At 46.7% G+C, this 144,179-nt stretch overlaps 1 protein-coding gene and 1 pseudogene across 3 annotated transcripts; both read left to right on the forward strand.

The window, feature by feature from the left end:
• The first annotated feature begins 5,363 nt into the window (after positions 1-5,363).
• Positions 5,364-72,561, forward strand: ST3GAL5 (ST3 beta-galactoside alpha-2,3-sialyltransferase 5). 3 transcript variants are annotated; one of them, XM_066572994.1, is made up of 7 exons: positions 5,364-5,485; positions 39,220-39,358; positions 56,069-56,174; positions 64,182-64,525; positions 66,771-66,957; positions 69,686-69,844; positions 71,563-72,561. In XM_066572994.1, the coding sequence occupies exons 2-7, from the start codon at positions 39,315-39,317 to the stop codon at positions 71,848-71,850; spliced, it is 1,128 nt and encodes a 375-aa protein (XP_066429091.1). In that variant the 5' UTR covers positions 5,364-5,485; positions 39,220-39,314; the 3' UTR covers positions 71,851-72,561. The 3 variants fall into 3 exon arrangements, with proteins under 3 accessions (XP_066429091.1, XP_066429089.1, XP_066429092.1); XM_066572992.1 differs by lacking the exon at positions 5,364-5,485 and adding an exon at positions 36,424-36,572; XM_066572995.1 differs by lacking the exon at positions 5,364-5,485 and adding an exon at positions 36,665-36,740.
• A 71,043-nt stretch (positions 72,562-143,604) lies between these two features.
• Positions 143,605-144,179, forward strand: part of LOC136573502 (myosin-9-like) — a 2,856-nt pseudogene continuing 2,281 nt past the window's right edge.

Here is a 144,179-nt window from a genome sequence, read left to right on the forward strand (position 1 = left end):
GTTTTATCATGGGTTTATGAGGGGTCACTTTTGTCAATTTAATCTGATCAGCTTCTATGAGGAGGTAAGTTCTAGACTGGACCGGGGAGAGTTACTGGTTGTCATATATCTGGAATTTTCCAAGGCAGTTGATACTGTACCGCATAGAACGGGAAAGCCATGAATGAGGGAAGATGCGTGTAAGTGGGTAAGTAATCGGCTCTGTGGTAGAAAGCAGAGGGTGGTTATAAATGGTACATACTCTGATTGGGTCACTATTACTAGTGGGCTACCACAGGGGGCAGTATTGTAAGGGCTACTGTTACTAGTGGGGTACCACCTGAGGCAGTATTGGATCCTACTCTCTTTTATAAGCTTATCAGCGAGGGATTGCTCAGTAAAGTATGTACGAAGAAAACAAACAGCAGTCTGGACTTTACATGGTGTGTACAAACAAAATAAACCTTGATCCAAGGTCAGTTGTAACCAATATTTGAAGAATGTTGCCGTATTCCAAAAAAGTGCAATTAAAAAAAAAATCATTGATTATTGACTCATGTGACATAACAGTCCCGCAATCTGGCTTTTTTTTCAAGCAGCGTGATTCGTGCAAGTCTAAATATTTAAACCATGAAATTAAAAGTAATGGCATACAAAAACATTCTGAAAGATGGGCAGCATGGTGACTCAGTAGTAAGCACTGTTTTCTGATAGCACTGCGGTCTTGGGTTCAATTCCAACCAAGGGCAACACCTGCACGGAGTTTGTACATTTTCCTTATGTTTGTGTGGGATTTTTTCCTCCACACTTCAGAAGCATACAGAATGTGTGTTATATATAAAGGAGGGAAGTAAATGCACTATATACAATAGTGGAATGCAAGTAAATTAATGCAGCCTCTTCATTACACATTGTGTATCATGAGCAAGCAATGCATAGATGCACAAACATCAGTGTAATCAGCATAATCATTAAAATTCATTAGTGATTCAGGTGTTGCAAGGGTGGAATTCTTCAACCACAATTACAAATTGTATAAAAAAATGCTTTTTTTTTTTTGCAAACTGCATATATTGTTAAAAACCACATGCAGTTTTTAACAATACGTATAGTTTTAAAAATTTTTGAAAAACCGCATGCCGTCTTCTAATGAAGTTTTTAATTGTGGTTGAAAACTGCAGTATAAATACCAAATGTGAATGCAGCCCGAGGGCTCTTTCACACGACCATGGGCGTTTCACGTATGCCATAAAAACGCGTGAACAGGCGCACAAATCTAACGTTTGTGTGCTCGTTCAGACAGCACAGGCCCTGGTGCATACACGTCGAGACCGCAATGCCGTTGGGCCTCCCCTCCCTTCCCACCCCACCTCCTCTCTCCTGCCGCCCCACCTCCTCCTGCTCGGCTGTGTGCAATGGGAGGGGCGGGGGCGGGGCTAAGCTCCTGCCCCCCACTCCACTCCATGTCCGCAGCCAACGAGGGGAGGGGGCGGGATGGGGTGGAGCTTAGCTTTGCCCCCATCCCGCCCCCTCCCATTGCAAACAGCTAGAGGAGAGGAGAGAGAAGGAGAGATGAGGGAGGGAGTTTAGTAGTCACATGCAGTGCCCAACGTATTTCAGCCAGAAAGATAGTTCCAGGACTATCCTTGGGGGCCGGCATGAAAGCGCTCGGCGCTATATTGCCCCAGCCGGGTGCTTTCAGGCCGCGGGAATACGGCCATGTGATCTGATGCATTGGAATCCAACGGCGGCCGATATATGCTTATGTGAAAGAGGCCTAAAGATTTAAGTGACTGAGGATGCCCAAATTGTGAGTGCGCTCACACGAGTGTCTGACCAATTGTGACCATCTGATGCATTGGATTCCAATGCATCTGTTCAGATGGGCAATTTTCAGTGCGTAAAATCTTCCGGATGGAAAAGATGCGCGTACGGAGCGCATTCCGCCAGCCGGAAAAAATAGGTCTGGAAACTATATTCCGGACGGAATATGCCGGCTGGTCCCATAGACTCCTATGGGAGCCTATGAGAGCTGCCGTCAAAGGGAGGTGCGTCTCTGCTAAACTTCCTTCCACCTCTACGCCCTTTTTTCGGCTGCTGGCAAAGGGAGGGGGCGGGAAATTAGCTCTCTAGCTTCGCTAAGCTCCCGCCCCCTCCCATTGCTGGCAGCCGGCAAGGGGCGGAGAGGGGATGGGAGTTTAGCACAATAGCTCCTGCCCCATCCCATTGCCGTCAGCGTCTGTGTGAACGAGACCTTACTTTACCTTAAGGCTGGGTTCACAAAGGACGGAATTGCCGCGGAATTAACGTGCAGAACCTCCAAGCGGAAACTCTGCTGCATTTACAGTAGCAAAAACTGTAGCATCTCATCCACATGTTGCGAAAATAACCTACACAAAACCCGTGCGGAAACTACCTTGCAGCGCGAAATTCAAGACATGTCAATTGTATCACCGTTTCTGCTGCTGAACTCATCCCCTTTTAATGAGGGGGTGAATTCCGTACAGAAATTCATGATGAAACCCGCTTCAAAATGACGATGGTTTGGAGGCAGGCATTCTGCAGCTGATCTGCAGCAGGACGTCCGCTGCAGACATTCTGCTGGCAATTCCAGCCTGTGTAAACCTAGCCTAAGGGCTTCTACCCACTAGCGGTTTTTTAACGCTGCAATATCGCTGTTTTTTTTTTTTTATGCAAATGTCAATGAAACTTTCTAATGTTAAAATTGCAAAAAAAAAATCGCAAAGCACAAACTTGCGATTCTTGTGCGCTGCGATTTAAACATTAGAAAGTCCCATTGGCATTTGCATTTTAAAAACGCAGCGATCTCGCAGTGTTAAAAAATGCTAGTGTGTAGGAGCCCTAAAGGAGTTGTCCAGTAGAAAAACTATTGATAGTGTATCCTGCTATTCTCTGGCCCAGTGAACTCACACACTGAGCAGTTTTTTTGCAGGAAGCAGACAGCACCACTCCCACTGCAGTGGCCAAGCTTGGTATTGCAGGCTTTGAATTAAATGGGAACTTTGCATGTAATACCAAGCCTGGCCACTGCAGTGGGAGCTGCCTGCTTTTTCAAAAAAACAGCTAAGTGCAGGAGTTTACCAGGCCAGAGAACAGCTAATCAGAGTCTCAGGTGGCAGAATACTACCAGTCTACTACTGCTGACCTAACCTAAAGATAGGCTTTCAATAGTTGACAACTCCTATAACGATGGCGACTCTCGGATATTTTTCCTTCACTTGACAACCCTTTTAAAAAATCTGCGGGTAACGTCTTGGATCCAGAAACTATAGGACACCTTCAGAGGTCTTGTGGAGTCCTGGCCTCAACGTGTCAGAGCTGTTTTGGTTGAATGAGAGGGATCTAAGTAGATGCTTTTAGGCCGGCTTCACACGGACATATGCGCAATTGCGCACACTGAGCGCAACTTTTTAGCACTGTGAACGAGACTTTTTGTGCGCATGTCAGCGTATTTTACCGTACATTTTTTGCCCACAGGGCTTGTTGCTTTGCTCGCAGGACACAAACGCACACAGATTGAATTGGCTAGCTCGTCCAATGAGCACCAGATGTGTTCTTTTTCCTGTGCAATTATGCAGTATTTTACGCGTTCTCCTTGCGTATTGCGAGCGCGTTTGTCCCCCCTTATTGATCTCTAAGGGGACCTTTAATATGCAGAAACATAGAGCATGTTGTATTTTTTTTTTTTTGCACAGCCAAAATCCGCATGTGTGAACGAACCCACTTAAATCAAATATTGCAAGTGCAAATATGTCTGTGTAAACCTGGCCTCAATGTTAGGACTGATCAGTGTATACACCTGTTGCTCAGAGACCTCCATAATAGCTGCACCCACATTACTGGAACACCCTATTGTATATACATCCTTATTTGCAGAAGAAACCCCACAGACCGTTCTGCGTAAAAGTTTTAGGCAGATGGGAAAAATGTTCTAAAGTAAAGATTTTTTTCAAAAGTAGAAGGCGTCCAACTCCAAATGTATTCTGCTGCAGGACAACGAGCCCAAAAATAAAGTCACTGCCATTAAAGAGACAGTCACCTAATTTTAGCTCTATGAGCTAAACCTATGGGCCGAAGGTAGGTGACCCACTGAGTCCGGGGATGTAAGTATTAGGCCGGCTTCACACAAGTGACAAAATCATGCAATTCTCTTGCGATGCGACAATGCTACAAATCGCATGTATGTAAAACTAATGCTTTCCAATGGGTTCCTTCACATCAGGGGCATAACTATAGAGGATGCAGGGGATGCGGTTGCACCCGGGCCCTAGAGCCTTAGGGGGCCCATAAGGCCTCTCTTTTCCATATAGGGAACCCAGTACTATGAGTAAAGCATTATAGTTGGGGGCCGTGTTACAAGTTTTGCATCGGGGCCCGGGAGCTTCAAGTTACGCCTCTGCTTCACATCAATGATGTTTTGTAGCCTGTTTCATTGCGAGAATACAACATTGCGAGTTGCAACATAGTGCAGCAATTTGCGAGGGTTTGAAGCCCATGTTTCCCTATGGCGTCTTCCTATGTGTTGCATCGTATCGCATGAAGATGCGGTTTTCATCTGATGCATCTTTTACAGTAGGAAGTCCTATCGTAAAAGCCCTAAAATAAGCCCTAGCCGAATAAAATAAACATCACTTAAGAGGCGCTGTTAGGCTCCGCCCGCATCTCCTCAGGTCCCTGGCAGACTTGCTTGTAGTTTTTCCTCAGCGCTTCCTGGTCAGGAGTTTGAAAAACCCCGCCTCCAGAAAACGCTGGCTGTGATTGGTTCTCGAGTGCCGCGGCTCAGCTAATCAGAGCCAGCGCTCGATGAACCAATTTATGTTCTGCGGGCTGGACAGCCTCTATTGAAGGCATGGGAAATACAAATATTTAGAGAAAAAAATCTAATCTATACTGCGCATAACCGAAAGTGAGCGGCCGCGGTCATCCGTAATACGGATAATGCAGGTTACAGCCGGATTCCACTACGTTTGTGTGATCCAGCCTTACATTTCTCTTTTGTTTAGTCACTTTGCATTTTGTTGATGGATTAAAAAAATAAAAATAAAAACTATTAATACTTTTATTTTTGAAAGTTTTGTTACTTTGCAGCATTTTTCCCACACCTGCCTAAAACTTTTGCACAGTTATATATATGTATATGTAAACGGTGAACCCTTGTAATAAGATATACTACGTAACATAAATGGTAACAGTATTCCCTCCACTCCAGTAGACTTGCATTGTGAGCCCCCTCCTCTGAGCCATTGTCAGGGACCCCCTCCCTCCTGATACATGGCAGCGCTCCTGCCCCTTCCCCACACTCCCTGTGCATATCTCCACCCATCCTGCTGAGTGACTACAGAGCTGCATGCTTCCTGGATCTTCTGTAGAGATGGGACTCTGCTGCACTCTTCCTCTGTAGTTATCAGCCATCTGATCCGCTGTGACTTGTAGTACTTTCCCACATCATAAGACCTGGAAGACCCTACAGCCACTCTCCATTCATGTAAGTCCCCCTCCTTTCAGAAAAGTTCTCATGGGCTGGGGGGGGGGGGGGGGGGGGGGGTCTTCACATTCCCATGCTTTGGTGGGATGTGACTAGTAAATGAATGAGTTGTGTATCGGTTATGTAGCACATAGCGATGCAGCAGAGTTGAGTTTGTCAGGTGCAGTAGCTCTGAGTTTGTACAATGTTCGAGGTCTCGTTCGGATTCGCAGTGGAGACTCCAATCACCGATTCTATCACAATCCTGGATGATCTAGCGCAACACGCTGCATTATTTCTTCCGTGAAAATGTCAGACAGAAAAACAGAAGCCGGACGGACGCCATTATGCAATGCGGTCCGTTAAGCGATATTTGTTTCCATCGTAGGACTGATCTGTTCTGGACAGGGATTCCATTTCCCTGCTGTTATACGGTACAGAAAGACGGCATCCATAAACTGCGACGCGAACGAGTCCTCACCTGTGACTTTACATGGGACTGCAGTTCGGCTCTGTTCACACTGGTTGGTTCAGAGTCTCCGTTGACAATCCCATTGCAGGAGAAGTATCAAAACTCAACATGTAACAATGTAACAGTTTCCTCCATGTGTCGCTGTACTTGTGCGGCAGATTGGGCAGTGCATCGCGGTTTCCATTATAAAGTGTCAGGGAAATCAATGGGTTCTATTCTCTGTGTATTGCATACGCAAATATCCTCGTGTGAAGGGGCCCTGAGGCTGTATTCCCACAGGTGAGGATGATACCGGTCCCAGAAGCTAGGACTATATCACGCTTGTAAACCTGCAGCTTTCCCTGCGATATAGCTTTAAAACAAAAACGCATCACCGCACATGCCATTCTTCAGGCGTGTGAAAATCACGTGATTTGAATAGGAAAAGTAAAAATCGCATTGTACTCACATGGAAATCATATCTGCATGCGAGTGTGATACATTTTTTTCTATTTTGCCCCCAAGAATGGGCAGCATCATCCCAAAAAATAGGACATGTTGCCGATTTTCTATCTCGCAGCATCACTGTGGGAGAAAAATTTCACATGTAAGTGCGCATGTTGCAAATAATAATTGGTTGTATTACCGTGCGAGTTTGTGCATCTTGGAATGACTTGCGCGAGAATATCAGCCATGTGAATATGGCCGTACGTGGTGATTTTGGCCAATGAATACGGGCTAGAATGGGACATGCTGAAATTCAACTTTTTTTGTGTAACATCAGTCCACGTAAGATACACCTTTGAATGCATCAATTCAGTTTGTTGGGTCCTTTTTTTGCCCGTATTCAGGGCGGCTTCAGACTGACATGAATGCAACGTGCTGCGCAATTCTGTGACAAAAGAACACATCTGGACTTTATTAGGCTAAATAGCCTTTAAATCAGGGTGGGTGGGTGTTGTGTGCGTGTGAACAGGCTCAGTGTGCGCAAAAAAAATGCTGTGTAATACGTCAATACACATATAAATCAATCTCATTCACTGTGCCAGTATCCTGTATTTGTGCGTATACTCATCTGAAGTCGCCCTAAGGTTTCTTCACACGACCGTATTTATACAGGTATTTGCGCACAGAAAATCTTGCGCTAAACATTGGGAATTTAACCCATTGATTTCAATTCAGGTTCGCCCTCATAGGTGCGCATTGTGCACGCAGGAAAAAGCAGAACTTGTTCTATTTTCCTGCGTTTTGCGCAGCAAAAGCCCCTTAGAAGTCTATGGCAGGAGCAAAAAATACACAAGAGGAAGGGTGCGCAAAACGTGTGGAAAAGAGCACATCTGGAGCTCATTAGGCTTAAATAGCCATTAAATCTATGGAAGGTACATGTCATGCACACGTGTGAACTAGCTTTGTGTGCGCAAAAGGTACAGCACTATGCGCAGACACGTGCGCAAATCTACCTCTTCAAACCTCGTTTATATGCATAGAAGCATAGGAAGCTGCCCTAAGTCAGTTAAAAAGTACGGCCAGAAAACACGCCCATGTGAATGGGCCCTTCATGGTACAGCCACATGGGACGGAAAAATCCACTGCTGGGAAATGTAGCTGATTTAGCTGTGTCCGCACGTGCAAGAAGTGGATCTGCATTTCATTCTTTACATCAAAAGAGGTCGAATCTGCTGTGAAAATCTGCAGCAGAAATTGACAGGCTGCAGTTTTTAAAATCCGCCCTGCGATTAATTTCTGTGTAGCAAAGTTCTGCAGTACGTATTAGACGAGTCATTTAGACAAGTCATGCCAGACTAATGTAATTTCCTTCTATGACAGAATCACTGACTGGGTTGATCAGGGAAATGCGGTGGTTATAGTATATTTTGACTTTAGTAAAGCATTTGACAAAGTATCTCATACCATGCTTATTGAAAAAATGACCAAATATGGGATTGCACATCCAACTGGAAGAATGTATCAAGTGGGGTACCACAAGGCTCTGTCCTAGGCCCAGTCTTCAACATTTTTATAAATGATCTGGAGGAGGGAATGGATAGGAAACTGATCAAATTTGCTGATGACACGAAGCTTGGAGGGATAGCTAATACTAGGGAAGAGAGGGGGAGTATTCAGAAAGATCTAGAAAAGCTTGAACAATGGGCAAATGTTGTCCCTATCTTCAAAAAAGGGAAGAAGGAGGTGGATCCAGGAAACTACAAGCCTGTGAGCCTGACTTTTATACCAGGAAAGATCTTTGAACAAATTGTTATGCAAGTACTTGGATAAAAATGTAGTAATTAACCGGAGCCAGCATGGGTTTGTAACAAACAAGTCATGTCAGACGAATCTAATTTCCTTCTATGACAGAATCATCGATTCAAGGAAATGCAGTGGAATGTGGAGGAGAGAATTGATGGGAAATTGATCAAATTTGCCAACTACACAAAAGTAGGAGGGATAGCTAACACTAGGGAAGAGAGGGAGAGCATTAAAAAAGATCTAGAAAAGCTTGAACAGTGAGCAGTGACTAATAGAATGGTATTTAACAAAGAGAAATGCAAAGTCCTAGATCTAGGCAAGAAAAATAAAAAAAGCACATACAGAATGGGGGAAATTGAGATAAGCAGCAGGACATGTAAAGAAGATATGGGTATACTAATAGTTCATAGACTGAACATGAGTCAACAATGTGATGCAGCAGCCAAAAAGGCAAACACAATTCTGGGATATTTTAAGAGAAGCATAGAGTCTAGATCATGTGATGTAATTATTAGAGATGAGCGAGAGTACTTGGTAAGGACAGATACTCGAGCGAGTATCGTCCTTACCGAGTACCTGCCTGCTCGCCCGAAAAGATTCGGGTGCCAGCGGGAGTGAGCAGGAGGGGGGGGGGGGGGGGGGGGGGAGAGAGAGAAATCTCCCCCCGCCGGCCCCCGAATCTTTGCGGGCGAGCAGGCAGGTACTCGGTAAGGACGATACTCGCTCGAGTATTTGTCCTTACCGAGTAGGCTCGCTCATCTCTAGTAATTATCCCCCTCTACTCTTCCTAAGTCAGACCTCATCTGGAATACTGTGTCCAGTTCTGGGCACCACTTTAAAAAAAGACATAGACAAACTGGAGGAAGTTGAGGGAAGAGTTACCCAGATGGTGAGCGGTCTGCAAATCATGTCCTATGAGGAACGGTTAAAGGATCTGGGAATGTTTAGCTTGCAAAGAAGAAGGCTGAGAGGAGACTTAATAGCTGTCTACAAATATCTGAAGGGCTGTCACACTGCAGAGGGATCAGCCCTATTCTCATTTGCGCAAGGAAAGACTAGAAGCAATTGGATGAAACTAAAAGGGAGGGGAGACAGATTAAATATTAACCCTTTATTATTTTTTCTCATCCATTCTCCCCAGCTACAAATAAATTGGAGCTGGGGAGAATGGATGAGAAAAAATATATTTTCCCTGCACCCTGAACTGACAGAGTTCAAGAGATGCAGGTGCTCACTGCACCGTGGGGGGACCTGTTTACCTGTCCAGCGTCTTCCGCATTTTTCCTTCTGCCTCCCAGCTCGGTGATCATGTGACCGCTGGGGTCAGGTGGCACCCAGTGGTCACATGATTGCCAGTCCGGGAGGCAGAAGGGAGAATGCGGAAGTATTACTTCCGCATTCCCCCCACGGTGCAGGCTCCCAGCTCGGTGTTCATGTGATTGCTGGGGGTCAGGTAACACCGGCGGTCACATGATCGCTGTCCGGAATCTCTGTGCATTACATAACGCTAATTGAGCGCTATGTAATGTGTAAAGGAGAAGGCAGAAAGGATTAAAAACCCTTTCTGCCTTCTCCTCGTGGGTCCTTGATGAGGATCAGTGCGGGAGTGCATCTGCACCCAATATGTCTGATGATCGGGTGCAGATGCACTCCTGCACTGCAGTGTCGGACCTGTCCCGACATCGGAGCTGTGGAGGGAAATGATGATGTCGGGGCAGGCCCGACATTGGATTGGAAAGGGTTAAAAAAAGCTTTCTGTCAGTGAGGGTGATCAATGAGTGGAACAGGTTACCATGGGAGGTGGCGAGTTCTCCTGCAATGGAAGTGTTCAAACAGAGGCTGGACAAAAATCTGTCTGGGATGATTTAGTGAATCCTGCATTGAGCAGGGGGTTGGACCCGGAGTTCCTTTCCAACTCTACCATTCTATGACACATAGATGAGATAACGTTGAGATGTCACCCGCCCAGTGGTAGAGCAAACCGCAGCGCTTCCTGAGGGGGTAGATTATTTCAAGATACAAGATACAATGTAGCAAACAATGTTGCACATTCATCTCTAAGCCTAGGGTCACACGGGGCGGATTGCCGTCGGAAATCTCGCGGTTTGGCCGCAGCAAAAACCGCGAGATCTCCGCCGGCAGAGCCGCCGCGGTTTAAGCCGCGGCGGCTTTGAAGCGGTCCGGCCGCTTGCTCTTCCGTTGCGGCCGGCGCTCCCATAGAGGAGAGCGCGGCCGCAGCGGAATGAAAAAAAGAATGAGCATGCTGCTTCTTTTGAAACCGCGGCTGCGGCGGCCGCAGCCGCGGTTTCAACTGGATTTACCGCAGCGGATTAGCCGTCCCGTGTGGACGAGGTTTCTGAGAAACCTCGTCCACATGGCTGGCTAATCCCGGGCTTAGCGGCCGCGGGCGGTTTTGCCGCAAGCGGATCTGCTGCGGCAAAACCGCGGCAAATCCGCCCTGTGTGACCCCAGCCTATTACTTCCGCAGTCTCTTGCATCATGTTTCATGTATACAAGAAAAGTAAGCATTTACAAACCGAGAGATTTGTGGTCAGTGCTGCCAACATGAGGGAGACAGTGAAGTAACATTTGCAGAAGCTCCATCATGTGCAAATATAATCTATCACTGTACGCTACAAGCTTGTGACAGTCACGTGTGCCATCACATACTTGACCGCTTATCATGAACAGGATACATAGAGCAGCCAGGCTGGGGGATGGCTGTCTAATAAACCAATTATTAACCCCTTAGGCTGGGTTCACACGATACAGAATTTCCGGCCGGAATATCCGCATGGCAATTCCGCCCACTGATCCTAATCCCAAGATTAGCCAGCAAAGTGGATGAAATTTTGCAAAAATTTCGTCCACATGCTGCGCCCGAGCCGCACTGAAACTGACATGCCGCGAGGAAAACAAAGATGCGACATGTGAATTCTTCTTTCATTTCTGCAGCGGCCTCTCTCCTCTCCAGCGGAGATGCAGGCGGCGAAGCGACGCTTATCCCATGGAAATCTCGCGGTTTTTCGGTACGGCCAAACCACGAGATTTCTGCGTGATTTCCGCCCCGTAAGAACCCAGCCTTAGGCTGCCTGTCGACGGGCGTTGCGGTATCCCGCCGCAGGATACCGCCGCCCGGGAGCAGGAGCTTGCAGACGGATCTCTGCTGTCAGCCTATCTGACAGATAGGCTGATCGCTGAGGACTGCGGAGAAGCATGGCAAATCGCAGCATGCTGTGTCCCGTGACAAGGCACAAACCCTACCCCGCTGTCTTCTTGGCTTGGGCCCACTGCTCGGACGCTGCACATGATGGTATGCTACACGTGCCCCTGGGGGGCCCTGGAACATCTGTTTCAGTTTTGTGTTGTGGCCCCTGTAAGAGATTGAGAGTAAAACCCAATTGCAAAGTTGAAGAGTAGCATGTGAGAAGCAGAAATCCGCTTTCCACATCTCTCTGACCACTGCTATGACTGAAGTAAGGAAAGAGTATGCAAAGTGGCCTCCTTCTGCTACGATAGAGGCAGATCATCCAGGAAGTCGTCTGCAGGAGATTCAGGTACCGATCTGCATTGATAGTCTCTGGAATGAACACAGGTCGAATGAGGAGATTGTGCCAAATTCCAGCCCACACGTTTATGCTGAAATTTGCATGATCTTCTGATTGGGTCATACTCTTGGGTTCACACAGGGCGTGTTTGCCGTGGAAGTCACGTCCGGAATTCCGCTGCGGCAAGTCTGCCTGCGGCTGCTAATCCCGAGATTGGCCAGCAATGTGGACGAGATTTGTCAAAAATGTCATCCAATCCATTGCGGCAAACCCGTCATAAGTCGGCGCTGCAGCGCGGATTCCCCGACTGCAGCTATGTGCTGCGGGTTTTGAAGCAGTGCTTCCCAGACGGAAATCTTGCGGTTTTTCGCTGCGGCCAAACCATGAGATTTCCGCCAGGAATACGTCCCGTATGACCCCTGCCTTACTAGTAATTAGTGTTGCATCTGCACTAAATTGGAGCTTCCCCGTTCACTAACAAGGTCCCACAATGATAGCGTCAGCCCTGGACTGCACTAGCGAACACTAGTCAGTGGGGTCCATTTGGTGCAATTCAGTTCCGTCATGAGACAAATCCGTTCAGCGAGTGGATTCTGTCTTCCTGGAACCATAAGGGAACAGGAAAAACGAACCCCCAATGCTAGTGTGAAAGAAGGCTATGAGATTTATAGAAACTGCCAGGTATGCTAGGGCTAGTTAAAGGGATTTTTGGGACTAAAGAGGCGGTCCAAATATATATATATATTTTTAAGCTGGACATGCTAAAAATAAATCATAAAAGAGTATCTACTTACCATGAAGCAGCGGAGAGGCTTCGATAAATCTGCTGTCAGCGTTGGCTGGTAGTCAGGTGACTGATTAGCTGATTGAAAAGGCCATGGTGCTTGGGTGAGCACCGCAGCCTCTTCTCAGGCATGTGATGCCGTGTTCATCTGTCACATGACCTGAGAGATGAAGTCCTATTCAAGTAAATGGGATTGAGCTGCAATACCAGGCTCAGCCACTATGCAATATACAGCACTGTATCTAGTATGGACTGAAGCAGCTATGGTACACACTCGAGCATGGCTGTCACTTTAAACAGCCGATCAGTGAGGATCCTTTCCTGAGCAGCAGACCTCAGATGTTCAACTATTGATGACCTTTGCAGATGATAGATGGTCACATACTTTCTATAGGTGACCAATCTGATGACCAGGCGGGTTATGAAAGTGTGACAATGTTGTTGAGGCATTCCTAGAATTCCCCCCTTGTGTGTGTTGGCGAGCATTATCCTGCTGGAAAATGCCTCTTGGAAGCCGCCATCAGAGTTACTGCGTTTCCTCAAAAAAAAGGACCTAGCCCCAAAATAAATTCTAGCCTGATTTTGCAGTATTTTTGGAAAGGCTTGAAATATAAGCCCTAGCTACATTACATGAGCAAAAAAAGGAATACATTTCCTAGCAGGCGCGATTCAGTTCCCTCCTGCTGCTCCGGTGCGGTTCCAGCAGACCTTGGCTGCCCACACAAGATCCCTTCATGGTTTCAGGATTCATAAATCCCGCCTTCACGTAGCAATGGCTGTGATTGGCTGAGCAGTGCTAGAAGAACCAATTAATTTAGCGCTCAATGAACCAATCAACAGCTATTAGCAGGAAGGAATCTTGTGTGGGTGGCTGAGGAATGCAGGAACCGCGCCAGAGCTGTGGAGAGCATCAGGAAGGACCAGGACCAAGCCTGCTTGCTAAGTAAAATATGTCAGTACCCAAAAATAAGACCTAACTCCTCTTTTGGGGCAAAAATTAATGAGACAGCGTCTTATTTTCATGGAAACACATGTGGCTGTAGGATTTTCTGAACATATCGCCGAGCTGTCATTGTCCCCCATACCACCAATACTGGTAACTGACTGTCGTATGTGATGCCCCTCAAACCACTAACACAAGTAGTGGGGGCAGTGTGCCGCTCCACAGCAAAGGCAGGATTGAGGCACTCACCACTAGGTCTTCAGATACGAACACGGCCGTTGTCAGTGCCCAATCTTAACCTGGATTTGTCGCTAAAGCCACCCCGGTTCCACTCCATAGCGTCCAGTTTCATCATTCACAACACCACTGCAAACAGAGCCGACAGTGGGTATCAAAGGCCGTCATGTAATTTGCACCGTGAAACCAAAATTTCCATCAGCCAAGCACCTGGAAATGGTACCGACAGACACTGGGCCTGTAATGATGGCACCAGCTGGCTCTGGATGGCGGACAGCGATACAGTTAGAACTGCTTGTGCTTGTCGGATGATCAGACGCTCCTCTCTAATGGTGGTCTGTCGGTGGGTCTTGAATCCGGTCACCTTGTGTGCCCTCACACATCCGCTGGTCCCAACACCTCCTAACAGTCTGGTCAGAACAGCCCAGGTGGGGACAATTCATCGATACGACCATCCAACTTCTCCCATCCCAATAATGCGCCCCTCCCAGACTCTGGTAACGGGGTGACATCTCTTCTCTATGTCGCAGAGGCATCAAGCTCTACACAAGCGGAAGAAGAGGTCACCACACACAAAGAGCCTCTGAGAGCCTCTTATAGGCCAAGGGGTGAACCACTTTTAGGGTCTCAAGTGACTAGACCGTTCATTTACTCACTCCACAGCTCTAATCATTTGTATATCTGCCTGAGATGTAACTGCAGCAAAATGTAAACTTCTAGGGCAGGATTTTTTTTTTTTTACAAAGTGTGAATTTTAGAAGACCACGGGATGGATTTCACCATTAAGGCAGGCACACCTATAGTCACATGCATGGATTAATCATGTGACTCAAATCTGGCTCCACACCCTACCAGTAATGATCCCTTTCTTACTGTATCTTTCAGTATAATGCTCCTTTTGTGTTCCCTGGTCTTCTGTGCAAACAACATTGAGCCACTTGTATGTAAAGTTGGGCACGTGAACGTCACATGTTGTGTACGTGGGATTAGAGAGGTCCATAACCTCCACTGACCTCCGTCTGGTCTGAAAGCCTCAGCGGGATGCAACGTATCACACATCAACATAGACTTGCCCAAAACAAATGCATCTACACCATATGCTTTTCCACATAGCAAATCATTGCCATTGTTGCAGATTTCTTTTGGGGGTTTGTCCCTTTAACAACCAGGATCCTGATAAGGAAATCTGGCTGATAGGGTTGTCCTGTCATGTCTGGAGATTAGCAGCTCTGCCATCAAGTACATCTGTCTAGGTTTTCTTTTACTACTGGTTTGTCTTTCTGTTTGTGAGATTTTATCAATATATGAAGGACTCTGCAAGTTACTAGGAGACAAAACTGAGGTTGTCAGTGAGGAATCCCTGATGCCGACGCGTTTTGAAAGTTAGGGTATATTCACCCAAATGATTTTTCCATCCTATTTTCGGACCCCAAAAACTGGACCGAAATCGGTCAGAAATAAAGCAGATTATTCTTCGTGGTTTTATTCACATGTCCGATTTAAAAAAAAAAAAAAAAAATTCTTAATCAGATGAATAGTCTGAGCAATAAAAAAAATGGCAGCATGTTCTATTTGTCGCTATTTTCGGACCAAAAATGGCCCATTCCAGGCTTTGGGCGTGATTAAAAAAAATGGATTGCAATCCATTTTTGTCACATGTAACTATAAGACCGAATGCAGACAGCCGGGTCGGATTCCGAATGTGAGATTCTCGCAGTGGGATGCGACTCTGTGCCCCTGCAGTGACCTCCGGCTTACCTGTCCGGCGTCTTTGCTCTGTAGATGTGTCAGCTGGCGATGCGATGACGTGGCAGTGTGCGTCTCCATGAGGCTCGCACTGAAATAGGACATACTGCGATTTTCTTATCCGCAATCAAAATCGTGGCTGTCTGCATCGGATTGCATAAACCTATGGCAATGGTGGAAATTCCACACGGAATTTTTGCCCAAGTGCATTCGGCCTAAAAGAAGCCTGCAGAACCTTTTAATTACATCATTTGGCCCATCATGTTTTTTTGTTTTTTTTAAACAAGCATAAAAATAAAATACAAAATAGATGAAAATCAGGTGGAAAAAAAAAATCACAAACGAAAAATCACACAAAAAAATTGATATGATTTTTCAGGACTAAAAAAAAAAAAATTTGCCCGTTGGTTATACAGCCTTCACATGCTATGGAAGGAGCTTTTTTTGGGCATGTATTTTTGTGCTCTGATTTAATGGCTATGTAGCCTCGTGAGTTCCAGATGTGTTCTTTTTCTCGTGGAATAGAATAAGTAGTGGACTTACCTGGTATGGAGCCGGTCAGCGGACAGGACTCCATACCAAAGAGGTGCACATCAGCCTTGTACACTTTAGGTTTATAACCCCAATATTATCAGGGGAGCAGCAGAGGGAAGACTTCTGGGGTGTTCAGCCTCGGTAGCAAACAGCGTGAAAGAGAAAGCAACTTTAAGCCTTTTGCGCTACTTTATTTCGACTTGTTTTTATTAAACATTTTTGCATTAAACAGGGTTTCCATACTTTTACAAAACATATATATCTGTATATCAAGCATGTTTATCAAAACCTACCGGTATATCTGTGTAGAAACATGTATATCCTTAACTTCTTAGGAAAATATTTCCTCTAAATTCTATTGACAAGGATAAACATTTAGGGCTCCTTCCCACGGGCGGATTTCCGCCGCGTAATACATGGTGGAAATCCACTGCGTTGCACGCAGCTATTAGGCTCTATTGAACCTAATAGCACAATGCTTACGGTGCAGAATTCCACAGCGGAATTCCGCACCGTAAGATCACCCGTCCTCAACCGCGGCATGCTCTATTTGCCGCAGGTGTACGCGCGGACGGCTTCCATTGCAGTCAATGGTAGCCGGCCATCACGCTATCTTCCGCTGTAGCACAGCAGAAGATAGCGTGAAACCACTTCCCCGCCTAACGCCAGCCGCGTCATGTGGCGCTGTGGGCGCGTCACGCGCTCTATTGCGCATGCGCGCTGAAGCGTCATGCGGGACGTAGGACGCTGGATCCGGAGGTAAGTATTGGGATCTCTGGGTGCGCCGTGACGGGCTCCGCCACGGAATTCCACGGCCAGGCCCGTCACAGCCGTGTGAAGCCGGCATAATACGGTTATGTGCTTTTCCTGACTTCTTACTTCGTATGGAGGGTAGAGGGGAAAGGGAAAGGAGAGAAAAAAAAAAAAGAGGGGATGGGGGGGAAACATGGGATCATATTATGGGTCAAAAAAAAGAAGAAAAAAACCCAAAAACAAACCTTCAATATATTTCAACAACCTAACCAACCATGGACCAAGTTGACACCATTATTTTTCTTTTTTTATCTTGTCTTCTGCGTCTCTCCTCCTGTATATAATTCCGAACAGAAACATATTCTCCGTCCTGTATACGAATAAGCGCTCCAGCACATGCAGGCCCCCAGCGTACCCCCCATGTCCCTTACACTCCACCAATTGGGTTTTTTGCGCTACTTTAAAAGCTGTGAGCTAAATGTTGTGGTAGAGTAGGGTAAGATAAACTTACCTAATCTGGGGATCTGGAATCGACCATTTCCACCCATTCCAGGTCAGCTTGTAATGATTTGAAGGCTGTAGATCGCGGGGTTCCTACTTTAATTTCTTTATTGACAAATATCTGATAGATATACACACTTGTACCTTCAGGTGAATGGCTGGCAACGCGTTTCAGGGTTACACCATACCCCTTTAGCAAGCCTAATCCTAATTATGTCACTTACTTTTATATGAAGAAATGATGGGGATAACATCGGAGCAGGAAAGGGGAATCCCCGCGGCTGGACGGCTCTGGGCGGACCCCATTGACTATATTGAGGTCCGCCCACTTTCCATGCTGCTGCCCGGCTTTTGGACAGAAGAAAATGTGCCGCAAGAATCTCGGGCGCAACTCGCTGAGCCCCATGTAAATACAGCCTAAAGCTCCCACTTGGGCATCTGGTGCAGCCAGAAGTTCACATCGCAGCTCTGTATCGGTAAAACTAACCTCTGATCGCGGCAAACCAGCACCGAAGTTTGGAGCTAAAAACTACCTGAAGATAAAAGGTGGAGATTTACTTCAAGGCTACATTCACACGGCCGAGCGTGATATCGTACGTTTTTCAAGGCGATGCGAGGCGTTTTTGATTTAAAAAAATGCCACACATCATTTCTGTGAAATTGCGCTCCTCAGACAAGTAGTTTACACGTGGGCAGAGGATCGCAAGTGTTTCCCACTGATTTCATGGTATGTGAGTGCCATGTGATGTCTTTTAAGGTCCCGATGGGCGAGGCGTTCCGAGGGAACGCCAAAAGCTTGGACATGCTGCGACTCTTTAGCCTCACATCATCGCTATAAGGAAAAAAAAAATTTTTTTAATCGCTCAAAAGAATGGAGTTCATATTCGTGCGAGTTTTGTGCGTTTCCCGAGATTCTCGCCCATGTGAATGAGCTGGTGCGTAAGAAGCCACCCGAAGAATCTCACCCCTATCTGCTATGAAGTGTAAAGCTAAACAAGGACATAGGAGATTTCTCCAGTTCTGCACACGAGACGGAGAATCTATGTTTTACAGATTAAGAAGCGGCAAGTTGAGACTGGTGGAAGGAAGGACAGCGATGCGTGAATGGAAAGTGCTTAGTAGTGGAAAGCACACATTATGCAGAAGTTCTGGCGGTCCCGATGTGGGGCTGGTGGGTCGGAGTTGCTGAGTTGTGCTGATTTCTGCTTCGTACTTTCAAGCGTTTACAGAAGTGAATGTTCTCCGCTCCGTGATCCTTGGGTACTAAAATAATCCCAAGCTAGCAGGATGTAATAGATAAGAATATTCAGGTAATTGCTTGTAGGAAAACTGGGGGCAGAGGTTGCAGTTGCATCCGGGCCCTGGAACCAGAGGGGGCCCTTGATGTCTCATGATAGTGTAGGGTCTTCTACAAATTTTCATTGGGCCCCGGGAGCTTCCAGTTACATCGTGGTCCTTCCTAATGCTGCAATACCCGAAATGGCTCATAGACTGGAGTGGCGCTGTGCCTGATTAGCACAACTTTTTCTACACTGATACATTTTTTTTTCATTCATTCGTTCATGGAGTGGTAGAATAATACCAGTCAGTAATAATGAGATGAGTGGCTGCCAGGAACCTCTTTTGCTACTTATCCAGCCGCACAGTAAAGGCCCATTTACACAGAGCGTAACTGACTACTGATCGGTCTTTCCCTCACTAAACCCTCCCCTCTCCAATCCATCATGAATGCAGCAGCCAGGCTTATTTTTCTGTCCAACCGTTACACAGATGCCTCCACCCTGTGCCAGTCACTGCACGAATGCCTCCACCCTGTGCCAGTCACTGCACAAATGCCTCCACCCTGTGCCAGTCACTGCACGGATGCCTCCACCCTGTGCCAGTCACTGCATTAGTTTCCCATCCACTATGGAATACAATTTGACCTCACCACTCTTATCCATAAAGCTCTTCCTAGTGCTGCACCTCCCTATATATTCTTCCTAATCTCTGTCTATTGCCTTACCCAGGATCTCCATTCTGCTAATAATGTTCAGACTAAAAGATCCTTTTATACGGGACTGTCAGGTGCTTAAACGCCTGTCAGTCCTAACGATTATAACTCCTGTGCTCTCACATAGGAGCGACAATCGCTCACTGAATGCAGCACCAGAAGCGAGCTTGTGGGCACAGATGCAGCACCAGAGGCGAGCTTGAGGGCACAGATGCAGCACCAGAGGCGAGCTTGAGGGCACAGATGCAGCACCAGAGGCGAGCTTGAGGGCACAGATGCAGCACCAGAGGCGAGCTTGAGGGCACAGATGCAGCACCAGAAGCGAGCTTGAGGGCACAGATGCAGCACCAGAAGCGTGCTTGAGGGCACAGATGCAGCACCAGAAGCGAGCTTGAGGGCACAGATGCAGCACCAGAAGCGAGCTTGAGGGCACAGATGCAGCACCAGAAGCGAGCTTGAGGGCACAGATGCAGCACCAGAAGCGTGCTTGAGGGCACAGATGCAGCACCAGAAGCGTGCTTGAGGGCACAGATGCAGCACCAGAAGCGAGCTTGAGGGCACAGATGCAGCACCAGAAGCGAGCTTGAGGGCACAGATGCAGCACCAGAAGCGAGCTTGAGGGCACAGATGCAGCACCAGAAGCGAGCTTGGGGGCACAGATGCAGCACCAGAAGCGAGCTTGGGGACACAGATGCAGCACCAGAAGCGAGCTTGGGGGCACAGATGCAGCACCAGAAGCGAGCTTGGGGGCACAGATGCAGCACCAGAAGCGAGCTTGGGGGCACAGATGCAGCACCAGAAGCGAGCTTGGGGGCACAGATGCAGCACCAGAAGCGAGCTTGGGGGCACAGATGCAGCACCAGAAGCGAGCTTGGGGGCACAGATGCAGCACCAGAAGCGAGCTTGGGGGCACAGATGCAGCACCAGAAGCGAGCTTGTGGGCACAGATGCAGCACCAGAAGCGAGCTTGTGGGCACAGATGCAGCACCAGAAGCGAGCTTGTGGGCACAGATGCAGCACCAGAAGCGAGCTTGTGGGCACAGATGCAGCACCAGAAGCGAGCTTGTTGGCACAGATGCAGCACCAGAAGCGAGCTTGAGGGCACAGATGCAGCACCAGAAGCGAGCTTGAGGGCACAGATGCAGCACCAGAAGCGAGCTTGAGGGCACAGATGCAGCACCAGAAGCGAGCTTGAGGGCACAGATGCAGCACCAGAAGCGAGCTTGAGGGCACAGATGCAGCACCAGAAGCGAGCTTGAGGGCACAGATGCAGCACCAGAAGCGTGCTTGAGGGCACAGATGCAGCACCAGAAGCGTGCTTGAGGGCACAGATGCAGCACCAGAAGCGTGCTTGAGGGCACAGATGCAGCACCAGAAGCGTGCTTGAGGGCACAGATGCAGCACCAGAAGCGTGCTTGAGGGCACAGATGCAGCACCAGAAGCGTGCTTGAGGGCACAGATGCAGCACCAGAAGCGTGCTTGAGGGCACACATGCAGCACCAGAAGCGTGCTTGAGGGCACAGATGCAGCACCAGAAGCGTGCTTGAGGGCACAGATGCAGCACCAGAAGCGAGCTTGAGGGCACAGATGCAGCACCAGAAGCGAGCTCAGTACATACTGTGTTTCCTCAAAAATAAGCCCTACCCTGATTTTTTGGAATTTTTGAAATGTAAGATCTGCTCCAAAAAGAAGCCCTAGCTGAATTACATGAATAAAACAAAAAAACAATATATTACCTTGCAGCCACGGTCCATGTCCTTCCATTGGTCTCTGGGGCACTTGCTTGTGGCCCTCAGGCGCCAACAATCACTTACAGTTCCCAAGATTCATAAATGCTGCCTCCAGGAAGGCTCAGTACATATATATGCAGCACCAGAATCAAGCTCAGTACATGGATACAGTGTACACACATGTGCACCGCTATTTCATTGTTACACCCGGAGATAGCTTAGTTCAACTGGTCAGTTTTTTTTTTTTTGGTGGTCCCATTAAAATTAATGGAGTGTGCACGCTCATCTACCACTCCATTCATGCAGCGACTTCCTAGACCCCTGTTCTCAGGATCAGTGGTGGTCCCAGGGATCAGATTCCCACTGATCAGAAAGTGAACCCCTATTGATAACTTTCAATTCTGGCACCACTCCTATGAGGGCCTTTTATACAGGCCAATAATCAGAAGAAATGTTTGTCCGCCCAATTGTTACCCTGTGTGAAGGCACCAGCGACCAGCCAACAAATGAGCCAGTGCTCTATTATCATCCCATCCCATCTTTTACATGGCCAATGCTGAGATGCAGAATTTTATTGCAGATTCACGCAAGTGGTAAAAAACACGGCATGTTCTATTTGCCGCTCATTTACGCCGCGGGAGGTCTACATTAATATAGTGTAAGGGCTCATGCGCACGACCGTCATGATATGCCCGCAGATTTATGCCGCAGGAGTACCACGGTGGTAAACAAAACGCGCCCACTGGTGATAGCGGTAAAAAGGGAGTTTTTCTGCAGTCTTCATTAATACCATAATAATGGAGACCTCTCGCGGCGTAAATCCACGGCAAATAGTTTTCCACATGTCGGCATTGGCTGGCAGAAAAGCTATTCGGTTCAATAGAACCTAATAGCTGCGGAATAGCGCAGTGAAATGCGACACAAATCCGTCCGTGGGCATTAGCCCTAACAGATGTTTTGTCACAATAGGAATGATATCAATTGCTTAGCATCCATCCAGGGAACCGCGGTACAAATCCATTCACGGGCATTTGACCTTAATAGAGACTGGGAAAAACACACGTTCTTCCACGATCACCAACGGGCGTAAATCCGTGGGCGTATCCTGCTACAGTTGTGGGCATGAGCCCTAAGGGGTTAAATTGGATGGTGAAGTGCTGTTCTCGATTCACTCATCCAATCATCAGGCTCCTTCGTCAGCTGATTGTCGGCTGTACCTGTAAACGGGGAGGTGTACAGCCGGCTCCATGGAGAAGATTATACTAGTTAGGGTTGCCACCCGACTGGTACACCACCGGCAATAATTTACTCCAGAGGCCAGAGCTGGTGTTTATTTTTTACTGGCCATGTTAATGGTGTGAGCACCACAGCAGCAAGCACTATAACTCACTCTGACGTTCTTGTGGGGACGCTGCTGCAGCATTGCTTCACTCCTTCCCCTGCTCTATGCGTTCCTGCACGTACTGTACACAGTGCAGAAGAGTGGGGGACCGTAGGGATCTCTGTGAGTGTTGCAGCGGGGTCCTCATAGGAACTTCGGGGTGAGCTATAGAGCTTGCTGCTGTGGTTACTGTCCAGCTGGAGTGGAAAGGGCACGTAGAGGGTGTCCTATGACTGCTGGAGCCACTAATGGGGGCACTATTACTACTGGGGAAACTAATGGGGGCACTATTACTACTAGGGGCACTATTACTACTGAGGCCACTAATGGGGACACTATTACCGCTGGGGGCACTATTGCTACTGGGGGCACTGGTACTACTGGGGGCACTATTACTACATGGACCACTGGAATAACAGGTAATTATACGTTGTAAGACTACGTTACATCCAGCTGAGAATCGCGCATATTTGCGCACACATGAGCACTGTGTATTTGCAGAAAGAACAATGTTTTTTCCTACCCGCAACGGCATATATTTTGCATTTTTTTCCACGCACAAGGCAAGTATATTTGCATGCACCAAAAAGAAAAAAAAAAGCACTGATAATCCCCGCCATGAAATGACAAATTAGTCTGATTTCTAGATGTGTTCTTTTTCCTGCCCAATTATACAGCGTTTCACATATCTCCTAGCATAATGCTTGCACATTTTCGCATCCCTATTGACTTCTATGGGGACTTTTTTGGGTGAAAATGCAGAGGAAAATAGAGCATGCTGCATTTTCTTTTGCGCAACCCGAAATACACAGGACCATTGGGTTCTATTCACTGCAAATTGCATACACAAATACTCCCGTGTGAAGTTCGCCTTAATGTACAAAGTGGTGCCTTTATTTATTTTATTGGTTTTTATAGCATATACATAAAAAAAAATTCAATAACTGTATTCAAAGGTTTAACCCTTTCCAATCCAATTTGTATCATGGTTTTCCTAAGGGGCTTACTCTTTTTCTGCCGTTCTACAATGACGCTATCTGCTGGCTAAAGCCAGTACTGCATGAGGTGACACGTTGGATAGGCTCCGACAGCAGAGAGGCTGGCAATATACAGTAAGAGAACCCCGATGGACGTCTTCCAGCATCGGAGCTGTACAGCCTTAAATCATAATGTCTTCAGAGGTCAGGCAGTGGATTGGAAAGAGTTAAGAGAGGCAGCAGACAGACAGCAGAGTCCAATGACACAGCAGTGGTCAGGAGCACAGAAGTCAGAAAGCAGGCAAGGTCTAAACCAGAGCACAAACTAAGGCCTCTTGCCCACGGCCGTGTCGGACTCCGCCAGCAGAATAGCACAGTGGAGTCCGACAGCTGACTCACAGCGGAAGTTTCACGGGACAGACTGCTTCCACTGACTACAATGGAAGCCGGCCGTATGTTTTTCCATGGAAGACAGAACATGCCGCCATTTCTTTAACGCTGCGGAATTCCGCAGTGGAATTCTACAGCATTCAATAGAACCTAATAGCTGCGGAATAACTTCATGGATTTCCGCCGCAGAAAACATGGCAGAAATCCGTCCGTGGGCATTAGCCCTAACAGATGTTTTGTTACAATGGGAATGATGCCAATTGCTTAGCATCCACCCTTGGGTATGGATGCCTTATATAGCCTAAAGTGAGAAGTGATTTGAGGGGGGCGTAGATAGGGAGCACACACTAGCCCCTTTAAATCTGGGGGGGTAATAACACTAATGAATGTGCCCAACAGGACTGAGCTGAGAAGAGGACTCAGCATGCAGTATGTGGATGACAGTAGCGCCTGACTGCAGACCCAGCAGCAAGTGAGCAAGGTCGACAGCAGTTGCACATCATGACAATAGGGAGGAGTTCAAAGGGCTTGTTGATATATGGAGGTGGTGGAGAGCTTGGGGGACTGTGGTAGTATGAACATGATAGAAATATTTGACACTGTGGTATTACGGACATAGTATAAAGATCTTGGGATCTGTAGTTGCACAGACATGGTAGAGAACTTTGGATCTGTGGTTTTATGGATCTAGTAGCGATCTTTAGACCTGTGGTTGTATGGCCTTAGAGATCTTGGGGACTGTGTTTGTATGGACAAGGTGGAAATATTGGGGACTGTAGTTCTCTAGACATGGAAAAGAGATATGGAAAACTCTGGTTGTGTGGCCATCATAGAGATTTCAAGACTGTGATTGTATGGACATGGAGTAGATAAATCACTGGAACTCTGGACATATAGACATGAATCATAGACTGGTAGAATTGGAAGGGACCTCCAGGGTCATCTTGTCAAACCCCCTGCTCAGTGCAGGATCACTAAATCATCCCAGACAGATATTTGTCCAGCCTTTGTTTGAACACTTCCATTGAAGGAGAACTCACCACCTCCTGTGGTAACCTGTTCCACTCATTGATCCCCCTCACTGTCTAATTTCTAATCTGTGTCTCCTCCCTTTCAGTTTCATCCCATTGCTTCTAGTCTTTCCTTGTGCAAATGAGAATAGGGCTGATCCCTCTGCAGTGTGACAGCCCTTCAGATATTTGTAGACAGCTATTAAGTCTCCTCTCAGCCTTCTTTTTTGCAAGCTAAACATTCCCAGATCCTTTAACCGTTCCTCATAGGACATGATTTGCAGACTGCTCACCATCTTGGTAACTCTTCTCTGAACTTGCTGCAGTTTGCCTGTATCTTTTTTAAATGACAGAGATCTTGTTTGAATTTACAGTTGGTAGAAATCACTTTTACATGGGAGAACTGAACGTCGGACAGCTGTTCCAACAATTATCGCTTCTGTGCTTTTACACAGGAGCAGTGATCACTCATTGGATGGGGTGGAGTGTGCTGGAGATCTCTTCTGGCCACCCTCTTCCATTTAGAGTAGACCACCAGTCATTCATAGATAAAAGACTGCCTGTTTTCATGGGCTGACAGTCGCTTGGTTTTTAGGTGAGCTGAAAACTAAGCAACTACGAATCTCGCTCACTTGCCCTGACAGGTCCCATGTTTACACGTGACAACAGTTGTCCGTAATCGCTCTTTTGAGCGATAACTCTGGTGACTATCAGCCCATGTAAAAGTACCCTTAGACTATGGTTATATAGACTACTTGTTTGCTTATACACAAACACACACCCTGTCTCCATACAAACACAGTCCCTAAGATCTCTGTAATCTGTTCACAAACACGGTCCCTGAGATCTCTCTGATCTCCTCACAATTATAGTTCATGAGGTCTCAGAAACTGAATGTAAATTACTAACTTTCACGGCTGAATAAAGTACAATTTTATTATTGATGCCCATTGAAATGCTTCACCGATGACTGAGACTGGAGACCTTTCTCCTTGAGTTTACATAAGGAGACTTCTAGGGCATCTGTGTGTTCAGAACTACAGCCTAAAGCCCTGGTTTTGTGAACAATACAGAGAACCTGAGTGCTTGCCAGCTCCCACAGAACAGGAGAAGTATTGTGCGTTCCTTTGTGCCCGTGTCCAACTGGGTCATGCAGGGCAGACCAGCAAATCCTGTTACAAGGGAATGCCGGAGGTAGGAAAAATGCTGTAAATATGTTGTAGTGCACACATTAAGGGGGTTCTCCTACAACTACCTGTTCTTAATAAGAACGCTCTATAACTGATATCAGTAGACAGGTAGAAGTGCATATTTGGCAGCGTGTGTCCAAATCAATTAATATATGTAGGGATTGACGTAGTTGGCTACCATTTTTATTATTTTTTTTTTAAAGAAGCAGTGCTATGAAATGTTTGTAGTAGAGATGAGCGAGCATACTCAGACACGCCCCTTTTTCGCCTGAGCGCCGCGATTTTCAAGTACTTTCGTACTCGGGCGAAAAGATTCGGGGGGTGCCGTGGGTGAGTGGGGGGTTGCAGCGGGGAGTGGGGGGGGGGGGGGGAGAGAGAGAGAGAGGGCTCCCCCTGTTCCTCGCTGCTACCCCCCGCTCCGCCACGCCTCCCCCGCCCCCCGGTGCCCCCCGAAGCTTTTCACCCGAGTACGGAAGTACTCGAAAATTGCGGTACTCGATAGAGTAATTACTCGAAACGAGTAGGTTTGCTCATCTCTAGTTTGTAGACATGCAGGCACTTTCCCCCATGGGAATAGAAGTGTCACACATAGGAGCCACATTAATAGACCAGAAGAATATAATTACTTAAAGGCGCAGCCATTTATTAATGGTTGTATAAAGCCCAGCAGCTAGGGCTGGTGTGAACAGGTTCAGGATCGGTGGGTGGTTAAGTCTAATGGGACTGCTGGTGGCTCGAGGACAGGGTCCTACTTTGTACGTCCATCTTGTCCTTTGATTGCCAATCGGAAAGCGACCAGGACAGTCCCACTGGCAGCACTGGTGTGATGTGAAGGGACCGGTGAGCAAGTCCTCAGTGTGACACTTCAAACACATTCCAGCTCTCTAGAAGTCATGCAACATGTCAGACTTGATTTGAACAAATGCAGTTTCTGGTTCTCTTAATGCTTTCGGCATAGAGGCTCTAGTACCCTGTTGTACCGCCTCCAGCTTGGATACAAGATGTGATACAGGCGGCCATGGAAGCTCTAGTACCCTGTTGGGCCGCCTCTAGCTTGGATACAAGATGTGATACGGGCAGGCATGGAGGCTCTAGTACCCTGTTGTACTGCCTCTAGATTGGATACAAGATGTGATACGGGCAGGCATGGAGGCTCTAGTACCCTGTTGTACTGCGTCTAGCTTGGATACAAGATGTGATACGGGCAAGCATGGAGGCTCTAGTACCCTGTTGTACTGCTTCTAGCTTGGATACAAGATGTGATACGGGCGGGCAAGGAGGCTCTAGTACCCTGTTGGGGCGCCTCTAGCTTGGATACAAGATGTGATACGGGCAGGCATGGAGGATCTAGTACCCTGTTGTACCACCTCTAGCTTGGATACAAGATGTGATACAGGCAGGCATGGAGACTCTAGTATCCTGTTGGGCCGCCTCTAGCTTGGATACAAGATGTGATACGGGGAAGCATGGAGGGTCTAGTACTCTGTCGTACCGACTCTAGCTTGGATACAAGATGTGATACAGGCGGGCATGGAGGCTCTAGTACCCTGTTGTACTGCCTTATAGCTTGGATACAAGATGTGATACGGGGGGCATGGAGGCTCTACTACCCTGTACATTTTATTGTGTTTTTTTTTTTTTGCTGCAGTTTACAAATGCTGCAAACACAGCATGCGTGATCACAGCCTGATACTTTCCTGCGGTCTATCCTAATAGTCAGTCTATGGCTTGTGCTAATAGTCAGTCTGCAGCTTTTGCTAATAGTCTGCGGTTTGTGCCCTTTTTATGACATGTTGCTCATTAAAGTGTATTAGGAAAACTGCTGATAATGCCATTTATTAATAGCCTGGAAAATTTCGTAATGGGACGCTGAGGCCAGATTCACACAAGTGTATATTTGCACACATCAGCGTAGCATTTTTGCGGAACAAACAATGTTTTTGTAGGCACGCATTGGCATACTTTACTGTCATTTTTGCACCCGCAAGGCATGTTCATTTACGCACGGCAAACAAAGGCGCATCGATTGAAAAGGCTAATTAGTTGCTGATGTGTTCTTTTTCCAGCGGATCTCCTAGCGTATTGCACACATTTGTGCATCCCCTATTGATCTCTATCAAGGAATACGTCCTTATGGGCGAATCCATTGAAATCGATGGGTTCTCTGCTTATTGCGCACGCAAATACGTCCATGTGAATTTGGCCTAAAGTTGCTTTCACATAGGATCAAACTATCCACAGGATGAAAGTGTCTTTTTGCAATAATGAAAAAATTATCTCACCTATAGAAGAGCTTTGCAGTACTTGTAGTTTGTCTGCCCAAAAGAAAAACAACCTTAGATCCGCTGAGCCATCCGGTCCTATGGCTTGTTAATCAGCAAAAAAAGGTGTGGGAATCCGGACACATGGATAACATTTTTTTCCTTTGCTTTATTTCCATATCAGGCTTGCATAGTCAGGTACATGGTTTTACAAGAACGCGTATCGGCGTAAAGCCTTGTTCACCTCAATGTACAAAACATAAGACTGCTTATTTATAGGTTAAAAAACAATCACTGCTGATACCAAATGTCTGACATGTTAACTCCTTCGTTAATTGCTGGTTGTCTGCTGGTTTCCTTCCCTCAGACCTGCAGCTCAAACCATATTCATTAATTGACTTTTACAAATTGTTATTAAACCTTATGGTACTAGTTAAACTGGGGCTTTTGGGCATGTCATAATCTTAAAAAGATTCCTTATGTGATATAATAGTGAGAGAAGTGTCTTTCAAACATAATTAATTACCAACATTATGACAACATCATTGTATGGCTTTTATCATGATAAAAATAGTATAATCACTGCAGCATAAAGTGGCATAACATATAAGTGAGCATTTACTTACTATAACTCATGTGTGTCTTTATATGACATACAAAACAAACGCATTGGAACCGCATACTACCGTGTTTCCCCGAAAGTAAGACAGTGTCTTACTTTCTTTTTATCCCCAAAAGCCCGACTATGTCTTACTTTCGGGGTATGTCTTATAATAAAAAAAAATCATTACTCACCTCCCCCGGCGTTCTGTCGCGCTCCGGCAGGATGTCGCTCGCTCCTCGTCCCCGGCGCAGCATTGCTTTCTGAATGCGGGGGCTTGAAATCCCCGCCTCCAGAAAGCTAATACACACGCCGTCAGCCAGTTACAGAATGGCTGTGATTGGCTGAAGGCGCACGTGGCTTCAGCCAATCACACTATTCAATGACATCATTGAATGGGTGTGATTGGCTGAAGCCACGTGCGCCTTCAGCCAATCACAGCCATTCAATGCTGTCATTGAATATTGTGATTGGCTGTTTTTTGTTTTTTTTAATGTACACAGTAGAGATGAGCGAACCTACTCAGTCACGCCCCTTTTTTGCCCGAGCACCGCGATTTTCGAGTACTTCCATACTCGGGTGAAAAGATTCTGGGGGCGCCGTTGGTGAGTGGGGGGTTGCAGCGGGGAGTGGGAGAGAGAGAGAGGGCCTCCCCCTGCCCCCCGGCGCCCCCCGAATCTTTTCACCCGAGCACGGAAGTACTCGAAAATCGCGGTGCTTGATCGAGTAATTGCTCGAAACGAGTATGTTCGCTCATCTCTAGTACACAGACTTTAATTGTGGAATTACACCACAATCCCTCCCCTAGAGGAAGTTGGATGGAGTGAAACTTTCTCTGTGTGATTTGTAAGCTGATATAAGTAAGATTACAATAAAGCAAAAGGAGAATTTATTGTGGAGAACTGACCCCTTGAAGGGGAGGCTCTAGTACTTTCTTTGTTGTACCGCCTCTAGCTTGGATACAAGATGTGATACAGGCAGGCATGGAGGCTCTAGTATCCTGTTGTACCGCCTCTAGCTTGGGTACAGGATGTGATACGGCTGGGCATGCAGGCTCTAGTATCCTGTTGTACCGCCTCTAGCTTGGATACAAGATGTGATACGGGCAGGCATGGAGGCTCTAGTACCCTGTTGTACCACCCCTAGCTTGGATACAAGATGTGATACGGGCAGGCATGGAGGCTCTACTACCCTGTTGTACCACCCCTAGCTTGGATACAAGATGTGATACGGGCGGGCATGGAGGCTCTAGTACCCTGTTGTACCGCCTCTAGCTTGGATGCAAGATGTGATACGGGCAGGCATGGAGGCTCTAGTACCCTGTTGTACCGCCTCTAGCTTGGATACAAGATGTGATATGGGCGGGCATGGAAGCTCTAGTACCCTGTTGTACCACCTCTTGCTTGGATACAAGATGTGATATAGGAAGACATGGAGGCTCTAGTACCCTGTTGTACGACCTCTAGCTTGGATACAAGACGTGATACAGACGGGCATGCAGGCTCTAGTACCCTGTTGTACCATCTCTAGCTTGGATACAAGATGTGATACGGGCAGGCATGGAGGCTCTAGTACCCTGTTGTACCGCCTCTAGCTTGGATACAAGATGTGATACGGGCGGGCATGGAGGCTCTAGTACCCTGTTGTACCACCCCTAGCTTGGATAGAAGATGTGATATAGGAAGACATGGAGGCTCTAGTACCCTGTTGTACTGCCTCTAGCTTGGATACAAGATGTGATACAGATGGGCATGCAGGCTCTAGTACCCTGTTGTACCACCTCTAGCTTGGATACAAGATGTGATACAGGGGGGGGCATGGAGGCTCTAGCACCCTGTTGTACTACCTCTAGCTTAGATACAAGATGTGATACAGGTGGGCATGGAGGCTCTAGTACCCTGTTGTACCGCCTCTAGCTTGGATGTAAGATGTGATACAGGCGGGCATCGAGGCTCTAGTACGCTGTTGTACTGCCTCTAGCTTGTATACAAGATGTGATATGGGAGGGCATGGAGGCTCTAGTACCCTGTTGTACCGCCTCTAGCTTGGGTACAAGGTGTGATACGGCTGGGCATGCAGGCTCTAGTATCCTGTTGTACCGCCTCTAGCTTGGATACAAGATGTGATACGGGCAGGCATGGAGGCTCTACTACCCTGTTGTACCACCCCTAGCTTGGATACAAGATGTGATACGGGCAAACATGGAGGCTTTAGTACCCTGTTGTACCGCCTCTAGCTTAGATGCAAGATGTGATACGGGCAGGCATGGAGGCTCTAGTACCCTGTTGTACCGCCTCTAGCTTGGATACAAGATGTGATACGGGCAGGCATGGAGGCTCTAGTACCCTGTAGTACCGCCTCTAGCTTGGATACAAGATGTGATATGGGCGCGCATGGAAGCTCTAGTACCCTGTTGTACCACCTCTTGCTTGGATACAAGATGTGATATAGGAAGACATGGAGGCTCTAGTACCCTGTTGTACTGCCTCTAGCTTGGATACAAGATGTGATACAGACGGGCATACAGACTCTAGTACCCTGTTTTACCATCTCTAGCTTGGATACAAGATGTGATACGGGCAGGCATGGAGGCTCTAGTACCCTGTTGTACCGCCTCTAGCTTGGATACAAGATGTGATACGGGCGGGCATGGAGGCTCTAGTACCCTGTTGTACCACCCCTAGCTTGGATAGAAGATGTGATATAGGAAGACATGGAGGCTCTAGTACCCTGTTGTACTGCCTCTAGCTTGGATGTAAGATGTGATACAGGCGGGCATCGAGGCTCTAGTACCCTGTTGTACTGCCTCTAGCCTGTATACAAGATGTGATATGGGAGGGCATGGAGGCTCTAGTACTCTGTTGTACCGCTTCTAGCTTGGATACAAGATGTGATATGGGCAGGCATGGAGGCTCTAGTACCCTGTTGTACCGCCTCTAGCTTGGATATGAGATGTGATACGGGTGGGCATGCCGGCTCTAGTACCCTGTTGTACCACCTCTAGCTTGGATACAAGATGTGATACAGGTGGGCATGGAGGCTCTAGTACCCTGTTGTACTACCTCTAGCTTGGATACAAGATGTGATACAGTTGGGCATGGAGGCTCTAGTACCCTGTTGTACCACCTTTAGCTTGGATACAAGATGTGATACAGGCGGGCATGCCGGCTCTAGTACCCTGTTGTACCACCTCTAGCTTGGATACAAGATGTGATACAGGGGGGCATGGAGGCTCTAGTACCCTGTTGTACCACCTCTAGCTTGGATACAAGATGTCATACAGACGGGAAAACATTATGACACAGAAATATCTGTATAGACTCATTCCATCCCGTGTGAAATAACCCAGCAATATACAGTATAATGTAAGTAAATGGGGTTTTAATCCAAAGTGGCTAATAGTCGTGGAGTATTTTCAGATCGGCAGCCCACTCTATTTGTTACAGAAATGCCACGGATTTTTCCACAGAATTAATCCATTGTAATGCAGTGAGGGAATTCTGCTGTGAAAACCTGCATCAGGATCTGCACTGACATCTGCATGCCGGCCTTGGGGCAGCTTTGGTCTGTGATTGTATCCTTGGGCCGCTCTCACCTACAGCGTCGGCAAAACACAGCGATTTTCAACGTGGCATATTGCTGTGATTTCTCTGTCGTTTTCGTACGCACGTTATAGCGGTTTTTGACGCAACTCATCATTGTGATGAGGTGTGTTAAAAAGCGCAAAAACGTGGCACAATAGAGCAGACAGCGCTCGAAATTCAGGCGTACAAGCGGCGATCTGCGAGGGCCCATTGAAATCAATGGTAGCATTCTTCCACGATTACTGCGGCATTCAAAACACTGTAGTAATGGCGGTAAAAAGCGTATGAGGGTGGCCTTAGTCCTCCTTCACATGATCATATGCGTTTTTACATTTGCCTGTATTCAGCGTAAAAACGCATGAATGACTTTTTATCAAGTCCCGATCCTAATTAGCATATTTAAAGCCGTTCACACGGGGCGCAGCTGCATGAATGTTAAAAAATACGCAGAAGCAACGGCAAGCAACGATCGGCAGAAATCCTCGGAATGGCATTGTAATGCCTAATTAGGGTGAGCGGTCTGCTTTTCGCAACATTGGACGCAGTGTAACTTCCTTCCCTTCCCTTCTTTCCAGCTGTCATAGAAGTCATAGTAATATACTATGTTAGGATGAATGAAGACAATGTCCATCTAGTTCAGCCTGTTTCTACCCACCCCCCTTGTTGATCCAGAGGAAGGTAAAAAAAAAACCAAAGAGGCAGATGCCAATTTAGTTCATTTGGAGATAAAAATTTCTTCCCGACTCCATAATGGCAGCCAGAATAATCCCTGGATCAATGTTTGAGCTCTACCTAACTCCAAGACCTGGATCAACAACTCCGCTGGTCACCTAATGTCTATATACTGTAATATCATAGTACTCTAGAAAGACATCTAGTCCCCTCTTAAACTCCTCCATGGATTTTGCCATCACCACATCCTCAGGCAGAGAGTTCCACAGTCTCACTGCTCTTACAGTAAAGAACCCCCTTCTGTGTTGGCGATGAAACCTGCTTTCTTCTAGACGTAGCGGATGCCCTCTCGTTACTGTCGCAGTCCTGGGTATAAACAGATCATGGGAGAGATCCTTGTATTGTCCCCTCATGTACTTATACATGGTTATTTGGTCACCCCTTAGCTGTCTTTTTTCCAGGGTAAATAATACCAATTTTGATAACCTCTCTGGGTATTCCAGTCCCCTCATTCCATGTATTAGTTTAGTTGCCCTTCTTTGAATCCCCTCAAGCACTGCTGCATCTTCCCTGAGCAGCGATGTCCAGAACTGTACGCAGTATTCCATGTGGGGCCTGACAAGTGCCTTATATAGTGGGAGGATAATGTTCTCCTGCCTCGCCCCTATACTTCTTTTAATGCACCCCAAGACTTTATTTGCTTTTGCAGCTGCTGACTGGCATTGATTGCTCCAGTTAATTCTACAGTCCACTAGTACCCCCAGGTCTTTTCCATCTCACTTTTCCCTAGCAGTACCCCATTTAGTGTATATTGTGACATCCGTTCCTCCTCCCCATGTGCATAACCTTACATTTATCAATGTTGCCATTTTTCTGCCCGAGCCCCGAGCTTATCCAGGTCCGTTTGTAGCCGCATATTGTCCTCCGTATTAATTACCTTGTATAATTTCATATCGTCTTCAAATATTGATATTTTGCTCTGCAGCCCCTCTATCTGGTCGTTGATAAATATATTGAACAGAATGGGGCCCAATACTGAACCCTGTGGCACCCAACTAGTGACGGTGGCCCAATCAGAGTACGAACCATTTATTACCACCCTCTGCTTTTATCTTTGAGCCAGTTCCTTACCCAGATACACACATTTTCACCCAATCCGAGCTGTCTCATTTTATATATTAGCCTATTATGCGGTACGGTGTCAAATGCCTTAGAGACATCCAGATGTATGAGATCAATAGACTCCCACCAGTCCAGTCTAGAACTTACTTCATCGTAGAAACTCATGTCAGACCAATCTGATGATCGACCCTTCATGAACCCGTGCTGGTGAGGAGGTATTCTGTTGTTTTCCTTGAGGTATTCTTCGATGGCGTCTCTCAGAAACCCCTCGGATATTTTTCCAATTATTGAAGTGAGACTTACCGGCCTGTAGTTACCTGGCTCTCTTTTAGACCCCTTTCGTATATTGGAACCGCACTGGCAATGCGCCAATATAGTGGTAAAACCCTGGTCTCATTAGTGTCCACAAATAAGAAATAGCGGTCTAACTATCATGTCACTTAGTTCCCTCAGAACCCTTGGGTGTATTCCATCTGGGCCTGGCGATTTATCAATATCAATCCTTCTTAACCGACTCTGCACTTCCTCGTGTGTTAGGCATGTAATACTTAGCAGGGAGGGGGGGGGGGGGGTTGTTTTATTCCTATGCATCTCGTGTGATATTTCTTTTTCATTCGTGAATACACGTGAGAAAAAGCTTCGCTGCCTTCTTGTTTTAGAAATTTAAATGCTTTCTTTCTATTGTTTATTGCCCCCCTTACAGTCTTGTCGAGCCACATTGGTTTCCTTCTACTTGTAGTCCTTTTATTTTTAAAAGTTATGAACTGCTCACATTAGGTAATTAGGATGTTTTTAAACGTCTCCCATTTGTTGTCTGTGCTGTTATTTTTTAGGATGTTGTCCCAATTTATGTTCCCAAGAGTAAAGGTCCATTTAGACACAATGATTATCGCTCAAAATTACGTCTTTTGAGTGATAATCGTTGGGTCTAAATGTCTCCAAATCGCGGCATATTCTTTGCGGTGCCATGCAGGAAAAGATCGCCCATGTCAAAAGAATAGGGTTCATATTTGTACATCTCACAACACGATTTTTGCACGATATTTGACGCCCGTGTAAAGAGCATGTCTTGCCCTGGAGGATCTGTCCTGCATCCGGGTATGTTAACCCTTTCCAATCCATTGTCTGACGTCTGAAGACATTCTGATTGAAGGCTGCACAGCTCGGATGTCGGAAGACGTCCGGCAGGGTATTCTTACTGTATATTACTGGCCACTCTGTTGTCGGGGGCCTCTCCAGCATGTCTCATATCGCAGTACTGGCTCTAGCCAGCAGATGGCGCCATTGTATAATGGCAGAAAGAGAAAGTCCCCTAGGAAACCTTGAATCCAAAATTTGATTGCAAAGGGTTAATAAGTAGCAGAATTTGTTGTGGGTCGGCACTAAAATTCATGTCAAAATCTGCACCATTTTGTGTGGATTTTGACACTGATCTACAGCAAATAGCGCAATTTTAATGCGTATTATGCAGAGGATTTTCCATTGCGGAAAATCCTCATCAATTGTACCACAGGTCAATGCACCCTTGGGCCGCCTTCACACGGGCGTATACGCATTTGCGCGCACCTCAGCACTGTGTTTTTGTGGAACAAACTATACTTTTTTTTTGCGTGTATCGGCGTATCTTACTGTACTTTTTCCGCCCGCAGGGCAAACAAGACGCCTTGCTTGAAATGGTTAATTTATTCCCGTTTGTGTACGCCCCATTGACTTTTACATAAAGTAGAGCTTTTTTTTTTTGGATGTGCGTGCCACACAGAGGCAAAAACGGGAAAAAAATGTAGGTCACGCTGCGATTTAACAACATGGACTATGTCAATAGATTTACACTAGTCGTTTACCTGCACCCGGCCGAGCGCGAAAATTGTATCACAGAGTAGTGGAGAAACTTCTGCTGCTCAGATGTATCCAGACTTCTGATGGGAGGTCAGAATTTTGGCACAAGCAGCATGACTCGATGACCCCTTCCTGTCAGCACCGCCATCTAATTTGCAGCAAATACAAGAAGCTTCCTGTCCGCAGGGGCCGATATTCCTGCAGAACGGTTTCATCACCTAGTAGAATGTATACCATGATGAAATGCTGCGGGTCTGAAGGGCAGAGAAGGTCCAACGCTCTTCTAGATGGCCATGTAGTGTACATACTGTCTCTATGACAGATGTAGGAGCCCGGTCACAGCTGGCAGAGCAGTAACACAAGACCCATAGAGTACATGAGCCGTCCTGCCTCTTGCTCTGGCCTCTCTCCACTTCTCCGGTTACAATCCTCTGATCCTCCTCACCTCCGGCGGCGAGGCGGAGCAGAGACTCCTACCTCACTGCAAACATGCTGGGGCCAGGCACAGCTAGGTGAAGGCTCAACATGGAGAAATGTGCGATTGTTTCCATGTGTCCCACTAATTCTACCCCCAAACTTTAATGAGTGCGGCTCGAAGCATCACATCGGAAAAGGTATTGTTCCATCTTCCTTATTAGCATATATTTCCCAGAGGAGCGTGCATGGCCTTATAAGTCTCCTCACTCACCTCCTAGGTGTCTCCACACACCTTCTCATTGCTCTCCTTTGGGAAAGGTAACGCGTTTTGAGGCCAGCATGTGGGATTCCGCTTTCCTCTCTAGGTAGTTGATGATTGCAGCACAATTATGAGATGATGACTGTAAAGGATATTTTGTTGCATGTTGACTCTTTCGCCCCTCAATCGGTTGGCTCTATTAATCACACGGTGACTTTCCTAGGACAGATCTGTAGCCGCAGGAGGCGCTTGCTGCTTCCATACAGTCCGGCATGCACAGCAACTCTGCCTTCAGGGTCAGTGTTCGCCCTCGGTCTGCAGTGACAGCCATAGTGACATATGGAAATGGGATGTAGCAGAGCTGAGTGTCTCCGATGCAGCAGCATTGAGTTTAGCTCTGGTTTACTCTACCTTTTAGTTTAGATTATTATTAACCCCTTAAGGACCCGAACGATTTCAGTCCTGAGAATGCAAAACTTTTGGGGGGGAATTTTCAACTCCACTTTTCAAAAACAATAACTTTTTTATTTTCCTGCCGACATGAGGGCTGTGTGCTGAGCTGTAGTTGTTATCGGGCCATTTTTGGGTATATATCATCTATTGAATAACTTCTATTACATTTTTTTTTCTATTTAGTGTTAATCATGCAGCATAAATTAAATTTTTTTCCTGCACGTTGCTACAATTACGATGATACCAAAATACTTTGTTTTAGGTTTTTCCACTTTTTCACAATAAAACTCCCCAAAAAAAGGTAGTGTGTTTTGGTTTTTTTTGGCATCGCTGCATTCAAATTCCCATAACCTTTTGTAGCTCTGTGAGGGCTTGTTTTTTGTGTGATGAGCTGTAGGTTTTTATTGGTACTATTTGTTGCATTTGGGGGGGGGGGGGGGGGGGTGGAGGCAAAATGAACAAAAGAAGCATTTGGATTCCCCTTTTTTTTAGCCTTTTTTTACATTTTTTTTTTTTTACTGTGCAAAATAAATAGTACATTCAATTTAGGCTGGGTTCACACAGGGCGGTTTTGCCGCAGCAGATCCGCCCGGGGCAAAACCGTCCGCGGCCGCTAATCTCGGGATTAGCCAGCCATGTGGACGAGGTTTCTCAGAAACCTCGTCCTCACGGGACGGCTAATCCGCTGCGGTAAATCCGGTTGTAACCGCGGCCGCCGCGGTTTCAAAAGAAGCAGCATGTCTGTTTACTTTTGTTTTTTTTTGTTTATTTACGTCGCGGCCGCGCCCTCCTCTATCGGAGCGCCGGCCGCAACGGAAAAGCATGCGGCCGGGCCGCTTTAAAGCCGCCGCGGCTTAAACCGCGGCGGTTCTCCCGGCGGAAATCTCGCGGATTTTGCTGCAGCCAAACCGCAAGATTTCCGACAGGAATCCGCCCTGTGTGAACCCCGCCTTACTGTACAGGTCTTTACAGATATGGTGATACCAAATATGTGCGGTTGTATTTATTTGTTACATTTGCTTTTATGTGCACAAAAAGTATTTTTTTATTATTGTTTATAGGTTTTTACTTTGTTTGTATTTTTTATGCCCCCGTAGAGCACGTCAACTTGTAAACCTCTGATCACTATGATAATATGTTGCAGCGACCACTGGCCATAGCAGAGCTGGACACCGTTGTCTGGCATCCGCTACATTGTGACGGCCAATGACGTTACAGAGCGAGCATAGACTGTCATGTAACATACGGCTGCAGTGTTTTCAGGTATTCTTGTCGTGTTTTCGTCCAAAGAAAAAAAACACTCAACAATGCCATGAAAAATGGAACGTTTTCACAAAAATACTACGTATGAAAACCCCCCGAGGGCGTATTTACAGTACACAAACTATGTTCCCATGCCGTATAGATGGAACTCGAACGACAAAATAACCCATTGATTTCAATGTGTCAGTTTACCCCATTTATTTGCTCGCTCCGATACTGCGAGATTGTAAAGTTGCTGCTTGCCCTATTTTTGAATCATTCTGTTCAAGAAAAAAAGGTACATCGCATTCGCATATAAATGCGCTTTTTACGTGAGTACGGTGCAATTTACTATTAGAACAACATTGGAACAAAACGCTTTGCAAGTGCAGAAAAAAAGCGCAGGTTTGCGAGCACAATAGCTTTTAGTTTATCTTGGACCAATATTCCACTTGAACGTATACGGTCTCTGTAACAGAGCCAATGTAAGGTCCGGCAGAGGTGAGTTTGTCACTTAGCACAACTTGTGTTAATACTATTGCAAGTAAACCAACTCAAAGTTACTACAGTATGTCAATGCCGCATTTCAAAAGGCTTAAGCGACTATTCCGCCTCTGCTACATCTGCATTTTGTGGCACTGTATGTAATCGCTTCAGGACTGCAAGGAAACGCGGTGATCATATATGTGACTTGTGGTTGTGCTGCTGCGGATCAGCTATGCTGCAGGAGGGCCTTCTATGCCATGGGGCAGGGGTAAGGATACACATGTAGTGGTTAGGTTGCCCATTAACTCCTGTAATCTGCTAGTTCCAGACATGTACGGTATAGGAATAGCTCGCTGTTGCCATTGGATGTACTTGACAAAGTTCCATTTCCTCTTCATCCGTAGTATGTGCCGTCCGTAGTGTGAGCACTGAAGAACTTATGCTGTCCTCCGTACGGTGCCCCCCAACCTGTCTGTGATGCCCATCAGAGGGGCGGAAGATGAAAAGGCTGAACTATACATGCTGCTGCAAGTACTTTCTGAGGTCAGTTCTTTACCGTTTAGCTTGAGCATGAATTATATCCGTGTGGAAGATCTTGCCCCTCGGGGATGGACAATGCGGGGTTAATGTAATATCTGTAGCGCTGATTATTATCATAACTGTAATTGATCATCTTATGTTACCCACATTCCATAACCCAAGAATATACGGGGTGAGGCAAAAGTATGGACACATCTATTTAACTGCTAAAATAATGAGAAAATTGACTCCCAATGTGCGAAAGTATTAATTGGGAGGGAGGCTACTTTTTTTGGGTGGAGGAGACTTTTTCGGTGACCATTTTGGCCATGCTGAATTCAGCTCCGGTTTTTCCGATGGGAAGGGGGTCATGTGATATATATCAATCTTGGCGCAAGATTACTCAGAAACACTCTGCAGGAGTCAGTTTTGTTCTATCATGACTTGGTTAGGAGTTGAGTGAAGGCAACGTTTCACAAAGGGCTTTAAGTGACGTGTTCAATGTCTCCACCATTCTGCCGCATGCACATGGTTGAACATTTAATCCCGTCTTCATGAAGACGCTGAAGAGCTGCAGATGACGGGTCTTCTCAGCACTGCAGGATCCGCCATTTCAGGTGAACCGTATTGCGTGTTTTTTCAGCATACACAAGGGTCTTTTGGGCTGGGTTCACACAGGGCGAATTTGCTGCAGAAATTCCGTGCAGAATTTCGCTGCGGCAAATCCATCTGTGGACGTTAATCCCGGCGTTAGCAAGCCATGTGGACGAGATTTGTCAAAAATCTCGTCCACACGGGACGGCCAATCCATCGCGGCTAGGCGGTGAGAAGCAGGCGCTGCAGCGCGGATTCCCTGGCCATAGCTTGGCTATTTTTTTTTTTCCATTGCGGTCGCGCTGCCGTCTATGGGAGTACGGGCTGCAACGGAAAAGCATGTGGCCAAGCCGCTTCAAAACCCACGGCTTAGTGGTGCAGGTTTTGAAGTAGCGGAAATCTCGCGTTTTTTTCCGGCAGTATTCCGCCTTGTGAGAACCCAGCCTAAATGGCCTCAGAGATAGAAGCATTAAGTCCAGCGACCTTGGCAGCCATTCTGCCAGACCTCTATACCCAATCCAGTGTCCAGGAAAATGTACATCTAGCCATATGCGTCTGTAAACAGTTAGAAGTGGGAGAACCTCTTCAAGGGTATATTCACTCGGACATATTTCTTTTCAGTCCTGAAAAATCAGGGCCAATATTTTTTATTTTAAGTGATTTTTGGTTTTTATGCAATTTTTGTATGCGTTTATGCACTTGTTAAACAGTCGCAATTGCAATAAATAAGTGCAGTCCGTTTTTTGTTTTTTTTTAAATGCACCCATAGACTTGAATGGAAAGAAACACTCGGCGCTCCGAACGGGAACAGGGACCCTCTTCAAACAGTAACATACAGAGTTGAGTCAGCTGGTGCAATTCTTTATTTCAAGTTGCCACGCGTATCGGCACTATCCATTGTGCCTTGTTACCCGATCACCCTGAAGGTCCTACACCCTCCCTATTTAAGGTCTTATGGGGGAATGGGATTTATTAGTGTCTCAATTTTTAAAAGACCAGATACTTTTTAGGCACTTTATGTACATGGTGGTTTCCTTTTTTTTAAACAATCAGTTTTTATTAAAGGAGATGTCTCGAGGAAGCAGTTAAATTTTTTTTTTGCCCAGTCCCCCCCATTAAGCATACATTACTAAGCCCCCCTGTAAATGACATTTCTAGCTGGTTCGTACTTACCGTTCCAGCGTTTCAGCAACTTATAAAAGTTTCCTCAAGATGGCCGCCGGCTCTTTCCCCGTCGCTCGCTGCAGCCCGACGTGCGCGCTCCCGAGACGCCGCCAGCTGTGTCTCCATGGCAACCGGACGCATCGCAGCCGCCGACCAGACGCCCCGCAGCCGCCGACCAGACGCCCACCGCCAGGCAGCAGGTAACCGGCGCTAGCCCCCGGCTCCCCAGCGCTAGACCCTCAGCCCAGGTGAAGGCCCCGGAGCCCAGCGCTAGGTTCCGGAGCCCAGCGCTAGTTCCCCCGGCCTAGCGGCAGCCCCCCCCCCGGCCTAGCGACAGCCCCCCCATCGCAGCGACAGCCCCCCCGGCCTAGCGCTAGTTCCCCCATCACAGCGGCAGCCCCCCCCGGCCTAGCGACAGCCCCCCCATCGCAGCGACAGCCCCCCCCGGCCTAGCGACAGCCCCCCCATCGCAGCGGCAGCCCCCCCCGGCCTAGCGCTAGTTCCCCCATCACAGCGGCAGCCCCCCCCGGCGCAGCGACAGCCCCCCCGGCGCAGCCCCCCCCGGCGCAGCGACAGCCCCCCCGGCGCAGCCCGGCGCAGCGGCAGCCCCCCCCCGACAAATCACTTACCTGGGAGGCTTCTCGGGGCTGCTGGGCTGGGCTGGGCTTCTCCGCTGGGCAGCTCCACTTTCTGCACCTTCCTCTAACAGAGGAAGGTACAGAATGGCCGCTGCAGCGCGCTCCCGAGCAGTGACAGCTCGTCTGCGCATGCGCAGAAGAGCTGTAGCGGGGAGCACACTGAAGCGGCTCGTGCTGAATGGAGAAGACCGGACTGCGCAAGCGCGTCTAAAAAAGCAAGCTGCCAGCGAATTTAGACGGAACCATGGAGACGAGGACGCTAGCAACGGAGCAGGTAAGTGGAATAACTTCTGTATGGCTCATATTTAATGCACAATGTACATTACAAAGTGCATTAATATGGCCATACGGAAGTGTATAACCCCACTTGGTTTCGCGAGACAACCCCTTTAAGGTTTTCACGTATGTAACAAATGCATAAAGTGTCTCAGATGTACAGTACATCTAAGTTCGTTAACTTGCAATACAAACAGTACAGTACAATAAACGCTAGATGTATCGTCTTACAGGTTGCAGATGTCTACTCATTTTGGGTATTCTTAATATCGTCCCAGCGATTCATCTGATCTCACTTTATTTCTAACACTATAGCTAACAATATAAAACGTTGGTGGGGAGGGGAGGGAAGGGGGAGCAGGATAAAGGGAGAAGGAAAAGGGGAGGAAAAAAGGAAGGGAATTAGAGGGAAGAGGGGAAGGTGGACGGTAAATAAGTACCTGGGTAGGGGAGCGAGGAAAGAGCGAACTCCACTCTGTTGGGTGTTCCGTTGCCATCTCGGTCTCATGGACCCTCTTGTGGAGTAATGTTCCAAGGGGGCTGATATCTGCCATACGTGTGGTCAAGTCTGTAATTAGGGGTTCGTCCCTGCCTATATCAAATAGAATATGAGGTCTCCTCATTGTTGACCAGCTGGTCCAGCGGTGGGATCATTGGGTCGGATCATCTGGACAACTCCGACCACCTCACTTACTGGTTATTAGTAACCCGATCACAATGAGTTAAGTTTTTAGACTATCCACTTCCAAGGGGTCCACCTCTGTATAAAGCTATCATGAGTGCCCATTTTCCAACTAGAAAGTTCCTCTAGGTTGTATAACATGTCCACTCGCTCCTTCCTTTGAGTGAGAGTAGAGGGAGTCTTTTGGAGCCATAGTGTAGGAATTAATGCTTTGGCCATGTCTATCAGGGTGGCTATCAATTTGTCTCTGAATGGATGAAAATCGTTGGCAGGTCTCCAAAGAAATATTTTATCTGCTGTTAATTTGAAATCTAGTTTTATATTTCTCAACACCTTTTCCACTTCCTTCCAAAATTTGTTGAGTACGTGGCACTCCCACCAGATGTGTTTATAGGACCCGACTGTTGTGTCGCATCTCCAGCATCTATCATGTGGTGCTAGCTTATATGCGAACAGCCATTGCGGGGTTCTGTACCATCTAGCTAATAATTTATAATGGCTTTCTTGGGTTAATACGCATGGAGACAGGCCATAAGCCACCCGAAGTATAATTTTTGTTTCCGCTTGAGTGAGAGATATATCGAGTTCCTTCTCCCATGAGCTAAGGAACCCGGGTTTTGTATCTGTAGGAGGGAATATGAATTTCTTGTGTAAGTGATCAGTTTGTGTTTTGGTGCTCCCTCATGTAGCATTTTTTCAAATGGAGTTTTGGGTCTAGTGGACTTAAATAGTTTACAGAAGGAGTCTAATGTCTTGACAATGTGTGCTCTTTGCAGGAAGGAGAACGATGTCTCCGGTCTCAGTATCTGTAGAATATCTTCAGCCCTTCTGTGTGCTTGATTCTGAACATCACCCACCGTTAAGCCCAAGAATTTTCCCCAGATACTTCTGGTTGTAGGGTCCATGTGAGTGTCTATTAGTTTGTCTAGGGTGCATATAGGGGCCTCTGGGATAGTTTCTCAGGTTGTCCCAGGTCTCACAGGAGCCCTTAATCAATGGATTAAATTTGTCTGAATTGTATGTGGACTTATTGGGGAACCAGAGATCGTCTAGTAGCGTATCGCCATGTGTTTTTATGGCGAGATGTTGCAGGAGGGGGTCTCTTGTAGGAGTCACCAGGTCTATCCAGTAGCAGAGTTGGGTTGCACGATACATGCCGTGTACACACGGCATGTCTATTCCACCCTCCCATCTTCTTTTGACTAGCAGACTATGTGCTAGACGGGGTCTCCTCCGCCTCCACACATATCCCGAGAACATGGATCGGAGAGTGCCAAAGAAAGTCCTGGGAATGTAGATCGGAAGCATGCGTAATTTATATAGTATAATTGGGAGGACATATCATTTTAGAATATTCTTCCTGCCGAACCATGAAATATATGGTAAATCGTATGTGCGCAGTAGTTTTTTAATATGAGGAAGTAGAGGTAGGAAGTTTGTAGCGTATAGGTCCTCTGATTTTTTTCGTGATCCTCACCCCCAAGTAATCTATTGACGTCTCCGACCAAGCAAACCCGGATCGTGTTCTTAGTATTGTGCTGCGGGCGTAGGTTACCGAGACATTTAAGATGGTGGATTTTGAGTAATTTATTTTAAATCCTGAGAAAGCCCCAAAGCTGACTAGGTACTCTGTTAGTTTTGGAACTCCCCTCTCTGGGTCTGAGACTATAAACATTATGTCGTCAGCAAATGCAGCTAGGGAGAGCGAGTGGTTGCCTGCGGTGATTCCCTTAATTTCAGGGTGCAGTCTCACTCCTTGAAGCAAAGGCTCCAAGGCCAGCACAAAGAGTGTCGGGGAAAGTGGGCACCCTTGGCGGGTTCCATTCCGTATTTCTAAAGCGGAGGATAATGTATTATTGATCCTCAGTCTCGCAAATGGGTTGTCGTAGAGGGAAAAGATAGCTTCGATAAAGGGCTTGGGGAAGTTAGTGAGATAGGACCTTCTTCATGTAGTGCCAGTTGATGCGATCAAACGCTTTTTCTGCGTCCGTTCCTATCAACACTGCTGGGACTCTATTAAGTTGTGCAAATCTCGTAGCATGTAGGAGTCTAAGACAATTATCCCTCCCTTCTCTTCCTTTAATGAAACCTGTTTGTTCTCTATTAATCAAGAGTGGGACGAGATCCTCTATTCTTTTGGCGAGTAGTTTTGCCCAGAGTTTGGTGTCGAGGTTTATCAGGGATATTGGTCTGTAGTTAGTACATAGGTCTGGATCCTTGTCCTCTTTGTGAATTAGTGTAATTAAAGCTTCTTGGGCGTATTTAGTTAAAGGGGTTGTCTCGCGAAAGAAAGTGGGGTTAAGCACTTCTGTACGGCCATATTAATGCACTTTGTAATATACATCGTGCATTAAATATGAGCCATACAGAAGTTATTCACTTACCTGCTCTGTTGCTGGCGTCCCCGTCTCCATGGTGCCGTCTAATTTCAGCGTCTAATCGCCCGATTAGACGCGCTTGCGCAGAAGGGTCTTCTCCCTTCTGGTCGGTCCGGGCACGAGCGGCGTTCTACGTGTCATCGCGTAGCTCCGCCCCGTCACGTGTGCCGATTCCAGCCAATCAGGAGGCTGGAATCGGCAATGGACCGTACAGAGCCCACGGTGCACCATGGGAGAAGACCCGCGGTGCATTGTGGGTGAAGATTCCGGTGGCCATCTTGGAGGAAAAGAAGGAAGAAGTTGCAGAGAGGGGATTCGGGTAAGTTAAATTTTTTTTAAAAATTTCAACACATCCCTTGGGTTTGTCCTGCGCTGAACGGGGGGCCTATGCAAAAAAAAAAACCCGTTTTGGCACGGGACAACCCCTTTAAGCTCGCACCTTGTAAGAGTGCATTAAAATAGTCTTTAAATCTCGGGATGAGTGCAGCTTTAAAGGTTTTATAGTAGGCGGAGGAGAACCCGTCCAGCCCTGGGCTTTTGCCAGGGGGTATAGTGTCTATCAGCTCCTCAACTTCCTGATCTGTCATCGGGGTTGTTAGGGATTGTACTGCTTTCCCTCCCAGCTTCGGAAGAGTCAGGGTGTTTAGGAAGGAGTCAATTTTTTCGTTTGCAATTTGTTTGTCTTCTGTTCCCACATATCCCTTTAAGTTATACAATTGGGTGTAGTAGTGCCGAAAGACTTCGGCTATCTCTTGGGATGAGGTGACCGCTTTTCCCGATTGGTCTTTTATGGAATTTATGAAGTTTTTGGAACGGGATTTCTTAAGAAGTGCTGTCATGAACTTGCTTCCCTTGTTTCCTTGAAGAAAAACTGTTTGTTTGAGAGAAATGTGTTTTTTATTAAATCTGGATTCTAGGAAGCGTTTGAGTTCCCTCCTCTTGGAGGTTAGTTCCTCCAAGGCTATATTTGTTGTGGAGAATTTGGATGTTCGTTCTAATTTTGCGATTTGCAAAAAATAAGCTGTCTATTTCCTGTTGTTGCTTTTTTTTTTTTGTCCTGGATCCCAGAGCAATTAGCAGACCCCACATGTAGGCCTTGTGTGCGTGTAGGTCATATTACTGGGAGCTCGAGGCCCGTTTCACAATTTAGTTTGAAATATTCCCCCAACATATGTAATAAATTATATAATTTGTCTTTTTCTTCTTGAGAATCTAGGAGGGAAACGTTCAAGCGCCACCTCCATTCTTTAGGATCATTCTTACCAATTATAATATTCACATGTACGGGGGCATGGTCAGAGATTGTTATTAGGTCCACATCGACTCTTTCTACCTTTGCTAAAAGGCCTGCGGAAATGAAGATGTAGTCCAATCTCTGGTATGATGTATGTGGTGTAGAAAAGTGGGTGCAGTCCCTTGTAGCAGGGTTTAGTAGACGCCAGGCATCCACTACATTCAGATCTTGAAGCGTTTTAATGAAGGAATTTATTCGCCCCTGTGAGACCTGAGATCTACCTCTTGAGGAGTCTAGCAGAGGATGAAGGGTTATATTCCAGTCCCCTCCTACAATGATATGACCTTCAGCAAATTCCTTGAGAATTTTAGTTTGTTTGATGAGCTAGTCAGTCTGATTAGTATTTGGGGAATATAAATTGGCTATGGTTAGTTTGGTCAGGGTAGAGCGGGGGGGGGGGAGGAGGCGGCGGGTGGAATTTAAGTGTGATCTGTGCTGGCGTTCGCACTCTTTGCTGAGGGCCTCTCGAAGAGTACCTGAACCGAGACTTCCTGCTTCCGTCTCCCCACGCGCGAGGGACTAGTGAGGGTGCTCTGAGCGTATTCTGCGCCATGGGCCCCAAGTTTCGAGGAATTTCTCATGGGAGCCGTTTGACCAGCTGGAGAGTTCCTCCAAGTTGTAGGTCCAGTCCATTCTATCCCTCCACTGAGAGAAGAGGGGAGGAGACTTCTGCAGCCACAGGGGGGGGATAAGTGCCTTGGCTCCATCAATTGCGTGAGCTAATAGTCTGTGCCTCAGGGGGTTAAAGTCCCCAGAGGGCCTCCACAAGAACATTACCTCCGGAGTCAAAATAAAGTTGGGTAAGATTCTTTTTAGCGAGGCGGCTATCTCTTGCCAGAAGGTCGACAGGAGGGGACAGGACCACCAAATATGGAGGTATGAGCCTGCGCCATTGTCGTACCTCCAACATTTGTTGTCAGAAGCAAGCTTGTGGTCGGCCAACCACTGCGGGGTCCTATACCAACGGACTAGCAGCTTGTAGTGGGCTTCTTGGTTGATGATGCACGAGGAGAGTCCATATGCGAGCTTTAGGATTAATTGCGTGTCCGAGGAGGATAATGAAAGTGATCTTCCTAGTGAGGACAGCCATGTGTTGCGTACTGGTACCCTGGCACACATGGCTGACTTCATGTTAGGATGCCTTTCTCGTGACCCTCGCGTTGCACGCATTCTGGCCACGACGGATTACTGGGTGTACACACTGCTCGATCCACGGTATAAGGAGAACCTGGCCACTCTGATTCCCGAAGAGGAAAGGGGTTCGAGAGTGTTGCTATACCACAGGACCCTTGCGGACAAGCTGATGGTAAAATTCCCAGCCGACAGCGCTAGTGGCAGAAGGCGCAGTACCGAGGGCAAGGTAGCAGGGGATGTGCGTAGATCGAGCAGCATGTACATCCCAGGCAGTGCAACAGTCTTTAAGGGCCTGGCCAGCTTTATGGCTCCCCACCAAGACTGTGTCACCGCTCCCCAGTCACGGCTGAGTCGGCGGGAGCACTGTAAAAGGATGGTGAGGGAGTACGTAGCGGATCGCACGACCATCCTTGGTGACGCCTCTGCCCCCTACAACTACTGGGTGTCGAAGCTGGACACGTGGCCTGAACTAGCCCTGTATGCCCTTGAGGTGCTTGCTTGTCCTGCGGCTAGCGTCTTGTCGGAAAGGGTGTTTAGTGCGGCTGGGGGAATCATCACAGATAAGCGTAGCCGCTTGTCAACCGACAGTGCCGACAGGCTAACACTCATCAAAATGAACAAAGGCTGGATTTCCCCAGACTTCTGTTCTCCACCAGCGGACAGCAGCGATACGTAAGCAATACGTAGGCTGCACCCACGGATGGAAGCTACGTTCTCTCTCACCATCCAAAACGGGGACATTTCTGCTTCATCAATCTGTGTCTAATATTCCTCCTCCTCCTCCTGCTCCTCCTCCTGAAACATCACGTAATCACGCTGAACGGGCAATTTTTCTTAGGGCCACAAGGCTCACTCAAATAATTTTTCAGAACAATTTTTATAAGTTTCAATGCGCTTAAAAGCATTGTAACTTTAACTTGAACCAATTTTTCGTTACACTGGGCTGCCTCCAGGCCTAGTTACCACTTAAGCCACATTAACCAAAGCGATTAATGGGTTTCACCTGCCCTCTTGGCTGGCCATGGCCAATTTTTGGGATGTACATTAGTACTGTTGATACAGCAATTTTTGTGGGCCCTCGCCTACAGTGTAATCAAATTAATTTTTAGCCCACCTGCATTACAGCTGACGTAACCTCAGCTGTGTTGGGCAATGCAATGGGATATTTTTATGTACCGCCGGTGGGTTCCAGGGAGCCACCCATGCTGTAGGTGCACACTGAGTTTTTAATACATCTGTACACTTCTAAAGAACCCGTCTGACTGGGCCATGCAGTGTGGGCCGAAGCCCACCTGTATTACGCACGACATTACTACCTCAGCTGTGTTGGGCAATGCAATGGGATATTTCTATGTACCGCCGGTGGCTTCCTGGCACCCACCTAGGCAGTGGGTCCACAGGGAGTTTAACCTACATGTGTCCACTTGTAAAGAACCCCAGTCTGACTGGGGCATGCAGTGTGGGCCGAAACCCACCTGCATTAACCCTTTCCAGTCCACTGTGTGACCTGTGAAGACATTAGGGTTTAAGGCTGTACAGCTCCGTTGTTGGTAGACGTCCGTCGGGGTTCTCTTACTGTATATTGCCAGCCTCTCTGCTGTCGGAGCCTATCCTACGTGTCAGCTCATGCAGTACTGGCTTTAGCCAGCATATAACGCCGTTGTATAACGGCAGAAAAAGAGTAAGCCCCCTAGGAAAACCATATACAAATTGGATTGGAAAGGGTTAAGCACAACATTACTACCTCAGCTGTGTTGGGCAATGCAATGGGATATTTCTGTGTACCGCCGGTGGGTTCCAGGGAGCCACCCATGCTGTGGGTCGACAGGGACTTCACAATAGGGAGTTGTACCTGCCTGTGTCTATGAATTAAAAAGCCCGGTCTGACTGGGGCATGCAGACACCTTGACAGAATGAATAGTGTGTGGCACATAGGTTCCCCATTGCTATGCCCACGTGTGCAGCTCCTGATGGCGGTGGCACAGGATTCTATTTCTCATTGCTTCTGTACAGCATTGTGGGCTATCGCTCCGCCACTTTTAAAGAGGGTCGCTGCCTAGCCGTGCCAACCTCTGCAGTGTGTGCCTGCGGTCCCTCGTCATGGCAGACGCAATTCTAAATAGACATGAGCGTGGTGTGGCATGAGGGCAGCTGAAGGCTGCCCAGGGACACTTTGGTGTGCGCTGTGGGGGGGGAGGGGGGGGCGGTTGGGCAGCATGTAACCCAGGAAAAGTGTCAGTGGAGTGTCATGCAGGCAGTGATTGTGCTTTGTTGGAGGTAGTGTGGTGCTTAGCAAAGGTATGCCATGCTAATGAGGGCTTTTCATAAGTAAAAGTTGTTGGGAGGGGGGGGGCCCACTCTTGCCGGTATTGTGGCTTAATAGTGGGACCTGTGAACTTGAGATGCAGCCCAACATGTAGCCCCTCGCCTGCCCTATCCGTTTCTGTGTCATTCCCATCACTTTCTTGAATTGCCCAGATTTTCACACATGAAAACCTTAGCGAGCATCGGCGAAATACAAAAATGCTCTGGTCGCCCATTGACTTCAATGGGGTTCGTTGTTCGAAACGAACCCTCGAGCATCACGGGAAGTTCGTTCCGAATAACGAACACCCGAACATTTTGGTGTTCGCTCATCTCTAGTTAAGAACCGTCGATTTATTGAAATTTATTTTAAAGTTTGAGAGATTCCCAAACTGTTCCAGGCATGTGGTGAGTCTGGTAAAGCCCGTTTCCGGGTTCGTGATAAGGAAGATGATATCGTCTGCAAAGGCGTCTGCAGACAAAGCCTGATCTCCTATTGTGAGTCCCCGTATCTCCTGGTCCATCCTGATAGACTGGAGCAAGGGTTCTAAGGCTGGAATGAACAGGGTAGGGGATAGGGGGCAGCCTTGGCGTGTACCATTTTTTTATTTCGAAAGGGGGGGAGAGGATGTTGTTTATTTTCAGTCTGGCAAACGGTTCGGCATACAGGGAAAAGATGGCCGCTACAAAGGAGGGGGGAAGTTGAAGTGGAGAAGGACCTTTTTCATATATTGCCAATCAACTCTATCGAATGCCTTTTCGGCGTCGGTGCTTACTAAGGCGAGTGGAATTCTATTTGCGTGGGCATAATGCATTGCGTGAAGGATACGGATGCAGTTATCCCTCCCCTCCCTCCCCTTCACAAATCCGGCCTGCTCCCTCTCCACCAGGATAGGGATGTGGGCTTCCATGCGCTTCGCAAGGAGTTTGGCCCATAATTTGGCGTCAAAGTTAATTAGAGAAATGGGACGGTAGCTGCCGCACATCTCCGAGTCTTTGTTTTCTTTCAGAATTAACGTGATGTGGGCCTCCTGAGTTTGTCTCGGGAGGGCGCCACCTACTAGGAGAGCATTGAACAATTCTGTGAGGCGCAGTACTAGCGTGGGATGGAAAGATTTGTAGTAAATGAGGGGCAGGCCGTCTGGGCCAGGGCTTTTGCCCGGGGGGGAAGAGTTCAGGACATCCTCCACCTCCGTTTCCGTAACTGGGGCCAGGAGTTGGTTGGCTATTTCCGGGTCTAACTTGGGGAGAGAGAGGGTTTTTAGGAAGTCCTTTATTTGTTTATCAGATTCGTCTAACTCATTCTGATCCTGTTGTGGGCGTAGGTTATAGAGTTGGGAGTAGAAGTATTGAAATTCAGCTGCGATATCTTGGGAGGAAGTGGCGCGAGTGCCCAGGTGTGTTTTTATTGAGTCAATTTGATTCTTAGTGCGGGCTTTCTTGATCATGGCCGTCATATACTTGCTACCTCTATTACCTTGGGCAAATGCTATATGTTTAAGGTATAGACACTTTTTATTGAATCTTGTTTCTAAGCAAAGGTTTAATTCCTTTCTGGTGTCTGAAAGTTTGGAGAGGTTTTCTTTAGTGGCGGAGAGTTTAGTGGTGTATTCCAACTTAGCTATACGTTTTAGGAGGTCATCTATTTCTTTTTGTTGACTTTTCTTTTTCCTAGCTCCAAGAGCTATCAAGGCGCCTCTGATAAACGCTTTATGCGTTTCCCATACCACTGGAACCGATTGATCACCGCCCCCGTTAAGCTCAAAAAATTCTTTTAGTTGCTTAGAGATCTCAGATTTGTCATCCTCGGAGTCAGGGAGGGAGGTATTCAGCCTCCATCTCCACTCCCGGGGGGAATTTCATAGGGGTTTGAGGTCAATGTGCAACGGTGCGTGGTCGGACACAGTGGTGGTGGCGATAGAGGAGTCTAACAACATTGGGAGAAGGGTAGAGGCTATGAGGAAGTAGTCCAACCTCTGGAACGAGGCGTGGACGTGCGAGAAGTAGGTGAAGTCTTTAGTAGAGGGCGAGCATTGACGCCAAGCGTCGATCAAGCCCAACTCCGAGAGGCTTCTCTGTAGGCGTCTCAGCTTTGGGTGAGATATTTGGGAGCGCCCGACTGACGAGTCCATCAGGGGGTTTAATGTCAAGTTCAGGTCCCCTCCCAAAATGATAGGGCCCACCGCGAATTCTCTGAGAGTCTCCAACTGCCCCACCAGCCAAGCCACTTGATTAGAGTTGGGGGTGTAAAGGTTAGCGAGGGTAATCTGAAAGTTGTTTAGACGTCCTCTCTGGAAGATGGCTCTACCCTCCCCGTCCGTGTGTTGAGCCTCGCACTGGAATGTGGTGGACCTATGAAACAATATGGAGACTCCTTTTGAGGCAGATGTCGGGTGGGGGTTGTGGAAGCCCTGGGGAAACTGTCTACCCGGCAAAGAGAGGCACTTACCCTCCTTGTAGTGGGTCTCTTGCAGGAAGGCGATCTTGGTGCCGTACTTTCTCAAGAGTTGTGCTACGTTGTGTCTTTTGGAAGGCGAGTTGAGCCCTCTCACGTTAAACGAAGAGAGACGGAAGCGGTCGCCTGCAGCCGGTAGCGGAGGAGGCATCGTGAATCCAGGGAGTGTGCTGCTGTTGCTAGGGGATTCAAAGTGCACAGTAAGACACCAAGCAGAATATCGATAGGGGGGAGGGGGGGGTGGGAGCGGCGGTAGGAGGGAGTTAGGAACGAAACACTAAGGAGAGGTGTAAGACACAAAGGGAAGATAACACTGCAATGAATAACACAAAATTAGAAATGGAAAGACCAATTTGTCCTAGGACGGTCAGTGGGGGTGATGTGCAGAGCGGTGGCCACCCCAAATATGAATACTGGGGCTCACGGCTAACCAGATGGGAACCGCGATGCACAGAACTGCCCTGGACGACTCCTGAGGACCATTTAGAATAAACCTCTTGAAACCAGCTATGCGAAATGAACTTGCATTAAAGCAGGAGGAGAGAAGGGGGAGGGGGGAGGGGGGGTAGAGCAGAAGAAAGAGAGGGGGTGGGATAAAAAAAAAAGAAAACAGCAAAATAACCGTCGGTTGGCACTCTCCGGAGACCGCCGGGGGCCCATCCGCGGTGCGCCGACCCCTCCCAGGCAGGAAAGGGTGGCGGGGATCGACCCAAAGTTTGACACGGACCCTTGGTGGACATAAACACGAACAGTCCAGCTACGGGGCAGCGGTCCCAGCCCTGCGAACCGAGGACAGGCCGGATGAAAGTTTTCGCCCGATCAGTGAACGGGCAGGGACGATTCTTCAGTCTCCCGCAGGGGTGGGATCGCGGCTCTTTTTCTTCTTATTCTTGGGTGATTTCGCCGGGGGTGCCGAACTCCATGCGGATGCAGAGGGCAAATTTGGGAATTTTGGCATTTCTGGTAAAGGAAGCCAACAAGGCAGGTCTAGCGGCTCTATCTCGAGAAATTGCCAACAAGCCTGGAGGTCCTCCGGGTCACGAATATTCAGTCGCCGGCCTTTATGGGATATGCCTAGACCAAAAGGAAACAACCAGGCATATTTAATCCCCCCTCTCTCAGCACATCAAGTAGTGGACGGAGAAGGCGGCGCTTAGCCAGGGTAGACGGGGCCAGGTCCTGGAAAATCTGTATGGAGGCGTCTGCGTATTTCAGGTCCCTGTGGTTTCTGGCCGCTCTCAGGATTGCGAAGGCGTCCTGGAATGAAAGGACTTTACAGACGACATCCCTTGGGGGCTCTGTATTCACGGGAGGGGGTCTGAGAGCTCTGTGGATCCTTTCAATTGTGATGGGGGCTGCTCTCTCCACACCAAGAAGGAGTGAGAAGATTTCTTTAGTTACCTTGTGGAGACAGTCCGCAGCCCATGACTCCGGGAGCCCCTTGATGCGTACGTTGGAGCGTCTGTTTCTATATTCTAAGTCCTCCTGCATCAAGAGGGCTCTGTTAATGTGAGCATGGTGTTCTCGCAGGGTGCGCTCTACCTCCGTGGCGTGGGTAACAATGGCGGCGGAAGAAGTCTCCAGGTCCTCCACTCTTCTACCCAGGAGCTTGATATCCTCTTTAATTTCTCCCAACTCTGACATGATGGGGCTCAGGGCTTTCATGATGAGGTCTTTCATGAAGCCTCTGGATACAGCCTCCCCATCCTCGCTGTCCGAGGCAGCCCCCTCCTCCCCCTCCTTACTGAGAGCTGCAGCTGATAGCTGGGCCGGTGCCATCTTTGCTGGGAACAGCGGCGAGCGGGGACTCTTCTCTTTCAGATAGCGCTGCATGTCTGACTGTCCTCTGCTCACCCGTGGCATCCCTGAAGGCTCCGGTCCTCTCTCCCTCCCTACTCTCCTCATTCTTGAGCTGCTGGTTGCTGCTAGCGGTCCTGTAACGGAGTCCTACCGCGGGAGCTAAGTTCTCACACGGCCATTCTCCTCAGCGGCCAGGCTCCCCACATGCATAATTTAAGCATTATCTAAAGGGAACCTGTGGTCTGTTCAGCTATAATACAATGAAGTACACTTTTTCAGTTATTTTGTTAAAATCCTTATCAAATCATACCTGTGAAAATGAGGTTTATATGCTACATGTTAAATACTGGGGAGCAGTCCCGTAGGTGGCCTGGACCATCTCTGACGGCCAAAGTGTGTTCACTAATGCCTCCCCTCTCTGCAGAGTGCTGTGGATAATGTAAGAAATCTCTCGCATGCATCAGGAGATCCCAAACTGGTGTGGCAGCCCAGGATCTACTGACACATGCACACTGGCAGAGAGGGGCAGCGTTAGAGGACATACGGGCGGTGCAGCCCACCCACCAGACTGCTTGCCGATAATTGGTATGCGGCGTGGGAAATGATTAAACCTTATATTTCACAGCTATGATTGGATTAAAATATTTAACATGATAGCTGAAAAAGCGCACTTCTTAATTGCTTTATAGCTGCCAAACGGATGACAGGTTGTCTTTAAATTTGTTGGATTTTAATGTCTGTACATGCGGTGATTAAAGGGGTTCTGACATGAATAATGTTTTTATGCTTTAGCAGCCATTGTTCCCTGGTCTGCCTAATGGACACAGGGAACCCATGAATTAATGGCTGTTAAAGCATTAAAACAGAATACTTACCTTGTCTCCTGTTGTCGTTGACATCGGGGGGGTCATCTCCCAGCAGGCGCTGCTCTTCCTCTTCTTCCTCCACGAGCCGCGCTGCTCCGGGATTGTGCGCATGCGCAGTGGAGAGGTGCCCTCTGATAGGAGTCAGGACGGGCCGCGTCTCCACTGCACACGCGCAGAATTTCGGAGTTCAGCCAGGACGGACGGGCCGCCCACAGCAAGCACTGCTTGTGACGTGCTTGCTGTGGGCGGCCCGTCCGTTCACCTCGGAAGTGGCTGACAGACGGAGCAGAGCAGGAAGCGGTCATTTTGACAGCTCCTGCTCTGCTTCTACAGGCAACAGAAAAAGATGCCGGCTGGAGGGGACATGCCTGACGATCGGTCCTGGCCAGGCAAGGGGAGTACAATTTTTTTTTTTTTTTTTAATGTCAGAACCCCTTTAAGAGCTTTGCTTGAAACACGTAGGATGTTAGATATTCTATGCACTGTTTTTACTATGTGGTTATTCACATGCAGACAGACAGAGAGAAACACAGACAAACAGAGAGAGACCTGTAGGATTTTTAATATTAGTTACCTGCTCCAAATACAAAATGACACTCTAAATAATCACCTAACCAAGCAGATATAGGGCCTTATGTTGGGCCTTAACGAGCCTGGAGCCCGCTACTTGCTCTCACTTCATCTCTACAAATACATTCTATCTACAATAACATTTGATTAGCTACTTGGGGTTAACCTTTCACATCACCCTGACATTTGTCTGTGTGCCGAGATCCACCATCACCTTACCAAGAGGAGGATCGGTGTAGTGTTGTGGAGTCGCCGGTGGCATGTATGTGTTGTTTCTCCCTGGTCACTTCTCCCCGATTCAGCAGTACGAAGGTGGTGGGCAGATATAATGCATTCTCCAACTCCTCCCTCATCTGTTCGTCCATTCTTTATACTCTATCATGCAAAAGCAACGCACCCGCATCATGTGTCATTCTCTTTAATTTACCCAAAATGGGGCTTATGACCAATAAAGGATCCCCAAATATTTTGTTGTGTGGCAGCATTAATTGTCGTATTACCTGTCCTAATGAGAGCGTGTATTTTTATATGTATGGTTCCAGTTTTATGTAATGTACTATATTTTATGTTTGTCTTTAGGATTCTGTTTGTCATCATCTTCCTGATAACCTCTCTGTACATCTGCAAAGTGGGACTGGACGCCAAGCCGTGTGACCGCCGAGCCGTGGACCCTGACCACATAAAGGTTGGACAATGCTTTTATCAAGTTAGTGATCATTGTGGGAAAGGGGAATGTGTGCAAATTCATACAAGTAAGGCCAGGGCTACATGGCAACTTTGAAGCGTGATGGTGCAAGACCAGAAAAGTTGTGCGATCAAGACTTGTGTAGCTTCCTGTCTTGCAACTGTTTTAGGTATAGGATTTGGCTGTCGCGGTGGAGAGGTCGTGGTGGAGATGCAGTTGCACGTGTTTTGCATTGCAGTCTACGATGGCAAATTCATGTGCAACTTGTGAACTGCGACCAAAAATCCAACAGTTTGGGATTTTTTTCAAATTTCATGGTCCTGTTAGGTTGCAACACGACCCCTTGGACAATCATTAGATGCAACGTCACAGTATTACACCGCAATCTTCAACCAAAGTTGCCTTAGAAGCAGTCGCTGTAGTAGCGATTTGAAGCTGTTTTTCCTAAACTAGTTGCCATGGGATAGGTGGTTGTTTTCATTGCTCTTATACTTATTACTATTGTTTATATTTTACATGGAAGAAATTGTAAAACCAGGTAGAATTGTCCATAAAAAGACATTTCAACGACTGCTCTGTAAAACTACACCAATGAGGATAACGGACAGTGACTCATCCCCCCTCCTGTAGGAAACTGTATCCCGCCATGGGGATTGCTTCTTTGTTATCTCTTAGGTGGATCTGAGCGCACAAACAGAACCTGAGGAGGCGTCTTATGTGAAATAGGGCCCTCTTTATTGTTACAATATAGATGTATAATTAAGACCTTTGTATTATGCTTTACTGGAAAAGAGGAGGCACAAGAGAGGCGATGGGCTTGGGGAAAAAGAAAAACCTAGTGGTGTAGACTTTTATTGTATGGGCGTTGAGGCTACCGCTCATATGTTCCTTTAGTCTAATGTGTATGGGCATCTAACCCGCAAACTGGACAGTCATGATTGGTCACTCTGTGTTACATAATCCAGTGCATTCCGGATGCCACTTTGGACTTTCTTTCAGTGATTACTCTGATTTCTGATGCCAGTAATAAGTTCAGCTGTATATTTAGTAATGGGCTGTGAAACCGAGTGCTCTTCCTGTGTAAAGCTAGAGACTTTGCAGACTTCTGAGTTAGAAATCTTTGAGGTAGTGGGCTTTGTCTCATGTTCTCTCTGCTGCCAACTCTGTACGTTTGCCAGCACGTCAAGTATGTTTTTCCATGCCAAGTGGCCCAATGGTCTCTACTCGATCACCTTCAGTTCTGCAGAAATTTTTCAGAATGTTCATACACCACCTGTATGACGCTCTGCAAGTTTTTTGCTTGAGGTATAGCTTGGTTGAGGCAGTAGGCATTTGTATAAAAATCACTCTTCTCTCGCAGGTAGTTTTAAAAAAATATCCAAGTTAGTGTTGCCATTGTTCTTGACCATTTAATAGGCCTTGATACATAATAGACCCAGAGGCCATATAAGCATTGCAACGAAATGCCGGATAGTCAACACCATTATCTTCCCAATCACAACTTATGGCTGCGAAAATTGGATAATGAAGAAAACGGATTGGAAGAAAATTGATGCCTTCAAACTTTGGTGCTGAAGGAAACTCCTATGAATTCCTTGAACTATTAAGATCAGGAACAGAACAGTCCTAGAACACATCAAACCAAAGTTTTCACTGGAGGACAAAATTATGAAACAGAAGCTATCATGCTCCGGGCATGTAATGGGAGCTAATTCAATTAGAAACATTGATAATACTTGCAGTGGTCAGCAGTAATAGAAGACCTGGACACCAATGAACGCATGGGCTTGATACTATCAAAGCCAACACAAACATGCAAATGATCAAACTGAAAGAACCAGAATAAAACAGAACCGCGTAGGCAGCGCTGATCCATAAAGTGTCCGAGAGCTGGCCCCAACCAAAGGATGGAGAAGAAGAAACCCAGAGACCACTGGTAGGCTCCTGGCTACCATGTCAGCCCATCAGCATCCCACAATCTTGTCACAAGGAGAATGATTTATGGTTATGCGCATGGGCAGGAAAAATGCACATCACCATTTCATGCTAAATGGGAAACCACGGGGTAATACTGACATGAAAAAGGACATGGGGATTTTGGTTAACTATAAGCTTAACTGCAGCAACCAGTGTCAGGCAGCTGCTGCCAAAGCAAAGAGGTCTAGGGACACATGACGAGAACATTGTTCTTCCTCTTTACAAGTCACTGGTCAGACCACACATGGAATATTGTGGACAGTTTTGGGCATCGGTACTCAAGAAGGACATATCAGAGCTTGAGCTGGAATTTTCTGCCCACGTAGTAATGGTGCCTAGATGCCTTTTGTTGAGTGTAACAAAATTACATGTTATAGTCACTAATTACTTCAGAAGGGTTGTTGATCCAGGAAGTTATTCTGACTGCAAGATTTGACGTTAGGAAGAATTTTTTTCCCCACTAAAATTAGGAAAATTGGCTTCTACCTTATTGGGTTTTTTTTGCCTTCCTCTGGATCAACCTTGCAGGATAATAGGCTGAACTGGATGGACCTATGTCTTTTTTCAGCCTGTGACCATCTTCTCCAGGGGGTGGGGGACAACACTCAGGACTCGAAGATGCATAAACTTCAGTTTATTCAAGAAAACACGGCAAAACAGAAAAGTCCTTTCAAAGTAGCAGAGGCACCACACAGGGTGCTCCAGGTCCATGCAATATCCCAAATGCAAATCTGCACCATGCAAGGTGCTCAGAAGCTTCCTCCTCAGGCTGTCGGGCAGTGACTCCCTGGGAGCTGCAGCCTTTTATGCTCCATTAATGGGGTCAGTGCCTACAGCTGAGCTACCTGGGAACTAGGGTGAAGTTGTGGACTGGACCGCCACCCTGTCCAGACTAAGAGCCTTGGAAGGGAGATACACTCGATCCACAACTTCACCCTTTAACTGCCTACATATTTCCCCCTCTTCTACAGACCGGAGGGCTGGGCCTTTTTGGTGGTCAGACAATGCACCCTGGACAAGGCATCAGCATTGTCTTGTGATTTGCCTGGCCTATATTCAAGCTTGAACTTGAAATTCTGAAGCGAAAGAAACCACCTCGTCACCCTCCCATTCTTTTCCTTATTTTGTTTCATCCAGGTCAAGACGGCATGGTCTGACACCAATTTGAACTCTCTCCCCAAGAGATAGTACTTTAATGTTTCTAGTGCCCATTTTACTGCTAAACATTCATGTTCAACAATAGCATAATTCTTCTTCGCAGGAGATCGTTTCCAGCTTAAATACAGTACTGGATGTTCTTCCCCATTTGTGGACTGGGACAACACTGCACCCAACCCTACATTAGAAGCATCCGTCTGCACAATAAACGTTTTCGAGAAGTCGGCCGTTATCAACACTGGCTGTTGGCAAAAGGCCAACTTTAAACTTTGAGAGGCCTGCTTGGCCTCTGTTGTCCATTCCACCATTACCGACTTGCCCCCTTTCGTCAAGTCTGTAAGTGGTGCTGCCATGAAGGCAAAATTAGGCACGAACCTATGGTAGTACCTGGTCATTTTTAAAAAAGCTCTGAGACCTCAAAATCCGATCCATTAACCTTTGAAAGGTAGCAGGTGCGCCATGTAATCCAAACGGCAAGTCTTTGTACTGAAACAAGCCCTCTGGGGTTGAGAAGGCCGTTTTCTCTTTGGCCTTGTCAGTCAGAGGTATTTGCCAGTACCCTTTAATAAGATCAAGTGTGGGGATATATCTGGCATTACCCAGTCTCTCAATTAATTTCGTTTAACTTCCTGAGATCATTGCAAAACCTCCAAGTACCGTCTGGTTTGGGGACTAACACAATGTGGTTTGACCACTCACTTTTTGATTCCTCTATCACTCCTAATTCCAGCATGCGCTTAACCTAATCAGAAACTGCTTCCCTACGAGCTTCTGGAATCCTCTACGGTTTTCAGTTTACCTTCTTCCCGGGTTCAGTTATGATATCCTGTGTTATGTCGTGTGTACGACCTGGCAGGTCAGAGAATTTGTCCACATTCTTTTGAATGGAGTCCTACACCTGGGCAGTGTTTTCACTCACTGCAATGTGGCGAGGGAAAAAAATGGTGCATTGTTCTATATTTTTGCGTTCCTCGCAACTCATCGCACATTTACTTCAATGGGACTTAAATACATTGTGCGATGTAAGGTTTCCGATTGAATTTAATTGGAAGCAGTTCTGATCAGTTATCACGCGTGAAACTCGTATCAGAGGATCAGAATTTCGCAGAAGGGTGAGAGGCGATTTTTGTCTGAAAATCGCTGCGCATCCGTGGGTAAACGCAGGTTGATGAGCTCGATACTCGGCCCGATATCGCGCTCGCCCGTGTGCAGGTAGCCCAAGAATGATTACTGGGTTCATTTGCATGTTATAGGGGGCTGTATGCCCAATATCATAAAGAAGCTATACATTTAATCTTATCAGTGTCACGGGAGGCGGTACGCGACACAGGTTTCAGGATACGATAGAACAAACAGTTACCAAAAACATGCAAAGTTTTTATTTAGATTACAAAAATGTCCGGTTAGGTACTGGTATCTGCCCTGACTCTGTTCTACGAATATTACTCTCTACAGGTAATGAGATAACAATGATACTTAGAAACAGTATTAATGGTATTTGAAGGAGTTAGAATACAGTTCACATGGTACAATACACTGTCCTGAGCAAGGCTATAACCTCACTGATATCAATAAAATATAACTAAACACAGAATCCTTACTCTAAGAGCTCGCGGTGGTCTATGGTGTGGAGTCTCTGTCCGTAATTTGCGAGCAATCTACCTTTTAACTTTCAGGTGCTGCAAAGTTCCCTATACAACAGGCATGTGTGCACACTTATCACTTGTATTGGAGTCGACCTCACTTACAGTTTGGCGCTTGCGATGGAAAGAATTGCTGTCCAGATGCTCCCTTAGCCAGTCTCCAACAGTTCAATCCAGTGACACGGGGGCTTTTTGGATCCGCACTTGCAACTACTGTCCTTCCTGTACATCGTTGCTCCGTCACTTACAGTGTTTCACTAGATTCAAGGCGATCCTGTTGCCTCACTTCTCAGATGTTGAGCTCTTCTCACACTCAGAGATGTGTTCCACAATGTTCTTCAATACTGGCAACTGCTACTCTGCAGCGGCCTGCGCTCCCAGTCTGTCCGACCAGCAGCACTTCTGACAACTGCAGTCTCTGCTCTGCTGCCATGTCGCAGCAAACAACCTTTATAGTCCAATCAGTTCATGCTTCCTAGGGCATGCTTAATTCAAATTATCACAAAAATTGTTGTATGGGCTGAACTGTCACACAACTTGTCACATCTCACATATCGTTGCAGTTGCAACCAATTTACCCCTTTTTTGGGCAGCCGATTACACCAGCTTAACTAGGCAGCTGAGGAGTCCTTGCCAGCAGCTCTCAGCCAGTTGGAGTAGAGTGGCCGAGAGCCACTGATTAACACGGGTCTCTGACATTGAGCTAGTGATGCTGATTGGATTTAGACATTGCACTGGTAATGGAGGTTGACTTGGAGCCAGCAATATCACCGCTTTTTACATTGCAACACTCTGCTACCTAATTTAGCTGCTAAGCTAACCTAATGTGCTGTCCAGACCTGCAACTTAGAGTCATATTGCCCAATGCCCAATATATGGGCATCTTCCAGGTGTTTCTATTTCAAAGTGGCAACTAGACTGGCATAGACTATCCAGTGTTGCAAACCATAGACTAATCGTCAAATACGAGGATTATTATATTTCATCGGGCCATTTGACCCATTAAGCAGGCAATAGGGTCACCTATGACCCCTCTTACCAATTTCATAGTGCTTAGCTACTATGGTTGAATAGTTTCCAATACTAGAGCGAGTTATTTTCCAGGTTTCCTAAGATCCAGAGTAGATCCCTTTCTGGCTTATTTGCTTACATCCTCATTTGCATTGTCCTGGGTTGACCTGGATGGGAATAATGTCAGCGGTCTAGTTCCTCCACAATATGTAGATGTTTTTCTGTATGTCCACATTTGCCTACAAGTGCGACCTGCTGAGGACAATACATACACTATGCAATGGGATCTGCTGCTTTCTCCTCTTCATGTGGCATAGGATATTATTAACTTCGCCTCATAGTTTGAGGGAGGGGTTGTCCATCTCTCAGCAGTAAACTATGGTTCAGCGGTCATATGTTGTAATTAAATCCGCCCTACATTTCTGCATCATCAGAATCGGCACAAGAAAGACTGCAGGGAATGTATCATAGGGACATGTAGGAGAGGCCTTTACCTAAATGGGTATTTAAACCTTCATAAGTGCATGCGCAGAAATAAATGAGATGGCTGATGTATCCTTGGAGGCTTTAGGCTGCCAGCAGCCCCAGTGGTGACTGGGGAGACGTCTGCACAATTCTCTAAGGAGAATTGTAAAAGCTTTTCTTAATATATTGTGCGTTAGGAGGTGTACCCCGCCTGCTAGAAGTCTTTTCTAATGGGTTTTCTGGTTTAGGAAGGACTGCTTCATTTAACAAAGAGCGTCTCTCTCTTTTGGAGGACCCGCTTGTCCTGCATAACAGACATCCCATATGCAAGCGGTGTAATGCTTCCTTTCCCCAGTGGTGGCGCTGCCAGGAAATTAAATAGTTGCTGTAAGGTCCCTCCACAAATTAGGAGTTCCCAAAAGCACTACACCATTATTTTTAGAAAACCCTAAGGGATTGTAAAATGGGGACAACCCCTTTAAAGGAAACCTGTCAGGTCCATAATGGTGCCCTGGCACTACAGTACAGTGACAGACAAGCTAATTTCAACCGTCTGTCATTTATCACTTCAGGAGTTTTGGAAAACTTTTATATTTCAAAGTTTGCAGCGTGGGGCAGAGATGAACCCTGTGTGACTCATTAATATTCATATATTCACTGCTCACCCTGTTTCCTCCTGACGCTGATTGACAGGTTTCTCCTTATTAAGCCAGGTTTGATTGGCTGTAATGCAGCCAATCAATCATCCATGGAATGATGGTTCATACAAATGATACCGCCAGCAGCATGCCAGACGAAACTGGTGATGAGGGACACAGGACTAAAAAATAAAACTAGCAGCTTTGGAATTGTATGGTATTCTCCCCACCGCTGCTGCTCTTCTGATGGCCAGTCCCCTACTGGTCTTCACCTTCTAGTGCACATCCTGATGGAGTGTCATGATTGGTTGCGGCACTCACATGGCTTATTTCTTTTACACATTTATGTGGCGTTTACAGATTCTGTAGCACTGTACCTCATTTGATGAGTACCCCTTACTACTTTATTTTATAGGCTTGCAAAAAAATGGCATGATCGGCCAGATTTGACTGACCATGCAATACACATTCAATTTCGACTGTGGTCAATTGAAATTTTCAAACACCCAGATCAAATTTTAGGCAGTCAGTAGTCTTCTGTTGGCCATTGGGATTTATCTTTTGTATTATTTTTGGATAAAATTGACCATCTTGGGTTCTCGTGTGTATAGTCAGCTCTACTGTACATAAGGAGAGATTGGTCAACATGTGGAAAGGGAGGCGGGGTGAGCAGTGAATATATGAATATTAATGAGCTGCGCTGGACTCATCACTGTAAAATTTTAAAACGTAAGTTTTCCAAAACTCCAGAAGTGATTAGTAGAGGTGACAGAACTAAGAGTATCTGTCATTATACTGCAGTGCCCACAGTCTGGACACCATTAGGGACTGGGAAAGCAAACACACCTCCCTGCAAAGTTGAAAAATAATAATTATCTAAATTAGATTAGCTGAAACTAAGTGACTAGTGAACGAATTCTCGCTTGTAACCCCGTTGGTGGCCATCTTTACACGGAACAACTGTCGCTTTAATTCACTCTATAGAGCGACTACTCGGATGATAGATGTCCCATGTGAAGCCACCTTATCATAATGTTGTCCGTGCTGGCTTACTACATTATGAAGAGCACAGTGTAGGTATTTGCATTGTAATTAAGTGTTGTCTTTCTTCCCAGAATGCCCACACATTTGCCAAAAGCATTATGGAGGCCCAGTGCAGGCCAGGATTTGCAAGACGGGAAATGGAGCGCTTATTTGGAAACAAATACAACATGGACCTGGAAGGCTTTCTTAAGAAGAACAAGTCCTTGAATAAATCCTTGTATCAGTATGCACCTCCCTTTGGGTTCGGCCAGTACCTCAAGGAAGTTGATGACGTTTTAGAAATGATTACTGATGAGGATCTTCCTATGGCACTAAGTGCAAAAGACTGCAGGCGCTGCATCGTCATTGGGAGTGGTGGAATCCTCCATGGTCTGCAGCTGGGAAGTGCAATCAACAATTATGACATTGTCATCAGGTAGGAAAGTGTCTCTTGTAGTGCTGAGCAAACTTTTGAGGTTCGCCTTGTACAGCGTCCCGTAGGGTGACCCCCGGACACATGGCATATGCTGAGGAGCTGCGAGGGCAAGATCCTGGCTTTTTACAGCAGCTCTTACCCGCTCTCTCCCTAGCCAAGACTAGGGTAGCGTTTGGCCTCTTCCTTACACCCCTAGGATTGTATTGCCCAATAGATAGTAAAACAGGGAAAGAGTTTGTCACAGGTGATGCCAATGTTCCAGTACACACCAGAATGAACTCCGGCGGACAATAAAATGAGCCACAGACAGATAGGAAGTATCTCAGGTCTCTGGGAACGGTCAGGGCCTGGAATAACTTTACTTGGCCAACTTCAACAATACAAGGCACAATTTACAGCAATGACAGTGCAGTAAATTACTAGACTTGAACAGTAGTACCTCCACCCATTGATCCAGACTTCAGGAAAGCCGGGTGTGACAGACAACTGGGTATACCTGTACACGGTGATCCACTAGCTCCAGATGGCCGCATAGGAAAATAAGACAGTACCTTTGCACTGGGCCTTGACAAGCTCTGACTCACGATTGATCTCGCTCTGCCTAGGTGGGGCTCACTCCTTCCTCCTCACATGCACATCCAAGCTGGGAAAACCTCTCCTCCTCTTCTGTGCTTCAGTACATGAGGCTTAAAGGTACCCCGATGTAGCTCGACCTCTTCACTAGGACTCCCAAAGATATGGACTCCCTTTCCCGTCTCAAGCACTCACATTTATAATCTCACTGATACCACGTGACAGGACGTAAATTGATACATTCACATGCACTCTGCAGACTTTTGCAAACACTTAAAGGGGTTGTCCCGCGCCGAAACGGGTTTTTGTTTTTCAAACACCCCCCCCCCCCCCCCCCCCGTTCGGCGCGAGACAACCCCGATGCAGGGGTTAAAAAAGAACACCGGAGAGTGCTTACCTGAATCCCCGCGCTCCGGTGACTTCTTACTTACCTGCTGAAGATGGCCGCCGGGATCCTCTCCCTCGGTGGACCGCAGGGCTTCTGTGCGGTCCATTGCCGATTCCAGCCTCCTGATTGGCTGGAATCGGCACGTGACGGGGCGGAGCTACACGGAGCCGGCATCCTGCACGAGCGGCCCCATTGAGGAAAGAAGAAGACCCGGACTGCGCAAGCGCGGCTAATTTGGCCATTAGACGGCGAAAATTAGTCGGCTCCATGGAAACGAGGACGCTAGCAACGGAGCAGGTAAGTGAAAAACTTCTTATAACTTCTGTATGGCTCATAATTAATGCACAATGTACATTACAAAGTGCATTAATATGGCCATACAGAAGTGTATAACCCCACTTGCTGCCGCGGGACATCTCCTTTAACCTCTCACTTGCTGCAGCTGTGCAATACACATAACAGAATGACAAGACAGTTTTGCACAAAGCATCTACGTAACACATACGTGTATAACATTATGGAGGGGGCCAGGAAAGCATGTACTGGGCCACTATACCCTGTCTGGTTCACTGAACTTTTGCAAATAGTTTGGTTTGATCTGAATTAGTTTGAACTGAACTGAAAGTTCACCAAAACCCTTACAGCTGGTGTATAACACTGAGAGCCATAAAAGCCCGTGTATATCACTCTGAGAGTATTACACATGGCTTTTATGGGTCTTAGACAGTGTTATACACCAGTGTTTAAGACTCTGCTAAAAGTTTGGTTTATCATGAACCAGAATCAAGCTTTTAGCAGAATTTGACCCCAAACAGGGTTCTATGGGTTTGGTTTACTCAACACTGGTCCCATTTATGGCATCCATGATGATCATCATCATCATACTAGAGACATCAATAGCTGCTGCTTGTGATCCCTGGTGATCAGCTGTTCTCCCGGGCTTGTCACTTTGTATAGAGAGTTGTCTTTGTGCAGGAAGCAGACAGCTCCGTACATTGTGTAATGGCCCCAGCTGGTATTGCCGGCTCAGTCCCATTGAAGTGAATGAGACTGGGAATAGGTCATCAATACTAAGAAGTGGGACAAACCCTTTACGTTTTAATTAAATAACATCTAAAATTCGGAAAACCTAAATTTGATACGAGGCTAAAGTTTTGTTGTGTTTTTATTTTTTTATTTTTTTTTTAAGCTAAAATCTATAATTCTCAAATACATTTTCATGTCTTGGGTTGGACTTGGAGTCTGAAACCATACAATGAGATGATTGCTTTGTGTTACCTGCAGATTAAACAGTGCTCCAGTACATGGCTATGAGCGAGATGTTGGGCATAATACCACCATTAGATTGACGTATCCAGAGGGGGCACCGGTCTCAGAGCAGGAATATTTCAATAACAGTCTTTTTGTCAATGTCCTCTTCAAACATGCAGACCTCTTATGGCTACAGGCCATTCTGAAGAACGAGAAGCTGGTGAGTAGATGCTGTCCAATGCATGGAAAATATAGGAAGATTTTCTGATTATTGATGGGGTGCATGCTATATGACATTGGCGTATAGTGCTTTGTGTATAGTGCAGTCTGCAGTACCTCAGGTTGACTTGCAACCATTTAATCTCCTAAGGCTCTGCTGTACAGCAGAATGCTGCCTCATGCTTCATAGACTTGTTTTAAGTCCTTTCTACTCAGACTTCAGAAAGTGTAAGAAGAGTGTGCGGTTTGGGGTTAAAAATAAGTTGAAAGTGCCACAACGTTTGGTGTATATTACATCAGTCCACCCACTTGCCTAGTAGTCTGAGCAGCTCTCCCCTCCTTAGTGATCTCCGCATGATCACCCTCAACAGTAAGTAGTAATAAGCTTCCCCCTTGCAGTAGTCACAGCTTTGTTTCCCAAATTGCCCACACTCATAATAGAAAACCCCTCTCCACACACTAGTCCCCTAGCCTCTCACCCATGTATTCACCTTCCAGAATGCACCCTCTCCAGCTCCTCACCCATGCTCTCACCTTCCATGATGCACACTTTCCTGCCCCTCACCCATGTAGTCACCTTTCATGATGTACCCTCTCCAGCTCCTCACCCATGTATTCACATTCCATGCTGCACCCTCACCCATGTAGTCACCTTCCATGATGCACCCTCACCCATATAGCGCAGCTTAAGAAATAGATCAAGTGGTTTCTCCAAATGTTACTCAAAATGCCACTTTCAATAACTGCAGTCTCAGAATTATTCGACCCCTTCATGACAAGCATCTTTAGCAATTCGTACTTGATGCATAGCCAGATAGCAGCTTATGACAGAGTTCCTGAAGAATCTTAGCCTATTCCTCCTGAACAATGGCTTCCAGGTCACTAATATTCTTGGGGTTGTGTGCTGCAACAGCTCTTTCTACATTGCTCCAATGATTTTCTATGGAGCTCAAGTCAGACAACTGTGACGGCCACTGAAGAATCTTCCAGGACTTCTCCTGAAACCAAGTCTTGGTGGACTTTGAGGTATACTTGGGATCACTGTCTTGTTAGGAGGTCCAGTGGTGTCAAAGCTTCAGCTTCCTCACAGAAGACATGATGTTCTCTCCAAGGATTTTGTGATACTTGATTGCATTGATCTTGCCCTCCACACATTGCAGGTTTCCAGTGCCAGTGGAAGCAAAGCAGCCCAGGGCATCACCGAGCCACTGCAATGCTTCACTGTGAACAGGGGTTCTTTTCATTCTTCCTCCTTCAGACTTACCACTGATCTATAGACCTGAAAAGTACTACTTTTGTGTCATCACTCCACAGAACAGAATCTGGAGCTGACTTTTCTTGTGCATTTGGGTCAGTAGAGAGTTTATATCTCGGGAATCCGGACACAAAGACCTTTAGAGTTTAGTATGCACCTTACTGTGCAAATGGAAACTTCAGTGCCTTCTGCCACCAAATCTTGCTGTAGGTTTTTTATAGTCATTTGAGGGGTTTTGACCATCTGTCTACTTAGGAATCTGGTAGCAGCCGGTGATGGCTTCCTCTTTCTGTCACATCCAGCTAGTGTATCCAGTGTTCCTTTAACTTTGAGCTTGTGAAGTATGCTTCTAACTGAGTCTCTAGTAACATGGAGTGTCTTTTGCTATTTGTTTGTACACTTTTCATTTATAGACGGCAATGACCTCTTCTCAACTTTTTGGATCACTCACTTGACTTAGCCATAGTTCTAACATGCATTCAAATGTCAACAAAGTCCTTACCAGTGCAGATACTGTATTTGATGCATTTTATCTCAGACATACCTGATGCAACTAATGAAGCCCTTCATTATTTGCATCAGGTGCTCTTGAGACAACACCTGATTTGCATTGTATACTCTTATGAGGGAGTCTATTCAGGGGGTTGAATAATTTTGAGACTGCTGTTTAAATTTCTTGTTCTTTTGTTGTTTTTTTTAAAGTTAAACAGTTTTTTTAAAGTTTGTAAATTTACTAAATAAACCTGATTTGCATTGGGGCTTGAATAATTTTAATTGCAAATGTACATGTAAAACAGCCTATTGCTTCCTGCATTGGTCTGTGCTAACAGAGACTGATGCAGAAGGGGCTCACGGGGCTGTTATTCCTTTGCAATCCAATTTTGGGTTCAGGGTTTCCTATGGGGCTTTCTCTTTCTGCCATTTTACAATGGCGCTATCTGCTGGCTAGAGCCAATACTGTGCTATAGGACATGCTGGAGAGACCCCCGACAACAGAGCGGCCAGTAATCTACAGTAAGAATACCCTGCCGGACATCTTCCGACATCAGGGGCTGTAAGGCCTTCAATCTGAATGTCTTCAGACGTCAGACAGTGGATTGGAAAAGGTTAATATTATTGCTATGTGCACTCTCTTCCTGAAAGGAATGGCCGCTGATCACTTCTGCATGGAGATGTCGAGCTTTATGCATTCAGCTAATGGTGGAAACAACGGGTTTGCTAGGGCTAATTGGCTAATTATCGCAGCGACTTGACGGCTTTCTTTTGTCCAGTCCCTGTAGTAAATTATGTGCTGAATGCCCTGAAAAGAAGTCTTCGGGCAACCTTGAGATTGCTGTGAACTTAGACTTACCCTGGTGTAGTTGGTGCAAACACATTAAATCTCATCCTCACCCAACTGTCCCTGTCTTTACAGCAGCCATAGACAATAGATACTTTCTCCGTATAATTCATCACACTTTGCTTCACTTCGCAGTCCACCTGGAACAAGTTATTTTTCTGGAAGGGTGTTGTAGAAAAACTACCAGTTAAAGCTCAACAAATCCGGATCCTGAATCCACTTATAGTCAAAGAGACGGCTCTGGACATCCTGCAGTTTCCCCCACCTCAGTGGAAGTGGTGGGGCTGGGCCAAGGTATGTTGAGTTGACGATGTGTAGGAAGTAATAAACTATAATGATTGGTTTCCTGCGAGGCTTGCCACCAATTGTCAATGAAAGGGAGGACGCCCACTCTTCAGGCCGTTATGATACATCACCACCTTCCTTCTACTAATTATAAGCTCTGTCTACAGCTGCTTAGTGCCATGTTAGCTCAGGCGTGGGTGTCTTTACAAGTAACGTCAGCTATATTACCACCACTAACTAGAAGCCTTCGATTCGTATGACACATTGTTAAAAAAAAAAAAAAAAGCTCCTGTCCTCTCTGTTTCTGGAAAAGCTGGTAACAACCAACATGGCTGCCAACAGAGCTTATAAAGTGGTTGTCAGCCAGCTTAACTTGCCCCCTTGGAAGGCAAACTTGACTAGTAATATAGCAATATGGGCACAGGTTGTATCACTACAATACAAGGCAGATTTGCCTTTCAGGAGTCTTTATAGACTGACTGACAACTGTTGGAGCAGAAGTGGTGGCCCAAACCAGATGACAAGCAATAAGTCCTACTGTCTATACCATTGACTCATTAAGCTTGTGGTTTGCTACTTCAATCCCCAAAGCAGCTATAAACGAAGAATAGTCATCTGCTGAGTACAACTCCTATTGTTTGGCAACAGATCAGCTAGCATTTAGAAATGTGATGACGGACATACTGGTTGTTACCCAGTTTTCCCAAGTTGGAATGTGAAAAGCATTGGTGGCCTATATCTACATCTAGGACTCTAGAGTTGTAGTTAGACATTCCTTCCCCTGGGGCAAAGGATTTAGTTTGCAGCTCTGGTCTTGTTTTTAAATATTAAGGCCAAAACAGAGGCGTTTTTTTTGGACTGTTCAGGCGTCAAGCACATGAGATGCATGCCCCATCGTTTGTTTTCCCAGCTACACCCCCGTCACGATTCTGCAGGCTGATAACCGACTACGCCGGTCCCAACAGCAGAAGTAGACCAATCATAGTCACTCGCTAAGTGGCATACCTCTGGCTAGACAACGAACCAACCTGTTAGGGAGTATAAAGGATGCACAGATGAAGAGATCATACTTGTGAACTCTCCTGGGAACATCTAGGAGGCTCCCAAAAAAATGGAAAACCTCATGAAAAGTTGGCAAGTCTCCAGGGCAATGGAGAAGCATGTCGTAAAGTAGCGCTCTGTGAACATTTACCAAGCATGGGATGGGAGTGGGATAACAAGGCGTGTAGCTTATGAAAAATGAGCATGGTTTAAGAAAAGAGGGCCTGTATATACCCCAAAAACCTCTCTCTGGCCACAATATCACAAAGTTGGCAAGTATGGACTCTCTTGAATTGCCCTTCAAGACCAAGTCTGTGCAAATCTATCCCATGTGGACATGACCTTACAATGCTGAAATCCCAGGAAAGTTTGTTACTACAACAAACTTTTTGTTCAGGGCTACAGGAAGCTGTCACTCAGATGACCTCATCAGGGCTTGAACCAATTAGGTCGTGAAGATGGCACTTGAAATACAGGTTGCTAATAAGTCTTATTTGGATGTTTCACCTACTCAGGAGAACACGATTGCCAGCTGAGCATGGAACATAAATTTTACGTCGCAGCTGCACAAAGCCCAGAAAGCAGCGACATAGATGTACAGTGGGCAGTTGCAAAGCTGTTAAACAATACAGACAACAATATGAAGTTCTCCCCTCATTATAACATCTGTCTTGTTTTTCTTCTAGAACATTCCCACCATTGGAGCTGTAGCCGTAGTTCTGGCCACCCATTTATGTGATGAAGTGAGTATTGCCGGCTTTGGATATGACCTCAGTCAGCCGAATACACCCTTGCATTACTTTGACAACCTGTGCATGGACCTGATGAACCACCAACCAATGCATGACATCGACAAGGAGAAGAAGCTGCTGCAGACTCTGGTGCGAGAAGGCGTGGTGAAGGACTTAAGTGGAGGACTCCATTGTGAATTCTGTCCCTCCCATCAGACTCACAGGGTTTCCACCACTGCATAGATATTTGTTTTTTTTAGACTTGGATTTGGATTATCATATCATACGATGAGAGACCGCTCCTTCAAGTGATATAAATACTGGGTTTTCCTCCTGTGGAGTATTCTTTGTACTGCTGCATCGATGTTCATCTCCAGGACACTTTGGAAAATCAAGGTTGTCCGCTCTCCATCCATGGCGGGAGTGTGGAGACATTCCGGAAATTGACAGATAACTAGTCATAGCAGGAAATGCTGCAAAACCATCATACAATATCTGAAGTACTTCTTGGTTTCCTCATCCGCCATCTTTAAAATAGCAAGCTATGTTCACAAGGATATGGCGGCCCACACATTTTCAGCTTCTAACATCATCTGCATCCAATGAACAAAATTGTCGTCAATCTAAGACAATCAGGACGACATCTCCCAGTTTGTATTGGCATTCTGTAGCTGTTAGAGCATGCTGGGAGTTGTAGTATCACAAGTAGACCACTGGACAGAAAAAAGGCAGCAGACAATCATTTTTAATTATTCTGCAATGTTGATTTAATCACCATTGTGTCTAGTTACCCCATTCTTAGAATGGGGAAAGTGTTTGCCCCCCAGGACATCATTGCTTGTGTGGTGATGCCAGCTGGGCATGCTATTGTTATTTGAAGTGGACAATCTGCATCATGCTGTATTCTATTTTGCTCACATGGCAGCTTTGAAAATCCATTTATGGAGACTTAAATAGCAGAACTGTCATTTATCCTCTCATATGGAGGTTTCCCTCTTCCAGTCTTGGGTAGTGACTTGAAGCGCTGCCTTATATATCGCACTTGCTTCTTGATGCCATCTGCAACTTTTCTTTTCATAGATGCTTAAAATATTGCAAAACCACTTGTGGAGGATGACTGGGCTCCATATAGTCACACCATGTACCTCTATGCTGGTCCTCATACATGTGCAATCACATGAGTTATACAGGATTGCACATGGCTGCTTGCTTCCAAAACTATGCCACAACTGCTTACAGGTTAAATGTGGTATTACAGCTCAGCCCTATTCACTTTAAGTGACCCTCCGGATTCGGGACAAAATTCTGCTCTAAGGAGGGGGGGGGGGGGTATATTACCTGCAGTTTTTCTTCTTGGACGGACTTTCAAGTCACCAATTTCGAGACTCAAAATAGCTGCAGCAATTTTCTGACTACCTAATGCACACTGTGCCCTGCTCTCTAATTGGCCAGTGTTGGTCATATGAACAGCTCTGACCAATCAGAGAGCAGGTGTAGGGCAGTGGTAGTCTAATGCTACTAATGCACTGTGAGTATTTGAGAGTCTGAAGATTGTGTCGGCCATTTTGAACAGCTTAAAATGGCTCCTGGAATCAGTGGATCGGAAGGAGGACAAAGAAGAAATATTGCAGGTAATAAACTCCCTATCCCTGTGGTCCCAGGTCAGAATTTTGTCGCGAAACTGGAGGTTCACTTTCAGTAGAGCTGAGCTGCAATATCAGACACAACCCAAGGACAGTTGTAATACCAAATATTTAATAATCTTGGACAATCACTTTAATGCTGTAATTCTTGACATCCCCCACAATCCGCCGCACTTGATTTATGTACAATTTTAGCTATAGTCCAATGTACGCCGCAATATAATTCCTATAATATCATCTCAAATTCTAAACCACCATTACAAGGGGGTGCTAATAAGTCTTTGGCTTTACTCAGAAGGAAACGAGATAGGAAGATGAAGCTTTACATTTATTCCACATACTCTCCACTGATGTCAACACACTTCTTACATCGGTATTCCAAGTTCTGTAAGCCTTGCAAAAAGAAGGATTTTGGTTGTGCCTCAAACCAGTCATCCGTAGCAGCCATGGCATCACAAATGGTGTGAAACTTGGTACCCTTCAGATGTTTCTTCAGGTTTGGAAACAGATGATAGTCGGAGGGAGCTAGTTCTGGTGAATAAGATGGGTGGTCAACCAGCTGAAAGCCTAGCTCCACCAGTTTTGCCGTGGTCGCTTGTGCAGTGTGAGCGGAGGCGTTGTCTTGCAGGAACAAGATTCCTTTGGACAGCTTGCCGCGCCTTTTGGCCTTCAGAGCCACCTTCAATTGGTCCAAAAGTTCAATTTAATACCTTGCATTGATGGTGGAACCATTTTGATGATAGTCCACTAGCAGCTCGCCCTCCTTATCCCAGAACACAGACGCCATCACCTTAGTGGCTGAACTTCTTTGGGCGAAGGGAACCACCGTGCCTCCACTCTTTTGACTGCTCCCTGGTTTCAGGGTCATACGAATAAATCCAGGTCTCATCCATAGTGGCCAGTCCATCCAGGAAGTTCTTATCAGTCCGGAAATGCTGACAAATGGACCGGGCAGTTTTCACTCGCATGCTTTTCTGATCAACATTGGGGACCCACTTTGCAGATAGCTTCTTTTATGTTCCAATGTTCATGGATAATTACACAAACACGTTCACGAGAAATCCCCAAGATGTCTGCTATTCCATTAGCTGAAATTCGCTGATTCTCCAGTATGAGGTTGTGCACAGCATCGACGATCTCCGGAACAATAACCTCTCTCGGTCGTCCAGGACGTTCCTCATCATTGGTGCTGAAGTGGCCCGTTTTATATTTGGCATCCCAGTTCTTAACTGTAGAATATGAAGGGCATTGATCCCCCAATGTCTGCGACATATCACCATGAATATCCTTCACGGACTTTCCTTGCAGAAACAAGAATTTTACCACTTCTCTGCTCTTATTTGCTGTGAATATCGCCTTAGACTCCGCCATTTTGTTTTCCCGCGTGCCAAGATCACGGTTGCCATAAGCTTCAAACACAACATTTTGAAAACATATATTAGATACATAAGGCTTTCATGTGATGTAATATTTGTTACCATAGAAACAAAAAAAGAACACAAAGCCAAAGACTTATCAGCACCCCCTCGTATAACTAATGGGCAAGCTAGGTGACAACAGGTTTGGCAACAATTACCGGAATGGTAATCATGGGTTGAAGGGTGCAGACAGCAAAACATTTTGACCGTATTCAGCCGGGTAGAAAACATGTAACAGCCACAGAAAGCGAACCTGATCCAAGTAGGTCCCTTAAAATGTCCAATGTGTATAGATATAGAAGTGGCAGCATCCAAGGTACAGTTCAAAAAATCTTTATTCTTCTGTGAGTCGAAACGTCATTTTTACTGCTTGGGAAAAATAAAGATTTTTTGAACTGCTGCCACTTCTATAACTATACACATTGGTAATCGGGTTGTCACCTAACTTCTGGAGTGTCCTGAAACACAAATATGTCTATAGGCATTGCTCCATGCCCTGTCCCATATTGCTGCGTTATTAGCCACATTTTGTTACTTTGAACCGAGTAACAGGTTGGGGTTTCTCGCCCTCCATTGAGGAAGGCTGAATCGGTAACTTGGGACTGTCCATCTGCAAGATCAGGATTGTTATTTCGGTTTGAGTAGGAGTCATCACCGCAGTCATTGGTCTTATCTGCATACAAGGGCGTCAAACTCATCACTCGCTCATGACCCACAGTGGGCCACTCCGAATGAGAAACTGGTCCAGTGTTGTGCACACATTCAGATGGCTACACCCAACATCCCGCTCTTAAAGGCAAAGATGATATAAGCATAGAGAGTATGGAACAACATACTAAACTGAGTAAAGCACAATAACATTAATAACGTGGCATCCTTAGGTTCCCCCTTACAATTTTGCCTTCAAGAGACCAGAAAATCCGAAAGACAACTTTTTAGGCAGCTGTAACGGATGCCATATTTATTGTTACCCAGCTTCTATAAAAACAGAGATAAGGAAAAACCTTAATAACAATTTTTAACATAAGAGTTTTAATAGAAATGCTTTCATAGTTTTTTACTTGGTAGTTTCTATGCAGAAGTTTTTAATTTTAAAAGGACAGTTTTCTTAAGACGATTCTGTTCAAGCGTTTACTCCATTGCAGGCAATGGGATTCTGTGTTTTATTTTGTACCAGTATTAGGCTCTGGCCTTTGCAGAGTAATGGAAAACTATGCAAGCAGAATAATATGTGCATGTACAATGTAGGAAAAAGTTCCAAAGATAAACCCAGGACAAGCAAAACTTAAAGCCGTGCTCCAGCCTATGGAGATGAGAAGAAGACTTTGCTCACAAGTTAGCATTATAGCAAGTGGAACTCCATTTTTCTGATACAAAGCATGAAAATTCTAGGAAGGCACACAGATTCACTATGGGTCAGCATTATTTATGCTGCCATACAATGCTTCATAAAAAAAATTGTAGGTACAGCATGGGGCTATAGCAATCTATGGGCATCATGTTATGGTTTGTGCAATAGAGATGCGTAATACAGCCATTGACCCTCCTAAATTTATGACCATTGGTGGACATCCTCCATCCAGGTACCTCAGACAGACTATTCCAGAAAACCAGAGACATTCATTCAAGCCTTCATGCACTTGCTGTGTTGGCACTTCCAGTGGGAAAGGCCATGTATGAATCTGTATGACTGAGCCAGTCATTCATACATAGCTATGTTGGGTTTTCCAATGTACATACATGAATGAACTCGCATGACTAAATGGCATTTTCATGTATGTACTTTAGAAAGCCAACACGGCGCATATATGAATGATTGGCTCTGCCTTTCTGAAGTACTTTGCCTTTATGAGGCTGATTTGATATATCTATATATTCATCCACTCAGAGTATGACTTTAGAGCTGTATTGATACGACGGATTTTAAAACCTGTGTAAATTCCGCCTCCCACGCGCTGTGTATATATAGATATGACATGTCACATTGAATGGAACCAATTCACATTGGTTGCCAGAGGAGGTGGTGAGTTCTTCTTCAATGGAAGTCTTCAAACAGAGTCTGGACAGACATCTGACTAGGATTACGTAGTCACTCTTGCATTGAGGAAGGGGTTGGACCCGATGACCATGGAGGAGCCGCCAACTCTACCATTCACATGTGGATCCATGTCATCTATAGGTGCACATCCTCAACAGAAATCCGAGGCTGAACTATCGGTGCGGATTTTGATTGCAAATCCACCCCGCTGCTGCAGCTGATTTCAGAAGATACCACGTCACCTTTGAAGTCTTTGCGCTCTCCGCGCTTCCTTCACTGGGCACATGGCGGACTCTAGTGAGCAGAGCACTGCTGGTCACTTTCGCATCACCTGACCGTAGAATTTTCTGCTGCGGAGAATCCACAGCATTTCCCCTACGTATAAACATACCCTAAATGTAGCCTGAGGGCTCACACCTCCTTGCGTTTTTTTTAACGCTCTGATATCGCTGCGTCTTTTTAACGCGATTGTCAATGGGACTTTCTAATGTTAAAAACGTATCGCAAGTTTGTGCTCTGCAATTTATGTGCGATGCGTTTTTAACATTAGAAAGTCCCAGCGATATCGCGTGAAAAAAAACGCAGCGATATGGCAGCATTAAAAAACGCAAGTGCGTGTGAGCCCTAAGGCAACCTAACTAGCGTTAGAAGTGTGCCAGCACTTAGAGAGTATAGCAATCTACTTGAAATAAGACCCAAAGTCTTGGGTGAACAGCATTTGCTGTCCTAATGCATATCCAGAATATATTGTTCCCTTTTAAGTAATAAATTGGTTACATTTGCACACTTTTTTTTAACTAGACTAAAGACACGAAAATTGAAGTTTTCCCCCTTTTATAATCGCATATTGCTGTTACCTGGGCCGTATATGTGCCTGGTTTGCCCAAACACTCAGGAATATTACATATGAATGAACTGATTTTTATTTTTATTTTTTTTAGACAATTTTTTTTCTTTAATTAAAAAAAAAGTATTTAAAGCGATCATGCAGTTTCGGGACAGTTGTTCTTCTCTGCCACCTCTTCAATTCACCAGTTTCGAGCCCTGTTTTTGGCCATCCAAGATGGCTGCAGCAATTTTCTAACTACCTAAGGCCTCATGCCCACGGCCGTGACAGACTCCGCCAGCGGAATATCGCAGCAGAGTCCATCACGGCGCCCCCCACCAAAGACCCCATACTCACCTCTCCGTCAGCAGCTTGAATCCCGTCCGGCGAGCCGGTGCGCATGCGCAGTACAATGCATGACGCGCCAGCTGTGGGCGGTGATGTGTAATCACGCGATACTTCCGCTGTGCTCATAGCGGAAGTATCGCGTGTTGGCTGGCTTCCATTGACTACAATGGAAGCCGGATGCGCGTTTTTCTGCAGCAACTGGAACATGCTGCGGTAGAATTCCGCAGCGTGAACATTGAGCTATTAGGTTCAGTAGAACCTAATAGCTGCGGCATAACGCCGTGGATTTCCGCTGCGGTTCACGCGGAAGAAATCCGGACGTAGGCATTAGCCCTAATGCACACTGTGCTCTGCTCTTTAATTGGCCGGTGCTGATCACATGAGCAGCTCAAGCCAATCAAAGAGCAATTATAGTGCATTAGTGGTCTAACACAAGCGATGCACTGTGGGGATTAGGTAATCTGAAGATTGTGTCGGCCATCTTGGATAGCTGTACAATTGTATATAATATAATCCATAGCCCCCTTATCCTGGGACTGAATTTTGTCCTGAAGCTGCAGGGTCACCTTAATTTGTCATGTAATTGATGTTGTACAGAACAGTATGGAGGATTTCTGTGGTTTTATGACCAGGAAGAGTTTGGATTGTTTAGCTGTTAATGTATTTATTCATATTTTGTTATTCTGTGGTCACTTTCTGATATATTTCGGATGTGAGTCTTTCGAATCTAGAGGTTTTTGGAATTTTATTTGAAATATGCTGAGTTTCCCACCTAAATAAATCAACTAAAAAAATGAAACCAAGCTGTTGTGCATTATGTCACTATACAAGATCTACATTTTCCCATGGCAAATTCATAGTGTTGGGGGGAAAAAAATCACTCATAGGGACTTCTTTCCTAGTAATTTCTAAGGGCTTTTACCCACTAGCGTTTTTTTTTTTTTTGTTTAAGGGCTGCTATATCGCTGCATTTTTTTAAATGAGACTTTCTAATGTTAAAATCGCATGGCACAAAAATCACAAGTTTGTGCTTTTGCAATTTTTGTGCGATTCGAGTTTGACATTAGAAAGTCCCATTGAAAAAATGCAGCAATATCACAGCTTTTAAGAAAACACTAGTGGGTAGAGCCTTCAAACACTAGATCATGAACATGACGTGAAAGATTTAACGGTAAGTTCCTTACAAAATCTAGTTTTTTTTCGTGTGCATCACTGGGGGACACAGCTTTGACCTTGGGACGTTCCAGAGCAGTACCCAAGGGGTAGGAAAATATAAGAAGCCGCATGTGTAAAGAAGCGTAATCCGCTCTTTAACCGCGACTAGCGTTAATGGGTGCCTAGGCATCCAGTATACTCAGAGACTGAGCATAAAAGAAGCCTGAGAAAACGAACCTATCCTCTCCACTGGGAAAAAGGTTCCCGACGAGACGCCTGTTATCCGAGAAATATGTGCCGTAACACAGCCTGAACGTATGATGTCTCTGGCATGGTAACTACACTGCCACGAAGCAACGCCAGTGCAAGGAACCCACCTCGGAAACTTGCGTTGTCGGGAGCACAAGCAGAGAGCCAGGACGACTGAAGAATGCCACTCGTCCCATGGGATTAGATTTCATTAACTCGGGCCAAGATACCACATGCAGTTAGGTAACATGCAACAGAGCGATAACAACCTACTTTTGATGACAAAGAAACTTCCGCCCAATAGCGCTTCCCGCTTAGAAGAGAGACGAGTAGACTGGGCGAGCTGAACGTGACCACACCATCAGAAAGGGGGGGGATGAAGCTTAAAAGAGGTGGGACCCTTCTAGTAGGTGACCTAGTTGAATGTCAGGGCCTGCTGGCGTCCAGACTGGAAACACCTGGCTAGGCAGATAGTTGACAGCACTGCTGTTGAAGGGCTAGTAGGAAGCACCCCAGGTAATGCATAGGAGCTACCGCTACCAGAGGGAATGGAGAGATGGAGACCAATGGCTCTAAAATATCATTAGTATCAGCCTTCTGAGATTGTGACATTGGCCACAGCCTCCACCTTCTGCATGAAGCCCATGGACCCTGAAGAAGTCTAGGCCTAGGAAAAAAGGTGTCTGGGTTGTTAAACCAGGGTAGCTCCCTACCAAGATGTTACTGCCACCGCATGACTCCAACCAGGCACCATAAACCATAGCATAACTGCCAAATTACTCCCGGACATGGGTCCCGCTGGTCCCTTTGTGGAACCATCCAGAGTCGGGAAGGCGAGTGCTTAGAATTTAAATTCGTATTAGTGTATACCGTTTCACGGTCTCCTGCAGGAGGAAATAGCGCAGGAGGATCGCAGCGCGCTACTAACTCCGTCTAATTAAATGCTTTGTCCCCCAGACTGCGCTCTTAAGGCTATGTGGAGAAACACTGTAGGAGCGAAGTTGTAAACTACTCTAACTATAGAGTACTCCTAACGTCAGCAGCTCTAATAGGGAAGAATACGAGGCCTGTTCTGCCGCCAAAATTTAGGGTCAGTGGCGGACTCTGCCTAAATAGGACCATTCATGCATCCCGCCGACGTGAGTGACCCATGTGACACCGCTGACTGAGCTAGCAGCATAGTCCTAGAAAGCAACAGATGTTGGTTTGGTCTGATTTGGCCTACCACTATGTTTAGATAAAACAAGACGAGATATTCTGACTGACTGGATGTCCATCCCATATAGCGGCGCAAGCGCACATAGTATGCAGCTGTGGGCAGCCCCATCCTGCGTCTAATCCTGTAAATTGGGAAAGTGCTAAAGCTTCCCGCAAGGACACTGCAGACGGACCACCATAGGGAAGCTAGCCATCAGGTAAGGCTCCCCTGTTCTGGAGCAGAGATAAGGAGCAATGTGTCTGTGGACTTTTTGTGCTCAGTACTCCTACCATTTCATAACCAGCCCTACTGGGGGGCTCCTACTGCTTGCGTACAAAACTGATTAGCTGAGTATGCACCTCCAATCAGCAGGCGCTATATACCCAAGGTTAAAGCTGTGTCCCCCAATGTTACAGACGAGAAATCATATTTTTGCAGCATGTTTAAAAGTAGCTGTCTAGTTTGAATCCTATTAGGGTGTTTTGAGTCAAAATAGAAGTCCTGCATTTGAGTAAATTGGATAAAAAGAACATATCAAGTCAAAAATTACAGTTGGCGGCAATACTTACTGGTATACTGATACAAAATACAAGGGCCGGTATAGACCCACATCCTTCAGCATACAGATCGGTAAATTAAATACAAGGTATTGGATAATATTTTGGCCAAAATGCACAAGGTCTCAACCCAGCTCAAGGGTCCTTATTATCTTGCAAGTCCTTACACTAATAATACAAACAAATCACAGAGAAAGGACATATCCAGTCAAAAATTGCTGAAGGCAGGCATACTTATGGGTGTACTGATAAAAAATACCAGGGCAGATGTAGACACCACATCCCTCAAATTTCTATATGGAGGAGTATTTCACAGGTGCAAAATATGGATGAGCAACCATTCACATGCCTACCAGACATTGGGGGAGGGGGGGAGTGGTTGCTTTGTATTTTACTTGCACACAGATAAGCCATACATACACCTAACCCTGGGATTGACCCACCTTTGAAGTGCAGGGCAACCCAGCTTTATTTATTGTATGGGACAGCATTAATAGGTTGTAAGCCTGCATAGTGCACTACACATATCAGTGGAACTGGCAACCTTTGTACTGGCACCATATGCCTTACTGATGTGCAAGTAAAATACCAAACAGCCATTCCCCACCATAAATGGTAGGTATGTGAATGGTTGTTCATCAGTATTTTACACCTGCACAAAGTTTGTCCATACAACTATCTGCCTGTCTGCATGCTGTGAGATGTGGTTATATACCTGCCCTTTTATCTTGTATCAGTATACCAGTAAATATGGCCGCTGGCTGTGATTTTTGACTTTGTGTCCTGCATTTGAGTGGAAGACACTACATTCCACTTCAGTTGGTGATGTACAAGGAGATCTCGGAGAAGGGCAAGTCTGTGAAAGCCAAGGAAGGAGATAATTTGGAACAGGAGGGAATTTTCAACAGTGTGTAAGCAGAGGACAGGTCTGGAAGGAGTAATATACAGAATAACACTGGAGATATGTAAGTGAGGTGGGTCCTCAAGAAAAGGCTTGATTTGTGCAAATGTGTAGTTAAACGCCGGTATTCCAGTTAAAATACGAAGATCAAGTTGACACCAGAGGAACACATTTATCTGACAGTTTTGGACACGTTATTGGATAACATTTGTGTTATTTACGGACTGTGAGCGGGCAAACGCCATTGCTGGGTTGGAACATTTGGTGGTACTACCACGTGTTTGACAGTTGAGGAGCTTTGATCTTTGTGGTTTACAACAGATTGTCACTAGACCGCACACACGTTAGAGTTAAGCATACTTTTAGGATCAGTCAGGTTGTGTAACATTTCTAAATAACTGCATGTTACTTATCTATTCACAGAAGCTTCTACGGCAACCTGTAGAAGTATGAAGTATGTGGAAAAATCCTCAGCTGAGATGAGACGTGTGCAGGGGGCACCAAGGGATGGAGAATAGTTTCTGAGGTAGGGAGACCGAGAAGATGTGACAGTAGCAAAGTGAGTGTAGACATAACGTGGAAGACTGCTTGTTAGTATGTAGGAAGGCCGTCCTTGGAGTGCATATTCTTCCAAGGCTGCTCAGCAACCCTGGCCACTTGCCACAGCTTTTTGCAGATTTGACTATTGCTCCCTCAAGTTCTGTTTTGTGTATGAGGTGAGTTGAGAGCTGAAGTGATTGTGGTGTTACAATAGACAGTGTCTACATCATGAAGTGACAGTCTGATAGAGAGCGGGTGAATATCAAAACCTTTAAGGTTCCCATGAGTGCATTTGTTTCTGGCCTGGGGGACAGTCAAAGGGAAAGTAAAGAAATTGTGGTCAGACAGGAGCGGAGGGACGTTTGGAATTAAAATCAGGTAGTCTTCTTCAAACTATCCTTTTAGGGGAGGATCTACTTTTTGTAAATACAGATCTCTGCTTGTAGTCACCAAATGAAAACACTAATGAAGGCTTTACACCAGTTTTCTGGAGTAGAAAAGTCACAAAACATTGCACAAGGACTACTTGTACTACACTGAAAAATGTTGGTGAACTTTCAGCCTTCTTGACACTTTTTTTTTTTAAATGTAGGAGGCAGCATGGTCATCCCGAACCCTCAGATTTATGTATAATTTGCGCCATGCACAGGTGTATAGTCTGCCAGAAAGGTATGACTGGTCGGGACTAGGTGTACATTTTTGTGACGTCACACGAAGCTGCGCTTAATGCATGGAGATGCGCGCGTCTTTTCATTTTCTGGACACCGTACGCTGGGGGGCAATCTTACTAAGCCCGGTGCAGGAAATGCCCGGCTTTAGTAAATTTCTCCCATTGTTCCACAAGGCTACCCCCGGCCGTAACATCCACAAGATGAAGACCAGGCATTAAAGATTGCTTCCACCCTTAGAAAAATAATTTTCTTTGAGTTCTGCAAGGTCATTCAGCCGTATGCAGTTCTTAGAGAGCCGACTATAAAATCTAAATCTAAAACAAATTTACAGAATTGACGACTCATCTCCAAATTTTCCGTTGCTGTTTTCAGACTTTGTACCCAATAGGTAGGTGGCCAGTTAGCTTATGTCAGGGCATCAGTAACGACTGCAGCTTTGTATTAACTATGACTCAGTCTTGTGTTCGTTATATCCTATGTTTATATAAATAGTATATTGTACATAAATGACAATAGAAAGTGCAGTAACAACTTCAATACTAACAAAGGGGCAAATTCAGGTCAACGTCAAGCCTGTTAAAGGAAACGCTAGTCAAAAAAGTCAAAATCATGTGAAAGGTGTGGGATCGGAATCTGAGCCCGTGCTGTGCTGCAGCGGGAGTCGGCTGTTACTCATAGCCTCCCTCTGCAACATCCAAGATCGCTGAGTACATCGATCTCCATTTTTAACCCTTTGTAACATGTAAAGGGCACCTTCTGTGATGTCATTGGCAACAGGAAGCCAGACACTGGCATCCTGGCTTGCCATGGCCTATGATCGCTATTGTGAATGATAAGGCATTGCAGAATAGAAGTACTGCAATGCATTGTCATAGCGATCAGAGCTGTTATGATTCAAGGGACATAAAAAATGTCAAAAAATAAATAAAAATAGTGTAAACCCCCCCCCCCAAAAAAACCCCCGTTTTTGCTTATTTTCCCCTATTTAAATAAAAAAAAATATAATAACATTAAAAAATTCCACATATTTGATATCACCATATTTGTAACAACCTGTACCATAAATTGAACTCACTATTAGAGATGAGCGAGCACCAAAATGCTCGGGTGCTCGTTACTCGGGATGAAATTATCGGGATGCTCGAGGGTTCGTTTCGAGTAACGAACCCCATTGAAGTCAATGGGTGACCCGAGCATTTTTGTATATCGCCGATGCTCACTAAGGTTTTCATTTGTGAAAATCTGGGCAATTCAAGAAAGTGATGGGAACGACACAGCAACGGATAGGGCAGGCGAGGGGCTACATGTTGGGCTGCATCTCAAGTTCCCAGGTCCCACTATTAAGCCACAATAGCGGCAAGAGTGGGCCCCCCCCCAACAACTTTTACTTCTGAAAAGCCCTCATTAGCAATGCATACCTTAGCTAAGCACCACACTACCTCCAACAAAGCACAATCACTGCCTGCATGACACTCCGCTGCCACTTCTCCTGGGTTACATGCTGCCCAACCCCCCCCCCCCCCGCACGACCCAGTGTCCACAGCGCACACCAAAGTGTCCCTGCGCAGCCTTCAGCTGCACTCATGCCACACCACCCTCATGTCTATTTATAAGTGCGTCTGCCATGAGGAGGAACCGCAGGCACACACTGCAGAGGGTTGGCACGGCTAGGCAGCGACCCTCTTTAAAAGGGGCGGGGTGATAGCCCACAATGCTGTACAGAAGCAATGAGAAATATAATCCTGTGCCACCGCCATCAGGAGCTGCACACGTGGGCATAGCAATGGGGAACCTATGTGCCACACACTATTCATTCTGTCAAGGTGTCGGCATGCCCCAGTCAGACCGCGGTTTTTTATAAATATTCACAGGCAGGTACAACTCCGCAATGGGAATTCCGTGTGCACCCACAGCATGGGTGGCTCCCTGGAACCCACCGGCTGTACATAAATGTATCCCATTGCAGTGCCCTGGACAGCAGAGCTAACGTCAGATTAAATGCAGGTGGGCTTCGGCCCACACTGCATGCCCCAACCTGACCGGGGTTTTTAATTCATAGACACAGGCAGGTACAACTCCCTATTGTGAAGTCCCTGTGGACCGACAGCATGGGTGGGTGCCAGGAAGCCACCGGCGGTACATAAATATATCCCATTGCATTGCCCATCACAGCTGAGGTAATGTCATGTTTAATGCAGGTGGGCTTCGGCCCACACTGCATGCCCCAGTCAGACTGGTGTTCTTTAGAAGTAGACACATGCAGTTACAACTCCCTGTGGACCCACAGCATGGGTGGCTCCCTGGAACCCACCGGCGGTACATGAATATATCCCATTGCAGTGCCCAGCACAGCTGATGTAACGTCAGCTTTAATGCAGGTGGGCAAAAAATTAATTGGATTACACTGTAGGCGAGGGCCCCAAAAAATTGGTGTACCAACAGTACTAATGTACGTCAGAAAAATTGCCCATGCCCAACCAAGAGGGCGGGTGAAACCCATTAATCGCTTTGGTTAATGTGGCTTAATTTGTAACTAGGCCTGGAGGCAGCCCAGTTAAAATAAAAATTGGTTCAGGTGAAAGTTTCAACGCTTTAATGAGCATTGAAACGTATAAAAATTGTTTACAAAAATTATATGACTGAGCCTTGTGGGCCTAAGAAAAATTGCCCGTTCGGCGTGATTACGTGAGGTTTCAGGAGGAGGAGCAGGAGGAGGAGGATGAATATTATACACAGATTGATGAAGCTAAAAGGTCCACGTTTTTGATGGTGATAGAGAACAATGCTTCCATCCGCGGGTGCAGCCTACGTATTGCTTAGGTATCGCTGCTGTCCGCTGGTGGAGAACAGAAGTCTGGGGAAATCCAGGCTTTGTTCATCTTAATTAGTGTAAGCCTGTCGGCACTGTCGGTTGACAGGCGGGTACGCTTATCCGTGATGATTCCCCCAGCCGCACTAAACACCCTCTCTGACAAGACGCTAGCCGCAGGACAAGCAAGCACCTCCAGGGCATACAGCGCGAGTTCAGGCCACGTGTCCAGCTTCGACACCCAGTAGTTGTAGGGGGCAGAGGCGTCACGGAGGACGGTCGTGCGATCGGCTACGTACTCCCTCACCATCCTTTTACAGTGCTCCCGCCGACTCAGCCTTGACTGGGGAGCGGTGACACAGTCTTGCTGGGGAGCCAGAAAGCTGTCAAAGGCCTTAGAGAGCCTTAGAGAGTGTTCCCCTGCCTGTGCTGTACATGCTGCCTGATCTCTGCGCCTCCCCTGCTACCTGGCCCTCGGAACTGCGCCTTCTGCCACTAGCGCTGTCGGATGGGAATTTTACCATCAGCTTGTCCGCCAGGGTCCTGCGGTATAGCACCACTCTCGAACCCCTTCCCACTTCGGGTATGAGAGTGGAAAGGTTCTCCTTATACCGTGGGTCGAGCAGTGTGTACACCCAGTAATCCGTAGTGGCCAGAATGCGTGTAACGCGAGGGTCACGAGAAAGGCATCCTAACATGAAGTCAGCGTGTGCCAGGGTACCTGTACGCAACACATGGCTGTCCGCACTAGGAAGATCACTTTCAGGATCCTCCTCCTATGCCATACACGCTGAAAGGATGACAGGCAAGCAGCATGGGCACCCTCAGCATTGGGCCAAGCTGTCTCTTCCCCCTCCTCCTCATCCTCCTCATGCTCCTCCTCCTCAACGCGCTGAGATATAGACAGGAGGGTGCTCTGACTATCCAGCGACATACTGTCTTGCCCCGCCTCTGTTTCCGAGCGCAAAGCGTCTGCCTTTAAGCTTTGCAGGGAATTTCTCAAGAGGCATAGCAGAGGAATGGTGACGCTAATGATTGCAGCATCGCCGCTCACCATCTGGGTAGACTCCTCAAAGTTTCCAAGGACCTGGCAGATGTCTGTCAACCAGGCCCACTCTTCTGTAAAGAATTGAGGAGGCTGACTCCCACTGCGCCACCCATGTTGGAGTTGGTATTCCACTATAGCTCTACGCTGCTCATAGAACCTGGCCAACATGTGGAGCGTAGAGTTCCACCGTGTGGGCACGTCGCACAGCAGTCGGTGCACTGGCAGATGAAACCGATGTTGCAGGGTGCGCAGGGTGGCAGCGTCCGTGTGGGACTTGCGGAAATGTGCGCAGAGCTGGCACACCTTTCCGAGCAGGTCTGACACGCGTGGGTAGCTTTTCAGAAAGCGCTGAACCACCAAATTAAAGACGTGGCCCAGGCATGGCACGTGCGTGAGGCTGCCGAGCTACATAGCCACCACCAGGTTACGGCCGTTGTCACACACGACCATGCCCGGTTGGAGGCTCAGCGGCGCAAGCCAGCGGTCGGTCTGCTCTGTCAGACCCTGCAGCAGTTCATGGGCCATGTGTCTCTTCTCTCCTAAGCTGAGTAGTTTCAGCACCGCCTGCTGACGCTTGCCCACTGCTGTGCTGCCACGCTGCGCGACACCGACTGCTGGCGACGTGCTGCTGCTGACACATCTTGATTGCGAGACAGAGGTTGCGTAGGAGGAGGAGGAGGAGGAAGAGGATTGTTTAGTGGAGGAAGCATACACCGCCACAGATACCACCACCGAGCTGGGGCCCGCAATTCTGGGGGTGGGTAGGACGTGAGCGGTCCCAGGCTCTGACTCTGTCCCAGCCTCCACTAAATTCACCCAATGTGCCGTCAGGGAGATATAGTGGCCCTGCCCGCCTGTGCTTGTCCCCGTGTCCGTTGTTAAGTGGACCTTGGCAGTAACCGCGTTGGTGAGGGCGCGTACAATGTTGGGAAAAGTAGTGGTGACTGGGAACCGAGTAGCGCGGGGCCGCCACCGCCATCATGCTTTTGAAAGCCTCCGTTTCCACGAGCCGATACGGCAGCATCTCCAGGCTGATAAATTTGGCTATGTGCACGTTTAACGCTTGAGCGTGCGGGTGCGTGGCGGCGTACTTGCGCTCCAACACTTGCGCTAGCGACGGCTGGACGGTGCGCTGAGAGACATTGGTGGATGGGGCCGAGCACAGCGGAGGTGAGTGTGTGGGTGCAGGCCAGGAGATGGTAGTGCCTGTGTCCTGAGAGGGGGGTTGGATCTCAGTGGCAGGTTGGGGCACAGGGGGAGAGGCAGCGGTGCAAACCGGAGGCGGTGAACTGCCTTCGTCCCACCTTGTGGGGTGATTGGCTATCATATGTCTGCGCATGCTGGTGGTGGTGAGGCTGGTGGTGGTTGCTCCCCGGCTGATCTTGGTGCGACAAAGGTTGCACACCACTGTTCGTCGGTCGTCTGCACTCTCAGTGAAAAACTGCCAGACCTTTGAGCACCTCGGCCTCTGCAGGGTGGCATGGCGCGAGGGGGCGCTTTGGGAAACAGTTGGTGGATTATTCGGTCTGGCCCTGCCTCTACCCCTGGCCACCGCACTCCCTCTTTCAACCTGCCCTGCTGCTGCACTTGTCTCCCCCTCTGAAGACCTGTCCTCAGTAGGCGTAGCAAACCAGGTGGGGTCAGTCACCTCATCGTCCTGCTGCTCTTCCTCCGAATCCTCTGTGCGCTCCTCCCTCGGACTTACTCCAATTACTACTACCTGAGTGATAGACAACTGTGTCTCATCGTCTTCGTCCTCCTCACCCACTGAAAGCTCTTGAGACAGTTGTCGGAAGTCCCCAGCCTCATCCCCCGGACCCCGGGGACTTTCCAAAGGTTGGGCATCGGTCACGACAAACTCCTCCGGTGGGAGAGGAACCATTGCTGGTGTGGGAGATATCCTATATGTTCACCATTCTGTATGTATTTTCTGTTATCAACTGTGAATATGCTGTGTTTTGTCTGTAATGGTCTGAAACTCTGGGGGAAGTGAAGATCACCCCCCCACCACCTCCACAAGAATTTAAGGAGCAGTGCCTATTGTCCCAAGAACTGGTAAAACCAGTTCTAACTGGCCAAACCTTTTTAGGTTGTCTTGGACAGCAGAGAGGAGAAACACAGGATGTTCTTCTCACGAGGACATATTCAAGAATGAACTGAGCGTGCTCACTGAAGTTCCTCCCAGATGGATGACACCACAAGCTACCTCACAAATACCTCCCTCTGAGGACAACCAATCAGCACGCTAAATAATTGTAACTGTATACTTCCTGGGTGGAAACTTATTTAAGTTTCAACGCGCGCAGAATAAAGACAGACTCTTTTGGGAACACATGATGTAGGCCGTGTGGTCTTTGAAAGGCTCTCCAGGCCTGTACACATATTATCTTAATTTGGAAACGCACAGTATATCGAGATAGCGAATTTTGCGCTAACAAATTTGGAGGCACCGCTGGGATAATGAAGATACAGAGATATGAAGATATTTCATCGTTATCCGGACACAAGGGGACTTCGAAGCAGAGACGGACAGATAATGAGCTCAAACAAGGTAATAAGCTATTCTTGTACCTGTCCCATCTCTCCCTCTCTGCTATGATCCGCCCCAGGCCGGGTGAGTTGAAATATGATAAGTCTGTATCTAAAGAACTATGAAATAGATATACTGTGTGGTTTTAATGTTCTCTGTGAAGTAATGTCCTGAGTGAAAGAAGGTGTGAGCTATGGGGGTTTATATATTCTCTGTAGAAGTGAATGGTGTGAACAGACTGTGCAGGTTAATAAGGAACAAAGAAAGTGTAGTATAACTTGTTAAAAGAAAGCAAAAAGGAAAGTTGATATAAGCAATTTTAGCTGAAGGTTATAGTAGTGAGTAAAGTTGCTGAGAGTGTCCATGCGGTGAGTTTCCATTGTTCAACATGTGGCTGAAAAGGTCTCCCTTTGTTATGTGGGGGGAGGGGTGCACATGGAATGCTTGCATTTGCCATGTCTGCATACATCAACTCAAGGGAATTTGGGCTTGGAGTAGAGATGTGGGCTAGCCAGAGATTCTGCTCCGATTATGGCAGGCCAAACGGACTGTTGAGGTTCCACAATGTGGTGCCAAAAGTGCAGATCTGTGCCATGAGGTGCTGGAGTAGAGAATTTCAATTAATTAAGGATTTTTCCAATTACAACAAGATGGGCAGGGGTGAAATTGTAAGTGCTTATTAAAAGATAAGCCAGACCTGTGTTGTGAGTTGTGGGAAAAATCGTAAATATGACTCGCAAGCAAATTCGGTGAGATGATGTTTGTAAACATAACTGGACACACAAAAATGGGAAAGGAAAAAGCAAGTCAATGAGTTAAGGAAAGGTAGAAGGTTTAACAATGAACGGTGATAATGGCTGCTATCTGGAGTGGTGAATATAAGTATGTGGGTGGAAATGGGCATAAGTTGTATTATGTTTGTCATTGGATAGCCTATTCTGAACAAAATATGTAAAAACCGCGGTACATAAGAGTTTTTCTTATAACTATATACTTTGTTCAATATGGGAAGTTCTATGAACAGTAAATACAATCCCAGTTTCTACTTCATATGAGATACATATCAGTCTGTATACGAGTGAGTTAAAACCCCAGTGAGTGTGAATTTGTGTGTATAAATGAAGGGCCCGTATGAGAGTTAGATTGTGTTATATGGTATATACTGTTCGGAGGCTAGAAATGAAATGAGGCAAGAAAGACCAAACGCTGAGCCAGACCACAGGGGGTGGAGCTAGGTGATGTAAGGAGATGGGAGGGAAGAACAATAGGAAGAGGTCTTGCTCCACCCTCCACACAGACCAGCCTAGGAGAGAAGTGTGTCTCCATTTAAGTGGATGTTGGTATATATATGTATATTGTGGTAATGTATAGAGGGAAGGTCACTCTTAGACTCCATGTTAAGTCTCTCACTTGAACAAATGTAGGTGGCCAAAGGAGGGGCATCTAATTTATTTCTGAGGGTAGTTGTGTGAGATAATAGCCCAGGATTACCACAGTATATTTATATATATATATAGGTTCTTTGAGTATGTGGAGAATTTAAAAATATTGAGTCGTGTTAATTTGAATATTATTCAATTAAGATACGAAAATGAGATAGCTGTGTACTTGAGACATCTGATAAGTACTTTAGTCAAATTAATAACAAAAGTTCTATTTTATAAATCTCATTTTCAATTAACAACAGTATTTTACATGAAAATAGTTACATTTGAAAAATAAGAAAATTTTGAATGACAGAATTTGAGTATATCCCAAAATGGTATCAGGGATACCAGTCCCTTAGTAAACCAGTAGTTAACCATCATTGGTGCAGTTGTCATGGTTGCAGATTGTAATAACAATATTTCCTCTCCTGTTTGCAGTATGTTTTAGTGCAGGTACCAGAGATGGTGTGGGGCCCCGTAACGTGATGCTCCCTCAAGGGGTAATAAAATACTGTATAGAGTGCAAAATAAAACATCTTTCAGCTTCCAGACTATCTATGTATGAGACTGCCCTGCTAGCACCCTCACATATCGCAATCAAGTGGGGTAGAGTTCCAAATGCCGTTTCATGTCTTTTACTGAATTCAGAAGGTTGAGAGGAGGGGCAGCAGGTGCAGACCATGACATTAAATAGCAGGCACATGATAATGATTGTCGGAAGATTAAGGAAAACAGAAAACTGGGTGTCCTAACAATAATGTTGTAACTGCCATGATTAATGTAAATCTTGAGTTTTACCCATAGATGATTCCAAATATCGGTGAAATGGACAAGCAAAACAGGCTATGCAGTGGTAACCAACAGAAAGAGGTAATTATACAAAAACCACTCTTTTCCTCCTGAGAGACTCAGTTACTCAGGAAATAGAGGTGATGGCGCTCACTGAAATATGTAAGCTGGCTGCAGGTAAGACTGTTTGTGTCTGCACCGACTTAAGGTACACATTGGGAATCGTACACGATTTCACATCTTATGTAGCACAGTGGAAGTTTCATGGGGTCCTTGAGTAAGCCAATCCAGAACACAGAAGCAGTGTCTTTGTTCTACAAGGTTTTAGCTCTTTCCGCACAGGTGACTTATCATCAGAGTCCAGGCTTATGCCAAAGAGACAACTACTGAGGCTGGAAGGAACCAGTGAGCAGGCACCGCAGCAGCCTGACTTCCCTTGAATGAGGTAACGGCTGGTAACCTGCTTGCACCTGAAACGGGTGTAGATATTTCTCTGTTGCTTGAATTACAGGAACAGGCCTCAAAAGAAGAAAAAGGAGGAGTGGAAAAGCGAGCGGAATGCTACTGGGGTCTGGCAGAAAGGTAAATGCCTGTGCCTCCCCTGCACGCTGTACTCCATGATGTCACACCTGATCCCTGAGCTAACCCATTCATCCAAGGAGGTAATGTGTGGTATGGTGTCTTCTGCTTGGCTTACCCCAGGGTTCAACACTGCTGCAATAGGGTTTGTACAGGGATGCATAATATGCGCCCGTTACAATCCAGGCCAATTGGTCAAGGTACCTTCTCGGTGCGAGCCAGACTATCTGTATCAGTGACTGCAGGATGATAGCATACAGCTACCACAGGTAGGTGTTTAGAGTTGTTGGTTTGCATAGACCTCTTTTCATGTTATTTGGAGGCATGGCTTGATTAAAAAAAAAAAAATAATAATAATAATTTTTAACACGCCAAAAATATGACCTAAAAATATGTTTTATGAAAGTAATTTTGAATATTTAGGTACACCAGAAGTCATAGTAAATAATAAAGGTAAACATTTTATTAGTCATCTACTTGGTTAGAACCACGCCTAAATATAAGACTAAGTTGAGGCCCTCTGAAGGTTTTGTTTGGTAATGCTGCTGTAATAGGCCTACGCTTATTCCAGGCCAAAAAGGAGGGCCACACCTCCCATGTGAGTGCCTTATATCAGGAGTTATATCATCTGTCACTCATAAATGTGTATTCTCCGTGTTTCCAGATCAAAATGCAAAGAATCCTTTCAAGTGCTGTTAACCACTACGATCACAGTGAAACCTCAAGAAAAGCTAATTTGGGTTCATGTCAGACATTGAATAAAGATAATCAAGGAAGGAGACAAATGTGGCCCATAATCCTTTGTTATATGTAGGACCCTTGTGGTCATTGGGCTGTCATTTCTCTTCTTCCTCATAAGGGATGTGGTAAATACATAACTACTGATGAAGAGGATTATGACAAATCTAGGAATATTGCGTTGTGGTGCAAATATAATTGCCTATTTGTAGCCCTCCATTTTGTCCTTCATCCTCCATTTTGTATTTTACATACAAATAGCTATGAACATTCATGTGGACTTCAAACCTGTTTGGTGTAGGAAGCTTTGATGTAACTGTGAAATGTGACAAAACAATGCTAACTTCATTAACTACAGTTCCATTTGTATAGGTTTGTTTGAGCTCTGTCCATATACATTGTATGGCCATGAATCTGTTGTCTTGTTAATCCTGTGATACCATCAGCATTGTCTAGGGAATTGAGTTGTTGATTCTGAACCTTTGATCAATGAAACTGGCTCCTTCAGATGGTGGGGGGGTCTCAGACTGATAACATTTTGGTTTTAAAAAGCTTGTGTATGACTAAGCAAGTTTTAGTGTATAAAATAGTACAAAAATGTCAACAGATACAATAAGGTAGCAGTAAGTGTACCAATGTTTCAGCCATATTGTATAATCAGACCAATGTTAACATGTAACAAACAATATAACCTGAGATCACATTTGGAAAGCCAGTCACATCCAACATGTTGTATGTCATTTAAACTATGAACAAGGTGGCTTATGCAGAAAACGTGAAATAAAGATCAATCTTTCAGGAGCCATCTACCTAGAATACCGTTGGGAAACTGTAACGTGTTGTGAGGTATTTTCCTTATCCTGGATATCACCCAGCAGTAGGCAGGGATAAGGAAGGTGACAGCTAGGGTCCCCTGTAGGCGGTAGGGAAAGGCCCGAGAACACAAATAGGAAGGAAAAACCATCCAGGAGAATGAAAATACGCACAACAAAGGAGGGAATTGTGGGAGATATCCTATATGTTCACCATTCTGTATGTATTTTCTGTTATCAACTGTGAATATGCTGTGTTTTGTCTGTAATGGTCTGAAACTCTGGGGGAAGTGAAGATCACCCCCCCACCACCTCCACAAGAATTTAAGGAGCAGTGCCTATTGTCCCAAGAACTGGTAAAACCAGTTCTAACTGGCCAAACCTTTTTAGGTTGTCTTGGACAGCAGAGAGGAGAAACACAGGATGTTCTTCTCACGAGGACATATTCAAGAATGAACTGAGCGTGCTCACTGAAGTTCCTCCCAGATGGATGACACCACAAGCTACCTCACAAATACCTCCCTCTGAGGACAACCAATCAGCACGCTAAATAATTGTAACTGTATACTTCCTGGGTGGAAACTTATTTAAGTTTCAACGCGCGCAGAATAAAGACAGACTCTTTTGGGAACACATGATGTAGGCCGTGTGGTCTTTGAAAGGCTCTCCAGGCCTGTACACATATTATCTTAATTTGGAAACGCACAGTATATCGAGATAGCGAATTTTGCGCTAACACTGGCCATTCTGGGCAGGGGCCCGGGAACAGTTCCTGGGAGTCTGCCTGCTCCTCAGAATGTGTCATTGTAATGAAGTGAGGAGGCTGGGAGGAAGGAGGAGCAGCAGCCAGAGGATTCAGAGTTGCAGCAGTGGACGGCGCAGAACTCTGGGTGGTCGATAGATTGCTGGATGCACTTTCTGCCATCCACGACAGGACCTGCTCACACTGCTCATTTTCTAATAAAGGTCTACCGCGTGGACCAATTAATTGTGAGATGAATGTGGGGATGCCAGAAACGTGCCTCTCTCCTAATCCCGCAGCAGTCGACTGCGATACACCTGGATCAGGAGCTCGGCCTGTGCCCACACCCTGACTTGGGCCTCCACGTCCTCGCCCGCGTCCACGTCCTCTAGGCCTACCCCTACCCCTCAGCATGGTGTATTACCAGTAGTGCAGAAGCAGAACGCTGTAATTAAATGTGCCGCTTATTGGCCTGTGGTTGGAGGCTGACTTCGCTTACGGAACGCACAGTAGAGGCAGGAAAGAATTTTGCGCAAGCCTGCTGTAACACTTAGCTGGCTGCGTATGAATTAGGACAACTACCCCCAGCAGAGACCCAGTACACTGAGGACGGTCACAGGCAGCCCAAATAGATTTTTTTTCCCAAATGTTTTTGGAAAGGCCCACTGCCTATATACACTAAATATGTCTTCTGTCTCTGCCTCACCACTACTGGCCCTGGACAATGTAAAATTACTGCAGACTGTTTCACTGTGGACAGGAATACAGCGGTGATGTAAGAGGCAACACAGAGGCAGGAAAGAATTTTGTGCAAGCCTGCTGTAACCCTTAGCTGGCTGCGTATGAATTAGGACAACTACCCCCAGCAGAGACCCAGTACACTTGTGGACAGGAATACAGCGGTGATGTAAGAGGCAACACAGAGGCAGGAAAGAATTTTGCGCAAGCCTGCTGTAACACTTAGCTGGCTGCGTATGAATTAGGACAACTACCCCCAGCAGAGACCCAGTACACTTGTGGACAGGAATACAGCGGTGATGTAAGAGGCAACACAGAGGCAGGAAAGAATTTTGCGCAAGCCTGCTGCAACACTTAGCTGGCTGCGTATGAATTAGGACAACTACCCCCAGCAGAGACCCAGTACACTGAGGACGGTCACAGGCAGCCCAAATAGATTTTTTTTCCCAAATGTTTTTGGAAAGGCCCACTGCCTATATACACTAAATATGTCTTCTGTCCCTGCCTCACCACTACTGGCCCTGGACAATGTAAAATTACTGCAGGACGCAATGCTCTGCACGGCCGATATACAAAAAAAAAAAAAAAAGTGCCACACTGCAAAAAGCAGCCTCCACACTACTGCACACGGTTAGATGTGGCCCTAAGAAGGACCATTGGGGTTCTTGAAGCCTAAAATAACTCCTAACGCTCTCCCTATAGCAGCTCCGGCACCAGCAGCACTTTCCCTCCTCTATGTCAGAATGCATCTGTGACGAGCCGCGGGAGGGGCCGATTTATATACTCGGGTGACACCTGATCTCGCCAGCCACTCACTGCAGGGGGGTGGTATAGGGCTTGAACGTCGCAGGGGGAAGTTGTAATGCCTTCCCTGTCTTTCTATTGGCCAGAAAAGCGCGCTAACGTCTCAGAGATGAAAGTGAAAGTAACTTGAACATCGCGTGGTACTCGTCTCGAGTAACGAGCATCTCGAACACGCTAATACTCGAACGAGTATCAAGCTCGGACGAGTAGGTTCGCTCATCTCTACTCACTATTGATCCTGCATGGCAAAAACTGTAAAAGAATAAAAGAAATAAAAACGCAGGCAAAATGCTTCTTTTCTTCGTTTGGCCTCACAAAAAGTGATTAAAAAAATCGGTAAGCACTAGAGATGAGCAAACGTACTTGTCCGAACTTGATGCTCGTTCGAGTATTAGGGTACTCGAGATGCTCGTTACTCGAGACTAACACCACGCGGTACTCGAGTCAATTCCATTTTCTTCCCTGCATGTTTAGCGTCATTTTCTGGCCAATAGACATGCAGGGAAGGCATAACAACTTCCCCCTGTGACGTTCCAGCCCTATACCACCCCCCTGCAGTGAGTGGCTGGCGAGATCAAGTGACCGCCGAGTATATAAAGCAGTCCCGTCCGCGGCTCGCCTCAGACCCACGCTGGCAGAGATTAGGGAGAGTGCTGTTCCTGCTATAGGGAGAGTGTTAGGCTACTGTTTGTGTCTGCAAGAACCCCTTCTTAGGGTCACATCTGACCGTGTGCATTACTGTTGTGGCTGCTGGGAGCAGTTTTGCACAATTTTTTTGTTTTCATCTTGGGCTATGCAGACTATTGCGTTGTCAGTCTGCAGCCAATTATACAGAGTATAGGGGCAGTATTGGTCAGGCAGGGACAGTGCTAGTGTAGAATCCTGTCAACAAGTACCCCAACGGTCCTTCTTAGGGCTACCTCTGACCGTGTGCATTACTGTTGTGGCAGCTGGGAGCCGTTTTGCACAATTTTTTTTTTTCATCTTGGGCTGTGCAGACTATTGCGTTCTCAGTCTGCAGCCAATTATACAGAGTATAGGGGCAGTACTGGTCAGGCAGGGGCAGTGGTAGTGTAGAATCCTGTCAACAAGTACGCCAAAAAAGCTCCTCCTTAGGGCTACCTGTGAGCGTGTGCATTACTGTTGTAGTGGCTCACTATTAGCCAGCTAGGCCTTTCTGCAGCCCAGCTAGGCTGCAGAAAGTCCTAGCTGGCTAATAGTGAGCCACTACAACAGTAATGCACATGCTCACAGGTAGCCCTAAGGAGGAGTTTTTTTTCAGATTTTTTTTAGAAAAAACAGCAGCCTAGATAGCGTGTATATGTCTTTCCCTCTATCGGCGGCTGTGGGCAAACGCTGTGCATGAAGTTGACGGGACACACAGAGCGGTGTAAAAAATTAGGCAATTATTTGCCTGCACTTGGAGGGTCACAGCGGTTATGTAATGCACACTGTAGGCCGAAAAAAATATGCTTGATAAAAGCTATTGCATAGCCGAAACGCGTTGTGTACATGTTCTAATAAAAATTGCCTTCTGGGAACCTAAGAATCCACTTTCTACATGCCGACCAGGATTTTAGGGGTGTCAACATCACTGACACCGGTACGAAGTAAGTCAGCCTTTTACCTATTACCTATTTTGCCCAAATATACTGGAGCACCAAGGTTTTTTTCCTTGTGTATATATTGCTGTTTGCTGCCTCTGGTAATCTTTTGCCTAGAGCCACCTTGTGATGCTCTCCTTATCCTTGGGATGTCCTCTGGACCAGTAATTTGGAGCAACACCTGACCCTACCTGCCATCCAGGATCATTAGACGAACCGTGACCTTCACTTAGGGTCCGGTTACGTCTGGGGTGAGTTTCATCTTACTCCATCTTCTCTCCACATTGCCATTCTCTCCACCCCTTATTGGAGCGCTAATCTCACTTTTCTTCATTCTGCTACAATAATGTTACTGGGGTCTGCCTATACTTCTGTCACGTAAATGTTACAAGGGGGCTGGGTATACTTCTGCTACAAAAATGGTACTGGCGTCTGCCTATGCTTCTGCTACAGAAATGTTACAGGGGTCTGCTTATACTGCGGCGACAGACATGTTACTGGGGTCTGCCTTTACTTCTACAAAAATGGTACTGGGGTCTGCCTATACTGCTGCTACAAAAATGTTACAGGGGTCTGCCTATGCTTCTGCTACATTAATGTTTCAGGGGTCTGCTTATACTGCTGCTACATAAATGTTACAGGGGTCTGCCTATACTGCTGCTACAGAAACGTTACTGGGGTCTGCCTATACTGTTACTACAGAAATGTTACTCGGCTCTATGCTGTTACAACAGAAATGTTACTGGGGTCTGCCTATACTTCTGCTAATGAAATTGTACTGGGGTCTGTCTATACTGCTACTACAGAAATGTTACTGGGGTCTCCCTAGACTTCTGCAACATAACTGTTACTGGAGTCAGCTTATACCTTTGCTACTGGAATATTACAGGGGTCTGTGTATACTATGGGTGCACTAAGTCTTCCCATCGCGGTGTTCTACCTATCTGGCCCGAAAAAAAAACCCTGACTGACTAGGGCATGGCGTGTGGGCCGCAGCCAACATGTATTTCCTCTCATGTAACCTCAGCTATCCGGGGCACTGCAATGGGATTTCTTTCTGTACCGTCTGTGTGTTCCTACTAGCCACCAATGCTGTGGGTGCACACAGACTTGCCATAGCGGAGTTGTACCTGCCTGGCACTTAAAAAAAAAACAAAAACAGAATGTCTAGGGCATGGCGTGTGGGCCGCAGCCAACATGTATTTCCTCTCATGTAACCTCAGCTATCCGGGGCACTGCAATGGGATTTCCTTCTGTACTGCCTGTGTGTTCCTACTAGCCACCCATGCTGCGGGTGCATACAGACTTGCCATAGCGGAGTTGTACCTGCCTGGCACTTAAAAAAAACCCCAAAAAACAGAATGTCTAGAGCATGGCGTGTGGGCCGCAGCCAACATGTATTTCCTCTCGTGTAACCTCAGCTATCCCGGGCACTGCAATGGGATTTCTTTGCCATAGCGGAGTTGTACCTGTCTGTCCCCAAAACACTCACAGACTTGGGTAGGGTGCAGAGTGCAGATGGTTTACCCCTTGCGTTGTCGATGAGGTATCCAACACCCAAACAGAATGAGCAGTGTGTGGACACATGGAGTACCCATTGGACGCAGGGTCGTGCGGGGGGGTTGGGCAGCACGTAACCCGAGAGAAGAGGCAGCGTTGTGTCCCGCAGGCAGTGATTGTGCTTGGTTGGAGGGTTTGTCCAAAGTAAAAATTGTTGAGGGGGGGGGGGCACTCTTGCTGCTATTGTGGCTTAATAGTGGGACCTGGGAACCTGAGATGCAGCCCTGCATGTTGCCCCTCGCCTGCCCTATCCATTTCTGTGTCGTTTTCATCACTTTCGTAGGTTTTGGAGATTTGCACAAATGAAAATCTTAGCGAGCATCGGTCATATACAAAAATCCTCGAGTCGCCCATTGACTTCAATGGGGTTCGTTACTCGAAACGAACTCTCGAGCATCGCGGAAAGCTCGACTCGAGCAACGAGCACCCGAGCATTTTGGTGCTCGCTCATCTCTAGTAAGCACCCTAAAATGATACAAATAAAAACTACAACGCATCGCGCAAAAAATAAGTCCTCACAATAATACTATACTATTTTGGGTATCTTTGTAATCGTGCCGACCGGCAGGAAAAATGTATCATGTCATTTGTGTGGCATGATTACCTCTGTATAAAGAAAAAAAAACTATGGCAGAATTGAGGTTTTCTCTCCTGACTCTCTCTCAAAAAAAAGTTTTACAATACATTATACTTACCCAATAAAAACTATAGTTTGCTACACAAAAAACAAGCCCTCATATGGCCTTGTCGATGGAAAAATAAGTAAGTTATGGCTTTTGAAAAGTGGAGATGAAACTTCAAACAATCATTGCATTCTCATAGCTGAAATCTCTTTCCTGTATTCAAAGATCACACAGAAACAGCAACAAACACGAATTGTTGGCATCGGATGAGCTTGGCATACCGGTCACCCGAGACACAATGGATAGGATGTATTGTATAGTGTTCCGTACATCTTGCACAATCCTTGTTGTATATACAAAAAAGTACACCATTTAATTTGACAGAAAAATACAGTATTTTCTCATTTAATTACCTGTTCTAGAAACGGAAGAATGAATATTGTGTGCGGGATAAAGGCGGCATTCATAAGTCAATTACCGCTTCCAAAAAAGTCAAGGAGAGAGAACTTTCTGGATGCATGCAAAGGCAGAGTCATCTTTGTTCCCTATCTGTTTACTTAGAAGCGCCTAAGAGCTTTCATTATGTGATGCAGTCATGGTACGATGACCTCGTATATACACCTGGTTTACATTCACTGTCATTGGGATTAGGAATAACATTTGCCACAGCATTTCCCTATTTTAAATTTGCCTTAAAGCGTAACGTTCTGCATAAGTGAATAATGTCTATCAGGTGGAGTCATCCACAATAGAAGGCTGCACAAACACAGCACTATGTTGTGTTCTTCCATCCAGGCGGTCAATCTGAGTAGCCAAAAAGAATATTCAAACATCACCATAGACTTTATTCAGACGGAGACCAAAGGTTTGACATGACCTCCATTCATTTTTGGAGGACACAATAAAACAGTCTAGTAATTGCTAACATATTTACATGCGCCAACGATTGGGAGATTATTGGACCAATCATTGGTCTGTGTAGAAGCCAGATTGGAACAACTTTACCCTATTAAACTTGTCAAATAAAAGTATAGTTACGGCAGTGGATATGGATTTGCTGTGTCACAAAACTGATTTGGCTTAGGGTAAGATATTGGGGGCTGAACCCGGGATTCCTTGGTTTTCACCCATTACTTAACCAGTTGGGATGTGGTATTCGCTATGGAGAACCCCAGACCATAACCCCCAAAAAAGTCTGTTATGTAGCTGCTTAGGCAGCTGAGACAGAACTACTGTGATGCAGCACCTGCAAGTATAGACACATGGTCATGGAGTAGAGCCAAGTCCAGGAAAGGCAGAATACTTCTATAATGATGAAACAGGATAAGAAGTTAAGGCAGACAGTAGAGAAGGAGAACATAGTCAAATAGTGAGCCAAGGTCAGGATTGGAGAGGTTGGGAAAGCTGTTCAGGTGTAAGGGGCTAACCCCTAAGGGGTTAAAGGGGTTGTCCATCCGCCCATGGTTAATATTTTTTCCCAGTAATGTAAAGTAAATGTATTAGAACATACATCATTATACTAACAAAAACATTATTCAACTTACCTTTTATCTTCTTTGTCTTCTCTCTGTGAAACTGACATGCTGAATAAATCCAAGATGGCCACCGTCCTTACACTTCCTGACAGAGCAGTAGCAGTAACTTTTTCTTCCCCACTTCTGCCCTAATCAGCAATTCCAGCAACCTGATTGGTTGTTTGGGTTGACTGATTCACCAAACGACCAATCACGTTGCTGGAATTGCAGATTAGGGCAGAAGTGGGGAAGAAAAAGTTAATATGCCCGCCCCCCTGCAAGCTAGCTGGCCCGACAAGAAAAGAAGATGGATTTGTCGTATCCAAGGACGACCGGAGGATCAATACAGGGTGTGTGTGTGTGTGTGTGTGTGGGGGGGGGGCAGTACTGTAGGTAAGTATATAACTTCTGTTTGGCCAATTTACAGTGTACAATGTATATTACAAAGAGCACTGTAATGGACAAACAGAAGTGCTCACAAGAATTTATTACGTCTGGATAACCCCTTTAATATTGCCTATGAAAAACTAAAGGTGTGGCTTTGCCTAGGGTGTACTGGGCTTCACAATGGAGCACAACAATTGCTGCTCCAAACAGAACTGAGCATGCTCCCTGGGAACTTTCTAGTGAGATGTCAGCACTATAAAAAGGATTTCTGCTGCACCACAGACAAGGTGCAGGGACTGTGTTAGTGAGTTGAGGTACTGCTGGGAGCTGCTGCTGCTGGAGAGATGCAATAGGCTGCAGAGGAGCTACTGCCATAAAGTAAAAGGCAGCGTGAGCCTGAGCCCCTGGATGTGAAAGGAGCTATTTGAGTTGCTACTGCTGTACAGCCTCAGAGAATACCATGATCAAGAGGTGTTGGCCGTCTGGAGGACTGAGAGAGCACAGAACTGTGTGGCAGAGCAATGGACTAACACCGAAGAATTCACTGGCTTTGTCAATGAGTCGTAAGTGAGACAGGCCTCAATAAACCACTAGATGTGTACAATACTAGGGACAATGTGTTAGCAAGCCTGAAGGGATAATAATACAGAAACTGACATTGTATAAATTCAGAGTGCTCAAATTAGAATTATGGACTGTGATATTTAAAAAGACAATGTATTTGGATATGAGAACCAGCTTTTCAAAAAGACTAGTTGGATTATTCACCACAGAAACTAGTGTTAACCTTTTCATGGACACACTGAGCTTTATATTGTGAGACTTATGTTTCTGTTCTACAGAACTGATCCGGCTACAGCATTACTGATACTGTTTTGCGGATGCGGTTATTTCAAGCTAAATACGAAGTATTATTGTATCTTACTGTACTTAATGTATTAATCCTAGGATGTAGCTAGCAACAAATGATTCTACAGCAAATGTTAACTGCTTGCTTGTTTTTGGTGACATTACTCATTTTCTTGTTAGCAAAAATAAATTCGTTTTTTAACTCCTTCTGCTGTGTCATATTCTGAATCTGCATCGCAGTATAACCTACCTGTGACACAGGCATGGATCACACACCAGGAGATAGACAGAAATGCACTTGCAGATTCACACAGTATAGAGACTGATTGCTCAGGCACATGCTAGTGTAGTGGCCAGTACATGCTTTCCTGGCCCCCTCCATTATGTCATACATGTATGTCTTATGTAGATGCTCTGTGCAAAACTGTCTTGTCATTCTGTTATGTGTATTGCACAGCTGCAGCAAGTGAGAGGTTAAGTATTTGCAAAGCCTGGAGACTGTCTGTAAATGTATCAATTTATGTCCTGTCACGTGATATGAGAGAGGTTATAAAAGTGAGTGTTTGAGAGCGGGAAAAAGGTCCATGTCTTCTGGAGTCATAGTCAAGAGGTACAGCTACATAGGGGTACCTATAACCCTCATGTAGTGAAGTATGGAAGAGGAGGAGAGGTTTTTTTTCACAGCTTGGATGTGCATGTGAGGAAGAACGAGTGAGCCCCACCTAAGCAGAGTGAGAGCAACCACGAGTGAGTGCTTGTCAAGGGCCAGTGCAGAGGTACTATCTACCTGATAATTTCCTACGCGGTAGTTCGGAGCTAGTGGATCACCGCGTAGAGGTACACACAATTTGTCTTTCACACCCGGCCGTCCTGAAGTCTGGATCCTAAGTCTATCATTCATGCACGGGTGTTTTGAAGTCTGGATCATTGTGTTGAGGTACTACTGTTCAAGACTAGAGATGAGCGAACGTACTCGTCCGAGCTTGATGCTCGGGCGAATATTAGGGTGTTCGGGATGTTCGTTATTCGTAACGAACACCACACGATGTTCGGATGTTCGGGTTACTTTAACTTTCTTCCCTGAGAAATCTTTTCTATATGCGCTCAATGGGGCCGGCGGCAGCAGCGCCAACCCCATTGAGAACATATAGAAGACAAATCCTTCTTCTCTGCCACAGCTGTAACAGCTGTGACAGAGAAGAACGATGTTTGCCCATTGAATTCAATGGAACCGGCAATACAGCCGACTCCACTGAATGCAATGGGCTGCCGGCGATCGCGGGATGAATTGTCGGAAAGGGGTTAAATATATAAGCCCTTTCCTGCAATTCATCCAGAAATGTGTAAAAATAAAAAATATATATATACTCACCTGGTGCCCGCAGACGGAGTTCAGCGCGGCAGGCTGCAGTTCTCCTGAACTGCTCTGAACAGCTGTGAGTAGTATTCAGCAGCCGGGGATTTAAAATCCCCGCCTGCTGAATGAGAGGCCTCTGATTGGTCACAGCCTGACCAATCAGAGGCCAGCCCTCACTCACACCCATTCATGAATTCATGAATGGGTGAGTGAGGGCTGCCTCTGATTGGCTCAGGGGCAGGAGAGCTGCCCCTGAGCCAATCAGAGGCAGCCCTCACTCACCCATTCATGAATTCATGAATGGGTGTGAGTGAGGGCTGGCCTCTGATTGGTCAGGCTGTGACCAATCAGAGGCCTCTCATTCAGCAGGCGGGGATTTTAAATCCCCGGCTGCTGAATACTACTCACAGCTGTTCAGAGCAGTTCAGGAGAACTGCAGCCTGCCGCGCTGAACTCCGTCTGTCGGCACCAGGTGAGTATATATATATTTTTTATTTTTACACATTTCTGGATGAATTGCAGGAAAGGGCTTATATATTTAACCCCTTTCCGACAATTCATCCCGCGATCGCCGGCAGCCCATTGCATTCAGTGGAGTCGGCTGTATTGACGGCTCCATTGAATTCAATGGGCTAACATCGTTCTTCTCTGCCACAGCTGTTACAGCTGTGGCAGAGGAGAACTTGCTGTGTCGTTCCCATCATTTTCTTGAATTGCCAAGATTTTCACACATGAAAACCTTAGCGAGCATCGGCGAAATACAAAAATGTTCCGGTCGCCCATTGACTTCAATGGGGTTCGTTATTCGAAACGAACACCCGAACATCGCGGGAAGTTCGTTTCGAATAACGCGAACCCGAACATTTTGGTGTTCGCTCATCTTTATTCAAGACTATTAATTTCCTGCATTGTCATTGCTCTAAAGCAGACCTGGGCAAAGCACGGCCCGCGGGCCACATCCGGCCCGCTGAATAGCTCGGACCGGCCCGCAAAGAGTGTCCTGGTGACTCACCAATGAGTCCGGTGTCAGCAACGGGAAGCAGCGAAACTATGCACTCCGAAGCCTTGTCTATTTTGTTCACTTCTGTGCTGTGCTAATAGTTATTCAGGCCTTACTTATTCAAGCACCTCTACCAATGATGTAGGCTTGAATAACTTTATTAAACAGCACATAAGTTAACAAAATGGACAAGGCTTCGGAGTTTGTAGTTTCACTGCTTCCCGATGCTGAGTAAGTGATGCCACTGTAACTTCTGAGTGCCAGGATGCTCGTTGCGGACCTTGGGGAGTGCCAGGACAATCGTTCCACGCTCGTCATTGGTAAGTGTCAGGACTTTTCCCTTTGCATTGTAATTAGAATAATAATACTAATAATATTCACTTTTTAATCTCTCTTCTTGGGGCAGCTCTCTGTGCCCTCTCCTAGGAGCATACTACTGTGTATTAAAAAAATCTATTTTCCGAGGTTAGCTGTTAACCCTTAAATATGGCGGCTAACATTAAAAAAAGAAAAATTGATGCAGAATGCCGAATTTTTAACAAAGAATGGACTTCTAAATATCTATTTACTGAAACCAAAGGTAAAGCTGTGTGTTTAGTTTGTGGAGAGCAGATAGCTGTATTTAAAGATTACAATTTGCATCGCCATTATGAGACTAAACACGGAGAGAAATACAAGAACTTGACGGAGGCAGAGCGGGCACGGGTATCTGAAGATTTGCTAGCAAAACTGCAAAGTCAGCAAGGATTTTTTAAAAAGCTTCACTCATCCAGGGATGCAGCCGTAAAGACCTGCTTTGTAGTATCCTACAAAATTGCAAGAAACAGTAAGCCATTCTCTGATGGGGAGTTTGTCAAAGAATGTTTGGTGGACTCTGCAGCGCTAATTTGTCCTGAGAAAAAAGAAGCATTCGCAAATGTGCCCCTCTCCAGGCGAACTATAACGAGACGGGTCGAAGACATAGCGGGGAATTTGTTGGTCTGGCCCTCTAAAACCATTCCAATTTCTCATGTGGCCCCATGGGAAAATTAATTGCCCACCCCTGCTCTAAAGTGTGCCTTGTATTGTTGAAGTTTGCCAAGTAAAGTTTATTCTAGGCCCTGACCATTCCCAGGGACCTAAGGTACTTCATATTTGTCTGCGGCTCATTTTATTCTCCCCCGGAGTTCATTCTGGTTGTACTGGAATGCTGGCGTCACTCGTGACAAACTCTTTTCCTGTTCTACCATCTATTCAGCATCCCTATCCTAGGGGTGTCCGGAAGAGGCCCAGTGCTGCCCTGGCCTTGGCTGTGTGCGTCCCTCCGAGAGGGAGTGTGGTAAGTGCAGCCGTAACAAGCCAGCATCTTGCACTCCCAGCTCCTCAGCATATGCCATGTGTCCGAGGTCACCCTACAGGATGCTGCACTAATAGAAGAGAGTGACTTAAATAGCGAAAGGCCTGACTGGATTGGTTGTGCACGCCCTATAAGAGCCCGGTAACCTCTATAGACCACATGAAGGACATGATTCTGGAAACACCTGACAACAGATGGAGGTAGGGAATACTGCTGGCCATAGCATGCATTAAAGATGAATGAATGAAAACCGAGCCGATATACGTTCGTGTGAATCCACCCTTATAATACATAACACCCAATCACAGCGCAGCTTTCATGTTACCTCAGCAGTATAATATATAACAACCAATCACAGTGCAGCTTTTATTTTGCCTCAGCAATATAAAAAATAGCAACCAATCACAGTGCAGCATTCATTTTACCTCAGCGGTAAAATATATAGCAACCAATCACAGCACAGCTTTCATGTTACCTCAGCAGTATAAGAAATAGCAACCAATAGGCGGAGCCTGACTGCAGAGCTTAATGGCTGCTTGAAACCAGAGCTCCTGCAGCAAGGCGCCCACAGAGGTCCTCTACAGCTTCTAATACCAGCGGCCATGGGGAAAACCGGCAGAGAGAAAGGCAGAGAGCAGCTGGGCACCCCCCGACAAGGTGAAAAATCAGTCGGGAATGCAGCGGTACTTGAAAGAACGGGCGGCTCGTTCCCCGCACCCAGCACCTAAGATGGCACCGGCTCACGAGGCAGCCGCAACATACAGTAAGGAGGGGGAGGGAGAGCTCTCTTCTGATGAAGAAGATAGTGAAAGTATCACCAAAGGCTTCATGAAGGAGCTGATTGTAAATGCCCTGCACCCAGTTCTGTCAGAACTAGCAGAAATAAAAGAGGAGGTGAAGCACCTGGGTCGCAGGGTAGAGGACTTGGAGTCCTCCTCAGCAGCAATCTCTTCCCATGCACTAGCTATGGCTAAAGTGCTTAAAGACCAGCACGATTACATAAATCAAGTGCTAATCATGCAGGAAGATCAAGAAAATCACAGCAGGCGCTGCAATATTTGCTTTAAAGGCATTCTTGAATCCTGGGCCGCCGACTCCCTTTCAAAAGTAGCCACTGAAATTTTCAGCTCTTTGCTCGGCGTGGAGAGAGCGGCATCCATAACAATAGAGCGCATCCACAGGGCACTCAGACCCCCCCCTCCTCATCGGACCCCCCGAGGGATGTCATCTGCAGATTACTCTCTTTTCAAGACACCGCAGCCATCTTGAAAGCTGCAAGATCACATAAAGACCTGAACTACAAAGATTCTACTATACAGATATTTCAGGACTTATCCCCCTCGACGCTGACGAAGCGTCGCCTTCTACGCCCCCTGCTGGAGGCTCTGAGGGCGGAGGGAATAAAATACTCCTGTCTGTTCCCGTTTGGTATTGGCATCACTCACAATGGTCGCCGACTAAACATCCGTTCGCCAGACGACTTACGCAAATGCTGGGAGCACCTTCAAATTATACCTATTGATCTGCCCTGCTGGCTATCTCTCCCGGAACTCCCGAAGCTTCCAAAACTGTCTCTCCCGGAAGCCTGGCAGCTGGCAGGTACTCCCAAATCGCCGAGAGAGAAAAAGAAGAGGTCTAAGGACCCCCCCACACAATGTGGACACTTGAATTGAGTAGCCACATTTATTTTTGGTTGCATTATAGCACAGACATTTGTGTGGCCCGAAGACCTCTCCGGCTGCTCGGAGAAGACCCAGTGTATTGGTGAAACACCCCAGTTGAGTTGTTTGATCTTGATGCCGCACGCGTTCTGCTTTACAAGAAGCGGCATCCGTTTCTGGCTACCAAATTTGAAGAGTGTGTGTTATGGAGTTTGTAATTCTACAGATCTGCTTTCCTTTTCCCCAGAGAGCTGATGTACTTTAAAGTTTATTTTTATCTTTTATGCTTTATGCCCATATGACCTCGTGGGCGCCTGACTGTTCAGGCTGTTCTCGCGGTTGTCTGTCCTCCGAAGTAGAAGTTCAGACAACTAGCCCCCCCAGTCGGGAGCGAGACCTCGTGTTTGGACCTCGCCCTATCTGTTTTCTTAATTCATAATAGACACTTGAATTGTTTTGTATAAGTGTTCTTGTACCACTCCCCCTCCTTTCTTCCCTTCTCGTACCTTCCCACCCCTCTTACCCTTCCCCCTACTCCCTGTATCTTCGTAGCGGGACTGATTGCTTTCTCTACCGATAGACTCCAACCACAGCTAACTTATTCCTTTTCCCTCCACATTTGGGCGATCACTCTGACTGCATGCCGGGCTCCTTTGCCGAGGATACCTTCCTGCGTAGTACAACACTAAACGTCAAGGGGATCAACTCGCCTTCCAAGAGACACCAGATTGCTCTTCTCCTAAAGAGGTATGGATCTAAGATCGTTTTCTTGCTGGAGACCCACTTCAGGGGAAACAGGCACCTATCCCTCCCGGGCAAACAGTTCCCGCAGGGGTATCACAGCACCCATCCTACTTCAGCCTCGAAAGGGGTCTCCATCCTCCTGCATAAAACCGTTGCTTTCTCATGTGAAGCCCGCCACTCTGACCAGGAGGGCAGGGTCCTGTTCTTGAGGGGATATTTAAATCACACAAGAATAACCCTTGCCAATCTATACGCCCCCAATACGGACCAGATACCATGGTTAATTGGACAGCTGGAAGCCCTAAAACACTTTGCCATTGGTCCGATTCTCCTGGGAGGTGACCTGAATCTTGCCTTAAGTCCACTACTAGACTCCTCTTCCGGTAGGTCCCAAACCCCCCAGAGGAAAATAAGAAAGCTTATCCGCACCCTGGCGGAGATGGAGGTAATTGATGCATGGAGGTGCTTGAATCCCACAACGAAGGATTACACCTTCTACTCGCCGGTCCATAAATCCTTTCATCGCATCGATTACATCTTCGTTTCCCCTTCCCTCCTACAAATTACGAAAAGAGCCAAGATAGACTCTATCCTTGTCTCAGATCATGCGCCTGTGCATATTGACCTAAAACTACCAGACCCCTCTCCCAAGGAATGGCACTGGAGATTAAATCCATCCCTTCTTGATTCAGAGAAGGACAAGAAACAACTGAATGACTCTCTGGAAGAGTTCTTTAGTATTAATACTTCAGAGGATCAGCGATTCCCAATAGTGTGGGAAGCCCATAAGGCCTTTATTAGGGGACTTTTAATTGCCCTGGGCTCTAGAACCAGGAAAAAACAACAGAAAGAGATTGATGACATACTACAGCTAATTGCTAAATTTGAACAAAAGGCTAAATATTCAGAACTCAAGGAGTCACAGGACAAACTCACTGCACTTAGAAAGGAACTTAAACTACTACTGGAAGCCAAATTTAACAAGAAATGTCTCTTTCTCAAACATGCTGTCTATGCCCAGGGCAATAGAGGTAGCAAGTTCACCTCGGCCCTTATTAAAAAAGCTCAATCCCGGAATAATATTAAAACTATTAAAACACAGGATGGTCTCCAGGTCACCTCTACAGCAGAAATAGCTCTGCAATTTCAGAAGTTTTACTCCCGCCTTTATAACCTCCGTGAGCCACCCACCCCACTGGCTAAAGCCAATCTTATATCACGGATTGACTCCTTCTTAAAGGACTTAAATTTACCTAAAATCCCCAGTAACGAAATTTCTGCCCTCTTAGCCCCTGTAACTACCCAGGAAGTGGAGGACCTGCTTTCCTCTTTCCCGGCTGGGAAAAGTCCGGGCCCGGATGGATTCCCACTTATTTATTATAAATCGTTTAGAGGAACACCAGGCCCTCGGTTAGCCCAATTATGTAACTCACTTTTACAAGGTAATGCCCTGACAAAACAGGCACAAGAGGCCCACATTGCACTAGTTCACAAAGAAAATAAAGACCCGGAACAGTGTGGAAATTACCGCCCTATATCTCTAATAAATTTTGATTTGAAACTTTGGGCCAAACTGCTCACAAAAAGACTTGAAAAGCATGTCACAGAATTAATCAACCCAGAACAAGCGGGTTTTGTTAAGGGTAGAGACGCTAAAGATAATTGCCTGAGACTTTTACACGCTGCAAGGTACGCCCAAACCAATAACATCCCATTAGCCTTTCTAAGTACTGACGCAGAAAAGGCGTTTGACCGTGTGAACTGGTTGTACATGGAGAGGGTTCTTCTGCAGTATAATATACCCCCGAGCTTCGTTAATGCAATCCTCTCCCTGTATGCCATGCCCCATGCAAGGCTCAAAGTAAATAATACCCTCTCCCCCCCTTTCAACATCAACAATGGCACCCGTCAGGGTTGCCCTTTGTCACCTACACTTTTTATATTAGCTCTAGAGCCCTTTCTCCAAAAAGTTAGAAACGACCCTCTGATCCATGGTCTAAAAATAGGCAAGGAGACCCTGTCGTCGGCATCTTATGCGGACGATATAGTGTTCCTTTTAACAAAGCCGGAGGATAGCTTCCCGAGACTCACCACATTCCTGGAGGAGTTTGGATCCCTGTCGGATTTCAAAATCAACTTTGGCAAATCCACCGCGTTAAATATCTCTATCCCCGCCACCCGATACAAATTGCTCAAATCCAGCTCCCCCTTTACATGGTCGGAGACGGGAATAGATTTCCTTGGTATTAGACTTACCAAAAGAGCGGAGGATCTCTTCTTAGCTAACTTTCCCCCCTTAATAACTAAGGTTAAAAATCTCTTACGTACATATGAACTACCGTTCATCTCCTGGCTAGGTAGAAAGAATATATTGAAGGCATATGTCATCCCCATTATACAATACAAAATTAGACTACTCCCAATATTCATTCCAATGGCTTTCTTTAAGAGTCTCCGGTCAATCTTTTCCAGATATTTGTGGGGTGGGAGGAGACCGAGACTGGCTCACTGCTTACTGGTCAGAAAACGCACGGAGGGAGGTGTGGATTTTCCCTGTATTCGGGAATTCTACCAAGCCAATCAACTAAAATACTGGACAGAGCTCTCCTATCCTACTAAGGATATTCTCATTCAGATGCTTGCATGGAGCACATACGGTCCCTCTTTTCAGGAGGATCTTTGGTTCCCTGATAAAAAGAAACTCAGAGGTCTGGAAACCAATCCGCTTCTAAAGGGCCCCGCGGAAATATGGGATAGTATGAGAGAGACCTTGGCGCCCAAACCCTCCCCATGTACTCCAATGCGTGCAATTTACAAGTTACTGGAGGTACCTTTGGATCCCTGTACAGCGCAGGTCTGGGGGCTGTTTGCGGATAAAAGCATCCATGACGTGATGCTCTTGGCTCATAGGCCCACAGCAGAGATTCTAAAAGAACTTCTCCCCAACCAAACACTACCCTTTTTAGTGTCCTCACACCTCGAAAAAATGCTTAGCATTTTCCTTAAAAAATTCAAGTCATCTAGACCTTACACTCCGTTCGAGAACGCACTTAAGGGACGCTCGGGTGCCCTGAAGAAGGTTTCTTCTATACGTAAAAACCTAATTTCCCCGCCCAGGGACACGAAGCCGATGTTCCTGACCTCATGGGAAAGAGAACTCCGAATCACGCTCACCCAGGAGGAAACGAATCTTATCCTTAAAATGGCCTTTGGCCTCTCTCCGTGTGTCACCTCCCAGGAGGCGCACTACAAACTATTGGCAAGGTGGTACAGGACTCCACAGTGGCTATTTGACCATAAATTGGCTTCACATGACAAGTGCTGGAGGTGCGACTCATTCCCTGGCTCCTACGTACATATTTGGTGGAGCTGCCCCCTTATTGCTCCCTTTTGGAAGGGAGTGGAGGGTGTTTTGAAAAGGTTTGCTCCAACTCTAAGCCTTTCCCCTGAGGTGGTTCTCCTGTGGAGACCGTCCCCTGCCTTCCACCCTCTGAAGCACAAGCTGATTGCACTTATGCTAGACTCAGCCAAAGCGCTGATTCCGCTCATGTGGAAAAAACAGGACCCCCCAACGGTGTCTCTTTGGAGGGATAGGGTTGACCTATTATCAAATCTAGAAGAGCTTTCTAGCTGGCATGCTGGTACGCACGAGAGCTTCCTAAAAACCTGGAACCCCTGGCGTAGGATCAGAAATAGTATATAAGAAATAAGTCCCATGGCTTGGACGCCGGGCGTGCGTGAGGATGGTCGCCCCATTTCCATCCCTGTACTATGCATACCCAGTGGCGTTTGTACGAGATGCTCCTCCCCTTCTTCCTTCTCTTGCCCCACCACATCTAGGCTGCGGACGCACAGAATAATGGTCACTGAGAGAACCCCATCTCACACAAGAGGTAAGGGTATCCCGCTATCAACCGCATTAGGTACCTGGAGATAATACTCTCACCTGCTACACTCTCCCTACTCCCCCCCCTTCCCTTCTTTCCCTCCCCCCCTTCTACCTTATATCACCCACCCTCTCCCTCCCCCACACTGTTTTTTGTTGAATGGGCCAGAGATTTAAAGTAAATCCTATTGGATTGTAATGGAACTCCTATTCTACAGATAACCCCTACCCTGTTATCACTATACTGTATGCTATTATTGTGGACCTCAGAGTAACAGCATTACTTCTGGCGCTTATAAATAGATAGTATTGCTGTAAGAATGTGCTTAGGACTATGCTTATACGGTCTTGTGACGATTGTATTCTCCCCCATGTAACGTTATTGTTAAAATCAATAAAAATCTGATTTATAAAAAAAAAAGAAATAGCAACCAATCACAGCGCAGCTTTCATGTTACCTCAGCAGTATAAGAAATAGCAACCAATCACAGCACAGCTTTCATTTTACCTCAGCAGTATAAGAAATAGCAACCAATCACAGCACAGCTTTCATTTTACCTCAGCATTCTCAATATCCAGCAATTGTCTTGCGAAACGTTCGGCGGATGCATCATTTTGTAGTTGAACGCGCATCCCGTTGCTCGTAATGCCTTTTGCTTTCGTGCTTGAGATGGAAATCAAATGATCTTTGTCTGGGGGGCATAACTGTCGTCGATGCTCGCACGCGCGCCACCTATCGTAGGATAATTGTACTATGCCTATAATCTTCCCAGGAGTGTACTCAGCAACTTCCCAAAGTTTCATGGTGATGAATGGTGTAGTAATGCATAAAGGACAGACAGACAGACATACACAGACACACACACACACACGCATACAGACAGACAGACAAGCATACATTCAATTTTATATATATAGATTTTATAGTGAGAAAGTTCATAGGATTTTCTAATGTTAAAATCACATTGCATGAAAATGGCAAGTTCGTGCGTTGTGATAAACTAGGAGCTCCACAGGGAAACATGGGCTACAAAACATCGCAAATCGAGGTAATATTTAGCAACCCGCAATTTTTTTCCCTCGCAATGTCGCAGGCTGCAAAACATCACTCATGTGAAGGAACCCATAGGAAAGCATTGGCTTCACATACTTGCAGTTTGTAGCACTGTTGCATCGCGAGACAATCATGTGAGAGATTTAGTTTGGTTCATAGACTTTGGTTCATACTGCCCTGGCCATGAACCATGTGCTGACTTGTAAAGCCACTTACATTTGCAATCTGTTTAAACAATGTTTATTTTTCCCAAATTATCTTAGAAATGGTACCAGGATGCTGCTAGGATTGCTGGGTGTGTAGGGGTTATCCTGTAATTGTGCTTTTTACACGATATCTGCAAATTCCAATGTGTTTACGCCAAATATGATATTTGGAGCCTGAGAAAATCATATTTCAGCCAACAATGCGTGTAATCTTATATCTTGCATACATGTCATTTGTATAATCCTTCCCATACCTATATGTTATTTACACCTTTCCTTTCCTCTCAATAAAATTACGGTGTCGGGTTCCTGGACTTCCAGAACCTCATTGCCATTAACTACATTCGGATGTCTTGTCTGAGTTTTAGTTAAAGGGGTTGTCTCGCGGCAGCAAGTGGGGGTATACACTTCTGTATGGCCATATTAATGCACTTTGTAATGTACATCCTGTATTAAATATGAGCCATACAGAAGTTATTCACTTACCTGTTCCGTTGCTAGCGTCCCCGTCTCCATGGCTCCGACTAATTTCAGCGTCTAATCTCCCGATTAGACGCGCTTGCGCAGAAGGGTCTTCTCCCATCTCTTCGGTCAGGCACGAGCGGCATTCTGGCTCCGCCCCCTTCTACGCATCATCGCGTAGCTCCGCCCCGTGTGCCGATTCCAGACAATCAGGAGGCTGGAATCGGCACATGTGACACGGGGGGAGCTACGCAATGACGCGTAGAAGGGGGCGGAGCCAGAATGCCGCTCGTGCCGGACCGAAGAGATGGGAGAAGACCCATCTGCGCAAGCGCGTCTAATCGGGAGATTAGACGCTGAAATTAGTCGGAGCCATGGAGACGAGGACGCCAGCAACGGAACAGGTAAGTGTATAACTTCTGTATGGCTCATATTTAATGCACGATGTATATTACAAAGTGCATTAATATGGCCATACAGAAGTACTTAACCCCACTTGCTTTCGCGAGACAACCCCTTTAAGGGTTAGGTCACTGGTGACTCTTGTATTTGATTCTCCCTGATTTAGGTGTACTTCTTTAAAAACTCTTTGACAATCACGTCATTTTGTCGCCCGTGTGAAACCGGCCTAAATGACCAACTAATTTTGGATGCAAATTGTATTACACATGGACACCCCATCCGTTTGCTGTACAATGTGTGAGACACCGCACATTACAAGGCCTATTCTCATGCGTGACTCGCACAAAAATAGGATATGCTGCAATTTTTCATTCTCGCATTCTGGGTAGGAGCGAAAAATTGCTCATGTAAATTAACTATTGAAAACAATTGCACAGAACTTGTACGTTATTTTTGGCCGCACACAGGTGGAAATTCTGCAGCGGGATTTCCAGCAGAATTTCCGCCCATGCCCGCCTGCATATGTTTGCATTGCTAAACGCTATCCTATGCACCCATCCGCCATTTGTCCACGTGAAAACACACGCGGTAAACAAATTGCGGCATGTTCTATTGCTGTGCGGGTCTCGCAGAGGCCCACACAGAAATGTCAGTAATGATGGGTTGGCTCCGCTCTTCGCATGTGCTGGCTGACCGGCAGCCAGCGCATAGCAGAGACGGAAATTTCTGGGAGCGGGTGAGCCGCAGGCCTCTGCAGGCGGCCTGTAGTTCTTACAACTTCTTTTGTATCTTCGTGTACTTATTATTCTGGATGATGTGCCTTTAGCAGAGGGAGAGCACCCCAGCGAACATGTAGAGGAAGCCCTTGCCTTGTTTTGTAACTAGGAGTGCAGCAGAGCCCTCTTTGGCTGGCATGCAGTGCCAACTCTTCACATCTCCTAAGGGGCAGTGATTTCCCTGGTAATACTGGTTTTTCTACAATGCATCGGTGGTAAAGCAACATACTGTAGAACCAGGTGGTAAAGTACTGGAGCAAGAATTTTGCCACTTTGCCACTTGTACCTGGGTGAGCCCCTCTCTCATACCGGAGCCTTTAACCCTAAAGAACCCCAGTGCTTGTATCGGAGCTGAAGTCCACTTGTTGCAATAAAAGTTAATGGCAGAAATGCAAAGGCCTGGGCCTCTTTCTGAAACAGACATGGCAGCCAAAGCGAGAGCTTGTGGGTTCCGCTCCCACAGAAAAGTCAAGGCGGGACAATAACCATTTCCAGACCATCCCTAATGCCCCCAATGCCACAGGTAGGCCTGTCTCTCAGAGCCCGGTATGGCCATTCTCTGTTAGACCTAGCAGCCCCCTTATACTCTAACCCTATGAGGATTATTTGAAGGTTTACTTGGCTTTTGGTGTACTGGTGGACCCAATTTCTGTGCGGGTTTCCCTGAGACAGTTTGGTAGTTCAATATATCTATTATTTTTTGCTTCATCATGAAGTGCTGCCTCTTTTTTGATTTTGGTTTCTTCCATTCAAGTAATGGGCTTGAGCTGCATTACCAGGCAAAGCCATAATTCTATCAATGACACTGTGCCTGGGTAAACCATTTAGGGAGTGGCGTGCTTGATGGAGACCAGTGGTCCCTCCATTTAGCTGACCGGTAAGGTGCCAGGGGACAAATCCAATGGTCAAATATGGATGGGCTATACTAAGGATTCTTTTAAAGTAAAGTGAAGGAGAGGCAATACGAAGGAAGAAACTCCCTCCATCACTCATGAATTCCTAAAAGAAACCTGTATTCTACTGGAAAAGTATAGCCGCTTGAATAACTGCTAAGCTTTCTTTCTGCTCATGCCTTTTTATTAAAATAATCTAAAAACTTTACTTTGCAAAGAGTCTTAATTAAAAATATTCTATCATTTTGTGTCTATGGCCCCTATGCAGACCAAGGTTAGAGACTGCAAACAAAACTCTGTTTTTGTTAACCTGCAAACAGTAGAAGAAACAGATAGAAGAGAGTAACAAATAAATGCAGGTTCAGACTACACAAGATTTGTTTGTAGTCTGTAACCATGGAGACTTATAGGTTTAGTAGATGTAGACACAAAATGATGAGTTTTAAAGTTGCTTCTTTTATTTTGAATGGTGGAAAGAAGTCGCAAATGGATGATAGTATTACTGCAGGATCAAACTACTGTACATAGGGCAGTGTTTCCCAACCTCAGACATCAAAGCACCCCAACAGGTCATGTTTTCAGTATTTCCTCAGTATTGCACAGATGATGCAATTATTGTCAGTGCCTCAGACATTGCCACAGGTGTTCTTACTATAAGATATCCTGAAAACATGACCTGTTGGGGTGCCTTGAGATTGGAAAAACTGTCATAGGGTTTTATAGTGTGTAGTCATGGAGACACACAGGTCTGCATAGGAGCTGTAGACACAAAACGGTAGTAGATTTTTAACACAAGTCTAAAGTTGCTGCTCTTATTTTGTAGGTTGTCAAATAGTAAAGAACAGATAGAAGAAAGTAGGTCTTCAGGATCAGAACACACAAGGTTTGTAGCCTGTGACCATGCAAAACATTGAGATTTTTCATGAGGACTATTTGCAAAGTTGCTTCATTTAGATGCATTGGAGTGATAAAATGTAGCATAGGTGTAAACACCCTAAAAAAGTGCCCTGACATCTGTGAATTGGAATGGACATTCAATCTGTTTAAAGGCGATGTCCATCTGCTGCAGTTTATTTTATTAAAGAAGTACACTGTACTATGTCTATGTGAGAATCACTTATTATAATCTTGTATTAACCTTGATTTTTTTACACCTTTGCAACACTATACAATAATAGGAACAAATCCACAGGAATTATGGAGTTCATGATAAGATTTATGACCGATATCTCAATAGAACCAAGACAAGACCAATTCTTCTATTTTACATTATTTTGAAGAGAACCAGCCATCAGGTTCATGCTGTCCCATTTTTTGTACAGGTAAAGGCCTGTTAGTCTAGATGATGCAAGTGGGGAGAGGCCGTCGGACCCTTCCCTGTGACACCCATACCTGTTCTTGGCAGGTTTTCATAACGTTTTAGGATCAATCATACATAGAAATCAGCGAGCACCAAAATGCTTGGGTGCTCATTGCTCGAGTCGAACTTTTCGTGATGCTTGGGAGCTCGTTTCGAGTAACGAACACCATTGAAGTCAATGGGCGACTCGAGCATTTTTGTATGGCACCGCTGCTCCGCATAGGTCATGACTTGCCAAACACCAGAAAACATCAGAAAGTCATGGAAACACCACAGAAACGGATAGGAAAAGGGCAGGGGCAGCATGCATGGCTGCATCTGAGGCTCACAGTTTCCACTATTAAGCCAAAATGGGGGCAAGAGTCTGGCAGTCACTCCCCTAACAATTTACTTCAGACAAACCCTCATTAGCAAGGCACAAAGATGGTATTACACAGGAAGTAAGCAGAGCGCCCAAACATGGCAGAGTTTCACCCCGTCAAGGACCTTGGCCCACATTTCTACCCTAGTCAGTCAGTGTATTTGTGCCAGACAGGTAAAACACCGCAATAGGAAGTCTTTGTGCACCCAGCATAGCCAAGCCCAAGGAACTCAAGTATGGTATTACACATGAGGAAATCAGAGTGCCCAAACATGGCAGAGTTTCACCCTGCTAAGGGCCTCGGCCCACATTTCTGCCCTAGTCAGTCAGTGTACTTGTGCCAGACAGGTAAAACACCGCTATGGGAAGTCTTTGTGCACTCACAGCATAGGCGAGCCTAAGGAACTCAAGCATGGTACTACACATGAGGAAATCAGCGTGCCCAAACATGGCAGAGTTTCACCCTGCTAAGGGCCTCGGCCCACATTTCTGCCCTAGTCAGTCAGTGTATTTGTGCCAGATAGGTAAAACAACGCAATGGGAAATCTTTGTTCACCCACAGCATAGACGAGCCCCTGGAACCCAAGGAAAGTATTACACATAAAGAAATCAGAGCGCCCAAACAAGGCAGTTTCACCCTGCCAAGGACCTCAACATCGGCTCACACCCTCAGTTATCATGGGCATAAAGCGGATTCGGATGCTAGTACAGCTGTGAACGTCTCATTAACGCTGTATCGCTCCTTTTGTTTGGCCCAAACCAGTGTCTCAGATAACTATGGTAACACGAGAGAAAATACATGTTATCCAGTGCTGATCCTCATACCCCAAGCAGGAGGAGGTGGTGGCATAAGAAGGCCAAGAAACCATGACCGAGGTAGGACCTGCAATAATCTGTGTGGGAAGTACGTGAGCGGGCCCTGGGTCAGACTCGGTCCCAGCCTCCACTATGTGTGACCCAAGGTGCCGTGAGTTACATAGCAATGGGAAATCCATGTGTCCACACACTATTCATTCTGTGTAGGTGTCAGATAGCTCAACACCACAAAGGGAAGTCTTTGAGTTCCTTGGGCTTGCCTATGCTGTCACTGCACAAAGATGGTATTACACAGGAAGAAATCAGGGTGCCCAAACATGGCAGAGTTTCATCCCGCCAAGGACCTTGCCCTCGGCCCACATTTCTGCCCTAGTCAGTCAGTGTATTTGTGCCAAATAGGTAAAACACCACGATGTGAAGTCTTTGTGCACCCACAGCATAGGCAGACCCCTGTAATATTTCTGTAGCAAGAGTATAGGTGAACCCCAGTAACATTTCTGTAGCAAAAGTATAGGCAGACCCCAGTAACATTTCTGTAGCAGAAGTATAGGCGGACCCTAGTAACATTTCTGTAGCAAAAGTATAGGCGGACCACAGTAACATTTCTGTAGCAGAAGTATAGGCGGACCCCAGTAACATTTCTGTAGCAAGAGTATAGGCGAACCCCTGAAACATTGGTTACCAAGAGTGTAGACGAAGGCTGTAAAAATTAGTTAGATAACAGTATAGGCGAGGGCCAGAAAAATTGGTGTACCAAAAGTACAAGTGCACCCCTGAAAAATTGCTCAACCGTGAGGGCAGGTGAAACCCATAAACATTTTTTAAAGATACAGCTCGCTGTTGCTTAATTTGTAACAGAGCCTGGAGGCAGCCCTGTGAAAAAAATTGGTTTCTGTTAAAGTATCAATTAGAGATGAGCGAACGTGTTCTTCCGAGCTTGATATTCGTGCGAATATTAGGGTGTTCGTGATGTTCGTTATTCGTAACGAACACCATGCGGTGTTCGGGTTACTTTCACTTCCTTCCCTGAGACGTTAGCGCGCTTTTCTGGCCAATTGAAAGACAGGGAAGGCATTACAACTTCCCCCTGTGACGTTCAAGCCCTATACCACCCCCCTGCAGTGAGTGGCTGGGGAGATCAGGTGTCCGCCGAATATAAAAGTCGGCCCCTCCCGCGGCTCGCCTCAAATGCCGTGTGAGTTAGATGAGGGACAGTGCTGTTTGTACCGGAGCTGCTGTAGGGAAAGAATTGGTAGTTAGTGTAGGCTTCAAGACCCCCCAAAGGTCCTTATTAGGGCCAGTAATACCTGTGTGTTGGCAGCTGTTAGCAGTGGCAATTTTTTTTTTCTCAAAATCGCCTCTGCAGAGCGTTGCACCCGGCATTAGGGACAGAAGTGCTGCATAGGCAGGGAGAGTGTTAGGAGTGAGTGTAGCCTTCAAGAACCTCATCGGTCCTTTCTAGGGCCATATTTAACCGTCTGCAGTACTGTCCAGGCTGCTGTTAGCTGTGCTGCATTTTTTTTTACTTCTCAAAATTGCCTCTGCAGAGCATTGCACCCTCCATTGATACTGCAGGGAAAGAATTGTGTAGGCAGGGCCACAACACAGTTATTATTCATTGAATATACGCAGTGCTGCCTTTTGGTGGAAAAAAACGGAAAATATTTCTATTTGTCCTGCCTCTGTCCGTCCTAAGGGCGGTGGACACGTGTCGGCTGCGTGTGCAACCTTTAAAAATCAGACGCACCCAGCTACGTTTTACTCCTGGCTTCGCCATTTGCTTTCCTTAATTGGGAAAAAAAATACCTGCTCTGCCAGAGTTAATAACTCTGCTACCCTCACGTTCTGTGACACATTAGCAGGGACACAGCACAGTTATTAAACTTCTCATGTTCATTGAATATATACGCAGTGCTGCCTTTTGGTGCAAAAAAACGGAAAATATTTCTATTTGTCCTGCCTCTGTCCGTCCTAAGGGCGGTGGACACGTGTCGGCTGCGTGTGCAACCTTTAAAAATCAGACGCACCCAGCTACGTTTTACTCCTGGCTTCGCCATTTGCTTTCCTTAATTGGGAAAAAAAATACCTGCTCTGCCAGAGTTAATAACTCTGCTACCCTCACGTTCTGTGACACATTAGCAGGGACACAGCACAGTTATTAAACTTCTCATGTTCATTGAATATACGCAGTGCTGCCTTTTGGTGCAAAAAAACGGAAAATATTTCTATTTGTCCTGCCTCTGTCCGTCCTAAGGGCGGTGGACACGTGTCAGCTGCGTGTGCAACCTTTAAAAATCAGACGCACCCAGCTACGTTTTACTCCTGGCTTCGCCATTTGCTTTCCTTAATTGGGAAAAAAAATACCTGCTCTGCCAGAGTTAATAACTCTGCTACCCTCACGTTCTGTGACACATTAGCAGGGACACAGCACAGTTATTAAACTTCTCATGTTCATTGAATATACGCAGTGCTGCCTTTTGGTGCAAAAAAACGGAAAATAATTCTATTTGTCCTGCCTCTGTCCGTCCTAAGGGCGGTGGACACGTGTCGGCTGCGTGTGCAACCTTTAAAAATCAGACGCACCCAGCTACGGTTTACTGCTGGCTTCGCCATTTGCTTTCCTTAATTGGGAAAAAAAATACCTGCTCTGCCACAGTTAATAACTCTGCTACCCTCACGTTCTGTGCCACATTAGCAGGGACACAGCACAGTTATTAAACTTCTCATGTTCATTGAATATACGCAGTGCTGCCTTTTGGTGCAAAAAAACGGAAAATATTTCTATTTGTCCTGCCTCTGTCCGTCCTAAGGGCGGTGGACACGTGTCGGCTGCGTGTGCAACCTTTAAAAATCAGACGCACCCAGCTACGTTTTACTCCTGGCTTCGCCATTTGCTTTCCTTAATTGGGAAAAAAAATACCTGCTCTGCCAGAGTTAATAACTCTGCTACCCTCACGTTCTGTGACACATTAGCAGGGACACAGCACAGTTATTAAACTTCTCATGTTCATTGAATATACGCAGTGCTGCCTTTTGGTGCAAAAAAACGGAAAATAATTCTATTTGTCCTGCCTCTGTCCGTCCTAAGGGCGGTGGACACGTGTCGGCTGCGTGTGCAACCTTTAAAAATCAGACGCACCCAGCTACGGTTTACTGCTGGCTTCGCCATTTGCTTTCCTTAATTGGGAAAAAAAATACCTGCTCTGCCACAGTTAATAACTCTGCTACCCTCACGTTCTGTGCCACATTAGCAGGGACACAGCACAGTTATTAAACTTCTCATGTTCATTGAATATACGCAGTGCTGCCTTTTGGTGCAAAAAAACGGAAAATAATTCTATTTGTCCTGCCTCTGTCCGTCCTAACGCCGGTGGACACGTGTCGGCTGCGTGTGCAACCTTTAAAAATCAGACGCACCCAGCTACGGTTTACTGCTGGCTTCGCCATTTGCTTTCCTTAATTGGGAAAAAAAATACCTGCTCTGCCACAGTTAATAACTTTGCTACCCTCACGTTCTGTGACACATTAGCAGGAAAACAGCACAGTTATTAAACTTAGATTATACATTCACTAGAGGCAGTGGGGCCTTTCGTTTTCAAAAAAGGGAAAAAATTATATTTGGCCTGCAGTCTTGCGCCAATTTATTAGCTGCCTGTGAAATCAAATCACTGGTAATACAGCATGCTGAGGGGTAGGGGTAGGCCTAGAGGACGTGGACGCGGCCGAGGACGCGGAGGGCCAAGTCAGGGTGTGGGCACAGGCCGAGCTCCTGATCCAGGTATGTCGCAGCCGACTGCTGCGCGATTAGGAGAGAGGCACGCTTCTGGCGTCCCCACATTCATCGCCCAATTAATGGGTCCACGCGGGAGACGGTTATTAGAAAATGAGCAGTGTGAGCAGGTCCTGTCCTGGATGGCAGAAAGTGCTTCGAGCAACCTATCGTCAACCCGCAGTTCTGCGCCGTCCACTGCTGCAAATCCGAATCCTCTGTCTGCTGCTCCTCCTTCCTCCCAGCCTCCTCACTCCACTACAATGACACCTGCTCAGGAGCGGGAACACTCCCAGGAACTGTTCTCGGGCCCCTGCTTAGATTGGGCATCAGCGGTTCCTCTCCCACCAGAGGAGTTTATCGTCACTGATGCCCAACCATTCGAAAGTTCCCGGGGTCCGGGGGAAGAGGCTGGGGACTTCCGCCAACTGTCTCAACAACTTTCTGTGGGTGAGGAGGACGATGACGATCAGACACAGTTGTCTTGCAGTGAGGTAGTAGTAAGGGCAGTAAGTCCGAGGGAGCAGCGCACAGAGGATTCGGAGGAAGAGCAGCAGGACGATGAGGTGACTGACCCCACCTGGTGTGCAACGCTTACTCAGGAGGACAGGTCTTCAGAGGGGGAGTCAAGGGCATCAGCAGGGCAGGTTGCAAGAGGCAGTGCGGTGGCCAGGGGTAGAGGCAGGGCCAGACCGAATAATCCACCAACTGTTTCCCAAAGCGCCCCCTCGCGCCATGCCACCCTGCAGAGGCCGAGGTGCTCTAAGGTCTGGCAGTTTTTCACAGAGACGCCTGACGACCGACGAACAGTGGTGTGCAACCTTTGTCGCGCAAAGCTCAGCCGGGGAGCCAACACCAACAGCCTCACCACCACCACCATGCGCAGACATATGATGGCCAAGCACCCCACAAGGTGGAACGAAGGCCGTTCAGCGCCTCCGGTTTGCACCCCTGCCTCTCCCCCTGTGCCCCAACCTGCCACTGAGATGCAACCCCCCTCTCAGGACACAGGCACTACCGTCTCCTGGCCTGCACCCACACCCTCACCTCCGCTGTCCTCGGCCCCATCCAGCAGTGTAGTTCAGCGCACCGTCCAGCCGTCGCTTGCGCAACTGTTGGAGCGCAAGCGCAAGTACGCCGCCACGCACCCGCATGCTCAAACGTTAACCGTCCGCATAGTAAAATTCATCAGCCTTGAGATGCTGCCGTATAGGGTTGTGGAAACGGAGTCCTTCAAAAGTATCATGGAGGCGGCGGCCCCGCGCTACTCAGTTCCCAGTCGCCACTACTTTTCCCGATGTGCCGTCCCAGCCCTGCACGACCACGTCTCCCGCAACATTGTACACGCCCTCACCAACGCGGTTACTGCCACGGTCCACTTAACTACGGACACGTGGACAAGCACAGGCGGGCAGGGCCACTACATCTCCCTGACGGCACATTGGGTGAATTTAGTGGAGGCTGGGACAGAGTCAGAGCCCGGGACCACTCACGTCCTACCCACCCCCAGAATTGCGGGCCCCAGCTCGGTGGTGGTATCTGCGGAGGTGTATGCTTCCTCCACTAAAGCACCCTCCTCCTCCTCCTCCTCCTCCTCCTCTGTCTCGCAATCAAGATGTGTTAGCAGCAGCATGTCGCCAGAAGTCGGTGTCGCGCGGTGTGGCAGCACAGCGGTGGGCAAGCGTCAGCAGGCCGTGCTGAAACTACTCAGCTTAGGCGATAAGAGGCACACGGCCCACGAACTGCTGCAGGGTCTGACACAGCAGACCGACCGCTGGCTTGCGCCTCTGAGCCTCCAACCGGGCATGGTCGTGTGTGACAACGGCCGTAACCTGGTGGCGGCTCTGCAGCTCGGCAGCCTCACGCACGTGCCATGCCTGGCCCACGTCTTTAATTTGGTGGTTCAGCGCTTTCTGAAAAGCTACCCCCACTTGTCAGACCTGCTCGTAAAGGCGCGCCGGCTCTGCGCACATTTCCGCAAGTCCCACACGGACGCTGCCACCCTGCGCACCCTGCAACATCACTTTAAGCTGCCAGTGCACCGACTGCTGTGCGACGTGCCCACACGGTGGAACTCTACGCTTCACATGTTGGCCAGGCTCTATGAACAACGTAGAGCTATAGTCGAATACCAACTCCAACATGGGCGGCGCAGTGGGAGTCAGCCTCCTCAATTCCTTTCAGAAGAGTGGGCCTGGTTGGCAGACATCTGCCATGTCCTTGGTAATTTTGAGGAGTCTACCCAGGTGGTGAGCGGCGATGCTACAATCATTAGCGTCACCATTCCTCTGCTATGCATCTTGAGAAATTCCCTGCAAACCATAAAGGCAGCTGCTTTGCGCTCGGAAACGGGGGCGGGGGAAGACAGTATGCCGCTGGATAGTCAGGGCACCCTCCTGTCTATTTCTCAGCGCGTACAGGAGGAGGAGGAGGAGCATGAGGAGGATGAGGAGGAGGGGGAAGAGACAGCTTGGCCCGCTGCTGACGGTACACCGGCTGATTACCTGTCATCCTTTCAGCGTGTATGGCCTGAGGAGGAGGAGGAGGAGGATCCTGAAAGTCATCTTCCTAGTGAAGACAGCCATGTGTTGCGTACAGGTACCCTGGCACACATGGCTGACTTCATGTTAGGATGCCTTTCTCGTGACCCTCGCGTTACACGCATTCTGGCCACGACGGATTACTGGGTGTACACACTGCTCGATCCACGGTATAAGGAGAACCTGCCCACTCTGATTCCCGAAGAGGACAAGCTGATGGTAAAATTCCCAGCCGACAGCGCTAGTGGCAGAAGGCGCAGTACCGAGGGCAAGGTAGCAGGGGATGTGCGTAGATCGAGCAGCATGTACATCCCAGGCAGTGCAACAGTCTTTAAGGGCCTGGCCAGCTTTATGGCTCCCCACCAAGACTGTGTCACCACTCCCCAGTCAAGGCTGAGTCGGCGGGAGCACTGTAAAAGGATGGTGAGGGAGTACGTAGCGGATCGCACGACCATCCTCGGTGACGCCTCTGCCCCCTACAACTACTGGGTGTCGAAGCTGGACACGTGGCCTGAACTAGCGCTGTATGCCCTGGAGGTGCTTGCTTGTCCTGCGGCTAGCGTCTTGTCGGAGAGGGTGTTTAGTGCGGCTGGGGGAATCATCACAGATAAGCGTAGCCGCTTGTCAACCGACAGTGCCGACAGGCTAACACTCATCAAGATGAACAAAGGCTGGATTTCCCAAGACTTCTGTTCTCCACCAGCGGACAGCAGCGATACGTAAGCAATACGTAGGCTGCACCCGCGGATGGAAGCTACGTTCTCTCTCACCATCCAAAACGGGGACATTTCTGCTTCATCAATCTGTGTCTAATATTCCTCCTCCTCCTCCTGCTCCTCCTCCTGAAACCTCACGTAATCACGCTGAACGGGCAATTTTTCTTAGGGCCACAAGGCTCACTCAAAGAATTTTTCTGAACAATTTTTATAAGTTTCAATGCGCTTAAAAGCGTTGGAACTTTAACTTGAACCAATTTTTCGTTACACTGGGCTGCCTCCAGGCCTAGTTACCACTTAAGCCACATTAACCAAAGCGATTCACCTGCCATCTTGGTTGGGCATGGCCAATTTTTACTGAGGTACATTAGTACTGTTGGTACACCAAATTTTTGGGGCCCTCACCTACAGTGTAATCATAGCAATTTGTATGTTCTTCGCCTGCACTCATGGTACAGAAAGGTGTGTGGGGTTGGCCTACACTTTAGCTACATAAATGTAACTTGGGCCTTGGCTATACTAAGGCTACTCAAAAACATCCCCCTCCTCCTCCAACAGGGAAAACATTCTTGGCAAATGTCTTTGCATTGGTTCGTCTGGTGGCAGTCCAAGAATTTCACCTTTACCGACACAACAAGAGAGCCCCCACACCATCCCCCCGCCACGGCCCACTTAATCCTGGCCGCATTCCGAAAACCAACAAAATACAACCGTGCTACTAGGTCCGCAGTCACCACCACATTACCACCAACGCGGTTACTGTAAAGGTGCATATAACCACGGACACGTGGAGAGGACACGTAGTGCCTCAAAAACATCCCCCTCCTCCTCCAACAGGGAAAACATTCTTGGCAAATGTCTTTGCATTGGTTCGTCTGGTGGCAGTCCAAGAATTTCACCTTTACCGACACAACAAGAGAGCCCCCACAGCATCCCCCCGCCACGGCCCACTTAATCCTGGCTGCATTCCGAAAACCAACAAAATACAACCGTGCTACTAGGTCCGCAGTCACCACCACATTACCACCAACGCGGTTACTGTAAAGGTGCATATAACCACGGACACGTGGAGAGGACACGTAGTGCCTCAAAAACATCCCCCTCCTCCTCCAACAGGGAAAACATTCTTGGCAAATGTCTTTGCATTGGTTCGTCTGGTGGCAGTCCAAGAATTTCACCTTTACCGACACAACAAGAGAGCCCCCACACCATCCCCTCGCCACGGCCCACTTAATCCTGTCCGCATTCCGAAAACCAACAAAATACAACCGTGCTACTAGGTCCGCAGTCACCACCACATTACCACCAACGCGTTTACTGTTAAGGTACATATTACCAGTCTGACTGGGGCATGCAGACACCTTGACAGAATGAATAGTGTGTGGCACATAGGTTCCCCATTGCTATGCCTACGTGTGCAGCTCCTGATGGCGGTGGCACAGGATTCTATTTCTCATTGCTTCTGTACAGCATTGTGGGCTATCGGCCCGCCACTTTTAAAGAGGGTCGCTGCCTAGCCATGCCAACCCTCTGCAGTGTGTGCCTGCGGTTCCTCCTCATGGCAGACGCACTTCTAAATAGACATGAGTGTGGCGTGGCATGAGGGCAGCTGAAGGCTGCGCAGGGACACTTTGGTGTGCGCTGTGGGGGGGAGGGGGGGGCGGTTGGTCAGCATGTAACCCAGGAGAAGTGGCAGCGGAGTGTCATCCAGGCAGTGATTGTGCTTTGTTGTAGCTAGTGTGGTGCTTAGCAAAGGTATGCCATGCTAATGAGGGCTTTTCAGAAGTAAAAGTTGTTGGGAGGGGGGGGGGGGGCACTCTTGCCGGTATTGTGGCTTAATAGTGGGACCTGGGAACTTGAGATGCAGCCCAACATGTAGCCCCTCGCCTGCCCTATCCGTTTCTGTGTCATTCCCATCACTTTCTTGAATTGCCCAGATTTTCACACATGAAAACCTTAGCGAGCATCGGCGAAATACAAAAATGCTCTGGTCGCCCATTGACTTCAATGGGGTTCGTTGTTCGAAACGAACCCTCGAACATCGCGGGAAGTTCGTTCCGAATAACGAACACCCGAACATTTTGGTGTTCGCTCATCTCTAGTATCAATACTTTTGAAACTTGGAAAAATTTAAAAAAACTTTTAAACAGAGCCTTTTTGGCCGCAGAAAAATTGGCAGTTCAGCTGGATGACATGCTGTTTTAGGAGGAGGATTAGGAGGAGTAATAATATCCGAGAGTGATTGACAAAGCTAATTCCCCCTTTTTTGTGGTGATAAAGGATGCATTTTTCTCCTGTTGCAGCGAAAAAAATCATTAGGTTCCACTGCTTTCTGCCGGTGAAGAAGAGAAGTCTGGGGAAATCCAGCCTTGTTCATCTTTATGAGTGTAAGCAGGTCAGCACTGTCAGTTGACAGGCGGGTATGCTTATCCGTGATGATTCCCCCAGCTTCACTAAACACCCTCTCTGACAAGACGCTAGCGGCAGGGCAGGCCAGCATCTCCAGGGCGTATAGCGCAAGTTCGTGCCACATGTCCAGCTTTGACACCCAATAGTTGTATGGAGCAGAGGCATCACGTAGGACGGTGGTACGATGGGCTACGTACTCCCTCACCATTTTCTTACGTGCTCCCTCCGACTTAGCCTTGACTGGGAAATGGTGACACAGTCTTGCTGGGGAGCCATAAAGCTGGCAAAGGCCTTGGAGAGTGTTCCCCTGCCTGAGCTGGACATGCTGCCTGATCTCCGCGCCTCCCCTGCTAGTTGGCCCTCGGAACTGCGTCTTCTGCCACTAGCGCTGTCAGATGGGAACTTTAGCATCACTTTTTCCACCAGGGCCCTGTGGTATTTCATCACTCCCGTACCCCTTTCCTCTTCAGGAATGAGAGTGAAAAGGTTCTCCTTATACCGTGGGTTGAGAAGGGTGTACAACCAGTAATCCGTGTTGGCCAGAATGCGTCTAATGCGAGGGTCATGGGAAAGGCAGCCTTAACATGAAGTCAGCCATGTGTGCCAGGGTCCCAGTACGCAACACATCGCTGTCCTCACTAGGAAGATGACTTTCAGGATCCTCCTCCTCCTTTACAGCCCATACACGCTGAACAGATGAGAGGCAAGCAGCATGGGTACCCTCTGCAGTGTGCCGAGCTGTCTCTTCCCCCTCCTCCTCCTCCTCCAAAACGCGCTGAGATATAGACATGAGGGTGGTCTGGCTATCAAGCAACATACTGCCATCCCCCATCTCCTGGTCCAACCACAAAGCGTCGGCCTTTATGCTTTGCAGCGAACTTTTCAGCAGACAAAGCAGCGGGATGTTAACGCTAATGATTGCCGCATCACCGCTCACCATCTGAGTAGACTCCTCAAAGTTTCCGAGGACCTGGCAGATATCTACCATCCATGCCCACTCCTCAGTAAAGAATTACAGACGCTGACTACCACTCTGCCGCCCCTGTTGCAGCTGGTATTCCACTATTGCTCTACGCTGCTTATACAGCCTGGCCAACATGTGCAGCGTAGAATTCCAGCGTGTGGGCACGTCGCACAGCAGTCGGTGCTCTGGCAGCTGAAACAGCCGTTGCAGGGTCCTCAGGGTGGCAGCGTCCATGGTGGACTTGCGGAAACATGCGCAGACGTGGCACACCTTACCGAGCAGGTCGGACAAGTGGGGGTAGTTTTTCAGAAACCGCTGAACCACCAGATTGAAGACGTGGGACAGGCATGGCACATGTGTGAGGCTGCCAAGCTGCAGAGCCGCCACAAGGTTACGGATGTTGTCACACAGACCATGCCCGGTTGGAGGCTCAGCAGCGAAAGCCAGAGGTCTGTCTTCTCTGTCAAACCCTGCAACAGCTCGGGGGCCGTGTGCCTCTTGTCACCTAAGCTGATTAGTTTCAGCACGGCTTGCTGACGCTTGCCCACCACTGTGCTGCCACGCCGCGCGCTACCGACTGCTGGCGACATGCTCACACTTCTTAATTGAGAGGTAGAGGTGGCAGAGGAGGAGGAGGAGGAGGAGGAGGAGGGGGAGGGTTTGGAGGAGGTGGTATAAAACGCCGCAGATACCATCACCGAGGTAGGACCCGCTATTCTGGGTGTGGGTAGGACGTGAGCGGTCCCAGGCTCTGACTCGGTCCCAGCCTCCAACAAGTTCACCCAATGTGCTGTCAGGGAGATATAGTGGCCCTGCCCGCCAGTACTTGTCCACGTGTCCGTGCTTAAGTGGACCTTCCCAGTAACCGCGTTGGTGAGGGCACGATTTATGTTGTGGGAGACGTGCTGGTGTAGGGCGGGGACAGCACACAGGGAAAAATAGTGGCGACTGCGAGCCGAGTAGCGTAGGACTGCTGCCACCATAATGTTTTTGAAAGCCTCCATTTCCACAAGCCTGTACGGCAGCATCTCCAGGCTGATTAATTTGGCAATGTGCATGTTTAAAGCTTGTGCGTGCGGGTGGTGGCGGCGTTTTTGCGCTTTCGCTCCAACTCTTCTGTTAGCGACAGCTGAACGCTGCGCTGAGAGACATTTTTGGATAGAGTGGAGGACGATGAAGGTGAGGGTGTGGGTGCAGGCCGGGAGGCGCTCGTGCTTGTGTCCTGGGAGGGGGATTGGATCTGTGTGGCAGGTTGGGGCACAGGGAAAGAGGCAGTGGTGTGACCTGGAGGTGGTGAATGGCCTTCGTCCCACCTTGTGGGGTGCTTGGCCATCATATGCCTGCACATGCTGGTGGCAGTGAGGCTGGTAGTGGTGGCTCCCCGGCTGATATTGGTGCGACACAGGTTGCACACCACTGTTTGTCGCTCTGGCCCTGCCTCTACCCCTGGCCACTCCACTGTCTCTTCCAACCTGTCCTGCTGCTGCACTTGCCTACCCCTCTGAAGCCCTGTCCTCAGTAGGCTTAGCAAACCAGGTGGGGTCAGTCACCTCATTGTCCTGCTGCTCTTCCTCCGAATTCTCTGTGCGCTCCTCCCTCGGACTTACTGCCCTTATTATTACCTCACTGACAGACAACTGTGTCTCATCATCCTCATCCACAAAAAGCTCTCGAGACAGTTGCCGGAAGTCCCCAGCCTCATCCCCCGGACCCTGGGAACTTTCCAAGGTTGGGCATCGGTCACGACAAACTCCTCAGGTGAGAGAGGAACCAGTTTTTCGCACTCAAGGCAGGGACCTTAGAACAGTTCCTGGGAGTCTGCCTGCTCAGAATATGTAACTTTCATGGAGTGAGGAGGCTGGGAGGAAGGAGGAGCAGCCAGAGGATTCAGAGTTGCAGTCCCTAGGCTGTGAGTAGTGGACTGCGTAGAAGACTGGGTGGTCGATACATTTCTGGACGCGTTTTCTGCCATCCACGACAGGACCTGCTCACACTGCTCTGTTTGTAATAAAGGTCTACCACGCGGAGCCGTAAATTGTGATATGAAGCTGGGGAGCACAGAAACTTGCCTCTCTCCTAATCCCGCAGCAGCCGGCTGTGAGTCACCACACCCAGGAACTCGGCCTGTGCCCACACCCTCACTTGGACGTCCGTGGTGGATTAAGAATAGAGCAGGCCCCAAATAAATTACCCCACTGTACAGCACTGACAACTGTGGCTAATTCACCGCACACAGAGACTTGTAGATAGCGGAGGCTCTATGCTGTGACTTGAAAAAATTAACTCGCTGTCTTGCGCTGATACCTAGGGGTAATTTACCGTTCGCAGAGACTTGTAGATAAGAGAGGCTGTGTGAAGTGGGAGAAGACTCTAAAGCCAGTGGATAGTGCTGGTAACTGCAGCTATCTCAACCCCACCAGGGAAAGGATATTGTGAGACGCTCTGCATAGCGGCAGAGCTGAAATACTTTGCAGTGGCCCAGGAAATATTACAGTACTGTTTAGCGGTGAGACCTCTGTCTAACGCACTGCAGACACAGAACGGTATAACTGAAGTCGTTTGCAGTAGGCTAGAAAATATTAGAGAGCAATTTCACGGTGAGAGCTGGTTGTACAGCACTGCAGACTGAGAACGCAATTACTGAAAGGCTGGGAACGGGCCTAGATACGTAATACAAAAATTGATGCACTACTACTCCAAGCCAGCCACAACTACAATGCACATGGTCAGATGTAGCCCTAAAAAGGAGCGTTCGGGTTCTTGCACGGAGGAGCAGGAGGACTGTATAGTGTATATAACTTTCCCTACAGAACTGTTGATCTGTTTCCCTCCCAATTCCTTCCTCTAGATCATTTGTAAAAATGTTGAATAACACTGGGCTCAACACAGAGCTTTGTGCTACCCCATATGACACATTCTTCCAATTGGATGTTTCAGCCAGTTTTGAATCCACCTAACAGTTTTCTTGTCCATCCCATATTTTTTCAATAAGGATGGTATGAGATACTTTATCAAATGCTTTGCTAAAGTCAAGATATCTACTGCATTTTCCTGATCAACCCAGTCGGTGATTCTATCATAGAGGAAAATTAGATTAGTCTGGCATGACTTGTTTGTTACAAACCCATGCTGACTCTGGTTAATTACTACATTCTCATTAATGTACTGACATACATGCTGTTTATTAATTTGGTCTGATGGATCACATTTTCCTTTACACCATGTAGTTGGCCGGGTGGAGCCAGTTTGATGCTCTGGTTAATGTTCTGCTGGCACACCTTAGGTCCTAGCATGTGACATGTACCACCTACCTATATCAGAATGGCAGAGAGCTCTTGCAGCAAGATTGCCACACGACAAAAATAGTTCATGGTTTGAAAAACATGAGAAAGAGATCAAGGTGATGACTTGGCCTCCAAATTCCCCAAATATGGTGTGCGATGTGCTGGAAAACAAGTTCAATCTATTGAGGCCGCACCTAACAGGACTCCGCAGGATCTGCTGCAAACATTTTGTGCCAGATATGACAGGACATCTTCAGAGATCTTGTGGAGTCCATGCTTAGATGAATCAGACTGCTATTGGTGGCACAAGAGGGCTCTAGACAATAATAAACTCAGATTTAATGTTAAGAGTAATTGATACATATCTAGGTCCTCAATGTCACGAGCAAAACTCTGTACTTTACAGACATTCTTTATACTCAGAATACGCTAATAGCTAATATAGGTCTAAACACTAAAATCTTAAAGTGCTTGACAATGTGAGTTAAGATTGTTTTGTATCCTAAAGGAGGTGTCTGGCACATAATGCATGTTAGGACATGTTATGCATGTATCATATTTATCCCCGTAAGAGCATCCATATACATTTTGTTTTATTTTCTCTTTTTGGAACAGTTGTGAAGGGGGGGGGGGGGGGGGGGTGTTGTATATTATGTGGATGTGCTGGAAAAACATAGAGCCAAAGATGTAACATAGTAAGATAAAATTCCCTGGTGCTAGCACCAAGTCATGACTGACTCCTCAGGTGACATCACATTGTGATGATTCTTGGCAGACTGTTTTTGCAGGTTGGTTTTCCATTGCCTTCCCAATTCATCTTTTACACGCATGTAGCAAAGCTGTGTGTGCTTTGTGTGATGCGCATGTGGCGGAGATGTATGTCACATGCATGTAGCAGAGCGGTGTGTGTCTGTATGACACGCGCATGTAGAAGAGCCATGTGTGCTGTGTGTCACACACATGTAACAGAGCCATGCATGCTGTTGTGGTACGAGGACTTATAAGCTATTGTTTCTCTGTTACCAGCCTTCAGGCTGAAGCATATTAAACATGTATTGTTCGGTTACACATAACGTAATTATAAGTATCTAACAAATGAAATACAGCTACTGTATACTAACTTCACATAATCTTTCAGTTCCCTTACTATGACCATGGGAATGTAATCTCCTTTCTGAAGAATGTAAACTTCTGCTGTGTGAGGTGAGTGGTTGTCAAGACAACGGGCACTATTGTATCAAAAGCTTGTCAAGGTGCAGATTCTGTCTTCCTTCCCCGGTATATACATATGAAATGCTGGAGAGAGGAGAAAACTGCATGTTGGTTGGGATCCCCCTTGCTGCCCCCCTTAGCTTTGACTACCACTTACTTCCTGTACTTGTAACTGGTTTAACCCCTTAGTGACAAAGCCTGTTTGCGCCTTAGTGACGGAGCCAAATTTTGGAAATCTGACATGCGTCGTTCAACATAGCATAACTCCGTAAAGGCTTTACATATCCAAGTGATTCTGACATTGTTTTTTCGCCACATGTTGTACTTCATTTTGGTTGTAAAAAGAGACCGAAAGAATTTGTGTATATTTATTAAAACTACCAATATTGGAAACATTTTGAAAAAATTGGCATTTTTTCAAATTTTCAACTGTAATATCTCAAATATGTCCAAACATACGGTACAAATTTTTGATAAGATATATATTTACATCTGTTTACTTTATTCTGAATGCACACTTGAAAAACTTTTGTGTTTTTTTTAACCATTTATAGGACGTACAAATTTAACATTACTTTTCAGCATTTTGAGGAACACTTTGTTTTCCTGCACCAAGCCAAGTTTGCAAAGGCTCATGAGTGTCAGAATAATAGATACCCCCCCAAATGACCCCATTTAAAAAACTACACCCCTTAATGTATTCACTGAGGGGTGTCATGAGTATTTTGACCCTACCAGTTTTTTTCAGGAATTAATTCAATTTAGAGGAGAAAAAATAAAATTTCATAGTTTTGCAAATATGTCATTTTAAAGACATATTTTTTTCCTATATTGCCCATGAAAATGAGGATTTACACCCCAAAATGGATACCCCCGTTTCTCCCGTGTTCAGAAATATACCCATTGTGGCCCTAATCCTATGTCTGGATGCACAACGGGACCCAAAATGAAAGGAGTAGTCGGTGTCTTTTAGAACATAAATTTTGCTTGAAGGCGTTTTAGACCCATAGCACTTTTGTAGAGCTCTTGAGCGGCCAAAACCAAAGAGAACCCCCACAAGTGACCCCATTTTGAAAACTAGACCCCTTAACGAATTAATCTAGGGGTGTACTGTGTATTTTTACCCTATAATTTTTAAATAAATCTAAGCAAAGCAGAAGGAAAAAAATTACAATTTTCATTTTATTGGCATTTGTATGAATTTAAAAACAGGTTTTTTTTTACAACACACATAGGAATGAAGACTTTCACCCCAAAATGGATACCCTTGTTTGTCCCGTGTTCAGAACCATACCCCTTGTGGCCCTAATCTACTTAAAGGACACATGGCTAGGCCTATAATGGAAGGAGCACCCGTTGGATTTCAGGGTACAACGGAATAAATTCGAGGCCCCATTGCCCACTTGTAGAGCCATTGAGCGTCTAAAATGATAAAGAACCCTCACAAATGACCCCATTTTAAAAACTAGACCCCTTAATGAATTCATCTAGGGGTGTACTGCGTATTTTGACCCCACAGTTTTTGAATAAATCTAAGCAAAGCAGAAGGAAAAAATTACTTTTTTCATTTTTTTGCCAATTTTGTCAATTTAAAAACTGTTTTTTTTGTACAGTTTAGATAGGAATGAAGACCTTCACCCCAAAATGGATACCCCTTTTGTCCCGTGTTCAAAAACATACCCATTTCGGCCCTAATCTACTTATAGGACACATGGTTAGGCCTGTAATGCAGGGAACCCCCGTTGGATTTCAGGGCAGAACTGAATAAATTCAAAGCCCCATTCATTTGTACGGAATAAAAATTGACTCCCTAAAAATCCCCCGCCCCTCCCCCACACACTCCGCGCCCTTTTCGGCGTTCCCCAAATCTTAGATAAAAGTAATAATGTGAACTGTGTGGCATTTCCGAAGACAGGGGTAATTACGGAGGCTGGTTGGGATGGGTACATGGGGCAATAAAACCGTGTATCCCCCCTCCTCTCATGCTTTTTGGGGGTCATTTCTTGACCTGAGTGGTGGGTATAGGGTGTAAAAAGTGGCGCTCTGTGAGTCTTCGTAAGCTTGATGAGGTGCGGCGGTCTCGCACAGAAGACGCTCAACAAGCTGCTCCTGGAACTGCATGAAGGCGAGCGTTCCCGGGGCTTCTTGTAAATTGCGTATTACAAGTAGTGGTCTGAATAACGCCGGGCTCACACGGCCGTAGGTGGAATCCGCTTGCGGAGGCCGGCAGCGGATCCCAGCTGTGAGCCCGGCTGTGTCCCTTCGTACGGCCGCCTATTGTACTGCGCATAACTGCCTACTCACACGGGCGGTCATTCGCAGTACTTTTTTTAAATTTGTATTTCCCGCACCATCGCTTAGCGATGACGCGGGTACCCGCAGCCCGTATACAACGTAGTTGCGTATGGGCTGCGGGTATATCCATGACCATGGAGCACAATGGGCTCTATGTTGCGGATATCCGCGGTAAAATAGAACCTGCTGCGTTCTCTTTTCTGCAAGTGGATTACGCAATTCCGACCGGCTAATGTGAGCGGAATTGTGTAATCCAATGCGATTGACCTGCGTATTACCGCGGATCAGACGCATGCGGAATCCGTAATTCCTATTCGATCATGTGAGACCGGCCTAAGGTAAATCGCTACCTTTTTATCACGTGACCGGGGACCGCTCAACGAGGCCACCCGTCACTGCTCCAGGCTCTCGGCGACCGTTGGTCGCTGGGAGCAAGGAGATTTTAAATTTCCTGTGCTCCCCGACTCCTGCGCATGTGTTCGCTGTTTTGCCGGCGGTCGCATGTGCAGAATCCGGGTAAGTTCACGGAGGAAGATCGTGTCGGGGTGCGAATACGGAGGCCTCCGGTAAAAAGTTTCAACTCCTCTCACCGATCGCATCGGTGAGGGGAGATGAAGCTTCACCTTTTTTTTACTCTTACGTGATCACCATTATCCATTGGATAACGGCGAACACGTAACGAGGAACCGCTCACCGCGGCCCCCGTGAAATCTCCAGGCTCTCGTCTAAGTTTTGTAGCCAGGAGCAAGGAGATTTTAAATTATCCTGGCAATCCACGGCTTTTGCGCATGCGTCCGCCATTTTGGCGACGGGCGCGTGCGCAGAAGCTGGGGTAAGGTCCGCGGATATATCCGCGGGCCTTAGGTACGTCATTTCATCCTCCCTCACGGATATGATCCGTGGGGGGAGATGAAACGCAAGCTTTTTAAACTTTTTTTAAACTTTTTTTAAAACTTTTTTTTTTACTTTTACACTTTTTTTTCACTTTTTACACTTTTTTTTTTACTTTACATGATCACTGTCATCCATTGGATAACAGTGATCATGTCCCCGGTATAATCTCTCTGTTCCTGGCTACACATGGCAGCCAAGAGCAGAGGGATTTTAAATTTCACGGGGCTCGAGCCCGTCTGTGCACGTGCCCGATGTCAATCATCGGGTGCGCATGCGCAGACGGGGATTCGGGTCCCGGGACATCGGGGAGGACTTAGGTGAGTATTTTCACCTCCCCTCATGGATCCGATCCATGAGGGGAGGTGAAACTGACTTTTTTAAAAAACTTTTTCGCGATCGCCGCTAGCCAATGGTTAGCGGCAATCGCGGGCCCGGAGACCGCTCACCGCGGTCCCCGGTAACACCTCCTGGTTCCCGGCTACCTTCAGGAGCCGGGAGCCAGGAGATTTCAAATTTGCCGGGGGCTCCCGGGCTTCTGTGCATGCGCCTGACGTCATCGTCTGGCGCACATGCGCAGAAGACCGCCGGCGGGTCCGGGAGGACCAGATCTCCGGGGGACACCGCCGACAAGCCAGGTAAGAATTTTCAGCTGCTCTGATGGATCCGATCCACCAGGGCAGCTGAATATCTAACTTTTTAGGCACTTTTCTTTACTTTTTTGCGATCGGCGCTATCCATTGGATATCGCCGATCGCAATACCGGGGGGGACTGCCCGCATCCTGGGATGACAGCTCCATGCTGTTGGCTACCTGCGGGCACCGACAGCATGGAGCTGTCACGTCCTCAGGCCAGTGGGCATTAATCCAAAGAGGATGCATAAAACTACGTCCTCTAGGAATAAAACCCCCTTACTGAGGACGTAGTTTCCCGACGGGGCAGTCGTTAAGGGGTTAAGAGATAAGATGAGCCAATAGGTGTTAGATTCCAATAAGACTGCCTATCTAGTATTTAAGAATCTGCTGTGATGTCACAAGTCAGTCTGGATTTGAGAACCTTTATGTCTCCTAGACTCATTCATGTCGACATTGAATAAATCTTCATTTCCTATGTCCCTGGTATGGTGTTGGATTTTGGCTTCTACAACACTGTGTCTCACACACATGTAACAGAGCCATGTGTGCTGTGTGTCACGCGCATGTAGCAGAACCGTGTGTGCTGTGTGTCATGCACATGTAGCAGAGCTGTGTGTGCTGTTTGTAACATGCATGTGGCAGAGCCATGGGTGCTGTGCACCACGCACATGTAGCAGAATCGGGTGTGCTGTGTGTGACTCGCACGTTTCAGAGCCGTGTGTGCAGTGTGTGACTCGCATGCAGCAGAGCAATGTGTGCTGTGTGTGAAGCACACATAGTAGAGCTGTGTGTGCTGTGTGCGGTGTGCATGCAGCAGAGCTGTTTGTCATATGCATGTAGCAGAGCCATGTGTGCTGTGTGTCACGCACATGTAGCAGACCTGGGTGTGCTGTGTGTCACGTGCATGTAGCAGAGCTGGGTGCGCTGTGTGTCACGTGCATGCAGCAGGCTGTATGTGCGGTGTATCACACGAATGTGGCAAAGCTGTGTGTGCTGTGTGTCATGCGCATGTAGCAGCGCTGGGTGTGCTGTGTGTCATGAGGATGCAGCAGAGCTGGATGTGCTGTGTATCACGTGCATGCAGCAGAGCTGGGTGTGTTGTGTGTCACATGCATGTAGCAGAGCTGGATGTGCTGTGTGTCACAAGCATGCAGCAGAGCAGTGTGTACTGTGTGTCACATGCATGCAGCAGAGCTATGTGTGCTATGTGTCATGTGCATGTAGCAGAGCTGTGTGTGACGCGCATGTAGCAGATATGTATGCTGCGCATGATGCTTATGTTTCAGAGCTGTGTGTGTGACATGCGCATGTAAGCAATGATGGTGACATCATAACAGGTTATAAACCAGTGGTCCTAAAACAGCAGCCGTGTGCTTACAACTCCAATTCCTTTTACTATATGAAATCCGTCAGTGGCACCAACAGAAACACTGGTACTAAAATTTTGTAATAATTACTAGTTAATGATTATAACATGTAATATTGTATCGCTCAAGAAATGTGTTGAGGTCCCTCTAGTACTCTTTTATCGAGTTCGCTATTACCACATCCTCCGGCAGAGAGTTTTATAGTCTCACTGCTCTTACAGTAAAGAACCCCTTTCTATGTTGGTGAATAAACCTTCTTTCCTCTAGATGTAGAGGGCGCCCCCTTGTTACATCACAGTCCTGGATATAAATAGATGATGGGAGAGATCTCTGTATTGTCCCCTGATATATTTATACATAGTTATTAGTTCGCCCCTTAGCTGTCTTTTTTCTAAACTAAATATTCTCAATTCTGATCACCTCTCTGGGTATTGTAGTCCGTCCACTCCATGTATTATTACCTTAGTTGCCCACCTTAGTACCCGCTCAAACTCTGAGATGTCCTTCTTGAGTATCGGCGCCCAAAACTGTTCACAATATTCCATGTGTGCTCTGACCAGTAACTTGTAAATAGGAAGAAAAAGGTTCCCGTCATGTGCCTATAGACCACTTTTTATGTACCCCATGATCCTATTTGCCTTGGCAGCAGCTGCCTGACACTGGTTGTTCAAGTTAAGCTTACAGTTAACTAAACTACAATTCCTTTTCCATGTCAGTGTTCCCCAGTGGTCTCCCATTTAGTGTGTAATGGTGACATGTATTTCCTCTGCCCGTGTGCAGAACTTACATTTATCAGTGTTAACCTTCATTTGCCAGTTTTCTGCCTTCAACTTATCCAAATCCTCTTACAACTGCTGTGCATCTTCTCTTGTGTTAATTTATTTACATAGTTTTGTGGCATCTGCAAAAATTATGCTAGTGGTGACTGGAAGAAGTTGGCATGGCGGTTTGAGCCAGACAGAAATGAAAACCTAATAACCTGATTGTTATTATAGTTTAGCAAGCTATCAATTACTTTTAAATAGCAGGTGTCGGCATGCTATATGTGGGCATTTTGAAAAGTAAGTGTGAGAAAACTATCAGGTGCTGGGAGAAGATTGTACAATAAATTATCCTGTGGTTGCCCGGTTTATGGTAACTACGCATGCTCAGTATTTCCAGCCCCAGTATAGCTGACATCACCTATGAACCTGTGTACACTGGAGAGGTTGGAAGACAGTACACACCAGATGGGACAGCAGCAGAAATCAAGAAAATCAAGGGTTCAGCGCCACATGACAGGGGTGAGATCAGGAAAACAGTGCAAGTGGTTGATACTAAATATATTATGAACCGTCACCAAATTGAAAGTCAGGTTTAAGTGGCAAATATGTTTGGGCCTGAAAAAAACATGTTAATGATTGTCAGTTGACCTGTATAATGGGCCTAAAGGACATGAAGACAGACAGTAGGAATACATCTGTGTAAGGAACAGAGTCAATGGATGACACAAAGTATTGAAGCTTCAAAGCTACACAAAATACAGTGCCTTGGAAAGTATCCCTCCCCCCACCCCCTTGGTGCTTTACCTATTTTGTTGCATCACAACTTGCACTTAAAATGAATTTTAATTTTCTATAGTGGACCTGACAAAATAGTCCAAATTGTTACAATGGAAAGGTAAAAATGCCTTGCTTATAATATAGCTAACTAAATAAGTGGAAACTGAAAAGATGCGAATGCGAATGTATACACCCCCTTTTGCTATAAAAACCCATAAATAAAGTTTGGTCCAGGGGCGTAACTATAGTGGGTGCAGGGGATGCAGTTGCACCCGGGACCAGGAGCTTTAGGGGGCCCATAAGGCCTCTCTTCTCCATATAGGGAGCCCAGTACTATTAATAAAACATCATAATCAGGGGCCCTGCTACACATTTTGCATTGGGGCCCAGGAGCTTCAAGTTACGCCTTTGGTTTGGTCCAAACAGTTAACTTCAGAATTCACATAATCATTTGCTGTGTGCAATCCAGTGTCTCATGACCTGTCACATGATGTTAACATAAATATATCTGTTCTAAAATGTTCCTGAGTCTGCGACATGAAGACCAATGAGCTCCTCAGATCGGCCAGAGACAAAGTTGTGGAGAAATAAAAATCAGAGTTGAGTTATAAAAAAATAACCCCAATTTTAAGCCTGTTTCGGAGCACTATTAAAACCAATATAAAACAAAATAAAGAATAAAAAGGAACAAAAACAAACCTGACAGGAGAAGGCCACCACCGAGACGCGCAGACTGGACAAGGAGAGTATGACTAGGGTACAACGGAGTCGTCTGCTGTAACCTCCCAATTTAACACTTATCTAAAATAATCACCGACAACTTTACTTTTGGATAAATTTTTGGCCACAGCAGCCAATTTATTAAAACAAACACAACAATAAACAAACTTTTTAACCCCAATGAAACTGTTTTGGGAGAGATCCTTGGAGCCCCTCGGAAAAAAATGTCTGTCGCCTCACTAACCATGGGAAATAGGTGAAACTGCCTCCCGTCGCCTACCATCAGACTCAGGAGACCCTATTTCCCAAGAACCCACGCCTCCCGCCGCAAATCAACTGGAGGCTCGCCAAATAGCCTCTAGTTGCCTTTCCTCCCGACACCATCTTTGCAGGGCAACCCCCCTGTCAAAGCCACTAGACGACAGACCCACCTACTAATTAATCACCACCAGGGGAAGGCAGCTCTCCAGCCCCTATCTTCCCCCCTTGCCAAACTTTTATGCTGACTCCCAAGGATCCCTCCCCTAACCGCCACAGCAAGCATGGCTTGACCCCCTGAGTGGGGATTTATGGAAGAGTGGCCAGAAAAAGAAATTGCTTAAAGAGAAACATAAGAAAACCTGCTTAAAGTTTACCAATCATGTGGCCGACTCCCCGACACATGGAAGAAGGTTCTTTGGTCAGATGAGACTAAAACTGAGCATCATAGGTAAAACGTTATGTGTTTTGCAAATTCAACACTTCCCATCACCCCAAGAATGCCCTTCCCACAGGGAAGCATGGTGTGGCAGCATCATGGGCGATAGAAAACTGGTCAGAACTGAAGGAAAGATGAATAGCAGTAAATGCAGAGCAATTCTTGAGGAAAACCTGTATCAGTCTACCAGAGATGTGAGACCGGGACGGAGAATCACCTTCCAGGAGTACAATAACCCTAAACATAGTACTAAAGCTACACTGGAGAGGTCTAAGGGGAAACATAGGGAAGTCTGGAATAGTCTAAACCAAGCCCAGACCTCTATCTAAATGATAATCTGTGAGATGACTTTGAAGACCGCTGTGCACCAACACAACCATCCAACTTAAAGGAGTTGGAGCAGTTTTACCTGGAAGAATAGGCAAAAGCATTGACTTTCAGGGGGTGAATCCTTATGCACATTAAAGTTCTAATGGTTTTGTCTTTAATGTTTGTGTCATAGTATAAAAATATTTTGAACCTTAATTCCTTGTGAGGAATCGCCCAGAAGTAGGGCATGCAGTGATACGAGAGAAAAATGACTGATGTGAATAAACACATTGAAATCAATGTACTATTTTCAAGGGCAAGTTCTGTCTATATCGCTATCAGACGGAACTCCTGGCTGAAACTTGCCAGTGTTAATACACCCTAAATTTTAGATAAAGAGACAACAGTGTTAGAGATGGCGGACAGACAATCACTGACCCTTTTGTAGTAGTGAAGGCGTGGTGTCACAGGAAGTAATATATAATTGGGTGTCATCAGCATAAAGATTGTATCGATACACAAATCTATTGATAATGTAGATGGAAAAGACAAGATGGCAAAGGACTAGAGTACAAATATTGCAATTTTACCAAACATGTTGTGAGGTACTGAGGGGCGTAGTGGTGGACGGTCGCTATGTCGCCCCTAGGTTCCGGTACTATGCATAAAGGGACTGGAGGAAGGTCATGTCCCGCTCTCGGAGACGTAAGAAACCAGGAGCGTAATGTGGTCTCCAGCAAGCAGTTGCTGGAGATCTGTTCTTTAAAAATATCTGGGCCTGTTTTTTTTTGGAATGGATAGCAGGTTGGTAGTGGGGCTGTCCATTCCACCTCCTCCACTCCAGGGTGTGGCACAAGCTCAATCAGCCCAGGGGCTGAGGCTGAGCCAGTGTGCACATAAATAGCAGGTGCACGGACACAGGGGAGCTAAGATGGCTGCTGGACCCTGGCAGCCTGTATGACCGGCTGGAGTTAGAAGCGCTGCACCTGCTAAGTGTGACCTGATCAGGCCGGGACGGCCTGATAGCGGGATTTGGGACTATTATTTGTTGCCTGAAGCTAAGGTTGGACTTTTTATGTTGCTGTTATAAAAAATAAACGCAGGCCACGCCTGCTTTTGGACTGCATCCGCTGGTGTTCCGTCTCTGACTATCGCTAAACCCGCACACTACCGAGCTATCCCCCCACATATGGTGTTTCGGATGCTGGCACGAGCGGTGAATGTCCCAGCTCAGGAATGCCAGTGAAGATGCAGACTCCCTCTTTGAGTATGGAGGATTGGCTAAAGCAATGGATACAAGAGAAGGTGCAGCAGCAGAAAGCCCATGAAGAGGCTATGCAGGTGCAGCTGGAGGAAAGGCAACTCCTAATACAGCAGTTGGCTGCACTGACAGAGTCAGTCAAAGCTACAGAGACTGAAACTGATCACAGGGCTTTGTTGGGAGAACAAACCCATAAGTGTGAAGAAGACTGTAAAAAGTTGAAGACACAGTCAGCAAAGAGGACTATTCAATGGGAAGTTCAGGTAAAACACCTCAAAGAAAAGCTGGAGGTGGAGAAAGCTGCCTGCAGCAAAGCAGAAAAGCAAGCAGAGGTATTGAGAGGTATACTGGACTTCAAGGAAGCCCAAGAAGCTCGTCAGGAGCAGGTGCTGACCCAGCTACAGATAACCAGGGATGAAGAAATAGAGCTATATGAAGCTCAGATCCAGAACCTTAAGCAAACTCATGCGCTAGCTAAGAGCGAACTGTCCCAACGATTAGAACAAGCTCTGCAGTGTGGACAGGACTGTAAGAAACTGCAAATGAAAAC

This window comes from Eleutherodactylus coqui, chromosome 7 (genome assembly GCF_035609145.1).
Source record: "Eleutherodactylus coqui strain aEleCoq1 chromosome 7, aEleCoq1.hap1, whole genome shotgun sequence".
In the NCBI taxonomy this organism is placed as follows: Eukaryota; Metazoa; Chordata; class Amphibia; order Anura; family Eleutherodactylidae; genus Eleutherodactylus; species Eleutherodactylus coqui.

Excerpts from the sequence above, each read along its gene's own strand:
- ST3GAL5 (XM_066572994.1), top strand. The coding sequence starts at position 39,315 with ATGAAAAGGCTGAACTATACATGCTGCTGCAAGTACTTTCTGAG. Across the intron at positions 39,359-56,068 it reads TGCTGCAAGTACTTTCTGAG|GATTCTGTTTGTCATCATCT; the intron begins GTCAGTTCTTTA and ends GTTTGTCTTTAG. Across the intron at positions 69,845-71,562 it reads AGTGGTGGGGCTGGGCCAAG|AACATTCCCACCATTGGAGC; the intron begins GTATGTTGAGTT and ends TTTTTCTTCTAG.